At 39.6% G+C, this 121,042-nt stretch overlaps 2 protein-coding genes across 3 annotated transcripts; one reads left to right on the top strand and one right to left on the bottom strand.

Annotated features, from left to right (window-relative positions):
• Positions 1–8,396: 8,396 nt before the first annotated feature.
• Positions 8,397–34,367, top strand: NANS (N-acetylneuraminate synthase). Of its 2 annotated transcripts, none has more exons than XM_072596706.1 (6): positions 8,397–10,386; positions 11,626–11,841; positions 24,257–24,356; positions 25,402–25,556; positions 28,702–28,968; positions 33,798–34,367. In XM_072596706.1, the coding sequence occupies exons 1-6, from the start codon at positions 10,255–10,257 to the stop codon at positions 33,996–33,998; spliced, it is 1,071 nt and encodes a 356-aa protein (XP_072452807.1). In that variant the 5' UTR covers positions 8,397–10,254; the 3' UTR covers positions 33,999–34,367. The 2 variants fall into 2 exon arrangements, with proteins under 2 accessions (XP_072452807.1, XP_072452808.1); XM_072596707.1 differs by lacking the exon at positions 8,397–10,386 and adding an exon at positions 10,519–10,838.
• Positions 34,368–51,425: 17,058 nt separating this feature from the next.
• On the bottom strand, positions 51,426–117,675 carry LOC140532122 (band 4.1-like protein 4B; the record flags this gene model as incomplete). Its single annotated transcript, XM_072650663.1, has 10 exons — positions 51,426–52,870; positions 58,920–59,062; positions 62,594–62,662; positions 74,672–74,749; positions 75,609–75,756; positions 79,390–79,500; positions 88,751–88,818; positions 100,327–100,452; positions 111,840–111,958; positions 117,417–117,675. Coding segments are annotated over 10 exons (1,191 nt in total), but the record flags the coding sequence as incomplete, so codon positions are not given.
• Between the last annotated feature and the right edge of the window lie 3,367 nt (positions 117,676–121,042).

Below are 121,042 nucleotides of genomic sequence, written 5' to 3'. Positions count from 1 at the left end.
TTGTGACAGGGCAAGTCATTTAACCCGTTTCCTCAACTGTAAAATGGAGATGATGATAGTACCTATCTCAGTTTTATTTTGAGAATCAAATGAGATAATACTTGAGTTTTTTTAGGTATTATCACTTGGCACATAATAGGCTTTATATAAATGCCTCATTCCTTCTTCCCCTGTGATTAATGGAAGCACTTAATGGGGAGAAGTATATTAGTATCTCTTCCTCCAGGACTCTCAATGGGCTTTGTCAGCACAGAAGTTCTTGCCTTCCCAGTGTTCAGAATTCCCTCTCCACTTTCTAGAAAGGTAGGAAAACAGTCAAGACAGAAGAAACAAAGATGGCTCCGTAGGCCAACTCAACCACAACATCAAACACAGTCATGCAGTCCAACTGATACCTGAGCAGGGAAGCAGTCCATAACATCACCTTTGATCAATGCTAAGCTGCCTTATGCTTGTGGACCTCCAGGGAAACCTGCCCATGCTAGCCAGTTCCATTTGGGAGCAGCTCTTATTGTTAGGAAGTGTTTTTTTCCTTATTTAGAGCCTAAACCTAACTGCAACTTTTAGGTCTTCCCCTCTGGGCCAACCATAGCAAATTCTTTGAATTCCCCCAAGTTGAATTCTCCCAAGTCTTCAAGCTAAAAATCCCTGTTTCTTTCAGCTGGTCATCTTTATAGATGGCATGTACCTAAGTCCCCTAGCCATCCTTTCCAAGGTCTTGAACTCTCAGTGTCCCTGTGTTGTCAATGACCCCAAACTGTTGATAACCAGAGGTGAACATAGTACTCTCTAATCCACGGGCGTCTACCTTAACTAGAAATGGACCCCTATAGTAGCACATTGACTCAGAAAGTCACAAATTAACATTATCTGTGTTGCATCTTTATTTTGTTAAGCATTCCCCAATATACTTTAACCTGGTTTGGGCCCACAGCAAGCATGTTTGACACCGCTAATGTAGATGTAGTCAGACCAAGATAGAGTACAGTGGAACTATGATGTCACTTGCCATATTCCAGAAACAACTTTCTGGCTGTGATGTCCCTCTGCTGACTTAGCTCCCAGATCTTCTTCATAGGAATGGCTGTCTGGCCCCAGGTCCCTCCTGGCATTCTTGTGCAATTCTTTAAACCCAAACACAGGATTTCATTTATCCCCATTAAATTTCTTCCCACTAGCCTAGTCCGCTCGTTCTAACCTCTTGAGATCTGCCTAGAAATGACAAAAGAAGCAATCAACAGTGAGTACAATCAGGAGAATAATCTGTACGTCATCCAATATGTTAATTATCCCTCTCCCCCCATAATTTTGTGTTCTCTGTAAATTTGATAAATGTGCGATTTATGCCTTAAAGTCACTGACAAAAATGGGGGCAATTCAACCCAACAGCCTCTCATTTAGTGCCCAATAAATGACTAGCACCTATGCTAGATGCTAAGGGTGCAAAGAAAAAAAATGATAGTCTTTGTCTTCAAAGGAGCTTTCCTTCTGCGGGGTGGATATAACATAGCTAGTGGTAAATACAAAGTATTTGAGGAGAGAGAGAACCTTCACAAATTGGGAAGAATCCAAGAAGGCTTCTGGGAGCAAAGGTTTTGAAGTATGAATAGTATTAAAGCAAGCAGAGATCTGGGAGAGAACACAGCAGACATCGGGAAAAACCTAAACAAATATATGGATCTGGAAAGGCCCAAGATGCCTCTGGAGAACATTGAGTAGTCCGCTTTGACAAGAGCATAGGGTATGTTAAGGGAAATAATGTTAGTTATATTTGGTAGGTTAGAGTCAGGGTAGACTAAGCCTTGATTTGACAGACTAAGGAGTTTGGACTTTATTTGTTAGGCACAGGGAATTCTTAAATGAGTCTTAAAAAGTGGAGTGGCATTAGGGAGATTATTCTTAGAGCAGTGTGTCTGATGGATTAGGGAAGAGAGAGACAGGAGGCTGGAAGACAGGTTAAGAGGGTGCTGTAGCTTACTTACCACATGCACTAAGTCCTGGGAACACCGAGGGAAAAGTCAGTGTCCTCAGGGAGCTTATATTTTACTGGGTAGATACAATATGTACGTAGTAAAAATAATTTCATGAGAAAGTAACTATTAACTGGGTGGGTAAGGTGGGCAGGAGGGGATCAGGAAAGGTCTTATGTAAGACACAATATCTGAGCTATGCTTTAAGGAAAAGTAGGGACACAATGGGGCAGCTAGGTGGTGCCATCGTGCACAGAGCCCTGGGCCTTGAGTCAGGAAGACTCATCTTCCCGAGTTCAAAATGGCCTCAGACACTTAGCTCTCTGACCCTGGGCAAGTCCTTTAAACCTGTTTGCCTCAGGTTTCTCATTTGTAAAATGAGCTAGAGAAGGAAATGGAAAACCAATCTAGCACATCTGCCAAGAAAGCCCCAAATGAGGTCACAGAGAATTAGACAAAACTGAAAAATTACTGAGAAACTATGGGCCCCACGAGACAAAAATAAGAAGCCAAGTGCATTCCAGATATGGTGGTCCACCAGGTTTCAATAAATCAGAATTGCACCAATATCTCAGATATCTTAGAACCAGGAGGAAAAAAAAGGAATCTGCTGGTCATCCCCTGAAAGAAAAACACCCTAAATTATCCCAGGAATGTCATAGTCAAATCCAGAACTTGCATGTTAAAGAAAAAAAAATAGCATCCAGAAAGAAGCAATTCAAGAAACAAGGAAGCAGTTAGGATCACACAAGAGCTACTCTAAATGAAAGGAAATCTTTGAGTGTGTCATAACCAATAATAGCTTACCCTGCAAAACTAGATTTAATGCTGCAAGGGGAGAAATGGATTTTTAATGAAATGGAAGGCTTTCAAAATTTCTATTAAAATAAACTAGAGTTGAGTGGAGGCTTGCAATCAAAACAAAAATGTCCAGAGAAACCCAAAAAAGGTAAACTGATTTGGGCAATTGGAAAGAATTGTATACTGATGTAATATTAATATTATAATAGGGGTGAGGGTGGAAGAAACAAGCATCTCTTTGGAACCTTATTTCCTTAATTTAAGAGAATGAGAAAATGAGAAAAACAAGTCCTGGGGATTGGTTTTGCTCTAAGGGCTTAAAGGAAGAAGAGGAGTATAAAAGTAATTATTTAGTGTGGAACTTGCTGTTTCTCGTAATTGGGGTACATAAGATGCGTATACAGAACTAGAAGGGAAGGAGCAGGAGGAGGAGTCATCAAATGAACCTCATTCTTATTTGAAATAGGCAAAGGAGAACTGAACACACACACACACACACACACACACACACACACCAATTAGTTAACAGGGATATATGTGTGTGTTCGTCCTTCGTTGCTGAAGAAGACCACACCATCAGAGAAATGATGACATGACTTGCACTTGACTTTGTTTTGAGTGAGGGAGGGCTGTGCAGGTCATCAGCCTCACTTCTCCTCCAGAGTCATCTGAATCCAGTGACCAGATATTCATTAGGATGACTGGAGATGACCCAGGATGAGGCAGTTGGGGTTAAGTGACACGCCCAAGGTCACGCAGCTAGTGCGTGTCAAGTGTCTGAGGTGAGATTTGAACTCAGGTCCTCCTGACTCCTGCACTGGTGCTTTATCCACTACGTCACCTAGCTACCCCTAACAGAGATATATAAGCATAGTTTGACAGCAGTGTTAGTAATATCGATGCCAAAAAAAAAAAAGATCATTGTAACATTATTTTTTCAAAATGTACAGAAGAGAACGTTCGATGTTAAACGGACAGAAGGAAGTTCAAAAGAATAGACAAGCAGGACAATTTCTGAAAGGGAAGTGGTTAAGGAGGATAATTACAAGGAGAGAATGATTACAAGTAAAACAAACATCCTAATCATGAAGAAGGAATTAGGAAGTGTGAGGTGGAAATGGAGAAAAGCAAGAAATTAGAATCTAAGGGGATACCTTGGATTGCCTCTTAGACAGCTGGAGAATGATTGGACATTCATTGCATAGGAATGCAACAAAGTATTATTTTACTGTAAGAAATATAAAAGAGATGGGGCAGCTAGGAGGTGAAGTAAATAGAGCACCTGCCCTGTAGTCAAGAGTTCAAATCTGGCCTGAGACACTTGACACACTTACTAGCTGCGTGACCTTGAGCAAGTCACTTAACTCCAATTGCCTTGCCTTCCCCCCCTCCAAAAAATATATATAAAAGAGATGACTTCAGAGAATCCTGGGCAGTATGAACTGATGCAGAATGGAACGAGCAAAACAAAGAGAACAATGTTTACAAGAACAGCAACATTAATAATAAAAAAACAACTTCAAAAGCCTTAAGAATTCTGATCAGTATCACAGCCATATATCTCAAGAAAGCTACAATGAAGCATTTTACCCACATCCCGATACAGAGGGAATAGACCCAAGGTTCAGGAATATATTTTTGGCCACAACCACTAGATGGATCTATTTTGCTTGGTTTTGCTTATTTGATACAAAGGCTTTTTTCCCCTTTCTTTCTTACTGTCCATTTTTAATTGGGGAGAGAGAGAGAGATAAATAAGTAATGTCGGTGCCAAAAGTAACCCATTGGTGTAACATTTTTTTTTTTTAACAGAAGAGAATGGAATAAAAGTCCAGAAGAAGCAGGAAATATGTGAAAATAATGTGTCCATTGCCACGTGGGGAACCTGCCACCTTGAGGTCATATGTGGCTTTCTAAGTTCTCAAGGGTGACTGTTTGACTGAATCCAAACTTCACAGAATCTCCTTTTGTTCTATGAAACTTCACAGAATCTCCTTTTGTTCTATGAAGTTTGGATTCGGTGAAAGGGCCACCCCTGAGGACTTAGAGAGCCACATGTGGCCTTGAGGCCACAGGTTTCCCACACCTGGTGTAAAATTTATTATATGCTTTTTAAAAAAGGAAGCAGTATGAAATAGAAGTTCACAGTTTAATATAGAATTTTTTTTTAGAATTTTGCATGCAGTAATAATATTTTTGGGGTATTTAAATTCATATTTTTTAAAAGCATTTCTTTTTAAAAAGGTAACCACAGTGATTCTGTCCAGCCATGTGAAGAAAAGGGAGAGCATTTCTGAACTCAATTAAAGCCAGGGGTGGTAAAAAACATAGGCTTTGCTAAAAGGGAAGGAAAAGGCTAGAAATTCTACCAGGGCAAGACCTCTTCCTCTGAGTTTTCTCTGGGTGGGGATTCTGGGCCAGGCCTCACAATTCAAGAAGCTGGAACACTCAGGGAGATCTTCCCATCAATAGAAGAAAGAGAACCAAAGAGTGGGGACAGAAACTTAGACAAATAACTAGGAATATGAGAGGCTGAAATTCTAAAAACCCAAAGAAATAATCTCAGTGTAACCCTAGCTCACAAGAAGATAAACCAACAGAGAGGCTCAAAGAGAGAAGGAAGGACGGGTAAAACTTAAAGAGGCCAGAAAAAAATAAAGTATTACATTATGAAGGAAAATAAACCCAAAATCATCAATTAAAAAGAGAATCCTACAAAATCCTCAGATACATAGAACAACAGCAAGAAACTCCAAAACAATTTAAGAAAAGATAATGAGAATGAAATTAGGTTGGAAATCAGAACTCTCAATCAAAATTAAAGATTAATAATGGAGTACAAAACTTAGAAGTCACAATGGCGACTCTCCATAGAAATGGAGTCTCTGAAAGAGAGAATGACAGATTTGAAACACAAAAATGGAAAAGTGGAAGAAAATTTGTCAGCAAAGAAGCAAAAGGCAGTGTTGGAAAAATACATGAATTCTGTACAAGCCAAAGTGACTGACCTTGAAGACAAACATGCAGAGAGAATTTAAGGATAATAAGTATAAAACAACAACATATAATACATCAAAAAACTTGAATGCCAAACTACAGGAAATCATGCAGTGTAACTGCTCAGGACTTTTGAATATAGAAGGTCACCAAACAAAAACCCTCTGCGTTTGTGCTAGAAACATCAAGGCATGTAGTGATTACATTCAGTATATCAATAACAAAAAAATTTTGCAAATAAACGGAAGAAAAATGTTCAACCATAGAGGAATGCTAACTTCTATTATTCAGGATTACTTTGCAGTTTCAAGAAATTGGAGAAAAGAACAAAATAAGACTCCAAAAAGCACAGGAACTTAAGCTGCAACAAAAAAGAAAAATAACATACCCTACACAGATGAATCTAATCATTAATGAAAAAAGTTGGATCTTCAACAAAATAAAGGTATTTGAAGCATCACTGTGCAAAAAAAAAAAAAGACTTTCCTCTATTCCCTGTATATCATTCTGTGCTCTCTATTGCTTTTATCTTAGTCTATTCATTGAGACTCTAACAAATTCCTATTCCCTGCACTCTTCCAATATTTGGAAGGCTTTCAGATGGAAGAAGAATTAGACTTCAGAGACTGAGGGATTTCTGGCAAGGATCTCAATGTGTAAGGGGCCAACTAATCCTTGCTCCCCTGAGAAGCCCTTCTAGAACAACAAAGAAAAGTCCTAGATGAAACAAAAATTCAACAAAACCAAACAGAAACATAAGGAAGCTCCTCTTTCCAGTTCAGGATTTTGCCAAGAGACAAGACCCAAGACCTTTGGACTTCAAGGTTGAAGGACTACACCAGCAAATAGAGCCTGAGGCCAGTACAACATCTCTCCTATGGCTCCACCAAGAGATGGGGCATAACACCAGGGCAACCTCCTGGTTGGGACTGTGACCCTCTCTGACCCTTGACTATGTTACAATTCAAAAGAAAACTTTTACTTTACCCTATAAGGATATAAATATAAAAAGCACATGAATATTAGAAATTGAGGGGCAGCTACGTGGCACAAATCCAGCCACAAACACTTACTAGCTAGGTGACCTTGGGCAAGTCACTTAACTCTGTTTGCCTCAGTTTCCTCATGTGTAAAATGAGCTGGAGAAGAAAGTGGCAAACCACTCTAGTATCTTTGCCAAGAAAACTCCAAATGGGCTCACAAAGAATCAGACACAACTCAATCAAATCCATCCTCAGATAACTGTCACCTCCTAGTGTTCTCAACTGGGTATCATCTTTAGGTTAATTATGCAAACTAGCTCATCATTTTGTCCTCCAGATAACGGGTGTCAAAGTAAAGGATGTAACTATGTGCTGAGCCTAAGTTGCTTCAATGACTAATCATTAGGAAAAAACTGATCCTGTGACGCCATCAATTAGAACCCAGAAAGACTGTCTGTGACCTCAGGGACCTGCTACCTGACCCAACAGAAGGGGGTGAGGCTTCACCGGTAAGGAATACTAGCAGGAACAGCTTTTTTACTATTTTAAATAGGAGTAACTCAGGCTCAAATCTCTAGCCAATCTGACTAGACATTCATCCTATGATACTTACATAGATACTAATACAAATATTAATATTTACTTTCTTTTTTCTTTCTCTTTTTTTTTTTTTGGTTGAGCAATTGAAATTAAGTGACTTGTCCAGGGTCACACAGCTAATAAATGCCAAGTGTCCGAGGCCAGATTTCCATTCAGGTGCTCCCAACTCCAGGGCAGGTACTCTATCTGCTGCACCACCTAGCTGCTCCTACAAATATTAACATTGAGAAAGCCAATGCTAAAGAAGTGTGCTCTTCATCTCAAAGTACCCAAGGGGTGTTTGGGCAGCTTTCATACTTCCAGCACTGCCTTAGATCTGGCCCAAGATCCAGGTGATGATCATTCATTTCTACAGTAACTTGTGCCCTTCCATAAAATATCACCGAAATACAGAAGAGCTATGCATGGTTTTGTTCTCATCTTTTAGTGGTTCAAGGTAATGTTTAGCACATGAATATTCATCTAAGGAACTTTGTTGTGTTTGATCATGTCCGACTCTTTATTGTGACCCTGTTTGGGATTTTCTTGGCAAAGATACTAGAGTGGTTTGCCATTTCCCTCTCTAACTGAGGCAAGCAGGGTTAAGTGTCTGAGGCCAGATCTGAACTCAGGTCTTCCTAACTACAGATGCAGCAGTCTACCCTCTTCACCATGTAGCTGCCTTTCATTTAGAGAGCATTAATTGCTTAAATCTCAGGGGATAGGTGTAAGACCCTGATCATCTCATGGAACTGTAAAATTAGTCCCATGAACACAGAATACCAACTCTAAGTGGTAAATAGATAGAGCATTGGGCCTGGAGTCACAAAAGACCTGAGTTGAAATCTGGTCTAAGACACTAGTTGTGTGACCCTGGGCAAGTCACTTAATCTCTCTTTGCCTAATTTTCCATATCTGTAAAATGGGAATAATAAGAAAATCAAATAACTAGAATCAAATGAGACATTTGCAAAGTACTTTGTAAACCTTAAAGCATAGCACAGATGTTAGCTATTAGTATGTTCATCTTTAAAAAAACCAAAACACAACAAACTCTGGTCTAGGAAGAATGGAAGAAGGTTCTATTTAAAACCATTATCCTCTTCTCTAAAAAAGACAACCAGCAAGCTCTGCTTAGGCTATCACTATCTTGGCAATGGTCACCACTTCTGGCCTGGGTTCATTGAGAATGAACATTTGCCTTTTTCCTTTTCTCCGGCCCTTCTTCCTTTGGCAGTTATAGATTACATAGGAAAGTCTTCAGGATTTCTCTTCTGCACCTAGCTGGCCCTGAACAAGTTCATCTGTTCTCTCTGGGCCTCAGTTTTCTCATTTGTAAAATGAAGGCGTTGAATTGGATGATTTTTAAGGTGTCGAATTTTCTAAAGGATTAGATCCTCAGGTAGTCGCTAACAGTTTTCTTTTCCTCAAACATGTTTTTATTTTTTTTTCCTGCTCAACTCTGTCCCACCCTGGAGGACTTTCCACCAAGTTCCACTGAAGCACAGCTCATTTGTAGGGTTGACATAACAGACTTGCCAGGGGACCAACGAACAAATGACCTTTCCTTGGCTTAGTTCAACCCAATTCTGGTACATGACTCAAATCTCCTCTCTCTGTTAAAATTCAGTTTTATTTTAGTTTTAAATCCAAATTCTCTCCGATAGACATCCCCCAGTTTCCGCTTCTTTGCCACCGAGCACTCATCTGTTCATGGACCAAGAAGGAAAATGACCACCGTGGAAAGCTGGGTGCACTAAGGCCCCGCTGGGGTGCTGTGACCCGGTCCAACCGTTCTGGAGCCGTGTGGAGCCGTGCCCAAAGGGCCATAAAGGTGTGCACACCCTTGGACCCAGCAGTACTGCTGCTAGGCCTGTACCCAAAGAGGTCCACAAGGACTGGCGCACAAAGTGTTAGCCCCCTCTGATTCTTCACTGCCCTGTTCGGCGGTCTGCCATCTCCTCCTCCAGCTCCCTGCACAGGAGGGGAAGCGGAGGCAGAGGGAGGTGACTTGCCCAGGGTCTCGCAGCTCGCTGCCTGCAGGCCTGGCACGAGCCGCCCCGTCAGCTCTTGTTTGGGGGGATATTACACCAAAGTCCGAACTCCAGCCAAGGGCCTCGTGCGCCTCTCCTGGAGGAAGGCAAACATACGGGTGATGCCTTCGAAACTGTCACCTGTCTGCCGTCACACTGCGTGCAGGGAGAGGATCGGGGGTCCGGTGGGCAGCGCTGCCGGCCTTCGAGTCTGACCCAAGAAGGAGACAGAATGAAGGTGTGTCTGCGTAGCGTGAAGTGTCTGCGCGCGGGAGCCGGCGTGGGGCCGGGCGCACAGTTCCTCCCAACAGGGGCTAACGTCACCCCATCACATTTCACCCCTCCGACACTCTGCACCAGGCCCCTCCCAGCCTTCCACTGCCTAATACAAGATAAATGAAGAGCGGATCCCAACGTAGGACTCCCTACTTCCCTCCGGTGGCCCAGCAGCTCGCAGAAACCATCCTGGAAGGGGCGGGGCTTACAGGATGTTTTGGGTGTGGAGAGCGCATCCTACCATCTGGTTAACTTCCGGTCACAGGCGCTCCCCTGGGTCGGGGGCTCAGAGCCCAATACAGCGCTCCGCCCCTCCCGGAAGGGGCGGGGCTGGACACGGAACCTCCGGGAGCGCACGGAAAAGCGCCAGCTCGGCGCCACTTCCGGCTAGCTCGGCCCCCCCCACCCCACCCCCTGTCTCTCACTGATTGGCTCCAGGGCGTCAGGTGCGTGGCCTGCTGGAAGGGGATTGGCCGAAAGAGGTGGGAGGCTCCAGAATGGACGTGGCCTGCGCTTACGGCGCAGATCCGGGCTGTTGTGCCGGAGCTCAGTGGCTCTGGCAACGGAGCCCCGGAAACAGCGGCTGCGCCGGGCTGCACCGCGGAGGACGCCGCGATGCCGCTGGAGCTGGAGCTGTGCCCCGGCCGCTGGGTCGGAGGGAACCACCCCTGCTTCATCATCGCCGAGATCGGGCAGAACCACCAGGGCGACCTGGACGTGGCCAAGCGCATGATCCGGATGGCCAAGGTGGCGGACCGGTACCGGGGGGAGGGAGCGCGGGCGGGGCCGGATGTACACTTATACATAGATGTACACACGTAAATACACACGTACATACCGAGCAGATAAGTAAAAGGTAGCCGGGCACTGGGGGGGGTCAGGACAGGCTTACGGACACGACGTCGTTTATACACCTTTGGTTACAAGTGAAGTTTAAGCTGAAGGACTTATAATCACCCAGATACCGTAAGAGCTCACCTCGCTCCCTCGGAGTCCTGGCTGTGACAAACTGCTTCGTGGTGTAAAGGCTTCGGTGACGCCTGTCTGCCTCAGTTTCCCACTCTGTTAAAGTAGAAGATGAAAGAATGAAGAAAGCTTTTCATAAGCGTTTACAGGTTTTAGAATGTGAACATTTGGAACAAAGGTATCAAGGCTGACTGTCGGAATAATGTGTTTAAATGATTGGAGGACAGTTAGAGGTTAGCAGATGTAACTCTTTTCACCCCTAAACTTATAGATCCTTTTTCCCCTCTGAAATCTATCCATGAACTCCTTCGGAATTCTGTGGAGCCCAAGTTAAGAGCCCCTGTTCTGAAGGCCAGGCCCACGAACCCTTACGGTGCATTGGTGGGTTACTATGGCAGGACCCAGAGGCCTGGCAGAGAGTGAAGCCTGGGAGCCTGCCCTTTATGATGGGTGCCACCCAATTCATTCAGGCAGTATGAGCGGCCCTGATGCCTTAGCGGGGTCTGGGACAGGTAGGGAGAGGGCGAGTGAAGGAAGCAAAGAAAGAGGAAGGGGAGACTTTACTCTTTCCTTATTGAGCCCAACCTTTTGTGATCCCACGGACCGTAGGATGCCCATGAAGCTTTCTTGGCGAAGATACTGAAATGGTTTGCCATTTCATTCTCCGGTGGATTAAAGCGACTTGCCCAGGGTCACACGGCTAGTGAGTGTCTTAGGATAGATTAAACTGAAGTCTTCCTGACTCCAGGCCCAGCACTCTGTCCACCGAACCAGCTAACTGTCTGCTGTAGGGTTAACTATAAGACCTTTAATTCCTAATGAAATGCCCTCTCTACTACTGCCTCATGCAGGTAGTCCTGACTGTACAGCGTGAATATGTGTCCTCAGACTCTCTATTTTTTCTACCCTAGTTTATGTTTTCAAGTATATTTGTCTTTCTGAAGTTGTGAGCTCCTTGGGGATGCCAGTGAGCAGAGGGAGGGGATCCCTCCTCAACTGCTGTTCTAACGTGTCTTTCAGGAATGCGGGGCTGACTGTGCCAAATTTCAGAAAAGTGAGCTGGAACACAAGTTCAACCGTCGGGCTTTGGAGCGACCCTACGCTTCTAAACACTCCTGGGGGAAGACCTACGGAGAGCACAAGCGCTACCTCGAATTCAGCCACGATCAATACAGGGAGTTACAGAAATATGCCAAGGAAATAGGGATTTTCTTCACTGCCTCTGGAATGGATGAGGTAAGACTCTTCTTTCCTCATTCATCACTTTCATGTGGTAAAGAGAGCGGCAGGAAATCCAGTGTCTTTTCACATGGATCCGGATTCTACATTTCCCCACTTTGACTTTTTTCCCCCATCTTGAGCATACCTTAGTAATTGGTCAAGGAAATATGTGGAGATAGCAGGTGCTGGGGGAGGTGAAGGGTGGGTCAGGGAGCAAATATCTGTTCATTTGCTGTGTAGACACCGGACCAAGTCCAAAATGCTCTCTGCTAACTGAAAGTTGTAGATGGACTGTCTCTATATGCTAGGAGCCAGTAAACCAGACTTCTAAGAATTATGGCACCTCTTATGAAGTGAGAGTGACATTGGTGACATTCAGAAGGGATTGACCTATAAGCCCATTTATATGGATGTTTGTATTCCTGCAATGGAAAGGGTCCTGGGTTACTTCTCATGCCTAGTTTCCTCATCTGTAAAATGAGGATAATGATATCATCTTCCTACTAGGATTATAAGAATCATATGGGATCATATTTGTAAAGCACTTTGAAAACCTTAAAGAGCTATATGAATTCTGGCTATTAATATGTTTATCATATAGATGGGAAGGAAGGATGACATGTTGTTGTTCAATTATGTTAGGCGTGTCTAACGCTTTGTGACCCTGTTTGGGATTTTCTTGGCAAAGATACCAGAGTGGTCTGCCATTTCCTTTTCCAGCTCATTTTACAAATGAGGAAACTGAGGCAAACAGTTAAGTGACTTGCTCAGGGAAACACAGCTTGTAAGGGTCTAAGGCTGGATTTGAACTCAGGTCTATCTTACCTCTAGGCCTGGAGCTCTATCCACTGGGCCACCTAGCCATCTCCTATACCCTACACTCCCATTCAAACATCATTCTCCTTAATTTTGAACATTGTATTCAGTTATAGGCACTACGTTTTAAGGATATTGATAGCTAGAGTGGGTCCACAGGAGGACATCCAGGATGGTGATGAAACATCTTGAGTTTTTTTCATGTGAGGATTATTTGAAGGAACTAGGAAGGGAAGACCCCGGAGCGGGGACCGTGATAACTGTCTTCAGGGCTGTCATATGGTGTATGAATTAGTCTTGTTCACTTTGGCATTAGAGGGCAGAACCAGGGACGATGTGTAGAAGTTGCAAAAGAGGCAGATTTGGACCTAGTGTCAGGAAAAAGGTCCTAATAATTCAGATTGTCCAAGAGTGGCATCAGCTGCCTCAAGAGGTGGTGGGGTCCTTTCTCTCTGGAGGGTTTTAGTTAGAGGTTGGATGACCACTTGCTGGGTACATTATATGTATTGAATTAGATGGAGACTGAGGTCCTTGCCACCTCCAAATTCCCACAAAGCCTTTCTGTTTACAAAGATGAAAAACTGGCTATTTGATTAATAGAAGCAGCTAGGTGGTGCAATGGATAGAGTGCCAGGCCTTGAGTTAGGAAAATATGAGTTCAGATTCAGCCTCAGACACTTCCCTGTTGTGTGACCCTGAGTAAGTCACTTAACCTCTCTGGTTATCTCAATCCGCTAAAGAAAGAAATGGCAAACCATTCCAATACCCTTGCCAAAAAAACCTCATGGGCAATACTGGTATTGTACAGTCCATGGGGTCATGAAGAGTTGGCCACAGCTGAGTGACTGAACAATAACATTTAATTGATAATGATGATGACAGCAACAACATGCATCATAAAGGTTGGCAGAGCACTGTCTTCCAACACCTTTGTTGCTGGGTATATGTATCAGGCTGTTGGACAAGTGAGGACAGTGAGATTCAGAGGAAGTCGCTCACCTCCAGGCCACAGACGCTCTTCAGGCCCTTCCTGTGTACAGAGTGCTTTGACAGGTGCTGGGAGAGATTCAGATTGTAGAAAAGACAGTCCATGCCATCATATAACTTGCAGTCCTACGGAAAAATGAGACCCACATAAGGTAAGTAGAATACGTAATATTACATGAAATATTGTATAATATTTATAATAATTTTACATATTTCCAAACCAGAGTATTCTTGGATAGTGGTGTATGACTCAGTAGGCATGATATTGACTTAGAAAACTGCATATTAACATTATCTATGCTGTATTGTATTTTTATTAATTATGCTTAACATTTCCCAATTATACTTTAATACTGTTGGGGGGCAGGGACCTGGACAACTCTGCTCTAAGAGATAAGAGTAAAGATGCTTACCGATTGGAGACCAAGGAAATTCCCTTACTTGTGATCAGTCTCACAGCCAATAAGTGTAAGAGATTTGACTCAAAATCTTTGTCCTGAGTCACCAGACATGCCCCCTAGCTGGAGTGGCTGTCCTAGGTGGCGCTCCACATACACTGTAAAGGGGTGTACCTGAGCCACGCAGAGGGATATTGGGCATTGACTTTGTTGTCATCATCACTTTACATTCAAAATAGCTGCGGTGTGGTTCAGGGACCCTTGAGGGTGGCAGTATGCTATTAGTGTTTAATAACTGGGTTTCTGGGAGGGAAATGTACTCACAATAAACTTGTTTAATTTAAAATTAATATTTCTTCATCACTGTCTTAAGTCTGGCCAGAAAACAAAATAATACATCAAGCCATCTTTTGTAACATTTGTCAATCTCTGGGATGTAAATACTCACATGGAAAACTTAGCATTCTGTTCTCTGAGGACTCAGGTTAATGCCAGCACACCACCGGCTTCGATTCACTACCTCAGCCTGTTTCTTCTTTTCATTCCGTTTTATTGCTATTCATGTTAGTCAGCACGAAGTTGGAAAAGACATTCACAGGAGTCTTTTATGGAAGAATTAACTCATGTTCAGTGGGTTGGGCACACTTCCATCAGTCCAGGGTGGTTCTGAGTTTATGTCCGCTTGGAGTATTTATCAAGCTTCTACTTCCTCATCAGGCAACAAGCAATTATTTACTGACCTTTCTCCTCCCTGCCCTCAACTGTCATATCCTGTTTCCGGGTTGCTTTTGCCAGTATCTTCCTAAAGCTTAGGGTGCTATATAATTTTGAGTCCAATTGAAAAAAAAAGATATGCTTCACTGGAAATACACAGTTTTTGGGTGAAGTATTTTTGGTTTCTCGATTTACTTGAACCAACAGTTCTCAAATTTTTTGGTCTCAGGGCCCCTTTGATGTCTTAAAATTTATTTAGGATCCCTGTTCCTTCCCCCAACGAGCTTTTGTTTATGTGGATTATATTTATTGATATTTACTATATTAGAAATTTAAATGTCCTGTAACATTATGACAGTATTCTTCCACATCACCAGTATTAGGGGAATGACACGCCAGTGATCTGGAAAATCTGTGTAACATTTTTTGGCCCTGCCTTCCTATCAGAAGAAGACGTCTGATTTTTTTCTTTTTCTTTTATGGGGTGTTTACAGTGCTCTGTTGTAAAATATGGGTTAGGCATTTGGTCATAGACTCTGTGTCATCTTCTGGCCTTTGCATATCGTCTGTGGCTTCCACAAAACTCCCAAAATATTCCTGTTTAATTTCTCATTCTGACCACTGATACGTTGAAACTGAGATGGGGAAAGGAACGCAGCGTGGAAGGGATAAATAGAGTTTTGTAAGAGCGTCTTAGAATCCTCAAGCAGGGTCTGTTGGCCTTGATTTGAGCCATCAGAGCATTTACACCTCAGAAATGGACAAATCAGGGCTTGACTTATTGTGTTGTTGACTCTCTAGAATTAAGAAAGTAATGGAGAAAATGTTAATAATGCAGATTAAACTTAAGTGTATCATATGTACATTTTTGGATACATTTTTCCTCGGGAGTCTCCAAATCACACTTTGAGAACTGCTGACTTTGACTATTTTGAATTAAAGTAATGGTGACAACACTGTCAATCTCCTTTTCCTTCCTCTTTTCTCCCCTCCCATTCCTTCCCCCTCTTCCCCCTGCACTACTAGAACAATATCCTGGTGCCCAGTGAGGCGTGCCAAAATATAAACTTGCAAAAACATCCTTGCCATGACATCAGTAAAAACATCCCTTAAAAGTGTGCTGCTTCCATGATAAAAGATGGTTGGCAAGCTTACTTTGAGTTCAGATAAAGAAATGCTTAAGAAACCCTGTGCCTGCCTTTTCCTCTTTAGTATATAGACCCATCCATCCTTTCCATTTTGTATTTAATTGATAAAAGAAAAAAAAAGAATTGAGATGAGCCTTGGCCTTTGTGTTTGCCCAAGGCTTATGTTCTGTTCTGTAGTGGACCACAGGTACGTGTAGTTCACTACCCCCTTGTAGACACACTTTCTTCCTTGGATTTTCATACTTTTTCCTTCTCCCGGTTCTCATTTCTTCTCCATAGCCCATCCTCTAGATCAGGGCTTCTTAAACTTTTTCCACTCACAGCTCCTTTCCGTGTTTTGGCAGATGTTTCTTGGTGTTGTGTGATGTGCAAAGTGTGCGTGTTGTGTGTTTAGAACCAAGGCAGCAGTGAAGTTATGCTATGCAGCATGGGCAAGAGCTACCAGAGCCACCTCAAATTCGTTACGTTTGATTTTTAATTAATTTTTGGTCATTGCATGTTCAGACACTTTCACTGTTGCCAATTTTTTCCCGACCCCAGATGGGGTCACAACCCGCAGTTTAAGAAGCGCTTGTCTAGATCTCTGCCCTTGCCCTTCTTCTCTATTCTCTCTCCGTCTGTCTGTCTGCTCTGCTCTTTCTCTCTCTCAAATCTCATTGTCTCCCACACCTTCAACCATCACCTCTGTAGAGATGATTCTCAGATCTGTTGAAAACTTCCAGCTGGGTGTCCTGTAGGCATCTCAGACTCAGCAGGTCCCAAACTTGAACTCATTGTCATTTCTTAAAAAACCTTCTCTTCCTTAGAACTTGCCTCTTTCCACAAAAGAGAAAAATAGAAAGTTCAGAAAGAGGCACAAGCAACCAGAATAGCTTTGAACCTAATGTAAATCATACACACATGTATGTATGTTTATATACACACATGCAGATGCACACATATGCATATATACATATGTATATATAATATTTCTTTAAAAAATAAGCTCTATAGAAATTTGTTGTCTCATCTACAATTCTCTTTTTCTGTTCTTTGTATATGGAAATGTTTGCATTTGTTGGAGTTTGTCAAGTTCAGAATGACAAAACTATATAAATAAGTTTAAATAAAGTATCACTATATTTTTCTGCCCTCCCCCCCCCAAAAAAACCTTTCCTCTTTCTGTTGAGAGTACCACCATCTTTGTATTCATCCAAGTTCATAACCTCAGAGCCAACCAAAGCTCTTCCCTCTCCTTCATCCTCCTCATCCAATCAGATGGCACATCTCCTTGATTCTACCTCCAGGGTACATCTTGAATTCTTTCCATTTGCTCAGTTCCCACAAGCTGCCACACTGGTTCAGTCCCTTGTCCCTTCTTGCCTGGACTAAGGCAATATTTTCCTAATTGCTCTGCCCACCTTGAGGCTCTCTCCCCTCTGTAATCTTTCCCATAGCTGGCAGGGAGACATTCCTTGTACGCAGGTGTGACCATATCATTCTGCTTGCTCAGTAAATTCCTGTGGGCCCCCTCTTTTTAACTTATAATAAGATGCAGACTCTTATTCATGACTTATAAAGTACCTACCAGTCTGGTTCCAGCACGTTACCCTCCAAACTGGCCTGCTTGCCATGCGTCAAATACAGCATTCCATTTTCCATTGCCTTCCCCTACAACTCGCAGTGCCTGGAATGCACTTCTTCTCACTCTGTCCTATAGAATCCCTAGTTTTCCCTAGTTTGGGGCAGCTAGGTGGTGCCGTAGATAGAGTGCTTGGCCTGGAGTCAGGAAGACCTGAGTTCAAATTTGACCTTAGACACTTACTAGCTGTGTGACCTTGGGTGAGACACTTAAGCTCTGATTGCCTCAGTTTCTTCATCTGTAAAATGGAGAAAATAATAGCACCAACCTATCAGGGCTGTCATGAGGATTAAATGAGATAATATTCGGAAGGCGTTTAGCGCAGCACAGAGCAAGCACTATGTGAATGTTAGTTATTATTACTATTCATTTCCTTCAAAGCTCGGCCCAAGTGACTTGGTACTTTCAACCTCCAGAATGACTTGGTACTTGGAAACAGCTCAAAGGAAATGCAGGATGCACAGATTTAGCAAATCTACCCCAGGGGTCCACAGACTTTTTGTGCTGACCTGTGGTAGAGAATTCCCAGCTCAAATGGGTCTGATCAGTCACAGTGGGACACACTGAAGCTTGACTCTACGCAGTGATGTCATTTTGATCCTCTTCAGAACCAAGGACAACAACCAACCAGTTTTCTTAGCATGTGATATTTTCCATCTTTGCAGGCAGGAAGCGTTGTGCTTTTTGTCTCTTTCTACACAGTACCTGGCTCGTAATTGGTGTTTAATAAATGCTTGTTGAATTTAAGAGGGAGAAACCCTCTTTTAAAAGCTACATGTGGTAAAAATGGAAAGAAAGATGGGCACTTTAATTCCAAGAGTTGGCAGGAAAAAAAAGAAAGGGGTTGACCCAGAGCTAGCTCAGATGGAAAGTACCCCTACTTTTCCACTAACACGAAATCCCTTCAGTATCTAATCTGCCATTATGCTAGTGCCTTCCCTCTGTTAATCATCTCCATTTCAACCTGTCTTTATCTTAATTGTAGTTATTTGCGTATTATCTCTCCCATTAAAGTGTGGTCTACTTGAGGGCCTTTATGTCCTTGCTTGTTGACTGACCATTCGTGGTCCCCTCAGACCTCTGAAGCCCCTGTTTAGTGCCTTCACTAGGCATCAGTTATTTGTAGAGTCCCAGAATATTCTAGCTGGAAGGGATCTCAGAAATTATCTGTTCCCCAGGGGTTCTTACCCTTTCTTGTATCAGGGACCCCCTTTGGCAATCTGGGAAATCTTGTATATATTTTCTCAAAATAATATTTCTAAGTGCATTAGATAATACATAGGATTGCAAAGGAAGCAAATTATATTGAAATTACAGTTATCAAAATATTTAAAAACAAGTTGATAGACTCCAGGTGAAGAAACTGATGTGGCTCAACCCTCCTATGTAGAAGAAAAAAGTAAAGTCCAGAGACATTTGGATGGTGATCTGCCCAAGGGTACACAGCTATTTAGGAGAAGTCATGCAGCTAATTAGGATCTGCCAGAGGTCATAGCGCTAATTAAGAAAATCCAAGTCATCCGACCCAGGATTGGGCTTCGGGGATCTGGGTTCAGATCTTGGCTGTGCTACTTACTGCCTCGTTTTATGGCTATAGGGAAGACATTTATTTAACTTCTGTGGACCTTTATAAAATGAAGGGATTGCATTAGATGATCTTTGAGGTTCTTTCCAGTTCTGGATCTTTCTGTGACTTTTAGGCTTAGGGATGGGACAGTTTCCCTTTAAAACACTAGGTCATATTGGTCTGCAAGCAGGCCAAGTTCTATCTTTTAACTTATTTTCCCATAAAGACACTGCTATACAGGGAATAAAATAGGGAAGCATTTCTTTATTATTACTATGTGCCTATCATGGTCCTAAGTGTTAAGAATAAAAGTAGAAAATTGAGACAGCCTCCGCTTCTCAAGAAACTCATGTTTTTATTAGTGGAGATGACACAGTTAGGAGTATTCAGCTGTAGGGTAGATGGCCAGGCTTACTGATCCTCCAGGTGAATGACTAGGTGGGTGACAAGGTTAGATTTTTTAAAATTCTGATCCAGGTGTCTCTTCCTCTAACAATGTTAATGTCCAAAAATTAACTCATTCCTCTTCTCCTCTTCACCTTCTCCTTCCCAACTTCTCCGTTTCTGTTGATTGGTACCACCATTCCCCCTCCTCCCTAACTTACCCTCAAAATATCATCTGAATTTTTCCTCTCTCCCTTCTCTTTAATCATTTGCTATGTTCTTTGGATATAACCAGCCCCTCTTCTTCTCCACTCTCATGTTTATACCCTTAGTTCAGACTTTCATCACCTTTCACCTGATGTTGTAACAGCCTTCTAACTCATCACCCTATCTCCAGTCTCTTCCTAGCTGCAGTCCACCTTTCACACAGCTCCCAACACAATTCCCCTAAGATACAGGTCCAGCTGTGTCCCCCTGATGCTATCTCATTGGCTTCTCGTTGGCTTTCTAGTGTCAACTGCAATCTCCTTAGCTTGGCACTGAAGGCCTTCCACTGTCTGCCTCCAACCTTTTTTTTTCTCCCTTAGTCTCCTTTGCCTATTCTACTTTCCAGCCAGACTATTCTTTCTCCCCTGTTACACAATGTCATTCTATACTCTCTTGCCCTGGGGCATTGGCACCAATCAGTTTCTGTACCTGGAATGTGATCCATCCTCCTTTCTCCTTTTTGAAATAACATTCTTCCTTCAGGGCTCAGGTGCCACATCTAACATAAAGCCTTCTTCGAACCTCCCCAGTGAAGAACTGCTTTGAAAGTACCTTTCAGATAAAACATAAACTGTCATTATTGTTTTTGTTTATTATGGGTAGGTCAGCTGTTAAGACTTGTGTTCAAAAATGATTTATTTGTGTTTGTTGTCAAAAGAGGAAATTAAATAGGCTTTACAAATTGAGCAAGTGATTTTTTTAACCAGATATAGTATTTTTTCAACTTTTTTCTTTTTATTCTAAACATAAAATCAATTGAACATTTCCTTATACAAATTATGTATAGCTCGCTTTTTAAAAAAGCATATAATGAATTCAGTGTGTAATTTTTAAAGCTGTCCTGGTCATCTTTGATTCTTTCTATTATCTTTTTTTTGGAGTGAGGAGAATTCCTTTTCTTAAGGCCCCATCTCTCACCTAACTCCCCTTCCTATTAAAAAAAAAAATTCTTGCAATCTCTATGGAAAATCAAAGAAATTCCCCACATTGACCATGTTCAGAAATGTATATCACATTCTGCATAGTATGTCCTTCACCTCTATACCAGGAAGGGGATAGCATGCCTCATGATTCATCCCCTAGGTGTATGGCTGGTCACTGCTTTGATTGGAGTTCTGAGACTTTCAGAGTGTTCACTTTTACAGCGTTTTCCTGGTTCTTTTCCCTCTGCACCCAGTCATACAGTCTTTCCAGGTTTCTCTGAAACTGTTGCTTTCATCAGACTATAGTATTTCAAAGACAGTTTAACATCCATAAAAATATGGCACTGCACAAGTTCCAGAATGATATGAAATACAACCAGTAACTTCAATGGCTTCTTGTTACCTCTAGGGTCAATTATAAACACCCTTGCCTTTAAAATAAGAATGTAAGCATCTTGAGAGCAGGAGTTGTCTCTCTTTTTCATTTCTATCCCCAGCAGCTAATACAGAAGGCTTTGCATTCAGTAGGTGCCTCATAAATGCTTCATTCATTCATTAAAAACTTTTTACACTCTGGCCCTTTCCAGTTGTCAGATTTCCTATATGTATCTTTCTTCCTTTTGTGCTCTCTATGTAGTCTGGCCATACTGGCTAACTTGCCACTCCTTATTCGATCTCCATGACTTTGCATTAGCTGTGCCTCATCCCTGGAATGCCCTTCCACAGAACTATCCCATCACCTCCTGAAATCTGTGGTTTCCTTCAGATCCTAATAAGGACCATCTTCTGCATAAAGCCTTTTCCTGCTCTATCCCTAACTGTATCTTCCCCTTCAAGGTTACTTTATATGTGTAGACACATAGAGGTGCCTACATAGACATATATATGTGTGTGTGTGTGTGTGTGTGTGTGTGTGTGTGTGTGTGTGTATATATACACACACACGTATACATAATACAGATATGTACCTATATATGTACATATATAGCACATATACATATGTATACACATCTGTGTATATGTATACACAGAGGTACTTAGCCCTTTCTGTGTATGTGTATATATGTGTGTATACACACACACACACACATACACGCGTGCGTGCCCCATTTTTTCCCTGCAGGTAAGTAGGTAGGTGAGCAGCAAAGGCTGTACACAGGTGGCACAGTAGAAACATGGCTTGCTTTGGCATCAGAGAACCTGAGAACAAAATCAGTCTGTTACAGCATTATTATTTTTTGTGAGATTGCTATGCATACATATGTATAAGTACATACCTATATATGTACACACGGCACTAGCTTGCGTTAGAATGAGGAAGGCAGTGTGTGTGTACATACCTATAAGTGTCTGTGTTGCCCCACCCCCTGTAGAACATAAGCTCTTTGAGGGCAAGGGCTGTTTTTGACTGTCTTTGCATCCCTAGGGCTTCTTACCGCGCCTGGTGCATGCACAGTGCCCGAGGAATCCATGCTGATTGAATAAATGAGTAAATTGACATTGTGTGGAGGTGGAGATGGTTTTTGCTGTGTGTTCCGAGCAAGAGCTGCCGAGAGAGGCTTCTTGTTGCTCCTCGCATAGCCGTGCTATTGGAGGAAACTGGAGGAACTGGCCATGGACAGCCTGTGTCTGGGGCTCCTGCCTCCCTTGGTCTTGTGGGATGGGCCTGCTGTGACCCCTGATCCCTAACCTTTCTGCCCTCACTCTCACTGCCCTCTACAAGCCCCCAAGGGAGTAAGTCCATGGGTGAGCAGCAAGGCTGCACAGGGGGCCCAGTGGAGATGCAGCTTGATTTGCATATTTGCCATTTTGACTTCAGTCACATGAGGTCTCAGGCAGGCCTCCAGGCCCAGGTTTTCTCTTCTGTAAAAATGAGGGTTTGGCTCAGGTGACCTCCGAGGTCCCTTTGAGCCCTCAGTCTGTTTTACTTCTAGGGTGCTTTGTCTTTATTTCTCTTTGCTCTTACTGGGTTTCCCTTTTTATCCTAGATACCAGTGTTTTTATTGTGGCCTGTATTGTGAACTCTGAACCATAGGGAACTGCATTTTTTTTTTTTTCCATTTTTGCATTCTCAGTGCCCTGCACATACTTCAAGGATTTCTGATTTCATCAGTGTGGACAGTCCTCTCCTCTGAAGCATATCGCATTACCAGTACAACAGACAGGGCACCAGCTGTGCAGCCATGGGTCTTGAGTTCAAATGCTGCCTCTGGCATTTGTCACCATTGTGACCTTGGGCAAGTCCATCTTCCTCTTTGGTGAAGGGAGGTGGTTGGGCAACCAAGGGTAGGGAACCTGTGGCCTCGAATGCAGCTCTTGGCACAGAACAAATCCCCTTAATAAAAGGATTTGTTCTCTGAAGTTTGGATTCAGTCAAAGTGCTGCACTTGAGGACCTAGGGGGCCGTGTGTGGCCTGGAGGCTGCAAGTTCCCCACCCCCTAACAGTTCCCAAGGGCCCTTCTAGCTTTCTCCAGACTTAGCTGTCAGTCATTCAAACACTGATTAAGCACCCACTGTGTGCCAAGGGCTTTGTATTCTTTGGAAATAAAAAGAAAGACTACAGCCAAGACAAAAAAGCTGGTCTCTGCCCTCAGGGTGCTCACAGCCTGATCCAGACCCTGCCATTAATTAGGCTTGCTTTGGAAAGCTTCTCCAACTTGGTGGGCTTTCCAGGGCATCTTATCTAACAGCAGTGTTTTTCTTTTTTTTTTTTAATTCTAAGAAGCATTTTATATTTTCTTTTTTTACATTCTTTTAAAATACTTTTGAATTTGCCATTCAGCTATATACTCCTGTTTATACTCCCTATTTCCGCACCTGCTGTTTAAATTTTCCCATCTCCTTATGCCTTAACTTTGGGGTGACATAGTCATGCACATAAGCTTTAAACAGCAAGGATTGTTCAAGGCCTAGGGGTTTCTAGTTAATTCTGGTTACAGAAGCTGTCTTTGGTGTCAGTCTTCTAACAGCCCACAAGATGGGGATGTTTCTCCATTAGAACTACAAATAATGTGCCTATAAATTAGATTTCTTTCAAAAGAAGGAATTGGGGCTTTTCTTCAGCTAAAAATAAGTTTGGTGAGTGTGTGTGTGTGTGTGTGTGTGTGTATTCTTGCCTTGGTTCCATACGTATACAGTTTAAATTTCATGAAAATTTATTAAACACCCATTATTTTCTGCTTAAAAGGCATTTTCCCCCAGCATCTTCTGTATGTGTAAGGACTACTCATGGGGAGGGGGTGTGCAAATTACTTAAGAGGAAGGATTACTAAAGAAAAATATTTTCTAAAAGAGAGCGGCAGAGACCTAGGAAGCGTTTCACAGCAGATCAGTGAAATCCAGCCAACCCACAGTTGTATTCACTTTCTGATCTGGGAGGGTGTCTGTTGTACTCTGTAAGTAAGATAACACTGGATTACAAGTGAAACAAAAGAAAACATTTTTTAGAAGTCCAAGTTAATGGCTCTCAGGTTAAGAAGGCCTGATTTAGAGAAGGTTCTTGTTTTAACAGATGGCCCAGTTCTCATCAGGGTCAAGGCTCCATGCAGACCAAAGCTTCTCCTGTGGGGAGAAGCCCCCAACAATTCCTTGTTCTGTTTTGTAGATGGCAGTCGAGTTTCTGGATGAATTGAACGTTCCATTTTTCAAAGTTGGATCTGGAGATACTAACAATTTTCCCTATCTGGAAAAGACAGCCAAGAAAGGTGAGTGTTTCCACTTAACTTGCTCTCCAGGAATTCTGATTTCCTCTCAGGGACTTAGCCTTTTTGTAGTGGCAAACATGAAGGCTCACTATAGAGACCTCATCTTAGTCATTGACGTGTGGTAGAGGCAGCTGGGAATAGTTGGGGGGAAGGTGCTGGATTAGAGAAACCTGCTCTAGAATCATGCTTTGGCTGCTTACTAGATGCTTGGCCCTGGGCAGATCACTTCACTTCTCTGTTTCCTAATCTGGGCAATGAGAATGATGGAGACAACCTGGAACAGCAAGTAGCAAAAAGCATTGTGTGATTCTGGGCTTTAAGAAGACTTGGATTCAAATCTCCTCTCTGTCATGAACTAGGTATGCAACTTTGGGGAAGTCCTATAGCTCCCCAGAGCCTCAGTTTCCTTATCTGCCAAATGAGGATTTGAATTGTCAGTGGTTTCTAAGGTCCCGTGTCCCTCCAGATTGAGGATCAATTGAGATAATATGCCCAACACAAAAATGTAAATTGTTATTGTTTGTTCATTTAGAAGAAGGAAATGGGTAAGGTATATTTTTTTCTTTAAAAAACAAACAACAACTAAAAAAACCCCACTACTGAAAGCCATTTCATTTAGAGATAATTTTCAGATTTTAAATGAGGGATAATGTCAGGTAGTACACAGAGAGCCAGCCTAGGAGTCAGGAAGACCTGGGGTTAAGTACCAATTCTTGACACACATATCAACTTTGAGACCATGGAGAAGTCTTGTGCTTTAGGCAACACTAACACTGTAAGCTATGGAATAGTGCAAGGGAGTTTCCACGCAAGAAGTTTCTCATATCAGTAATTTCAAAGATCTGTCATTTATGCAACTCTTCCACTCCTGCCACCATGAGGGAAAGGTGCTGACCATTCTGTTCTACTATGTCTACAAAGTTTAATCACCTTTGATTTTTAAAAATGTCCAGAAAAATCTGTGTTCCCACTGACAAAATGGGATTGGTTGACACGAGTAATGAAACTGGAGAAGAGTCACCATATTAGTAATTCTGTTGATCAGGTCGTCCGATGGTTATTTCCAGTGGTATGCAGTCCATGGACACGATGAGACAGGTCTACAATATTGTAAAACCTATAAACCCAAACTTCTGCATTCTGCAGTGCACCAGTGCCTACCCATTGTTCCCTGAAGATGTCAATCTCCGTGTAATTACGGTGAGTAGTTGATCCAAGTTATCCTATCATATCCACTCTGGTAAGCATAGGATTTTGTATACATACAGTGCTAATTCTCTCTTTGTATGTAATGAGGTGTTAAACCTTCTAAGGTTTCCCAACAAGTTTACTTCTTCAGAATAGATGTAACAATGCATTCCTGTAAAGGTAAATTTGAAATTTAATTTTAGTATTTGCTATTGATTTCCATGATCAGATATTACCATTAATCATTGCTGTGGTTTATAATATTTTATGTCATATTGAAGATAAATCATAGTTTAGAAGGGTTTATTCCATTTTTATTTATCAGGTACATCTCTAAGGTTCATTTTCCCCCAGTTATTAAAGTTGCTGGAGTATTGTATACTGATAACTGAGATCTTGAGACAAGTAGAATAATTTAATTTGATAATTTTAGGACATTATCTTAAACTAGGGAAAGTTTCTCTCTTTTTTCAGTTTTATTAATCTTGCCTTCATTTCCAAATAGATCTCTTCCTGTTCCTCTTCAGATGCTTCTCTGAATTCACATTCATTGTTAGTTATGGTACAATGATAAATCCATAACATCCATGTGCCATGATTCGCCTATCCATTCTTTAGGTGATGGGGATCTACTTTGTTTCCAGTTCTTTGCTACTACCAAAAATGCTACTATGGATATTTTGGTATTTATAAGGTCTTGCTCTTTCTCTGACGTCCTGGTGTACATGCCTATCAGTGAAATCTCTAGGTCAAAAAGTACGGACATTATAGGCACTGGAAAACTTTCCTTTAAAAAAGTCATTATTTCTAAAGAAAGACCATTGGCTGTTAAGATAAGGATTCCTGACAGGCTAGTTGAGTATAGATTTCACTATGGCTGAGTAAGGTTGCCAGCCTCCCCTCCCCTTCGCAGCCTCCCCCTTTGACCTTAGGGCAGAAATGTTTGGAGGAACAGAAACTGCTTTGCGGGTATCCAAAATAAAGCCTTTCACTACCTGTGGCCCCACAGGTTGGTTGCAGGCGACAAGGCCCATAGTTCCAGGGCATTTCAGATTTCTAGAGGAATGGAGTGTGGCTCAAGATTGCTGGCATGGCCAAAAGCAGTAGAGCTTGAAATACGGGTATCTGCACTTCAACTCACTCCTAGCACTTCCCTCTTCAAAACCTCCTCTCATCTCTCTCTTCCTTGTCCTTCCCATTGTTCAGGATCCCATCTCTATAACTGCTGCCATAGGCCCCCCCTTACATTTCATCCTAGAGTATGATCACTGGAAAGATTATAGAATTTGGAGTCAGACTCCAAGTCCACTTGCCACTTACTACCTCCATGACCTTGGGCCGATCATCCAACTTCTCTAAGCCTTAGTTTCCTCAGAATGAGGGATCTGATCATAGATTCCCAGTTTTCTTCCGGTTCTAAATCAGACCAGTGTCCCTTCTCCTACTTTCTCTAGTAGTAACAGGACTTGGAGGTTTATGAAGATTCATTTCTTATCTTCATGGAGATGTTTTTAGTGTAAAAGGGTGATAAAGGAGAGTGCTTCCATTCTGAAAGAGCAATAGGTGGAGTTACAGCAACAAAGGATAGTAGTTCAGAGGAGGCAGCTGTGATGAAATAAAGAATGCTAGCCTTTGTGGCAGAAGTGCCGGGTTCATGGCCCAGCTGTGTGACCTTCAATCCCCAACAGGTAAGTCATCAACTCTGTGAATAAAAAGTTTTCAAAAAAAGAATTGTACACTTTGAACAACCACATTAAGATGCTTTCTGAATCACTAATCATATGATAAATGCAAACTACTTAAAGGTATCACTTTAGGCCTTGCACGTTGGCAGATAGCAAAAGAAGGGAGTAGTCTGAGTTGGGGAGGGGGAGGCCTATGGAAAAAAAGTACAAAAGTCACAAGAAGCAACTCTCCATACTCACTGACTAAACAACTCCATTATTGGCATTATTCCCCAAGGATGTCAAAGACAGCAATAAAAGTCCCATTTATAAAGATATTCTTAGCAGAACTCTTAGTGGAAGCATAGAACTGGAAACAAAGTGGGTACTTGTGCATTTTTAAAAACTGTATGTGAATGTAACAGAATATTATTATGTAGTAAGAAATGCTGAAATATGAGGAATTCAGGCAAACATGGGATAATTTGTTTGAAATGCGGGAGCAGACTTGGCCATGACAAGTATACAATGATGACAGCAGACGAAAGCAATAAAAAGTTGGGCAAACAGACAATAAAATACACGTGCCTCCTCATGACCGAGAGGTGGGATAATGCTGTCAGGGGGACAAGGTGAGAGGCACAAGGAGGACATTAAATACATTGTCAGATGCAGTCACTGGATCTGATGTGTCTGTTTAGTTGTTTTGCTTTGTCACAGGGAAAGTTTCAAACAGGAAGGGAAAAGGGTTGAAATTATTGAAGAAAAGACAAAAGTCATCAACTAAAGATTTTGTTCTAAAAGTTTTTAGACTAAATTATGAAGGGTCTTGATTGCCAAAGTAATTCTTATAAAGATAATAGATATAGATAGATATAAAGAGATGCAGATATATCAATAAATTGATATAGATAGCTATAATATATTAATAATAGATTGATGTAGCTATAGATTTAACTGTATCGATAGATTGATATAAATAGATAGATGGATATAGGTAGATTGATACAGCTATATTGATAGATTAATAGATTGTTATTTAGAAAGATAAATTGATAGACATAGATTGATAAATATATAAATAACCAGGGATGTGCTGATAAATATTTAACAACTGACTCTCCAAGAAAGAAGAAAACATACATGTCTTACTAACTTTAATCTGCATTAACATTCTCTCCACCACTTTAGGTCTAAATATTACATAAAACAATAAATTCAGCCCCAATTTCTGTAGTGTCAGTTTCTGAAGGATTAAGTGCTCACTCTGAAATTTTAGTAATTGGCTTTGGGGAGCTGGCTCTAGCACACCCTTTCACATAACACTTTCAAGTACAAGTTAAAGTTGGTTAAACGTAGCCTTTTAAGAATGATTTTATTCTTTATTAGTTCTGATGTTAATCATGATGGTCTAGATATCAGAAGCATTCTTACAATGCATTTCTCTCCAACATCTCCTCTCTGCCTCTCCCATTTTTTTCTTTGTGTTAAAGGAATATCAGAAAGCATTCCCTGACATCCCCATAGGATATTCTGGGCATGAAACAGGTATTATGGTTTCAGTGGCTGCAGTTGCTCTGGGGGCTAAGGTACTCGAACGTCACGTGACTCTGGATAAAACTTGGAAAGGGAGTGACCATCAGGCATCTCTGGAGCCAAATGAATTAGCAGAGTTGGTGAAAGCAGTCCGCCTTGTAGAAAAAGCCTTGGGATCACCAGTTAAACAGCTTTTGCCATGTGAGGTAGCCTGCAATGAGAAGGTGAGTTTTGTATTATTTTACTGTGTTTAAGCTATGTCATCCAAAATTGCTTATTCTGTAATTAGAGACAGATGAAGAAACAGAATAACTTGAAGGAACATAGTATAGGAGTAAAGAATTGTATTTGGAGACAAGAGAAAGGGCTCCTGCTAATAAAATCATCTGATGTTAACTCCTTCTGGTAGGATCTGGAGTAGAAAACTTCCAAGGTTCTTTACTACTCTTAAGAATAATCTTTCTTTAAATCATGAACACAATTTAGAAAGGTGGAATATATACAAATTTTAATAAGATCTCAGTATCTAGGCTGAATGGTATGAGAACCAGGATTGATAATGGAGCAAATAGTTAACAGTTGTGAGTAAATTGTCTTTTGGCCTCCCTGCTTCCCAAGTCCCCTTCCTCTTTTAATCCTTGCTCTTACTATTCTGGGGACCTCCCTTTGTATTGGGACTATAAATGGCACCTTATCCTCTCTGTATCTCTTACAAGGTGTGTGTGTGTGTGTGTGTGTGTGTGTGTGTGTGTGTGTGTGTGTGTGTGTGTGTGTGTGTGTGTGTGTGTGTGTGTGTGTGTGTGTGTGTGTGTATTTTAACAACTAAAGAGGTGGCAGAGTGAAGATGGTGTAGTACTAGTAGAAAGAAATGCAGCCTTGCTACCAAACCATCTCCACGAAGACCTAGAAAATGTACCAGACAGAGTCCTAGTCAGGAAATCCAAGAAAGCCACAGGTGTTATTCTAGTCTGGGTCAGCTTAAGGAGACAGACAGGTCTATAAACAACTGGGGACAGGATCTGACCAGGGGAACACTATGTGTGGCACATTCTAGTACATAGGAACTAAAAATGGAGACTGGGCACCCTGGCGGTATACCACTACATAGTTCCAGGATAGACTTGAGGGGGAAAAGGGTAGACCAGCAATTCAGTTGCTCTGACCTTATAGAGACTCCAAATGGGATAATAGTGGCTAACTAAGTGCAGCAGCAGTGTATTGAAACTCCCAGTCTGGGACAAGTCAACATGCTCAGACCTGAGTCAGGAACTCACAGAACTTAGACCAGGAGGGCAGTAAGCAGACTTCTCCCCTACTCATATTACTCTGGAAGCACTGAAATCTTGTATCATCCCCTGTTCCCCATCCTGAGCTGTGAAAGCCTCACGGGGATGCAAGAAGATGGAAACTTAGGCTAGCCTGATTGTACAGAGCCTACCCCTAACAAAGTCTACAGTCAAGAAGCAGGCTAGAAGTATGAGCAAACAAAAAGAATGCCATTGTAAAGAGCTATTAAAGGGACAGGAAAGCTCAGGACCCAGGCCCAGAGAAAGAGAATGATTTCAAAACATTATGGGCAGTGCCTCGAAGAACAATATAGCTTAGGAACAGATTCAACAAGAATTCCCATGAGAGTTAAAGGAAGAGTTTTGTGGGTTTTTTTAAAACTTAAAAATGAATTTAAAAACTAATGAGAGCTAGTGGTATAGCACTTTATCCAAGAAGATAACTCCTTGAAAATTAGAATTGACTGAATAGAAGCTGATGATTCCATGAAGCATCAAGAAATGTTAAAAAGAAAGTTAAAAGACTGAAAAAAATAGAAGAAAATAATACATATCCCATAGCAAACCAGCTCCACTAGAACATGGTTCAGGGATAAGTAATTTATGAATCAACTGGACTACCTAAAAGCTAAGAGAAAAGAGAGAGAACTTAGATATTTTTAAAGAAATTACACTGCCCAGATTTCTTAGAACTGGAAGGAAAAGTAGAAATTGAAAGAATCCACCAGTCACCTGCAGAAAGAAACCTCCAAATAAAAATGCCCAGAAGTATTATAGCCCAAATCCAGAACTCCTGTGCAAATACTGTAAGCAACCAGAAAGAAGGATTGCAGTACCGAGGAGCTATAGTCAGGACCACAGAAGATTTAGCAGCCATTGCTTGAAAAGAGTAGAGAACTTGGGATATGATTTTCCGCAAGGTCTAAACTTGCAATCAAGAATAACTTAGAAAATAATCCTTCCAGAGCAAAAATGGATCTTCAGTGAAATAGAGGATTTCCAGTTATTCCTAATAAAAGACCAGAATGAGTAGAAAATTTGACATATAAACACAGGAATTAAGAGAGGCATAATAAGATACTAAACCAGGTTAAACTATTTATGTTCTTATATAGGGGAAATGACGCATATGTTCTCTCAGAGTGCTATAGTCATCGGGGTTCATAGAAAGCCTGAAAATGATTGTAATGTTTTAAGGATCTTAAAAGAAGAATGAAAACGGAAGGGAAGAGGAAGGAAAAGTTATCTCACTTGAAGTTCACAAGTAGAAGGGAGTGGATAACACTTAAACCAGCCCTCTCTGAACTTTTCCTACGGAAGAATTAATACTTACAGAATAAAATAACAAGCTGGAACAGAATCTGTTGTTTCTGCTGAAGTTTAAAAAAAGGGTAGAAAACATAATCTCAGACAAAACAAAGGCAAAAATAGACTTAATTAAAAGAGATAAACAGGAAAACTCCTTTTTGCTGATATGAGCTGCAGTGACTGAATATAAATATTAAACATACACCAAATGGCATAGCCTCTAAATTCTTGAATGAAAAGTTAAATGAGTTACAGGGAGAAATAGTAAAATTATAATAATGGGGAACCTCAGTTTATCACCTAAAAAAGAAATTAAGGAAGTAAGTATAATTTTAGAAAAGTTAGATATGATAGACCTCTAGAAAATACTGAATAGAATTGGAAGGTGTATACCTATTTCTCATCTGTGATGGAGCCTTCACAAAAATTAACCATGTATTAGGACATAAAAATCTCAAAACAAATGCAAAGAAGCAGAAATATCTTTTTCTTGACCACTTTGAAACAAAGATTAAAAATTAATCATATGCCAAATAACATAATTCTAAAGAATATTTGCTTCAAAGGATAAATCATAGAAACGATCAATTTCATTAAAGACAATGACAACAATGAGACAACATACCTAAATTTTTAGGATTCAGGCAAAGTGCTACTTAGGTGAAATTTAACTCTAAATGCTTATTGATAAAAGAGACAGAGAACAGATGAATAAATTTTGACATGCAACTAAAAAAAACTAAAAAGCCAACAAATCAAAAACTTCTAAACACCAAAATAGAAATCATGAAAATTAGAAATTAAAAAAACCCAGTAAAATAGATAAGCCATCAGTTAGCATGATTTTAAAAATCAAATCAAATTACTGTTGTCAAAAATGAATACACCATTGAAGAATAAATTATTAGGAACTATTTCATCTAATTATCTTAGAAAAAGAAAATGAACAATCTGTAAATCAACTCCAAGAGGAAAAAAAGAACCAGATGGATTTATGAGCAAAGTCTACCAAACATTTAAATAACAGTTAATTCTAATGCCATGTTAACTGTTTAAAAAAATAAGAAAAGACCTACCATACTCCTTCTGTGACACAATATAATCTTAATACCTTAAGCGAGGGAGAGTCAAAACAGAAAAAAAGAACTATAGATGCCTATGCCTAATGATAACTATCGGTACCATATGCCTAATGAATATTAATGCAGAAATTTTAAATAAAATATTAGCAAGGAGATGACAGCTTTGTATCAAAAAAAATAATACACTGTCACCAAGCCAAATTTATACGAGAAATTCAAGCCTGATTTCAACATTAGGAAAACTATAAATATAGTTACAACCATATCAATAACAAAACAACAAAAACCTTATGGTTATAGCAACAGATTCAGAAAAAGCTTTTAACAAGATACACCAATTCCTGTTAAAAAACACATGAAGGCAAAGGAGTAAATGGAGCTTTCCCTAAAATGATAAGTAATATCTATCTAAAGCCAGTAGTAATCAGCATTTTCTGTGCTGGAGATAATTTGGAGGCTTTCTCTGTAACATCAAATATAAAGCAAAGATGTCCGTCACCATCATACTATTTAATATGATGCTAGTTGTAGCAATAAGACAAAATAAAGAAATTGAAAGACCAAGCATAGGCAAAGAGGGAACAAAATAATTACTTTTTGCATATGCTAGTTTACTTGGAAAACACCAAAGAGTCAACTAAAACATTAATTTAAGCAACTAGCAACTTTAGTAAAGTTGCAGGATGTAAAATAAACCCACACAACTCATCAATACTTTTATATTTTATAAATAGAATCTAGCAGGAAAGATAACTAAAGATAATATAAAATACTTGGGAGTTTATCTGCCAAGATACTTATATGTATCTTGGAACACAATTCCAAAACGCTCTTTACCCAAATAAAATCATATTGAAATAATTGGAGACATAGTAGTTTTTCATGAGTAAGTGAAGCCAATTTAATAAAAGTCATGATGCTACCTAAATTGATTTGTTTATTTAATACCAAATCAAACTCCCAAAGAATTACTTTATAGAACTAGAAAAAAATAACAAAATTTATCTGGAGAAACAAAAGGTCAAGAATATCGTAGGAATCAGTGAAAAAAAATACAAAGGAAGATGACCTAACAGTACCAGATCTTAAACTATATACAGAGCTGGTGGACTCAATACATATCAAGGCATAATTCTTTTAGGACATTGATAATAGGGAGAATTTGTTTTGCTTGACTATCCGTGTTTGTAATGGGTTTTGATTTTCTTGTTTTCTCAATGGGTAGAATGGAAGATTAGGAGAGAATTTGGAGCTTAAAATAAAACTGAACTTTAAAAAAGACAGTCAAGAAAACCACAGTATATGTCCTTTTGAAAGGTCATCACTTCCAAGCGTATGTGTATGTCAAGATACTCACGTGTTTTGTTTTGTTTGCAGCTGGGCAAATCAGTGGTGGCCAAAGTGAGGATTCCTGAAGGTACCATATTGACAATGGATATGCTCACCGTGAAGGTGGGTGAACCCAAAGGATATCCTCCTGAGGGCATTGCCAGTCTCATTGGCAAGAAGGCCAAAATGAACATTGAAGAGGATGATACCATCACAGAAGAATCAATAGAAAATTTGTCCAAAAAATAAAATCTTAAAGAAAAGTGGCATTTATTGAACTCCTACCTCCCCTGTCTGAGTTTTGGGTGACAGATTAATCAGTACACGGAGAATGAGTAAATGATTGGGAAAAGTGGACTACGTAAGCTCTCACCAAGTAATTGTCACATGAATGAAAGATTGGCGTTCACAAACTACTCTCCGATGGCTCCACTTACCATTTCTATAACTTTCTAAATCAAAAAGGCCCCTCTGTGGCCACTCCTCCTCTATGATGTTGTATTGCCTGTTAGAATGTCAACTCCTTGAGGAAAGGGATTCTGTTCTGTTCTAGTATATCCAGAGCTTATCACAGCTCACACGTGTTCAGATTTAATAAATTATTTTTCATTCATTTGAGTTCTCTGGCATCACATGACATTGTTCTTTGTCTCCCACAAAATTCATTTCCTTTTATATGGCCAGCTCTGTATTCCTCACTTCTTCTGTTCCAGTTAGAGCCCCATGGTTCTTTTATCTATCATGCATGTCAGATCCAAATTATACCTGAGCTGGAATTCCCTCTACTGTATTCTCAACAAATTGTCATACGTCCACCCCCAGTGAGAGAGAACTCAATCTTCTCTTAATTGTTTTGTCTGTTAAGTTTTTTTATTTTATTTTATTTATTTTCAGGTGTTCCACAATCACTACCATATAATCTAGATTTGTTTTCCCTCCCTCCCCCTCCTCCTCCCCTATCTCCCTGCTCCCTCCCCAAGATGGCATACAATTTTACATGGGTTCTACACATACATTCCTATTAAATACATTTTCACCATAGTTGTGTTGCATAGAAGAATTAAAATTAATGGGAGAAACCATATAACAAACCAAAACATAATACAAAAGAAAATGATCTGCTACATTCTGTGACTGAATTCCATAGTTCTTTCTCTGGATGTGTAAGGCATTTTGCCTTAAAAGACCATTGTGAATTTTTTAAGTCCTTGCATTGCAGTGAAGTTTTAAGTCTACCAGAAAAAATCCTTGCACACTGTGGTTGTTACTGTGTACAAAGTTCTCCTGGTTCTGCTCCTTTCACTCAGCATCAGTGCATATAAGTCTTTCCAGGCCTCTCTGAAGTCTTCCTGTTCACCATTTTTTATAGCACAATGGTATTCCATTACATTCATATACCATAATTTATTCAGCCATTCCTCAGTTGGTGGGCATCCCCTTGATTTCCAGTTTTTGGCCACCACAAAGAGTGCTGCTATAAATATTGTTGTATATGTGGGACCCTTTCCCATTTTTATGATCTCCTGGGGATACAGTCCTAGAAGTGGCATTGCTGGATCAAAGGGTATGCACATTTTTGTAGCCCTTTGGGCATAGTTCCAAATTGCTCTCCAGAATGACTGGATCAGCTCACAGCTCCATTAACAATGGATTAGGGTTCCAACTTTCCAACTTTCCCATAACTTCTCCAACTTTTGTCATCATCCTGTTCTGTCATGTTAGCCAATCTGATGGGTGTGATGCGGTATCTCAGAGTTGTTTTGATTTGCATCTCTCTAATCAATAGTGATTTTCAATATTTTTTCATATGACTAGAATATCTTTAATTGTTTCCTCTGAAAACTGCCTGTTCATATCCTTTGATCATTTATCAATTGGGGATCTTCTCTTAATTGCTGAGGAAATTTTTCCATAAATTGAGTTGAACAATGAAACATGCAGTATCATCAACATTGTAACATGGCAACCAGAAAGACTTCATTAATCACAGCATAATGTATTGAGAATTAGGGCCAGATGAACCTTCCCCCTTCTAATACTGAATGTACAGTTTGTTGTAGAAATACGACTCAAACAGCAGGAAAGAGGCTGAGTTGCTCCATGGTAGTCAGTCATATACCAGAAGCCTGTAGCTATTATGGGGGGGGGAGGACTTTGAGGAAGTCTGATGCCAGCACAATATCTTGTGAATGAAGCCTGAAGTCAAAGGACGTTCACGTCCCAGCCTGTTGGAGCTATAGAAGACGATAAAACCAATGCCTAATAAGTGACTGCAAAAGAAAATGGAGATAAAACCTAGACACATGGCAGGATCCTCCAGAAGTCTACAAATGAGCATGATCTCCAATTTCCTGTTAGGGAAGACAAAACGAGCTTAAGTAGGTGACTACATAAAAAGACAGATGGACCAATGCACTCAACTTGCCTCAGGACCCCCAGGAGTCCTGAAGGCACTCTCCAGTGTCCTTTTAGAGCTATCAACCAACCAACCAATGTGAAGGGATAAAGTGGAGTGTGCAAGATGACAGGGTACAAGCACCAATATGTCCGAGCCTTCCAATTAATCAACACTTATTAAACACAACTATATACCAGACATCGAGCCAAAGAGTTAGAAAATACAAAGAAAAAGCAAAAATAACAAATCTCAAGGGGATTAGTTTCCAGTAGGAAGATAGCAGAGAGAACAAGAGAGTACAGAATAGATGGAAGGTAGGCTCAAAGGGAAAGCTGGAGAATCTGAGGCCACCTGAGGTCTGACATCTGGTTGGGACTTGTTAGGACCATGCCAGGGACAAAGCCAACTGCCTGCAGGTGAATGGGCAAGGAGAAGAAGACAGATGGAATTCAGGTCAGTGAGCATAGGGCCACCAAGGGGTGAAGGCAGAAGGCAGGGACTGAAGCTATATTAACACATGGCTATATTAATAGATGCAAGAGAAAAAATACCTTTTGACAATATGTAATTTACATGTTATAAAACACTAAAAATCATAGGAACAAAAGAACTTTTCTTTAATATAATAACAGTAACTTTCCAATATCAAGAACAAGCTTGTCCAGTACTAGAGTTGCTAGAGAATTCTCCAGTGAGACCAGGGTTTAAGCGAGAAGGTTCATTATTACAACCTACTATTATTTTTAGGACACGACCACCTTTCCAATCACCCAAGTTCCAGCCTCGAAGTTATCCTTCACTACTCATCCTCCTTCACCCCATGTAGTCAAATCAGTTGCCAATCTACAAATGCTAGTATTGTAATAAAACAAAGTAAACAAATTGATGGAATAAACATAAGAAGAAATCAAAGTATTGCTAGTTACTCTTTCATTTGGTGACCTCACCAGCTCTCTTGGATTCAATGATCATTCTCAGACTTATACATCTAGCCCATAGGTTCCCAAAGAGGGTGATACTTGCCCCTGTGGGGGCACTGGAAAAATCCAGGGAAGGCAGTAGTACTTTTAGGTGCAACTGAGGGGCATTGAATAAAATAAGGGGGCATGGGGGTGGAGAAGCTTAAGAAAAGAAGAGGAGAATAAAAGAAAATTTTGAAAAATCATTTGTACATGTTTCATCTTTTGTGTAACAGAGTTAAAGTCATACTGATTATATTATTTTCCAAATAAACACACCAAATTCATGTTATAGCTGATCAGTAGTCAAGTCTACCGACAGGTCTTAACAAACAAATATTGGTCAGAATGCTGCACGTTGTCAGGATGCATCAGTAGGAATATGTGAGTGTAATGACTTGTTTACAGTATGATACTATGCACTTTGAATGATGCAGTACTGCATGATCAAAATTTCAATGCAGGAAAACCCACAAATTTACAATAAATTTTTAAATTTAAGATGTCATTTTAAAAAATTTATATTTTTTTGAAATGATGCAAATTTAAAAATAAAAACATTAAAGGGCTAAATAAAGTAGATTTCCAAGGGGGTACTGAGTAATTTTTTTAAAGGGGGAAGTAGGCCTAATAAGTTTGGGAACCTCTGATCTAACGCACGTGCGCGCGCGCGCGCGCGTGTGCGTGTGCGTGTGCGTGTGTGTGTGTGTGTCTTTCTCCTAAGCTCCAATCCTAGATCGTAAAAGATTTTACATTTTATAAACTCAGCTCTCATGACCTACACCTGAAACAATACACTAGACAGAGGAATGGTCAAACCTTTGCCCTCGCCATTACCCACAAGTGTTCCACTTCCATGAAGGGTATAATTCTGAAATGACTTTTTCTGACCTCATCTTCTTATCCCATCCTTCCCTGTGCTTCGCTCCTAAACCTCTTTCTTTATTTCTCACTATGACCATTAACCTCTCCACCCCTCAATATTCTCACAAGCCTTTGTTTGGTCTTCATTTACCCCCTTCCCAATTTTGACTTTATAATTAAACAGTTTAACATTATATTATTCTTTACTCAAGATCCCAGACCCCCTTTTCCTATTGCCAAACCCCAATCCTAGATTGCTCCCAATATCAACTTGTTTTGCTACTACACTCACAAGCTGATGAATGGGGCCGAATGAAGTTACAGCATGATGATGATGACTGGGTCCACTTCAGATTTACAAATTGATGGTATCTAATATCAATTATCCAATCTAAATCATTATTAATCTATATCTAATATGTCATCTGTATCTCTATATATCAATCTCTAATCATATCATTAAAGTCTAATAACTCTTCCTGCTGCAAGGCAATCCTTCTATTCTCTCCTAGTTGAATCTCTACCGTATTCAGCACAGAGACTATTCTAAACCTTTTTCCTTTCTCAATCTTTCCATACCACCACCTCCCGCCAGCCTTTAGTAGAGGATGTGGCTTGGTATTTTCCTTAGAAAATAATGACCAATTATTGTGAGGTCTCTTTTTTTCTCCTCTTTCCTTTGTCTCAAAACTCTTGACATAATCCCTATTCTCTTGTCCCTTACTTAGTCTGGTCTCTGAAGTGTCCCTTTCCTTTACCACGGACATCCCTTCTACTTGTGCTGTTGACCATCCTATATTTTCTCCTCTGTCAGATTGCCCCTTCAGTCATACTTTCTATCTCCAGTCTTCAATCTCTCCCTCTTTACTGGCTCCTACCTTCCTTATTCGTTTTCAATCTGGCTTCTGACCTCATTCCTCAGCTGAAATTGTTCTCTCCAAAATTACTAACAAACTCTCAATTGCTAATTCTGGTAGCTTTTTCTTAATCCTCATACTTTTTTTCCCCTTGACTTCTACAGCATCTGTTACTGTTGATCACCTTCGCCTAGATAGTCCCTCATCTTTGGATTTTTTTATAATACTGTTCTCACTAGGTCAGGGGTGAGCAACTTCCAGCCTTGAAGCTATACATGGCCTTCACGGTCCTCAGGTGCAGCCTTTTGACTGAGTCCAAGTTTTGCAGAACAAATCCTTTTATTGAGGGGATTTGTTCTGTGAAGTTTGGATTCAGTCAAAAGGCCGCACTTGAGGACTGAGAGGGTCACATGTGGCCTTGAGGCTTCAGGTTCCCTACCCATACTCCAGGTTCTGAACACTCCTTTTCAGTCTTTGGTTGGATAAACTTCTATATGCACCCTCAGGCTCTCTGTGATGATGACCTGCAGATCTAAATATGTAGGCCTAGTCTCTCTTCTGAGTCCCAGTCCCACATCAAAACCATTTTGAACTGGAAGTTCCCTAGGCATCTTATGCTCACTTTGTCCAAAAACATAACTCAAATCTCTTTTCTTCTAAACCCATCCCTCTTCAGAACTTTCATGTTTCTAGGACATGACCACCTTTCCAATCATCCAAGTGTATAACCTCCAAGTCATCCTTCACATCTCATTCTCCTTTCACTTCATGTGAAATCATTCAGAATCCTTTAGAATTAGTTACCGAGTCTTGTTGATTCTGCCTGCACGACATCTCTCACATCCATCCCCTTCTGTTTAGTCACATAGTCACTGCCCTCATTCTGACCCTCCACATCTCTCACCTGGACTATTGGGATAGCCTCCTAGTTGGTCCCTCTCTCCTTCAAGTCTTCTCTCTTTCTTCTTTCACACAGCTGCCAATGGTATTCCAAAAGCACAAATCTGACTACATTACTCTTCTGCTCCCTATTATCTCTTCTATTTGACCTTCACAATTTGATTTCAATATACCCTTACAATCTTATCAGGCATTACTCCCCATCATACACTTTAGTGTGCTGCCACTTGTCATTTTAGTGTTCCTCACAAATAACATCACATCCCTTGTATCCTTTTTCTCAGGCTGTGCACTTTGTTTCTAATATATTTCCTACTCACTTCCCCCTCTTAGAATCCCTAGATCCCTTCAAAGATCAGCTTCAGGGCTACCTCCTTCATAAAGCCTTTCTGGATCTACAAAGTTATTTTATCTCCCCTGCAAATACCTCATATTTTATCTTATTTATTTTATAGCTATTAATGGTCCAAAGCTTATGAAGATGTCCCAGAGGGGTAACAGGATTGTATGGGTCACTTACCTTATTTGTTGCTCATCTCTCAGCTTGCTACTTGACTTGGTCTCATGCATGCTATCATGCGGTGTTGTGGGGTAATCTAGAGGTATGTTTGGAAATTTTCTCATTAGGGATAGCGACAGGAACTGGACCTGTGATTTCACTGGTATAGGGAGTTCCCAGGTAAGAAATCCATCAGCAAATGCCCTGCGAATCAGTCTTAGAGAACTGACTGGGCCAAAGAGATCATAAAAATGAGAAAGGTCCCACGTGTACAAGAATGTTTATAGCAGCTCTTTGTGGTGTCCAAGAACTGGAAATCAAGGGGATGCCCATCAGTTGGGGAGTGGCTGAACAAGTTGTGGTATATGAATGCAATGGAATACTATTGTGCTATAAGGAATGATGAACAGGAAGACTTCAGAGAGGTCTGGAAGGACTTAACGTGAACTGATGCTGAGTGAAATGAGTAGAACAACCACAGTGTGTGAGGAATTTTTCTGGTAGACCTAGCCCTTCACAGCAATGCAAGGACCTAAAACATTTCCAATGGGCTCTAGAGGCAAAATGTCATCCACATACAGAGGAAAAACTATGGAGTTGGATCATAGAATGAAGCAGAATATTTTCTCTTCTGTTATGTTTTCTTTTGTTTTGGTTTTCCTCATGGTTTCTCCCATTCATTTTAATTTTTCTATGCAACATGACTAATGTGAAAATGTGTTTAATAAGAATGTACGTGTAGAGCCTATATAAGATTGCATGCTGTCTTGGGGAGGGAAGGGAGCAAATCTAAGACTCATGGAAGTGATTGCAGAAAACTGAAAACAAATAAATAAATAATTTTAAAAAATTTTTTTAAAAAGAGAATTAACTGGGCCATTGAGAGATTAAATGAATTCCCCAGCGTCACATAGCCAGTGTGTTAGAGGCAGGATTTCAACCCAGGTCTTCCTCATTCATTATTCAACATCTCTATCAATCAGCTAAACTCAGAGCCCCTACCAGTTCATGAATTTTTTTTAATAAACTGGAGAAACTTTTTCCTGATAGTAATTAAACCTTTCCTCTCTTAGGATAAAAGAAATATTAAAGTGGCTGAATGTACAATGTATTAACAATGAAATCAATAAGACACAGATAATTATCTACAATATTTTAGCTGTGAGAATAACTGCCCAAGTGATCTCAAACCTCCAATAATAGCAGATGACTTCACTTCTGAGAATAGAGTTTTACACAATTTAGTTAAAGTACAAAACAAAATCTCCTCTCAAAAATTCTCTTCATATTCTTCGCAAGATAAAAGTTAAAACATTTTCATTAAGAAAAAAGGTGCCTCTCCTTTTTCTTTATCTTCACCAGTTTCTTTCCAGTTATAACTCAAAACTGAGGGTTAAAACCGACATTTTCACAACATCCCATTTGGCTCTTAAAGCTACATTACTGATAACTGTAATTAACAATAGGTTATATTTATGCATGCATATGTTATTTTCCTCAATGGAATGTAAGCTCCTTTAGGATAGGAACTTTTTAATTTTATCTTCGTTTCCCCAATGTCTAGCATAGTGCCCAGCATAATAGGCACTTCACTGAACGCTTTTGGATTGATTGATATAAGAAAAAAACCTTACAATTAGAGCTTTCCAGAAATGAAATAGTCTGTTTCTGGGGGTAGTAAGTTTCCCATCACAGAACTTCTTCAAGTGGAGATTAGATGTTGTAGAGAGTACTTGTATGTACATATGAATTGGACTAGATGATTTCTGAGATCCCTTGATATCCTGAGTTTACATGATTTTGTACCTTACATTTTACTATTTGCAGAGGCATCATCATTGATAATACGCCACAAACTACCTACATGTACTATCTATCTGTTTATCATTCTTTTAATTACTTGTAATTTTAATTCTTCTGAAAGCATTGTACCATGATTCCCAGCTAAAAAATAACCTGGAGAAAATTGGTGATTTCACTCAGATGACTCTTTGCATCTGATTACAGTTTAGAATAACTAGAAAAATCACATGGTTTCCTAACTGCAATTTAGTCTGATCCAGGCCTATCAGTCATGTCTGGCTCTTCGTGACACCATTTGGGGTTTTATTGGCAAAGGTACTGGAATGATTTGCCATTTTCTTCTCCAGCTCATTTTACAGATGAGGAAACCAAGGCAAACAGCATTGAGTGACTTGCCCAGGGTCACACAGACGATAAGTGTTGAGGCCAGACTTAAACTCTGCAAGATGAGCCTGCCAGACTGCAGACCCAGTGCTCTATCCATTGCACCACCTGGCTGCCTTATCTCGGCCTAGCTAGCTTATTATCCATTTCCAGTATTTTTCCAAAGCACAAAGGGTGATAAACCAATGTGTTTAAACTATATGTTTAAACTAATGTGATAAACTATAAGTGTAGTTTAGGAAATATGAGTTTTTCATACCCTTTATTTGTGAGTTGGGGCTATCTATGATTCATTGTTGTCCCCACAGTCATCTAAGTGTCCAGCCTTTTGGTCATGAACTCATTACATCAGGTTTGACTGGTACTCAGTCTAGAGATGTTGTCGGTCCCCAGGACCACACTTGAAGCCTTTCTGAAGCCCCAGTAAAGTCTGGCTTTGATGCTTTATCATGGTGTCGAGTACCGGACTCTGGCTTCCTAGAATATGTCTCTGGATCCTGCTTTGGCACGTTGGGTCTAGACAGAAAGGCTTCAGTTATGGGCCCGACAATAGGCTATATGTTGTCTGAAGTTGTCAGATGATGAATTTTCTTGATTGTAAAAACTAACAAAGTGTTAGTGGGACCAAAGATTTAGTGCTAGAGGGATCTTAACGATAGATGATTTATCTAATCCAGGGGTCAGCAAACTATAACCAGCCAGGGACCACATCTGTTCTGCCCTTTGTTTTTGTGCTAAGAATGATGTTTATATTTTAAAGTTTTATTGTATTTTAAAATGGATAAGCTCTTCTTAGCTCTCAGGTTCTTGCATGCAAAAAAAGGCTAGTGAGCCCTTGAAACCTGAACCCAATTTATTTTTATTGAGGAGGAAAACAAGGCTCAGGGATGTTGTGACTGTACCAACATCACACAAGTAGTAAATAGCAGAATTAGCACTGGAACTAGATTCTCTGCCTCCAAATCCAGCACTAAACCAATTTCAGCCAATGTAAATGGGTACAGGTGGCACAATGGATAGAATACGGGGCCTGGAGTCAGGAGGATGCATCTTTCTGAATCCAAATCTGACCTCAGACACTAGCTGTGTGACCCTGGGCAAGTCATTTTAACACTCTTTGCCTCAGTTTCCTCATCTGTAAAATGGGCTGGAGAAGAAAATGGCAAACCACTCCAGTACCTTTGCCAAGAAAATCCCAAATGGGATCACAAAGAGTTGAACTTGACTGAACAAATGAAGGAGAAAATGAATGTCATGAGTACTTAATTCCCAAGAGAGGTAACTATGGAAAACATGCTGATGACTGATCCCACTCTACATGCCTTTTTCCTGTCGGTTTAAAGGTATAACCTGAAAGGAGACAAAGAGAACTAGCTCATAACATTTAGGGAGTGTTACGTTATTGTTGGCATCATCCTCATCATTTCATCATTGTCGTTATCCAGCATTAGAAGAAGAAAAAGAAAGGCCCAGACTATGGTTAATTCATTGTTTGATTGTGGACTTTGTGAGTTCAGGTCCTTCCTTCCTTATGTCCATTTGTTTGGTTCCCTGCTTTTTGGTTACTGCTAGTGGTATTTCTACTAAAAAGGTGGGCAGAAGAAATGAAAGGAGATGAAATTGAAGCCAGACAATTTCCCTCCTGGTCCAACAGCTCTGACAAACAAATGGTTCAGTGGGGAAGGAGGTTGAAACCATGGACTAAGATGAGGTTTGGGGTTCATCCGCCCATAGTCTCACTCCTTCCCACAAGCAGAAGCATTGACTGAGAAGTTGGAAACAGAAGAAATATTAATATTGAAAGACTAGTCTTCAAAATTCTTTGAAATTTATCTTCTCTGTGATAGTTAGAACTGGTGGCCATTTCTGAAACAAAAAGCGGCATAGATTGCCAAGGAAGTTACCCAGATTCCCAGATTCACCTCCATCTTCTCTTCCTCTTGTGTAAGTAAGACAGCTTGCCGCTGCTGTCTGTCCTTTATTCTTGAAGAGGACTGTGCCATCAACCAGGTGACGCCATGACAGGCAAGCGAATTGGATTTAAGTGAGGCAAGGCTGTGCAAAGTCACCAGCCTCACTTTCTCCTCCAGAACCATCTGGGCCCAGTGGTGAGATACAGATCAGGACAACTAGAGATGGCCCTGGATGCCGTAGGAGACCTTGGCCTTTTTAAGCTGAGGTCTTTAATAGGTCTCAGTTTGACTGAAGCAATGCCCAATGAGTGATTAAGGCCAGGTAAGAAACGAGGCAGAAAATGGCCACTTTTATATAGTCAAAAAAAGTTAATCTGGGAGGGGAAGACCCTTAGGGTTTCTGGCCAAAACAGAAATAGTTTTAAGTAGAAGATGGAGGAAAACAGGCTAGAGGACGTGAGAGGAGCCTTCACAAAGACCAGACAAGTGTGGGGGGCCATGGAGTATATACAGTGGAGGTCCAGCCACCATAGTAAGGACAGATCATATGAAGCTGGTACTTCTGATCCTACAGCTGAGACAGAGATACACTCTGCCTAACCCCCTTTTCCCAAATATGGCTTATCGATTCACTTGAGAATTCCTTGCATTTCTTTGGGCTTGGGCAGTGTTAGACTTTGTTCTAAACACATACTTTTGTTCTTAAGTTTTTAATATGTGACTAAAAATATTGGCCCACATAAACCAGAGCTGTTTTATTTTACTTACTTATTACTTAGATCTAGAGATAAGATAGGGAGGGGCAATTTCCAAAGAGACTGTTTGTTCACGTTGGAGTTGGACAGGTGTTTAGACAATTAGGGAACTGTAAGAAGGCTGGTATTAAACCAAGGTAACCCTAGTAAAATCTATGTCTCTAAAAGCCATAGAAATGAACAGGCTTGGAGGGGACAGCCATTTTATCACCGGGATTAGAAAGAAAGCCATGGCCAGGCGTGTGCTGAAACCAGCTCTCACAGGTTTGCAAGAGCTGATTGTTAAATTCTCCACATGAGCATTTACATCTTAAAAATCAGCAATTATTACAAATTAGGGCTTGAATTATCAGTTGTCTAGATTTAAGAAAGTGTTAGTAATGCATATTAAACTTAAAACTGTGTGCGCATACACCTTTTTCCCCCTTGAATGGGCAGGTTGTTAGACATTTCGCAGCATACCCCTGTATTACTGCTTCATAATCATTGCATGAGCTCATCAGAAATACAGTACAGGAATAAAGTCATCACCAATAACTGAGGCTTTAAGGTTTGCAAAGTGTTTTAGGGGAGTCTCACAACACCCCCAAGCATTCCTCTGGGAAGGAAGGGAGGTGGACTTGGCTGGGAACCTCTGCTCATGGACAGGTTCCCTGAGCAGGCGCAGACAAATCCTCTGGTTCAGGGGTTGGTGACTGACCAGCGCCACCAGATGGCTATATGCATAAACAACCTAGCATGACTGAATCAGTTTTTACTGGATATCAGGTCAATCAGATGTGGTAAGTTTTCCAGGCCCTTTTTGAGTTCTCTCTTGTATTCTCCCCTGAATTTACTGCCTCATTAAAGCATTTAGAAACCTCTGTTTTCTCCATGCCTTCCTCATATTAATTAGCTTGGAAATGACCAGCTGCCTATTCCTTGAAGGGTTTTCCCCCACCATTGGCAGCACATTGGCCGAATGAAAGCAAGCTGACATTCAGAAGCAGGAGTGTTAGTGACTCATATTTTTAATCTTCCAGTTTCTGAAAATACAGTTTCTTTTTTTCCTCTTCAAAGTGGGTTCTTTTTTAATTAAAAATTTAATAACCATTAACAAAAACAAATAATCAAACAAACATACAAGTAAGAAGTAAAACCTTACATAAAACCCTTAGCATTTTAACGACAGAGATACAAAGAAATCAACAAATGAGAAGCAAACAAAAATACTTGTGCTCTGTGTCCCTTTTCAAGTTCATTGTGGTCTTTCTTTTTCATTATGTTTTCCATGGGCCTCTAGTCTGGCTCTGTTGAGCACCCCCACTATTTGATATTTTTCCATATGTCTCATATTGAGTTTTTAATGGCACTATACTATTCCTTTATCTCAGTGCCCCATGATGAATTCAAGCATTTCCCAATCACTACACATATATTATTTCTAATTCACTGTCATTACCAATGGGGCAGCTAGGAATATTTTTATATCAATATTTGGTCATTTTTTCCCCTTTTACGATACTTTTAGGACAAAATACTAGAAACATAATAGGTTGAAAAAATTTGTGATTCATTGTATATTTCCATATTGCAATTCCAAAATGTGTATAGGCCTGTCCACAATGCATTAAAATATTCTAATGGGAGGTGCATTAAAAATTTCCCACCATTATTGATACATTTCATTCTTCTTGCAAGACTGTAAAATTTTCGTTTACCAATTTTACTGCAGAATGATTAGGTGCACACACATGTAAAATGTAAATACTCTAAAAATAAACCTTTTAGCATAACACAATGTCCTTGTTTCCTTCTTTAATGCTTTCTGTTTCAGATTCAACCCCATCTCCCTCCAGCTTTTCATGATGTTAGTAAATGGTAAATTTGGGACCATATTTTTTTTTTCATTTGGAATCACCTAAATATTTTGGATAAAATGTGTTTTCAGATAGATTTTAAAAAAAAAACCCTTCAGGGACTTCCTCTTTTCTTATTAAAGGATTTTATCCATTTACATTGTTACAGAATAATTGTCAGATATTCTCTTTTTCAGTAATTCCATTGGAAGAATTTCTTATTTATATTTTATCTATTAGCTCAAAATTTAACAACTCTTCTCAGAATGAAAGTTCTTGCCTTATCTTAATATTGCAAATTTCTTTAACTTGGACTTCTATTTTATCAGTGATAGCTTGCTTCTTCCTTGTTCCCCCCAGGTTACTCCCTTTTTTTTTTTCAGTTTTCCTGAATCAGTCAACATTTTGGAATTTAGCCAATGTGATGCTTTGAGGATTCTTGCATTTGATTAGCAACTGGTTGATTTTGATTTGAGAATTATGACTTCTTTTAAGTCCTCACTGTTTCAATGTCTAGGCATATTTATTCTTTGAAGACTTCCTTATTCTGTAAACTTTTGAAAGTATCTTTTTTTCAGATACTCATCTCTGGCTTTCACAGAGCATTTTGAATTTTACTGGGGATATAATTCTTGGTTCATAACCCATCTTCCTTATTTTTGTTAGGTGTCATAATCAGATTTTCTAATCATTTCATATCAACCTTGAAAATTCTGCTCTGATCTTGGTTATTGTTCTAAGCTTGGAATTTCCTTTTCTCTCTTCCCTCCTTTATAACTGTACTATTGGAGTTTAACTATGATGTGTCTAGGTAAGTTAAATATTGAGTTCTTCCAAGTTGGGGTTCTGTGAATTCTTGCAATTTGTATTCTGCCATTTGCTTGACAATTATGGGAAATTTTCTTTGATCAGTCAGTACAGAAAGATTTTAATGTCTGAGAACTTATGTTTCGAAACTTACTCTGCTAATTACTACCTGTATGGCCTTGGACAAGCAATTTAGCCTCAAGCTCTGCGCCTCAATTCTCTTACTTATAAAGTGGGGAGATTCAACTACATAATATTTAAGGTTCGTGCCAGCTACAAATCTATGAATTCTATGATTTGCTAGAATATGGTATTCCGATTAAAAAAAATTATTGGATGTCAATGACCCCAAGATTGCTGTGTTGTGATATGTCTTCCAGATCTACCATCTAAATTTGTCTATTATTTTCCCAGTAATTTGGATAATTCAATTCTTTTTTAATATATATTCCCAATTGCTCTTTATTGCATAAAATTTCATTTTCCATTGTAGTAAAGTCTTTTCTTGATTGTTTTCTATGAATTTCTTGACATCCTCTATTGTATTCAGCACAATATCATCCACAAATAGTACCACCTAAAGGACCTTTCCAACCATAAGAATTCCTTTTCCATTTAGACTATGCTCAGGGTGTCTGCCATTATCATGGTGAACACCTTCTGTATACTTTTTCCTGTTTTATGCCTCAATTCATATTAATAAGCAAAAAGTCATAGAAGAGAATTATCTTTGTGGTTTCATCAATCCCAAGAACATTAACAGTATCTTCTTGATTAGATCATCAATCACTCAAAATAAAGAAGCATAAAAACCCATAAAGACTAAGTGGATGAAAAATGACTAAATGTGACATGCAGTTAGATGGCCAGTTCATTGAACTAGTCCATTAGTACATATATCTGAAGTAGGCACTACGGATAGACAATGAGCTGGGCTTAGACAGTTGGGAAAAGCGAGTGGGTTGGATTGAACTTGGGAAGTTTTGTAATATTTGTCATGATCCCAAGTTGCTTCCAAATACAAAACCCCATCTTCCTAACACAATTATTCCCCCACTGATGACATGCTATTGTGACTCTTGGAACACTACATGTAACCCAAAAGACAATGGAGGGATGAATGGTGGGTACAGTAGGTTGCATCATATGTCCACTGATCTAGCATGTAGCATAGGCACGTGGCAAGTAGCAGAGATGGATAAATGGATAGACTTGATATTGCACTGATATCTATGCAAGATAATAAGTCCTATAGGTCTTTAGCATATTGGATGGATTCTCTGTGGAGGGTTTATGGGAGAACATGGATCAGAAGTGCACAGAAAAAGAAGGCATGAGTTTCTTATTTTCTGTACCATTGGGAGCAAATTGATAAAATCACAAATCTCCACATTGGTCACTTTTTTCATTATTCCCTAACTTTTTTTTTTTTTAGCATGTTTTAATTCTAACTTGAGTTGGCAATTCTACTTTCTATAATCTTTGATTTAGCCTTGTGGCATTCTTACCAGTGTTCATTCTTCCTTAATTTCTTTGAATATGTGATTTCTCCATCTGAGACCTACCTCTCGCTATCATGTCTTTTTTCCATTTGCATTGTTTCTTCAGAAAATTAATTTTTATTATTTTGGCAATTACTTTGTTCATTTTAGGTTTTGGTTGATTTTTATTTTCTTATGTTATTTTAAACTCATTTTTTTCTTTCAGATTTTTTTTGGTGGGGGAGGGAGAGGGTATCTGAGGAAACTTTCAGTTTACAATCTTGACCAGAAATCCAAAGCTGGTTCTTAAAAATAACTTTGTACCATAGATTCTTAAATATTAAATCAATGTCGCCACTTTGATGATGACTATTTTCATCAAGTGTGATCACACCTTGTTTGATAATATTGTTGAGAACAGTTTTGAACTGGCAGTGTTCATTTGTTTAGATTTCTTAAGAAAAAATGTAATTTTTTAAAAAGTCTCAGTGATGAAGTAAGGTAGATACCAAAATGACATATAAGGCATGCTATGTCATTTGGGAAAAGGAAATATGGGGTCTATCCTCATCAAGCAGTGGTGGTCATTGAATGTTTTAGAACAAGTTGACCAGAAAACCAGCCAGGATTCTTTTGACATAAAGTTTATGTTGTGCAACTTTTTATTCAATAAAACAAGCATTTCTTCTTTGCAATGGTGCCTAGTTTCAGTGGGTTTTTTTCAGTGCTTTGTTTTCCACTGTGTTGATGGTAAGTGGACTGGAAACCATGCTATATGAAAATCAGTTGAAGGAACAGAGTATAATTAAGCTGGAGAAGAGAAGACTTCTGGAGAGTCAGGATATCTGTCATTAAAGTATCTGAAGAACCGACGTATCAGATGGAAGAAGGATTAAACTGGTTCAGTTTGATATAAAGAACAGTTCCCTAACCAGAGTTGTCCAAAAGTGGAATGGGCTATTTTGTGAGCAGTGAATTCCTCATTATTGGAATTCTTCAAGCAGAGTCTAGATGACCACTTGTCAATGAGGTTGTAGAGGAAATTCCTGTTCAGTTATAGGTTGGTACAAGATGATCTCTGAGTTCTCTTCCAACTCTGAGATCCTGTGATTCCATGAAATTAAGAAGTTACTAGATTAAACAACAATAACCAAAAAATCCCCAACAATGTTCAGTCATTTAGTACTTGCTACTAAATACTGTAGACACAAATAATCTTGTTTCTTCAATTGCAATGGGAAAAATACAAAAATGTGCTAAAAATCTGTTATATTTACACAACCAGAGCTAACCTCTGTGGTAGATTAGATGTAACCCAAAACTTTCACTGTCTATTTGCAATCTCCTAGACTGGTTGATATACAGCAGCACCCCACTTATCTGGTGATCACTCTTCCAGCAAACACACTTTTCTGGAACAGCTTTTAACCCAGAAATAAGTGGGAAATAGATGAAAAAAAAGAAACCTCAGAGTGCAATATTTTTAAAGCCCATGCACTTTGCTCTACTCACTCCCTTCTTGGGAACAGAGCATATTTGTCTGCAATTCTTGCAAATTTACATGCAATACTCGTTAATCCGTTTTCCCCTGGCAGACTTCAGTTCTACTTTGAAAATTTTAATTACAGAGCCTGGTGGTGAGCAACAGAAACTCTGGACAGCTGATTAGAAGTGGGGAATGGTATAGGAGAAGCAAACCTATTCACAGTGGAAATAATTGAGAATGGCAAACTGAGGCAGCCCTGAGGGAGAAGTTATACTTACAGCTAGTCCCCAACAGAGACACATCTCCCCACATTATAAAAGAGCACATTTTGTATATCATATACTATATAGCACCTAGAGCTGTCTGCAGCAGCATAACATCGTATTCCTGTTCAGGTATAGGCAGAAAAAAAAACTTCTCAACATCTCAACGTTACTTAATGACATTAATGAGTCAAGAGACAGCTGAACAATCCATTAGAAGAGTATAGAAGTCTTTGGGAATTCAGGGAAAGGCAAAACTAAGCTTTGCGCACATCAGAAAGTCCCTGAGGACATCACTTTAGTACATCACAGTACAATAACTGATGTTTTTAATGGTGACCTGGAGTCATTAAGTCACTAAAAAGACTAAATTATGTTCAGTTTTCTCTGTTTCCTAAGGCAGAGAAAAGTTTAATACATTTTAGAAAGAATTCTATAAAAAAGTATTAAAATTTGAACATTTCCTCACTTCAAGGGTTCAGCTTCGTTTATCTGGAATAGTCACTAACGCAATACTGATTCATTTCCCATAGCTTCCTGATATGTGACGTGTGACCTCATATGTCTCATTAGTATCAAATTGGCACCATTATCTTTAAGAATTGGAAAAAAGAGAGAGAGCCTACAGTACCTAAAATTAAGGGGCAGTGCAGCTTAGTGGAAAGATTTAGAGTCAGAGGACAGGAGTTCAAATCCCAGCTATGCTGGTGATTAGCTATGTGACCTCACAAGACATTGTCATTTAACTTTTTTGGGTCTCAGTTACTTAATCTAAAAACTAAGGGTAGGTGGACCAGATAATCTCTAAGTCCTATAATAGTTCTTAAGAGAAAGTTGCATTGGTCCAAGATTCTGCCACAACACAAAGTGTTTTATAAATAATTTTCTTTTATAGAAAATCTAAGCAGTCCTTTCTAATAATGCATTATCTTCAAATTATAGGGTCTTTTTAAATGTGACTCTACATTTGTAGGTGCAATGATTAAATTTTTATCCATGCCAAACAATTTATTCTTCTCAGCTTATTTCCCTCTAACGCTATAAGATAAATTGTCAAAATGAAGTATTTTCAGGCATGCTATGCACACATAACTTCTTTTCTATTTCATGTACATGTGTCTAGATAATGATAGAGGTGAAGAACTTTACAAGATCCATTTATTTTGTGTGTGTGTATGAATGAAAAATCAGGGCTAATGATGTAGGAACAGTGTTCTCATTAAAAATGATTTTTTAAAAAAATTTTGTAACCTCTTTCTCTTGTTTGGCTAAGGATCCTCCTCAGTTATAGCTGTGAAAGATACCTCATCTGGATCTTATCTAATTTTTTATAGTGCAACCTTTATTAATAGTCAAGGTGCATATCCATAAAAATGATTCTTTAACAAACAGCAGTAGCTCTGGGCAAATTTTCAGTTATACAAAATCAGATTTTTCTCTGTCAATATCAAAGGATTCTGCACAACATTAATTTTGGCAGCTATTAACATATGTACAGAAGAATTTCTGAAAAGAAATCAGTGTTTTTTTCCCTGTTTTTCAATTTCCTTTCCCTAGACTTACCAAATCTATTCTCAGTTGTATTTTGCAGTAGAAAAATCCAAATTCTCAGAAGAAGAAAAAAAAAAGAATGTAATATGTATTCCTCAGCAACACAGGAGTAAAGAGATTCTTTCAAAGTCAAGCCAAACCCAAGCTTAATTTCAGCCAATGGTGGAGAATTCAGCAGAGTTCAACGTACAACACTGTCATGAGGCGTTATGCTGGATGCACACAGAAGCTGAAGAATGTAGATTGACACAAGGCACCACTCCATTCTCCACTGGACCAAGGGTGAATGAATCTCATAGTTCAGTCATCAACAGTCTTTTCATCATTTTTTCTCTCTCTAGTTCCTGCCGTAGCGTCTCAGCACTATGTAAGAGTGAATGATATAATTGATACCAGGATTAACATAATGCAAGATTATACAGAGATAGCAGCAATTTATACACTTAAGGGCATAGACTTATTTTAAAAAACACTTCTAGGGCGTAAATACTAACAGAATAGCATACAGTATCAGAAGATCTAAAGCAGGAAGGAAACCTGGAGATTATTTTTATCCAACTCCCCTATTTTATGAATGAAGAAACTAAGGAAGGCTGGCCCACAGGGCAAAGTAATTTATATAAGGCTCTTGTAAATGAGAGAGTAAATGACAGAGCTGGTATTGGAACTCAGGATGTCTGAATCCAAATCCAGGTCCGAATCCTACTTGGAAAAACAACTGGCGTTACAAAAGAATTAATCTTTGAAAGTCTCAGAAACATTCATAAGAATTCAAGGCGCGATGGAAAGAGAGTTGAATTTGAAATGAGGACAGAGGGTTCAAATTTCTACTCTTGTACTATGTGAGACCTTGGACAAATCACTTTACATCTTGGGACCTCAGTTTTCTCATCTGTAAGTAGTGGGGGTTGCGCTGGATTACCTCTTAGGTTCCTTCCAACTCTAATTTTAAAATCTTGTGATCTACAAACAAGCAGAGAGCCAATAGATAATGGAGTCAAAACAGTTATGAGAGAGTAACATTCTAAATGGTATTCTACCATCACATTCCTTTCTTTCTTTCTTGTTTTTTCTTATTAAAGGGCTCTCTTTCTTTCCAAACTGAGGTATACCTGAAATATTCTTGCGAGAACTTTAAGAATTCATCATAAAGTGTTTCCCTCCCCAAATCTAGGGGAGAAAAAGCAAATAAATAAGTGTCATCTTCCTTATGCAGATTAAATGCCTGTTCTTCATGTCCTGAGCCCAATAATCACCAAGGTAGATTTATCTTCATCAACGTTCCAGGTCAGAAAGAAAAGGTGGGCAAGGACGGGAAAGAGGAAAGTTTAGAAATATGAGCAATTGTGGATGACTAAGGAACTCACTTTGCAAAGCTCTCACTCACTGCCGACAATTAAAGGATCTTAGAATGCCATCATGGGGAAGGATCTGAGGGATGATCTTGTTCAATTCCTTTATTGTATTTAGAAAGAATTTTGTTGTGCATTTTAAAGAAAAAACTAATTGAGCAGATAGATATGTAAACTTTAACACTAATATTTATATGCCATATACCTATAAAACTTTGGTAGTTCCTCTTTCTATCCTCTTTTCTCTCTTAATTCACTTTTATATTTGTATATATATTTTTCTTTTTATGTAGTTGTGAGGAAATTATTTTCCTAGTTCTGTTTTCTTATCTTTGTATTGCTTCATAGAAATCTTTCCAAATTTCTTTATATTCCTCATATTTATTTTTATGAAATTATAACATTCTATTACATTGATATATCTTAATTCATATATTGATATAAGTTTTCACCTATTGTTAGATTTTTTAATTCTTTGTAATTGTGAATAATAGCTATATTTTAATAGTTTTTTACCCTTTTTGATGACATATTTAGTGAACATTTCCAAGAATGGGATTATTGCATCAAAGAGTATGATTATTTTGGGAACTGTTAATGTCTTGCCAGATCACTTTCCAATTTGGAATTCCACCAACAATGTGAATGTTTCTCCGCCACTCATTAAAATTGAGTTATATTACTTTTAGGTTTTGTGGGGGTTTTTTGGTTGTTTGTTTGTTTGTTCTTTTTTTTTTTTTTTTGTCAATTTGATGACGAGGAAGTAGTACCTCAGAGTATATAGTATATATGGTCATAGATTTAGAGGCAGGAGATACCTTAGAAGTCATTGAATCCAACTCCCTCGTTTTGCAAATGAGGAAGTCCAAAGATATTTAAGGGATTTGCCCAGGGTCAAACATCTCATAAGTGTTTGAGGTTGGACATTTACTAATTTGCATTTTTTTTAAGATTACTCACAAAGTAGAATAGATTAAAAAATTATTTCCATCAATATGTATATTATCCGTTATAAATTGTCTTTTTAGTCCCTTGATGAGTTATTCAATGGGAGTGGGATATTACTTTTGAAAATTTCTTCCTAAACATTTTCATATACTTAATTTCTATTGCTTATATTTGCTGCATTTCCCCCACTGTATTATTTTTTTAATGTTAATTATATTGGTTAGTGTTGTATGTCTTTTTTTAAAAAAAAATTTCATGGAATCAAATTTGTCTACCTTGACCTAACAGTTTATTGACTGCAATATTCCAATGACCCTGTGAGCTCATCAATATAGTTACTCTTCCAGTGATGCAAAGTATACAGCCCGTCCATGCCTGCCTGTCCAGTGCACTTCACCTGTGTTCTCCCATAAATCTATTATATGAGTTTTACTCAGTGAACTGAGGCTTTCCTGGTATCCTCTTGACATTAAATTAATATATAGCTCATGAACTGTCCAGTTGTTTATCCAATTGCCTCTCTTGCTATGTGAATGGTCCATCTTTTTTCTGGTCCTATCTTTCTCAAATGTTATCATTTATACAAGTTCACGTAATTTCAGTGTGTTTCATACTTCTCATGCCCATAATGGACCCCTCCATTGCCCTTTGGGTGACTCTCATTTTCAACTCTTTGGTGACTATAACAGTTACCAAATAGTGAGTATAATCCTCAGAGGTGTACATTAAAGGAAGAGAACACACGTTTATTAAGCAACTACTATGAACCAGGCACTGTGCCAAACCTCACAACCGCATCCCTGGAAGATGAGAAAGATGGAACTTTGTTTCAGAAAACCTCTTGGGGGTCCCTGAAGATGGGAAATTTCCCAAAGGTGATCTATCCAGCTCTCTTCTTCCTTTTCATTGTCCATTGGCCATTTCTCTCCAAGGTACATGTCCTCAGAGGGCTCACGTTTAAATGTTTAGAACAGTTCAGACTTTATCCACTTGTTTTCTTCCTCTGTAGACAGTAAGTCAAACTCTTTTGAGTGATTATGAATCTCATGTAGAAGATTCTATTGCTGCTCAGAATAATCTGCTATCCTGTTAAGAAACATTTTATAAATATGTTTACATTCTATACTGGTTTTTCCTCTTGGTAAGGAGATCATGTATACGCTGGCTGAGAGGGTTTCTAGGTTTGTTTGGTTTCCTCTTTATGGCAATTGACATAAGTTATACTTCTTCAGGAAATGGTTATAATTGTTGTTATTGTTCATTCCTTCTACCATTTCCCAGTTTTGGGTATTAATTATTTGTTAACAGGAAAGATTGGGGCTTTTTAATTGTATACTGAATATTTTTATTATTTCCTTTAGTTAGGGTTTAGCTTTGAGTGAATTTGGAAGTGACTCCCACTTCCATAATGAGTTATTTTCAGTCTGGAAGAAGAGAATCAATTTCTTCTGATTTTTTTAATGTTAAGTGATATTTGCCACATCCAACCCTTATTCTTTTCCAGAAGGAAGTGTATATGTGTGACATATACATTTGTGAGAGGTTTCTAGGTAGTCTATAAACCTTTGACTCCTTTCATTTCTAATTCTTGAACCACAGTTTCCAAAATATTGGTTACCATTCTCCAACACACAACCTTTGCATTAAGTATATATTGCAAAGTATATGTTGATTTAATTTGGAAGATTTCATCAATTTCTTCCTACAATTTTTCTACCTCCTCATCTTCTACAAATTATGTTAGCACATGAGCTTCAATTATTTTCAGAGTGGTCCTTTTTTGCAAATACTGAAATAAATATGAGATAAATGAATAGCTTATGATAAGATGGTCCTTGTTGCCATGGGATACACAATAAAACCAAATCCATTAACTCTTTTATGTGCCTCTCTAAGGAGAAACAACGAGCCATCCTTCCATTTAATGTCAGCTTTTTTTTTTTGTTTTCTGATTTCATTAGTAGTGAAAACATCAAGATGGGCATAATTTAATTCATCTATTCTACTATATATTGTAAAACAATATCAAGTTTAACAAACCAATAGCTAAGTTAATGTCTATGAAAACTGATCCTTGGGGTCCTCTGTTCCCTTTTCCAATCACTCTGCAGAAAAAGAAAGGAGAGGGCACTGAGGGCCATTTTGTTTTTGTTTCTTTGTCTCAGGGGTTGCTATGGCTAAAGAATGCATCCCTACGTGGCCCGGCTGCTATGGATGATCCTTTCCTGCACTCAGCTAGGCTGATCCTCAGAAAGCAGACACAGCTGGGACCCTACCCCAAGCCTCTCCAGCAGGTTAAAACCTGTCAGACCTTGCATTCTGCTGACCTAACCTTTGAGAACCCAGCATCCCTTCCATGCCATGAGCAGACATTGATTTATTTAAAACTTGAACATTTTCCTGCCCTCCACAGTTGAGAAAATGATATTACCTTTCTTTATTATAGCTTTATAATACCGGCTTTCTTATTTTTAACTCTTTGGTACACCTGTAATTTAATTTATCATATGGGATGAGAACCTAAATTTATTTGTGTTTCTAACTAGTTAATAATTAAGGAATCCTCTCCCCAGTTGTCTCTGTCTGTTGGTTTATCAAATACTAATTTTTTGTACGCGTTTGCTCTAACTTCGGGGCTTTTATTCCGTTCCACTGGCAGGGTGGTAGGAGGCCAGGGTAGAGTATTAAAGCTGGAATTGAAGCACTTCATGTGTGTTATTTCATTGGATCCTGACAACAACTCTGTGAGGTCGATGTTATTATCATGCCCATTTTAAAGATGAGGAATCTAAAGCCCAGACATGCTAAGTAACTTCTCAGGGTCACTTCACTAGTAGATGCCTGAGGGAGGATTTTAACTCAGATTTTCTTGACTTCAAGTCTATTGCTGTATCAACTCTACCACCTAGCTGCCTACTGGCTATATGACCCAGGGCAAATCACTTAGCCCCTCTGCATTACTCTTTCCTCATCTGAAAAATTACCTCTAAGATCAATTCCAGACCTATGGTCTGTTTGAATGTCTTTGTGTGTGTGTGTGTGTGTGTGTGTGTGTGTGTGTGTGTGTGTGTGTGTGTGTGTGTGTGTGAAGTACCAGATATTTTGGTGACAATTATTACTATAAGATATGTTAAAGTCTGGAAGGGGAAACACACCTGCATTCACTTGTTTCCCCCTCTAATTACCTTTTGATATTCTTGCCTATTTTTCTATACAAACTTCATGAATATTTTGTCTAGTTCTATAAGAAAACCCACTGGCATTTTTATTGGCATTGTATTAAAATAGCCATTTTTATTATATTGATTTGACCCAACAATAAATAGTAAATTTCTCTCCAGTTAAGTCGTTATTTCTTTCAGTGTGATTTTATGTCTAAGTTAATTCCCAAGTGTTTAAAATTGTTGGGTATTTTTTGGATCATTTGTTAGAATGATACAGCAATCCTACTCCAGTGCTCACTGTGATGTGGAGGTGATTCAAAAATCTTAAAGATTATGTCAGTGGAACCAAAGCTCTGGTATGGTCAACCAAGGCCTCTGTTATCTAAGGAACAGGCTAGCTAAGTAAAGAGTGGCTTGTCACCCGCCTGGTGAGGAATTCCAGAGTTACATGAGACTTCGGCAATTTGACAATTGAAAAAACATAAAACAAAACAATTTGGACCTGGGAATTATATTTTTTAATTCTTGTTCCGTTATCTTTTTTTCCTTTTTTAGGGAACCTAGTTTGACTTAGATACCATGGCTTTTAAAACATATACCTGTGTGTATGTTACACACATACACGCACACACAATTTTGTTTTTAAAAAGTCAGATTGGCTGCATTGAGCAATCTCTGGTTTCTCAGCTACAACAGAAGAGAGAGAAAGCTTAACTTTTCTGCTAGCAGTGAATCAAGCTGCATGTACAAACCCTTAAAAATAATCTAATTAGACTTTAGTCATTAAAATTTCAGAAATCTGGTTTTCTTATAATGTACATATCTATCTTGATTAACTCCAGTGCTATCAACGTTTTGCACTATACATAGCCATGCATATCCAGCACTTAGCATGGTCCCTGGTATACAGCAGGTGCTTCATAAATGTTTGTTGATTGATTGAAATACCTGTCTGGCAGAGAAATAGGTTTTCGTGCAAATATCGTTTGCACTGTTGCGACTGTTTCTGTCAAAGGCCTCATGGTGGCTTTTGGAGTCAGTGGGGATGACTGCCCAGCATTACACTGCAATTTGCCTTCTCCAAAGTCTGCCTAAGAATAAAAGAAAAAAGAGGAAATTTATCTTTTGTCTACCATTTTCACCTTGTGAACTTCTCCATAAGAACTTAGAATAACAGATTTTTTGATCATTTGTCTATCAGAAAATTTTGCTTCTATAAACTTGAATCAGATCCTTACATATACTGGAGATGAGAAACTTGGTTGCAAAGATTTTCCCCCAGTTACCTGTTTATCTTTTCCTTTGAACTGGGTTTTGTTTCTATAAAACTGTTTAAATTTTGTAATGATTCAAATCATCTATTTGATCTTCTGTAATCCTCTCCATCCCTTGTTTGGTCATGAACCACTCTCTGACTTCACCTGTCACCTATCTAGCTTTCTAATGTATTTATCTGGCCACAGCCTTTCTCCTGAGATCTAGACCTCCACTCTTAACTGCCCATAGGTGTAACTGTTACCTGGTACTTTTTCCTCATTTACTCCCTCTGTTGGTGGATTAAAGTAGGGTTTCCCATCTCAACACATTAGTCTCCAGCTTTTCACCTCAATCTTCTGGTTGACTCTACTAACAGGTTCAGACTCTTGTTCTCTCTGACCCAAAAAAGTACAAGCAGACTCATAGTTTAAATAGGTCACCTCCTTCCTGAGACTTTCCCTGACACCCCAGCCAGAAGTAATCCTCCCATCTTCTGAACTCCTATGTAATTTCATTTATATGTCTATTAATGCACTTACTGTACCTCTCCCATTCTTCCTTTTATTATCATTACAATTCTTTCTCCTAGTGGATTGTAAATTCTGTGAGAGCAGAGAACATGCTGTACATGTTTCACCTCTGTATCCCCATAATCTCTAGCACAAGACTTTGCACAAGACTTAAATGCATTCTCAACATAGGATGGCCTACATTCTACATTCATGGAGGGAAGTATAAATTGAGGTAGGTGTCATTATTATGTCCATTTTACAGATAAGATACAATATTTAGCAGACTAATTAAGGTATTACCCAGAAACTTCTCGGTAGTCAAGTCCTTGGGCCTTGGCTCTATTTAGAAAGAAGCCTGAGCTTTGGAGCAGAGTACAACAATGATTTCAAGAAGGTTGACTAAGTACTTCCTTCATGAAAACAGGATGAGAAACCCCTGAGATGGTTTGCAGCGAAATCCTACAGACAATGTTATCCTCCATAGTTTGTGGGAATTGAACCTGGAGGGGGTAAGTGGCCACATCAATTCATAATCTAAAGCATAATTATCGGTTGGCAGCAAGGGGGCACAGTGCATGGAGTGCTGGGCCTGGAATCAGGAAAATCTGAGTTCAAAATCAGCCTCAGACACTTAGGAACTGTGTCACCCTGGGCCAGTCACTTAACCCTGTTCGCCTCAGTTTCCTCATCTGTAAAATGAGCTGGAGAAGGAAAAGGCAAACCACTCCAGTATCTTTGCCAAAAAATTTCCAAGTGAGGTCACAAAGAGTCCAGTATTACTGAAATGACCAAATAACAAAGATTTTAGAACCAAAAGAGCCAAGTCAATGGCTAGTTAACTGTTGGGGTGTAAGCTCAGTTCTCACGTGAACGGTTTCGGGGAGGTAAAAATGAGGGCTTCTTGACTGCGAGCTCTCATGAGGCCCCCCAGGGAACAGCTGGGAATTGAGCTGTGAGACTCGAGCTTTCTTGTTTCTCCAACTCTTCTCAGTGGAAACTTGCTGGGGAGAGCATCCCACCCTTGAGATTGGTCCATGGTCTGAGCACACCTGTTGTTAATTAGCTAAGGGGCTGAGAGCATGCACGGTATCCACATGCAAACTATGCGGCTGGGAAAGTTTAAGTGGGGACAGGAAAGCCTAAGGAGGGTCCCTCCTGGGGGTCCCTCCCCTCTTCTGCCCCTGTCCTCTCAGTGTGTGATCCTTGCTCCTTGAGGAGGAGGGGGGTCCTTTCTCCTGGGGAAGAACTCATCCTGCATATGGACATGTAACTAAGATCCTGAATAAAGCCTACCACTTGTTTGACTCTGGAGAGTCTCTTCTCTGGATACGGTTATCCAGCTGGCCACCAAAGACCTGGGAAAGGTAAGATGACTCGGGCAGCCCACGGCAATTAGGCCAGGACAGTTAACAATATGTAGGAGGAAGTCAAAGGAACCATCTGACCCATACTGGATAAATTCAGAGGATCATAGATTTTAAACCTTAGACCTTAGAAATAGAACTCCTTCATTTTACAGAGGAGGAAAGTGAAACCTAGCTTTAAATTATCTAACAGTTAAGTGACTTGCCCAAGTTCATACAGCCCAAGTTCAGACAGGGCTTAGATTTGAAACCAGGTCCTATGATGCTTTTGTGGCTTATTGACTATTGGGGCAAGCAGGGTTAAATGACCAGGGTCACATACCTAGTAAATGTCTGAGGGATTTGAACTCAAGAAGATCCTGACTCCAAGCCCAGCACTCTATCCACTGCCCCATCTAGAAGTAACAATGATGCCTAATGTTCATGTGGTACATTCAGTTTTGCTAAGTGCTTCACATGTGAGCTAATCTGATTGTCACAGGAACTGCTGTGGACAACTATGCTTTAGATTATAAATGGATGTGGCCACTTAAGGTGAACTACTCCCTCTCGATCTAACTCCCACAAATTATGGAGGATAACATGGTCTTGAATGCATGACTTCCCTGCATACCATCTTAAGCATTTCCCATCCTACATTCATGGAGGGAAGTATAAATTGAGATAGGTGTAATTATTATGCCCATTTTACAGATGAGGAAACTGTGATCTCTAGGCAAATAGAGGGTAACCAATTTGCCAGGGTCACATAGCTAGTAAGTATCTGAAGTAGAATTTGAACTCATGTCTTCTTGACTCCCAGACAGTAGGCTAACTCCAGCAACACCTCACTGCATTAGTGCAGCTCACTACACCTGGCAGGCAAATTATGTTTGTTGTGTATGTCATATAGGGAATTTTTGTTCAGCTACAGCAGGCAAGACTCCTTCGACTCCTGAGATGCTCTGGTTCTGTGAAATCACATACTCTAGAGGAATGCTGTTAAAGTGAGAACAGTGGTTTGGCCCAAAGGAATATGATGAGATCAATCAATCATTAACATTTGGTTTTTGCTTGAAGAACTCTAATGAGGAGTAACCCACTACCTCCCAAATTCCATCTTGGCTAGTGTTCAAACTCTCCCTAAATTTGCCTGCTTGCCCTTCTCCCACGAATGCAGGATGGGAAACCCCTGGATCTGAATCCAGGCTATGCTACCTACAATTACCTGGGTGCCCTTGAGCAAGTGAGTTAAGCTCTCTGAATCTCTGTTTCCTCATCTGTAAGATAAGAGGGTTGGTTCAAATGACGCACCCAGGCATTAACTGGTGGAGCCTTAAACTTAAGTGCAAGTTTTCTGACAAGTCAATTGCTCTTTCCACACTTGGCTTGTGTTTTATAGAGACATTTGACATCATTTTCTGATATTCTGTTTTTGGAGTAGAAAGGAAGCATTTTGATTTGGGAATGATGTTTTGAAAACACATTTTCTGTTCCAGTTTCTACTTACAATTAGCTGTGGTGCTGCTGTGAAAGGATCCAAAAATGGGTTCGATGTGTCAGCAGGGAATGTCTTAATCTTTAAAATAAGAGAGAGATGAAGAGAAGGATGTTATTTTCATAGCCCAAAACTAAAGGTGAAATCAAGCATTTCAATCTTTAGTACCACGTTTTAGAATGTAAAACTGAATCAGTTCACGATAGTGGGAAAATATAAAAGTAAAACCACAAAACATAGTTAGATACTCAGAGAACAAAAGTGAAGAGCTAACTAGGTGGCTTCATCCATGCAATTAGACTATTGAGTGATCATGATAACCACACCTTGATTTTATTTGTGCTTACCTGATGGAGAGCTGATGGCCGGCCTCATCACAGAGAATACCCCTCATCAGGGTTTTCTGCATTGTCACAGGGATTACCAAGCATGCTGGGTCCCAGTGGCAAGACAGGGCTCTCTACACAAGAGGGTCACGTTTGTTGTTGAAAAGGCTTACTCAAGAGTTGGGGTAGGTAATGAGGACAAAGCTACTACTTGGATTTTGCTCACTACTGAATGCAGTGAGTTAGTTCAGGGGCCTGGTGGCTCCAGGGACATCCCTGAGGAGGACACTGAAGTTCCCTCTATGCCCTCGAACGCACTTCCTGTAGATAAACTATGGACAATGGAGGTGACCGGGTTGGAGGCAGAATCTGTGTTCAAACTGTGATTGCTTGATATATGCTAATTCACACTCAAGAACTTTAGAGTGGTTATGGTAGCCTTATACCATTCTGAGGGGTGAGTCAGGATTGGGGTAGGCCAGTCCTAAAAATCATGAGATCCCTAAGGGGGGTGGACTATTTCTGGCACTAACCCAGGGATTATAATCTCTTTTGAAAGAGTCCCAAGATAGTCTCGATAGGGGCTCCCTGGTTATCCCCTCCTTCCCAATCCTCTGCACCAAAAAGTTCACCTTCACCTCCCTTTTGTACTTTCCTAGCTAAACTCACATCAATCAGAGCATCCCTGCAACAGACTTGGTGCAGATAGAAGGGGAAGGGCTTCTAAAATTTACTGATGCCAACTTGTGACAAGTGTCTAATGGTCCAACAGGTTTCACTAAGGCCAATATTTCTGTGAAAAACAAGGCATTATTGTGATCCTTCACCCACCATCATACTTTGCTATACCGACAGCATGAGATAAGATAGATTTATATATATATGAAATATAAGGAAGGGCTTATAAAGCAGGGAGGAACATTCTCCTCCACCTGGTGAGAACTTTGTCGGGGAAGGGGTTCTCTCTTGGAAACACACTTAATTATTTCCCTTGATGGTTGATAACTTAAAAAGAAACTGTCCTTACATTTTTGAAGTGAATACAAGCTGTGGTACCTAAGGTATGGTTTATGTTTACAGAACCATGAATATTATGATCCTTCCAGTGGCCACCTGTGCAGGACACTCTCAAGGCTGATGGGCTTCTACACAGCTATACCTACCAGCCTTGTTTTGATTGGAGGGCCCATGCATGCTTCATTTTTCTCTTCTTTCATTTGAATAGAAATTTGAGGATAGCAACGAGAGTGTGCAGGATTTATGGCACTGGAGGACTCTACCTGCTCATAAGGAGAGGAGAGAAGAGGAGGAGGAAGAAATGAGAGGAGAGGAAAGAAGGGGAAAGTGGAAAAGGGAGAGAGGGAAGAAAGAAAGGAAGAAAGGATGGAAGGAAAGAAGGGGAGGAAGGAAGTAAAGCGCAAGAAGCATCCATCAACTTTACACCACTTGTGTGTTGGACACTCTGGGGCTCCCCCCATCCCTCTCCTCTCCCAACGTGTTCCTTGCCCCTCCAATTGACTTCTCGTCCCTCCCTCCCACTTGTTTTTCTCCTTCCTCATTTCTTTTAGTCTCTTCTCCTCTCCAAAACACAATTTCTTCCTCTCTATTAACAAGATAAGATGACAAACCAATGACCCTAGCTCCTTCCCACACCCAAACTTGGATGTATTTTGGAGGTAGGTGTGTGTGCGTGTGTGTGTGTAGGGTTTGTGTTCAAAGAATGTGGCTTGGTTCTGTATTGTCACTTTTGCTTGTTTTCTGCATTTAGGTCTTTTGAATCTCCTTGAAAGAAAAATCTGTGCGTTTGCATTTTTTGTTCTCCATCCAGAAGCTATAATCTGGTGGAGAGAAGGGCCGTCCATGGCTTTTCTGATCCCTATATTTCTTGTCCCAGGGCCCAGGACGGTGCCATGCACATAGGAAAAGCCAAGGAATATTTGATGGGTAGAATGAACAGATAATAAGTGTTCTGATGCTATGACAGTAACTCAAATTCCAATACTACTTTTTGTTTTAAATTTGAGTCACTGATTCTAGAAAAAGTATTCAATTCAATTCAGACATTTAGCAGGCACTGACTATGTGTAAGGCACTGTGTTAAGGATTGGGGGTTACAAAGATAAAAGCCCCCAGGCCCTGCCCTCTGTATACTGTCTACTGGGAGAGGGGTATTTGGGTGGGATATGACACACGTACAGATACATGATATAAAGCAGAATGGAAGAGGGCCAAAGGAGAGGGATAGACAAAGTGCTCCAGAAAATTCGAGGAGGGAGAAAACACCCTCACTGGGGGCAACGAGGGAAGGTTTCATGGAGGAAGTGGTGCCTGAGGTGGGCCTGGAAGAAAGAGGATTCCAGAAGGCAGAGATGAGGCACAAGTGCATTCCAAGCATGGAGAATGGCCTACATGAGAGCAGAGAAGCGGGAGAACAGCTAGCAGCCCCATCTATCTGGAATGCATTGTGTGTGGAAAACAAAACAAACTGTGATTCGAAAGGCAGGTCGGAATCATTGTGTAAGACTTTAAGTGTCTGGCAAGAGAGACTGAATCTTCTCCTGTGAGTAATAGGGAGCCATGCGGTAATGTCGTACTACATGTACTGTGTACTGCAAAGGTCACTTTTGTAGTTAAGGACGTTTCGTTGTATTGGTCTTCTATAGAGAATAAAAAGAGGCCTCCTGTCAGAATTCACATTCATCACTATCCAAAGAAATTTTAAGATATTTTTCTTTTTCCATATAGAACGTTCATTGTTCCTTTAGATCAAGGGTTCTTAACCTATGGTCCACAGACCCCCCAAGGAATCCATGGATAGATTTCAGAGCAGGTGTAAACTTGGATGGGGAAAATATTACATTTTTATTTCAATAGAATTGATTTCCTTTGTAATCTTCTACATATTTTATATATTTAATAAAAACATTATTCTGAGAAGCTTCCCTTGACCAGGCTGCCAAGAGGGTCCATGACACCGACAACACTAAGAACCCCTGCTTTGGATTGTAGGCCCTGGTTTTTCAAAGTTTTATTGCCGTTGTTCAATTGTTTTAGTTGTGTCTGACTCTTCAGGCCCCATTTGGGGTTTTCTAGGCAAAGACTCCAGTGGCCATTTCCTTCTCCAGTTCATTTTCCTGATGAGGAAACTGAGTCAAGCAGGGTTAAGTGACTTGCTCAGGGTCATACAGCTAGGAAGTGTCTGAAACCAGCTCTGAACTCAGGGACATGAGTTCTAATGAAGTAATTTAATTTAATTTTAATGAACTAGTTTTTATGAACTAATTTAATTTAATTCATATTTTTTTTTGTTTTAATTTGGAAACAGATGAATCTCTAACATATGTCTTCGAGTGTGCTGGCTATCTGTTGTTCCATGGTTTTTCCATGTTCTAAGCTGAGTTACTTTGTACAGATACACAATAATGGGACCCTTACCCTGGGCAGCAGAGAGAACCTGAATGAAGATGGAATCTCTCTCAAGGAGGAAAGACAGGAGGTAAGATGGGGTGAAGGAGGGGAGTTTGCATGGTACTATGGTACTACCCCTCCAACCTTTGCTTCCAAAGGGGCCATAGCAGCCTCTTCTGTGATATACCAGGGAGTGCACTAATTCCCCTCTGCCTCAAGGAAAAGGAGACAGTATTAGGACCCTCCAGGTAGCATTCAGGAGAGCCTCACTGAAGAAGAACTTCCTGGGAGGTGGAAAAATATAGTTAGTGGCTGACTCCATGCTGTGGTTTCTCATTTCATTGTTTGGCCTTGGGGGCATATATATAACAAGTTATAAGAACTTACAATATATTTGCTAGTGAGTCCATTAAGATAATGCGATGAGGCCTGATTGCATTCCAGCCAGGAAGAATACCCTTTAGACACATCAGCCAGGCCTGTTTCCAACTGACTCTACCTGACTGTTTGACCAGAAAAACAGCACAACTCATCTTGCCCTCAAAATTTAGCCCTCCTCCTGACTTTGGTATTTCTGTTAATTCCACCATCGCCTACCTCCCAGGTTCAGAATGTCAATGTCTTGTTGGCTTTCTTCTCTCTCTTATTCTCAGTCTGTAAAATCCTGTGGATTCAGTTTTAACAATCTCTCTCACATCCGCTCCCATGGCAAAGCTCTTGGTTCAGGTCCTTGCCTGGCTTATTTTAATAGCCTCTTAACTGGCTTTCCAGCCTTTCATCTCTCTGACCCACTATTCACGTGGCTGCCTCAGTAATTAGATCATGCCAGCTTTCTCACTCAAAAAGCTTTAGTGCTTCCTTATTGCCCAATGAATAAAGTAGAACCAGACTGGGTTTTTTTTTTTTTAAACAATAGCTTATGGTATTGCTTATATCACAAATTGAAATAATTTTCCAGGGTTTCGTTTTCCTAGAATCACAGTATAAGAGGATCTCAGAGTTGGAAAGGACCTCATTGATCCCTACCCAATATCCAGTCCAATCTATCCCCCAAAGAATCCCCACCATAACATACCCAATAGACTAGTTACACAGCATGTTCTGAAAGGTCTCCCCAGAAGAAGGACCCACTGCACCCCAAGGCAGCCCATTCTTATTTGATAACACTCTAATTGTTGAGAAGATTTTTTTTCTCTGACAACAAGTCTAAATCATCTCTTTTCAACTTCTTTCCCCATAATAGCCCTTCAAATACGTGAAGGTTGAATCTTGGAGTTCAAAAGAATGGTGGAGATTATCTAATGCAACCTCCCACCCAATGGAGGTGGCTCTTCAACAACATCCCAGGAACTATCTGTCCTTTCTTCGAACATGTACTTTGAAAGAAAAATCATTAGCCAGTGAGACATTATGTCTGATTGTTGAACAACTCTAATTGTTAGTTCTTCTTTGAACCCCTCTCTGCCTCAGCGTGATTTCCACCCTACTGGGCCTCATTCTACTCTCTGGAACTCTAAATGATCAATCAAATCCTTCATCCCTATGGCTATTTCTCCCCTATCTCTCAAACACTACCGCAAAAAGATTTTGTTAAAAATTATTGATTATTCATTCCTTTAGGAATTTGGTCAGACAAGATACCATCAATGCTCACACAATGGACCAGATTATCCAAAGGTTAGCTTCAGAGTAAACTTTTCAGGGCAATCACATACTTTAAAATAGCTTGTAAAGCCCAGACCTCTTAATGTCAAACATTTTTTGGAGGATTTTCACATGATCTTAATGCTTTAAGCTACCTGTATCCCTCAGGTTGTATTTGTTCTGTTTTCTTTTTCTTTTTCCCTCAGAGGAAATGGAGAACTCCACTCATTATGTAGAACCTTTCAGAATTGCTTTTAAGTTTTCTCTTTTCTAGCCTAAAAACCCTGAATCTTTTAACATTTTCTCCTACATCTGCAATGATATTCTCTTCCCACTGAAGATGTGTTTGATGTGGTTTTTGGTTTTATCTTGAGGCCATTCTAGGGTGAAGTCACAGAGTCTTAAAGCTGAAAGGGACCTCGTAGGCCATTTACAATACATCCAACAAGTCAGTGACTGTTCAGCTTTAGCTGGAAGACTTCCGACGAGCAGGAACCAGCTACCCCCTGAAGTTGCCCGTACCACTTCTAGATGGTTTTATGGGAAGTTTTGTCTCATATCAAACCTAAATTTACCCTTTTTCCATTCCCCCCCCCCCATTTCTAGTTTTGCCCTCTGGTCACCAACAGAACAAATCTGATCCCTCTTCCATGCAACAATCCTTCAAATATTTGAAGACGGTTATCATGCCCCCTTCTCTCTCCCCCACTCCCAGCCTTCTCTTCTCCAGGCTAAATATCCCCAGTTCCTTCAATGGAATTGCATAGGAACTGAAGCCCTTGCCAAAGTAATCTTTCCTTATCAGCAGATCTAACCATGTGACTATCCTACTCAGCCAACTCCAATGGCTTCCTACAGCCTCTAGAAGAAAATATACATTCCTTTTAAAGTTCTATGTGACCTGGCCCCATAACACCTTTCCAGCGTCCCTGGATATGATTCCCCTTCTGTGATCCAATATTCTGTTCTCTCGCGACGCTCCATCTCTAACCATCTTTGCACTAGCCCTCCTCCTGCCTGGGATGTACTCTTTCTTATCTCCCCCATCATCTTCTGCAACACTTGTCTCCTTCCCAAATTGCTGTTCAGTAATTTTTCAATAGTGTCTGACCTTTGTGACCCTGCTTAGGTCCCATTATTATCCCCATTTTACAGTCCCATTTTTAACTCAAAACTTCCTGACTCTAGGCTCAGTGCTTTACCTAATGTACCACCTCGCCTGCCTTGATTATCCTTAAAGTTTTTGAGTAGTGGCAGTGAAAGTTAAGAGAATCTTTGTTTTTGTTCTGTTTGGTGTTTTGCTCAAAAGTTCTAGTTTCTCAACACTTTAGGCCCTTGAACTGATCTGTCATTGCATCAGGCATCCCAAGGGGTTGTCTGGGTCCCCTTGTACTCAACCTAGTTTGGCCATGGAAGAAGTCCCTAAATCCTAAGCCTAGAGAAAACATTTTTGTGCTGGGATAGGCTAGAGAGAAGCAGAGATTCAGAGCTGACCAGAACCTTAGACGTCACTTGGTCCAATCCCCTCATCTAAAGATGAAGAAACCTGAGGCCTAGAGAGGTTCAGGGATTTACCCAAGGTTACCTAGGTAGGAAATGGCAGAGCTGGGATTTGAACCAAGGTCTTTTGAGTCAAACTCTCTTTTCCCTGTGCCATGCTGATAAAAGAGCTGCAGTAGCCTGGGCAGGAAATCAAAGAAAGAGCTCTCTCCCAGCTGGTAGATGGGTTTTTGGAAATTCCTAGAAGGAATGTCAGGAAATATAACACCTTCTTCAGCAAAAACCTGGACAAGGGTATTTGTTAAAACACAACACATTCATTATCCTAACTTTTAACAGCTGTTGCTGATGATTGTGTGTGTGTGTGTGTGTGTGTGTGTGTGTGTGTGTGCGTGTGTGTGTAAGAGACAGAGAGAGAGAGAAAGAGAAACAGAGAGACAGACAGAGAGACAGAAAGAGAGATTTTATTTTTGGTTGAGATCTGCATTTTTCTCTTGTTATAAAGATAATATATAAAAGCATATCATAAAATATAAAAGTAATAATAGCTAACATGTATATGTCACCTGAAGATTTGCAAAGCACTTTGCAAATATTATCTCATTTTATCCTCATAGCAACTCTGAAAAGTAGTCAGTAGTTACCTTCATTTTACAGATGAGGAAACTGAGACATACAGTGGTTCAAGGGCTTGTCCAGAGTCACAGAGCTAATAATTATCTGAGATCAGAGATGGAGTGCTGGGGCTAGAGTTTGGAAGATTCATCTTCCTGAGTTCAAATCCAGCCTCAGACACCTCCTAGCTGATGTCCCTGGAAAAGTCACTTAATCCTGTTTCCCTCAGTTTCCTCCTCTGTAAAATGAGCTGGAGAAGGAAATGGCAAACCAAGCCAGTCTGTTTGCCAAGAAAGCCCCAACTGGAGTTATGAAGAGTCAAACATGACTGAAATGACTCAACAGCTTCTTTGTTCCAGGCCCAGCACTCTATCTATAACTGCCACCAAGATGCCTCACAGGCCATGCCCTTTACTTTTCCTACCCCCAGCAAAAACAAAACAAAGACCCAAACCCTAAAAGTCCGTGTGCTTCCTAGTTTATTAAAGAGATACTTCTTTGTTTTCTGTTAAAACAGACAAATCTAAAATACAAGAGAATGAAAAGAATGACTTTTCTTAGAGACCTGCTTAATTAAAAATGATTAAAAACAGATAATTCTCTGCTAAGTATTGTACCAATGGATTCCCTATTCACATATACACCTAATTATCTGTATGATTTTAGTAAGAAGAACCTTGTACAGCAGTGGCCTAAGGGAAGTTTATTTGTCTGTTTTTCTATATTTCTTTATATTTTTGTTTTTATTTAAAAAAACAGTACCAATGCCCTTGGGGCTCCTTGTACGTTACTGACCCTGATTCCTAAGAATGACCCAGTGTTTATTTGTTTCCATTGTTTTATGAAAGCTCTGAGCTCATGGATAAACTGCTCTTTTTAAAACTCTACTCTCCCATCCATACCTAGATTTTTGGACCTTTGACCCCAAGAGGCCCATACACTACAGATACTGAAAGGAGGGGGAAGGATAATCCAGTGGATTTCTAAAGATTACATGAGTCACCACATCCTGCCATGCTGACCAGACAAGTTTCCATATGAACACTAGAGGAGCTGGAGGAACTCAGTGCCACTGTATTCTTGTTGTACATCCTTGTTGTATTAGGACAAAGTAAAGCTCCCTTTTGGGATAGTTAGGTGGTGTGGTAGATAGAATGCTGGACCTGGAGTCAAAGAGACCTAAGTTCAAATCTGACCTCAGACATTTACTAGTTGTGTGACCCTGGGCAAGTCACTTAACCCTGTTTACCTCGGTATCCTCATCTGTAAAATGAATTGGGAAAGGAAACGGCACACCATGCTAGCATCTTTGCCAAGAAAACCCCAAATGGGGTCACAAACACAACTGAACAAAACAATTCCAATTCAAACCTCCTTTTAGTAACTGTTCTGTGCCTTGGGAGTACCTCACTTTATCCCAACACGGACCCTGAACAGATTGTCAGTATTAAGCCCACTAGTAACAAAAATCTTCAAGGGTTTCATTTTGCTTATGAAGTAAAATGCAATCTCAAATGCAATCTCCTTGTCTGGCATTCAGAATTTTCCATGATGTGGTGCCAACCTCCTTTTCGCAACCTTACTTCATATCATTCCTCTCCCTCTACTTTTCACTCCAGGCAAATTGCAGTATTCCCTGACTCCTGAACACTATACTTCCATCTGTGCGTTTCTCAAACTTTTCTTCTCTTATTGGCTTTACTTGTTAAATGCCTACCCACACTTAAAAACCTTTGTCAAATGCCATCCTCTCATCTAGCACTCCCTGATCCTCCAGTAATAATAATAATAAGTGATGATGACGATGATGATAGCTAACATTTCAATAGCAGCTACCACGTGCCAGGCCCTGGGCTAAGCACTTTGGAAAATTACCTCATTTGGTCATCCCAATAACCCTGGGAGGTAGATTATCCCCATTTTACAGATGAAGAAACTGAAGCAAACAGTGCTTAAGTGACTTGTGAAGGGTCACACAGTTAGGAAGTATCCAAGATCAAACTGAACTCAAGTCTTCCTAACTCCAGGCCTAGAGCTCTGCTCACTGCACCACCTTCCCCCCGTTATACTTCACGTATCACTTTTACAGGCACTTCTTTAATGCATTTACCACGTAAAAATGTATATTATACTTATTTCAGCATGTCACTCCCGTACTCAGTCAACTCCAGTGGCTCCCTGTTCTCTCTAGAAACTCCTTTTTAGTTTTTAATGCCCTTAACAACCTGACCCTCACCTATCTTTCCAACCTCATTAGGCTTTATTCCCCTTCTTGCATTCTGCAAACCAGCAAAACTGGCTTTCTCTTTGTTCCTTACACACAAAACTTCATCTACCACCTCCATGCCTATAACATAGTCCTCACTTCCACCTCAAAGTACCCCTCTTCCTTCAAGATGCAGCTCAAGCACCAACCTGTAACATGAAAAATTTCATTATTCCCTCAAACGCTATTGCCTTCCCTCCCAAATGATTCTGTATGGAACCACTTGGTATTTATTTCTACTTATTTTTCCTCTACCTACATATGCTTTGATCTTTGTTGTTTCCTCATTAGGAAGTAAGCTTCCTGCAAGGAAGAATTATATCCTCCATGTTATTTGCCTCTCTAATGCCTCTTTCAGTGCCTGGTAGGGGCTTAAGAAATCGTTGCTGTTATTTTCTGGGTTCATATTTTATTCCTCTCCTAAACTATAAGATCCAGGAGAACAGTGACAAAAGATGGCCTTCGTCCATCACTTAGCACAGTGCTCTGCATACATCAAGTGCTTAACGAATGTTTTCTGATGACATGCACCATCACATCAGTGCCTCGTGTTCAGTGGACTCACACCTTTGCTGTGTCTTTGATTCATCTCTTGATTTGTACAGGCTTTCCATCTGCATCTCTCTCATCTTACATGACCTCTAAAATTCCTTTCAACTAGATCTCTTACGGCTTTGAGCTTCATTTATAGCATAGCCTCTTAACCTACATCTCTTCCTATAGTCTACCCTCCGTGAGTTCATTTTGCACTGTTGCCAAAATCATCTCCCTTCAGTTCTGAAAGGAATTGTGTTATTCTCATTTTAAAAGAACCATCAAAGTCTTCAGCATACCTTTAAAGAACCAATCCTGCCCCACTGAGTCCTCTATTGTCAAGCTTGATATTTGAGTACTTCAAAAAAGAGCCCCATCCATTTTAGCCCCAGGAATCTGCTGTGCCACACACACAACTTGCCCATTCTTCCCTACATGCCTTAAGTTATGGTCTTATTTTAGGCTCTACCTTATTTAGGTCCCCTTGGATTCCCTTCCTTTCATCCCTGATCTTACTCCAACTTGTACTTTCTTTAACACAACTACAAACTTGTATCTCTACAAAGCTTTTTCTGTCCCATTTTGATTACTGCCTTACTCGGCATCATTTTAGGTATTCCACACACACTGTTATTATTCACACTATTCCACAGAGACATTTCCCTGTCCAACAAAGTTATAAGCTCTTCAGAGTAGGGACCACATGCCCTCCCTTTCTTTTGTATCTCTTGGCACCTAGAAGAAAAGTTTGCATTTGGGAGGGCTTTAACACGTTACCTCATTTTACCTGTAGAGGAAACTAACCCAAGTCTGTGCCAAAATAAATGGCCTATGGTCGATAGTTAACTATGTGATATGGCAATGTGTTAATAAGTGAGTGAACATTTTCTTTGGGTTTTGAGAATTTGTCAAAAAATACTAATTCTAATAAAAGGAAAACCTTATGGTGACTGCTAGGGGAATAGCAATTGCTTTTTTTTACACTTGATTTTGAATCTTTATTAATTTCAGGTCCTGTGTATGAGTAGGAAATAAATTGAGCCCAGGAAGATTGCAGTTATTAATTCAGAATTATGAGACATATCAAGGAATCTTAGTAGAATACAGGATGCCAAGGTCATCTGTGGGCTATATTTATCAAATTGCAAGAACCCCCACCACAAAACTGTATTGGGTAGAGTCAAACTACTTTCCTCCCTTTGATGAATGTGTGCAAAGGGCACAGAGCAGGAAGGTGTGAAGGAAGCAGGACCTGAGTGGGCTGGCTACAAAGCAAGAGAGAATCACTAGATGAGCATTTGAAGCAGGGGAGTAACGAGGTTGACTGCTGGGAAAGTACAGCAGCAGATGGATACCTAGCATGCAGCAGCCAGAGAGAGGGGACTTATACAGAATTAGGTCATCACACAGACACATGAAGCCAAGAAGCTGTAACACAAGCAGGGACGAGACTGACAAAGAATGGCTGAACAAGTGAACCTGCTGTGGAAAATACTGCAGTTGTACTCAAATATGGAAATAAAACGATTCAGAATTGCTTCTTTCAAGGATAAGGGTACAGAAACACTGAAAGTGTCTGTCATATAAACCAAAACCTGAAGGAAAAATGCAGTCCCAGGATTTTATAGGAACAAAGTATTTCAATTCATATCATTAAATATATGTTGAATACAGCATCAAATTAACCTTTCCAAGAGGTATACCATGATTTATGTGTCCCATGGTCTGTAACTATTCTCATTTCTAGAGATTTCTTTAAAAAGAATCTTACTTTAAAAAGCAAACCTGAAAATTTACCATTGGTGTAGCTTCTGTGAAATCCATCAAAAGGTCACCTGGTCCCAAGGTAAACACATCTCTTGTGTCAGAGGTACTCTAAAAAGGCAGAAAATGTTTCCAGGTCAACATTGGCCCAGCATTTAAAAATATAAGATATACTATACTGAATGAGACAACAACAGTTATATTCCATATTTTTTCCCCTTTACAACACTAGTGTTTGGGAATAGGGCTAGCCGATATAGTCTAGACTATTTGTGAAGACCAAAAAATGTGCTCCCATAAAAAAGTTATTGACTCAGACACATACTTGTGTTCTGCTGGTTAAGTTACCTGACCTCTGTCTGCCTCAGTTTCCTTATCTGTAAAATGGAGATCATAATAGGACCTACTTCCCAAAGTTTTTTTTAAGATAAAATGAGATAGTATTTGTAAAACTCTTTGCAAACCTTAAAGCAATCATATTAGTTATTATCCAGAGGGCATAATTTTAAAGAATGCAGGATTGTTGATTTTGGAGACGGGTTCCATTCTCTGTTACAAGCTAGTTTTGTGACCTCAGGGAAGGTAACTTCTCTTGGTCTCCATTTTCTCATCTGTATAATGGAGGTGGGGGATGGTCTAAAGACATTTTAAGATGCTATGATTCTAAGGTTTTACTTTAATTATGTCTGGATAACAAAAAGCCATAGATTATAAAGAAGTAGTTGGGTTATAGAGGCGAGCCAAAGCATGGAAGTGGCTAAAATTCATGGAATAAAAGTGAAAGATTACATGCCAGGTACAGTGCTGCTTTTGTATGAGCTTTAGCTACACTGCTCTCTGCATTGTTTGTGTTGAACTAAAACGCAGTAGAATGACATGTCTGCCACTTCTATCTATATATGCTGTACATTTTACAGCATGGTTCGGCATAGTCGGCTCTTGGTACACCCTTTCCCCTCTCGTACTGCACCTTTACACAGGGAGATGGCTGACTTTGCCCTTCCGACTTCTGAGGTGTGCTGATTTTCTGGGATGCTGGGGATCCTGGTGGTCCTGACGGTGTTGTTGCCATGGCAGCAGCCAGGGCTGGAGGAAGGTCATCTTCATCACTGTGGTTACTGAAAGTACATGAAGCTCTGCTCATTACAACAAAGGGGTTTCCGAAGGAAGGTGATTCAAGAAGGATACGTCTTCATAGGAACTGACCTAGTTATTTTGTTCCCTTAATATTGACCAAGCAGCTTACAATTTTGTTTTCAAATTATTTTTTAAAAAGTTATTTGATGCAAATTATCTCCTAGAGGGAAAAAATGTATTTTTTTTAAATTTTGCATGCTGGCTTAAATTTAGTTTGATATTTTCCACTGCATGTAATTCCCTAATAATTGCTAATTTGTTTTCAGTCACTTGTAGAGCTGCATCTGTGTTCTTTTAAATATGTTTGTCAAAAATGAAGATATATTAGATCCCTTGAAAAAAACTCAAAATTTTTTTAGCTATACACTGATGGTCCTGAGTGTGTGTGTGTGCATGCACATGTATATATTTTGTGTGTGTATGTGTGTGTGTGTATTTCCCCCCAGGATGGCTACAGATTCAGAACAATGAACCTAACACAACTCTGTTGGCAAATGCAACTTGCTGAAATTTGTTGTCATATGTAGTCCAAATCTGGACAGTAAAAAACAATTTGAAACAAAAAATAGTGATTCTTTCATAAGTATAAAGACCTGTTTTGGAAGTCCATCAAGTACTCATGAAGCTTTAAGGTAAAAACAAAAATCCTCCCTCATTTGAGAGAAGAGGCTCTTATTGTCAGGGGGTTTAGAAGATTCTTCCTTGTCTCCATTTTTGTCTTGTGTGGTCATCCTGGCTTTTCAATGCTGATCCTGCTCTGCATGAGCCAGTCGGCTCCCAAAATATTATGGGAATAGGGTGGACTTGGAAGACATTCCTTATGTAAAATTATAGGACTTCTCAACTATGTCGTTTTCCCACAGTCCAATTTCCTTCGATTACCTTGAAAAAAAGAATCACCAACGTGTTGATTCTTGAAGATCCAATTCTTTTTCTTAGGCTCATTTCATCCCTTTGTGTGTCCCTTGTGCACTAACAGTCACTAATTTTCCTCTACTCAGGTACTTAAATAAACATTTTTTTTAAAAAATTAAAGAACAGTTTTCATGTTCTTGATAGAGACAGGTCAATCTCTATCATCAGGGAACCAAATGATTTAATTTTAAACCCTCAGCAGGGTAAACAGAAAGCATCTAACACCATGTGAAATCCCTTTCCCCCATATTCCCTTATCATTTTTACCATAACCAACATGATAGAGACTGTGTGTGTGTGTGTGTGTGTGTGTGTGAGAGAGAGAGAGAGAGAGAGAGAGAGAGAGTATCTGTGTGTGTGTGTGTGTGTGTGTGCGCGCGCGCGCGTTCATGGAAGGGTACAACCAATGACTGGATTGTGATTGGGGGTATGGTGGGGAAAGGGGAGCATTAAGAAGAAATTGTTGTGATTTAAAAATAGAAGGCTACAATAAAACTTAAAAAAAAAAAGAAAAGGAAAAGATACAGTTCATGGAGTTCTTCTGGCCTGTTAAACTCATGACTCTAGTTTCTCCTTTCTCATGCCATGCCAAACCTTCCCTATTTTATTTTATGATCTGCTACCCTTTCCATTTGCTTTCTATTCTATTCAATTTGCCCACTTTTCCTTGGTATTCAGGCATTTACAGATCATTTTGAAAACATGATTTGGTCTAGGTGCTTCCTAGCTACAAATATTCTTCCTACAATCAGACTTTCTGAAGGAGAACTCTAAACCTGATTTCAACAATCTGCCTGAAAATTATAGATCATCTATTCTGAATCACTTCAGGACATCCAATCCTCTCCATTCCTTCTGTTATCAGTTCTTTGAGCCTTGTCTATGCTCTCCTAGCATTTGGAACATAGTCATGCTGACCACCTGATGTACTCTTCCCATTTAAAACTCTTCATTTTTCTTAAACAGGTGGGATTTTATCCAATTACCTGTGATGTGGCTTTCCACCCACCCCAATATAATTTCTGTTCCCACCAGAAAATATTATTAAAGAAAAACAACATTTTTTAACTCTTTTTAATTCTTTTTTTGCATATAAGCTTCAAAAGGTCAGGGTCACTTATTGTGTATGTGTACAAACTTAGCACTCACTAATAATAACAAACTATGTGTAGATAGTCTTTGAAAAACCCATTACCTATCCTGAGGAAAATGGACCCATACCCCAAATACAATTTCCTTTTTGGATATGTGTATTAGAGTCAGGCACAGGATTACAATCTATGAAGACCATTTATTCTTATTTCTGACCTTGTCTATCTGGCTGTGAAGTATCCCTGGAACTGTTGTACTGTTTCTGGGGAAGTTTGGAGAACCTAGCCCTGCGCTCATGGCTCATGATTACCCATCATCCCTTCTAATATACCAGCTCTGACTAGTAAGTGGGCAGCATTAATGGACTGTATGCTATTGATACTGTGAAAGTAAAGGACAAGTGTTAGCTAGCCTGGTCCTAAATGAGTATCCATGGAACACTATAAGAACAGAGCAACTTTTCCAGCATCTTGGAGTTATTCTCTAGTAATTATTATGTTTCTTTCTTGAAGATTAGCCTATAGATGGCTTTAGGAAGTTAATCCAGAAAAAAAAATTACACATAAAAAAGAAGTTATCCCAAACTCTTTATCATCTATTGAGAACTTGTATCAAGATATGAACAAGAATAGCATAGAAAAGATGGAGGAACTGAGGCTTGCAACAATGGAAGGACTACTCTGATACAATCACTAATCTTTTAAAATATCACCTGAAAACATAGCTACTGTGCAAAATATGAAAGTTCCCTCTCCTCATCTTTAGTGAGGGGAAGAGATTTAGTAGGGAAAGATATTACCCCTATAGCACCGTGTGAACTTTTATAGAGACAGGGAGAACAGGAGAAATAAAATGGAAATAGCTATTACATATGCATATTATTCCCTTAATTTCTGTCACTATAATAGAACAATGAGAGACAATGAGGAGTAGTGGGTAGAGATGTGGCGTTTGATCCAGAAGCACTTGGTTTCAAATTCTGCCTCTTATACAAATTGTTATGTGATCCCAGGCAGGTACCTAACCTCTCAATGCTCTCTAGGCAGCTCTCTAAGACAATGGAATCCTGCTTTGCTGACATAAAAATGCCCAGAATGCATAGCATTACGTTTTAGAAGGAGGCTATATATTCTGTATATTTTTTTGTACCTGAAAACCAGGCTAGAACTCTAAATTTCAGATAAAGTGCCAACCTGCATTGGTGAATCAAATTTCCTCACATAGGAGTTCCCCATACCAACAACATCACAGGTTCAGTCCCTATCTCTGATGGACCAACAAAGCTGGCTGGCTTTGAAATCTCTCGGGAACTCTCATGCTATTTCTGAGAATCAGTAGGGCAAAGTGGATAGAGAGATGGCTTTGGAGTCAGGAAGACCTTGGTTCAAATTCTGCCTGGATATATGACCCTGGACAAGTCACTTAATTCCTTAGTGCCTCAGAGGGCCAGGCAACTCTCTAAGACTGTAAATGGTAGAAGAGGAACCAATCAGCATTGCATTGGTAAAAATGGAGTCTGCTCCAAAGGTCTTCTTTCCTTCTTTTCTTCTTCCCTCCCCTTCCCCGTCTTCCACCCCACACACCAAAACTTGCAGGGTAGAACTCACAAACTGTATTGTCTTGTCAATTTTCTCACTCGTGGGGGTTTAATTTCTTGCTTCTCTTGCTTTTCTGTAGCTGGGTCAGTAGCTTCTACTTTTATAGAAGGAACAGGGCTTCTGGAGAGAGAAAAGAAGTACACGGTAAGATTTTTGCTGGAGTGATTGTTTTCTCAGCTAAGCCACCCCTGAAAATCCTCACTTCCTTGGTGAATTAAAAAATCCATTTACTTTGTAGAATGTTAATTCTTTGAGATCAGGAACTTCTGGGTTTTTGTCTTTGTATCTGTCCCCAGTGTCTGACACAGTACCTTAAGCATAGTGTATATTTAATAAATGTTTGATTATCAAATTGAACTTATTTCCCTTTCTTGTTTACTTATTGGATTACATTCATTTGTTTAGAATGTAAAAGTTTGTTTTGACCTGACCAATACCCAAACAACCCTTCTGGGAGATAGCCTATTGTTTTGCTAACAGCAATGAGGGATATGTCCTTAAACATGGATAATGTAGCCTTAACCATGACTTGTATCCATTTCCAGAGTACATCCATCGATTTCTCTGCTGTTATGGTCTTCTTCAAAAACGGACAAACACATATCCAAAAGAAACTAAGTGCACAATTTAAACCCCAAGTGGAGAAGAAAAGACCAGATCAAGGTTCTTCCTAGAAGTTATGTGCCCACTCCACATCCACTCCAAAAGCAAATGATAGTTTGGATATAATCCCATTTCCCCACTAGTACCAAGGGATGTAAGTGCCTGTTATTTTACTGTTGTTAGTTGTTCTTCAGCTGTGTACAACTCTTTGTGACCCCATTTGAAGTTTTCTTGGCAGAGATACAGGAATGATTTGCCATTTCCTTCTCAAGCTCATTTTACAGATGAGAAAACTGAGGCAAACAGGGTTAAGTGACTTGCCCAGGGTCACACAGCTAGCAAGTATCTGAGATCAGATTTGAACTCAGGAAGATGAGTCTTCCTGATTCCAGGTCCAGCACTCTATCCATTGCATCACCTAGTTGCCCTAAGTGCTTATAATAGGTATCCATTGTAGGACAAAATTTCCCTAATTCTGTTAAGGATAGTATGATCTTGACTATCACCCAGTTTAAAAATCTTGAAATTACTTTTTGTCTTTTTCCTCTCCTTCAAACCTGATACAGTTACAAAATCCTGTCAATTCTATCTTCTTAATCTCTCTCCCATTAGTCCCCCTGGCCACACACACACACACACACACACACACACACATGCACACACACACATACACACACCCTACTGTAAAATTCATACCCTTCATTAATTCTCATCTGCTCTATTGCAATCATTTCATAATTGGTCTCTGTCCTTGTAATCTTTTCTCCTCTCTGATCTTTCCTCTTCTGCACAACTGCCAAAATGATATTCCTAAAAACAGATCTGACCACGTTCAACCTGCCCTACCCAAAGATTTGAAAGGTTTCCTCTTGCCTTTAGGACAATCAGACTCACTCTAATTGAGTTCACCAAAATCCATCTATCTTTCTAGTCACTTTATAACAGACCAAGATAGAAGGGACCTTAGAAGTAATTTAGCCCAATTCTCTCCATATTACAGGCAGAAAAATTTAAGCTCAGAGAGTAATTTGCCCAGGGTCACTCTGGAACTCTGCTGAACCCAGATCCTCCAGCACCAGGGCCAGTTCTCTTTCTACTGCATTATGTACGGTTTCTTTCATGTACTGCCTGTTTCAGTTAAACTAGCCTACTATTTGTTCCCTATAAACAACATTTCATTTCCCAACTTAACCTTTACACAGGTAGGTATCTCATCCTCCTTCCTACATGCCTAGCATATACTCCCTCTTCCTCACCTCCCACTCTTAGAATCCCTAGCTTCCTTCACAGTGCCTGGCACATAGCAGGTACTTAATGTTTTTTGATTGCTACCATGGTACTCCATGGGATGGAACATTCAGAGAGATAGGAGGAAAATCAAGGGAGAATAGTATCATGAAAACCCTCAGAGGATAAAGTATCCAGGAGAAGTAGGTGATTAACAGTGTCAAAGGCTATAGAGAGGTAAAAAAGTATGAAGATTGAGAAAAGGCTATTAGATTTGGCAATTAGCGAGTCATTGGTAATGCTAGATAGAGCAGTTTCAATTGAATGATGAGGTCAGAAGCCAGACTTCAGTACATTTAGAAGAAAATAAAAGGAGAGGAAGTGATTATAAATGGTTTTCTCAGGAATTTACCCATGAAAGGGAAGAGAGATATAGGAAAATAGCCAGAGATTTAGTTCTTTGAATGAGAGATGAAAGCAGGTGGGATGGTGGAGGGAAACATGGTAACTGGGTAAAAAACAACTATAATGAGTGAAGATGATGACTCATAGTTTCAGGGAATTTGTACTTGGGTATCTTAGCTTCTCCTAGGTTCATTTTGGAGAGTGGAGAAACCACAGTGGCGGGGGAATGATAGCTAGGGTGAAGATGAAGGTGCATGTCCTTGGGAATCCACACCTTAGTAGATTAGCTCCCGCCAGGCATGGGATCCAACTTACCTTTTCTCTGAATCCTGAGAAATTTGCTTTCCAAAATCTTTTTTCAAATTCTGTCCAGCTTTTCCTTCCTTCTAAGATGGTGTGATCACTTTCCTCCAAGGTTGCCCTTGTTTTTAATTAAGTAGCCAATTCATTCTTACTGTTCAGAACCAGGTCCAGAATAGAGGCTAGCTTTGTTACTTCCTCCACCTTCAGAAGAATTTGCTTATCTTCAAATTTAGCCAATAATGTATGACTTGCTTTGCCAGTGACAGTTTCATTAACTTTCTGGGTAACTGAAGTCCCCTTTAAGCAACATATCATGCTTCTACTCCGGGCTTTTGTTTCCCAGACTCCTTATCAATTTCCTCATTCTATAAATGTAGTCATAGCATAATACCAGGCCAAGGGAAGTTTTTTCCCCTACTGATATTTACTTCAACATTTAGCCTTGGATACTTATCCCAATTTGGTCCCAGAGGTTCCATCCCCTCAACCTGCCTTTATTGCTTGACCAATTAAAAAAAAGTATTCCAGCAATTCCTGGAGGGAATGAAATAATAAAATTATTCATCCAGTCCTCTACTCTCCACCTCACCCCCACCTTGTAAACAGAGAACTAAAATTCTGCTCTAACTAGCAGACCTTCAATACCATTGCAAGATAGGACTGACACACTCTGTCCCTTATCTCCAACTTGCTGGACCATTTACAAACCACTTATTTACATAAAGATTTCCTAGTTACTAAAGAAAATCTTCAGGGAGCCAACAACTGTATCAGATTTGAACAGAAGATGGCTTTTCAGAGAGTAGACTAAAACATAATTGTATACCTTGATGAGATTTTGATCTAATCCTAGGACCCCAACCAACATATCCCATTGATCAAATCAAACCAAACCAACAAACTCTGCTCCAGCATCTGGATATAGTACAGATCCCAGAAACTATCAGAAGAATGTATGGGCCATAGGGAGAAGAGAAGGCATGTAACAATTGGTGATTCCTTGCTCAGAGGCACAAAGGCAGCCATTTTTCTACCTGGTAACAAGAGTTTTGCTGTCTTCCTAGGGTTGGCATCCAAGGTTTAACAGAGAAGGTCTCAGGCACATTAAAATGGATAATAACTACTAGCTTGTGGGAACTCATGTAGGCACAATTGATAGTGCTAGGAATGAGCCTGCAAAGCACTGTCAACAATTCCAGTGTCATGGGTAAGAAACTAATGACCATAGAGAGACAGCCTGTATTTTCCTCATTATTGTCCATTGAAGAAGGGATGCAAAAGAGAAAAATTTGAGAGGTGAACTGTTGTTTGAGAAAGTAATATGAGAATGGAATTTTCACTTTAGAATGCTGGCTTAAAATACAGGGTTTTCCAAAAGTCTCAGGGGCAATATTGTACTTTAACAGCTAGGACATTAGGGATTCCTTGCATAGGGATGTCAGACTCTTGGCTAGAGATATAGCTAACAAATACTGGTAAAACTGTATTTTCTAGGTGTCTTATGCATTTAAGGAAATGAAGTTTTAAACCAAAAATGATGGGTGAAGAAAGAGACTGTATATGAATATCCCCTTAGTTTGGACACTAGAGAGAATAGCTACAAAGAAGGAAAACTAGCAGCTGAAATACCCAGAAATTCTATTGCTGCTGTTGCTAAACCATTTGCAGTCATATCCAACCCTTCGTGACCCCATTCAAGATTTTCTTGACAAAGACGCTAGAGTTATTTGCCATTTCCTTCCCCAGCTCATTTTAGAGATGAGGAAATTGTGGCAAACAGGGCTAAATGCTTTGGTCAGGGTCATACAGCTAGTGTCTGAACATAGTTTTGAAGTTAGGGAGATGAGTCTTCCTGACTCCAGGTCTGGCTCTCTATCTGCCATGCCACCTAGACGCCCTACCCAGAAGTTCACAAGAGGCAAAATCCAAGAAAGGAAATTGTAGTAAAACCCATGGCCTCAAGCTTCTGTATATAAATGCTCAGTGTTCAGGCTCAATGATTTCTCACCAAGCTGGGCTCCTCTGAACTTTTCCATCATGGCCCAGAAAACTGTTCATTCTAGAAGAGCACTTCAGCCCCAGAATTCATCTCTCAGGAGTACCCTTTCCCTATAGTCCTTCCCTTTATTTGGATGGCTCCTCCCAGAACCTTCACTTAAGGAAAGTGTCCAGGATGGTCATCTCTGAATTTCTCACAAGGCTGCAGTCCAGACTTTTCCATCATGCCCAGAGCTAGTTCCCTTCTCTTCCTGCCCCTTCCCCCCTTTAGGTTCCCTTTACAGTTAGCCCTTCCACATTATGGGGTTAAGGGTGTGGTGCCCCTGCAATCTGGAAAATCTGTATAAAATTTTCTGGCATTCCCTAACACCAGAGAAGAAGTCTGAATTTTTTCTTTTTTCTTTTATGGAATGTTTACAGTTCCTTATTGTAAAATTTGGGCTAAGTATTTGGTCATAGGTTCTGTATCATCTGCTGTGTCTTTGCATGTCAGCTATGACTTCCTTGAAACTCCCAAAAAATTTCATTTAATTTCTTATGCCCAATATTGAAACTGTGATGGGGAAAGTCCCAATGTGGAAGGGATAACTGCATAGATTGTCTTCCCCAATTAGAAGCTCCTTGAGGTCAGGAACTATCTCTTTTTGCTCATGTTTGTATTCCTAGCATTTAGCACAGTGCCCGGTACACAGTAACTGCTTAATAAATGCTTGATGAGTGACTGATGAGTCAACCAACAATAGCAAGTAGAAGATCTAATGAAAAGAGGCAAATGTGATTTCATAGAGACTGGGTAGGATAAAATCTATGATTGTACCAAGGCTACACCTCCTGAGAAATGCCAGGCTGAATGAATCAGAAGCTGGAATTAAGGTTGCCTGGGGAAATATGTACAGTTTCTGCTATGTAGATGATAATGCTCTGATGGTAGAAAGTGAAGAGGAATTAAGAAGCTCTTGATGAGGGTGAAAATGAGAGTGGAAAAGCTGTCTTGAAGCTTGGTCTTAAAACAACTAAGACCTTGGCAACTTCCTGGCCAATAGAGGGAGAAGAAATGGAAGCAGTGTCAGATATTACATTCTTGGTTTCAAAGATCACTGCAGACAGAGACTGCAGCCATGAAATTAAGACACTTGCTCCTTGGAAGGAAAACTATGGCAAATCTAGACAGCATACTAAAAAGCAGACATCACCTTGACAACAAAGTCCCTTCTAGTCAAAGCTATGGCTTTTCCGGTAGCAATGACTGACTATGAGAGTTGGAGTATAAGGAAAGCTGAGCAGTGCAGGATAAATACTTTTGAATTGTGGTGCTAGGGAAGACTTTTGAGAGTCCCCTGGACAGTGAGGAGATAGAATGAAATTAATTAAATCTATTCACTGGAAGGTCAAATGCAGAAGCTGAAGCATAAATACTTTGGCCACAAAATGAGAAGATGAGTCTCCTTGGAAAAGATTCTGATATTGGGGAAGATTGAAGGCAAAAGGGAAAGGAATGGCAGAGGATGAGATGGATGAATAATGTCATGGAAACAATGAACACAAACTTGAATAGACTTTGAGACATAATGGAGGATAGAAGGGTCCATGGGATCACAAAAAGTCAGACACAACCGAACAACTAAACAACAACCATGGCTCTATTGTTCAAAAGAAACAGCACAAAGACAATTCTGAAGGATTTATTGTGATGGAAAATGTCATCTCCAGAGAAAGAACTAGTGGACTATGAATGAAGATTGAAACATACCTTTTTAACTTTATTTTTCTTGTTTTTTTTCAGTCTGTTTTCTTCTATAACGTGACTAACACGGAAATATGTTTTACATGTATAGCATATTAAATTGTTTGCTTTCTCAAAGGGGAAGGGAGGAAGAGATGGAGAGATTCTGGCACTTAAAAACTTTAAAAACAAAGGCTAAAAATTTTTATGTGTAATTTGGGAAAAATAAATTATTAAATTTTAAAAAAGAAACAGGATAGGTAAAAGGGGAGGTAGGATAGCTACTGTTAATTAAGAAGGTATACTCAAGTGAGGAAATCCAGGAAAGAGATGGGGAAGCATGACAGAGAGTATCTGAGTAAAGGTCAAGTGGCCAAAGAAACAACAGTAATTTTGTCCCTGGAACATATATTATAGATCACTTGATCATAAAGAAGAAATAGATAGTTTGAGAAATAGATCCAGGTTTGGCCTAGAGGCATGATATAATAATGATTAGGTTAGAGGGACTTAATGATACATAAATATGTTAGGTCAATAGCTCTCTGTCTCTGTCTCTCTCTCATAATAACTTCTTGAAATACCTTTGTAATTTCATTCTTCAAAAGGTAGAGGAAGCAATAAGGGGAGATTCTATTCTAGATCTAATTTTCACTGACAGGGAGGTCTTGGTTGTTGAAGTAGAAATGATGAGAGAGCTGGGGGTGGGGGGTTAGGTAGAATAAACCTTCTCTTCAATAGTTTATGATGGAGAAGGAAAGGAAATCCAGGTTTATTTCAGCATATACCACCAACTTTGAGAAAGTATATTTCAAATGGAAAAAGATAGGTAAATTCTCGAATGTAAACAGGAAAGTCAGCCCCAGGAGGGATGGGAGATGCTCAGAAATGAAATTCTGAAGACACAAAGGGAAACAATTTCAATCTGTAAGGAAAAAAAGATCTCTGAAGAGGCCACTGTGAATATACAGGGAACTCACCAAACAATTTAGATTTACAAAAGAAATTCAAAGAAGATATAAAGCAGAGAATAAAAATAAGAGTGTGGTGTGATTTTGTAAAATGAGTGTTAGAAGGTTCAGGAGGGAAGCTAAGATCAACAAAAAAGATTTTTTAAAGTTATATTGGGAAAAGAGAGGGGCTCAAAGTAGGGACAGATCTTTGCATGATTTGAATGGAAGGAACTATAATAACTGACAACATAAAGAAGGGATTGCTTCACAGCTCTTATTTTGTGTCTCTTTTCTCTCCCAAAAATGACCTTTGTACCGACAAGAATCTTGGTCAATCAAGAGAAGCATGGGGCACCTGGAATTAGGGTTGGAAAGCTCCATCCAAAAGGGACAAGGAATAGAGGGATGCTGAAGGCAGACTCCTCTTACTTTATGAGTTTGCCAAGGTTGACCCTGCCAGGAAATTAAGAACAAAGAAACCAGTTCAAGATGGAGAAGAAACAGCTATGAATAAAAAGGGATCTCAGAATCAGATGGATAATATGCCGATTATAAATTTGGAATGACTGGTTGTTTGGGCAAAGAAAATGAGATGGGTGATTCTAACGGCCACCCCCCATGCCTGGAATGCTCTCGCTCCTCATCTTCACCCCATGGTTTTCCTGGCTTCCTTCAAGTCCCAGCTAAAATCCAACCTTCTACAGGGAGCATTTCTTGGTCCTGCTTAATTCTAGTGCCTTTCCTCTGTTGACAATAAAATAATTTTTCTTGTATATATTTTGTTCATATGTAATTGTGCGCGTATTGTCTCTCTCATTAGATTGCAAACTCCTGAGAGCAAGGGACTGTTTTTTGCCTTTCTTTGTATCCCCAGTGCTTAACTGCTTGGCACGCAGTAGGCACTAACAAATGTTTATTTACTGACTGATTGACTGACTAATAGTCGGTGGAAATGCACTTGCATCATGACAAAGGACAATCTATTTCCATATGAACTGATCCGTAATATGACACTGTCATTTTCAGAGTAAATGTTTACTGAAGTCCTCAGATCTTCCCTTTAGTCAAGCATCAATGACTAGAAGTCAGTTGACTGTATTTCAAGGTTTTGTCTGAGGCAAGGAAATTGAAGTATCTGAAGATCCCTAAATCTGAAGTTTCCCTGCAAATTTTCCTCTTCCCGGCCATTGGCTGATGCCAATCAGAGAACCTGATTCGCTTCTTCAAGTCCACTGGAATTGCCAGCTTCCTTTCTATCATAGAATTCTAAGGCTAGAAGGCTTCACTATGGCTGTATTTCAACCTCTGTGACTTTGGGGGTTAAATTCCTCTAGAAGACAATTAGGATATAGGTAAGTTTAATCTGCAAAAGGGAGAAGAATGGGGAAAGAGAGAATTAGTGAACAACTCTGAGCAAAGGCCAAGCACTAAGGAATTTTTTTGATCTATGTCATCCTGGCTAATCCCACCTACCAGGCCATATTAGCATCTTCAGCTTCCTGAAGGCTAATTGCTAAAAGAGTATTCCTTATGGTAGAATAAACCATGACTTCCACTGCTGATACTAATGATCAACAGTATATTTTAAAATCACTGACCTAGAGTTTTTTCCTATAGTCCTTGAACTCAAATTATTATAATTTTATTTCCTACCACACTGATTTTTAAAATTTTTTATTTATTTTAATTTATGGAATAAAGCAAGCATTTCCAGAACCTAGTATAACAAAAAAGATGATTGTGCATGAAACTGCAAATATATTATGCACAACTTGCTATTCTTTTAAAATATATAATAGTGTTATCATGTAAATTTTTTCCCTCTCCCTTCCTGCACTACAGATGGCTACCATGAGACACAAATATCCATGCAAAACAGTTCTATACATACTTGTTCTATATATCAATTCATTCTCTGAATGTAAATAACATCTTCATTATGTCCTTTGTAGTTAATTTGGGTATTGATAATAGTCAAAATGACTTATTTGTTCAAAATTGTTCTTCAAACAATATTATTCTTAGTGGATAGCCACTGATTTTTGAAAAGAAATGTGATCAGGAATTTTGTTTAGAGAAGAGTGCTGAGGCTACACGTAGACTAATTGGTTCATTTAATAGGTTTACCCCCTTCCCCTTCAACTAAGAAGCAACAGACCTTACATTAGGGTCCTGAAGAGCAGATTTCTTATTGACATTGGCAAAATCTGGCTCCTCTTTCACAACCTGTTAAAAGAAAGAGACAGTTTAGTGACATGAATATCTTTGCATTCAAGAATATTGTAATGGTCACGATGGTTGATATAAATGTTTCATAAATGTCAAGGCAATGTATAAAGCATCAGTTAAAAGAGTAAGCATTTAGCAATTCTCAAGCACCTATTATGTGCCAGGCATCGTACTGGGTATGTACAAGGCATGGAGACAGCCTGCAAAGGCACAGAGATATGAGTGGAACTGAATGTCTGGAAAACACTAAGAAGGCTAGTTTGGCTGGAATATATATGAAAGAGAATACCACGTGATTAAGCTGAAAAGGTCGTTGATGCTTTTCTATGAATGGCTTTAAATGCTAAATTGAAGAGTCTGTGTTTGACCCTGGAGCTGATAGGGAGCCAATGGAGTTTACTGAGTAGGGGAGCAACATGGTCAGCCCCGCATTTAGTAAAATTGCTTTGGCAATTGCATAGAGTAAGTGTTGGAGAAAGGGAGAAACCAGTACTAGCTAGTCCAGGCAAGAGGGGTATGGGCCTGAATTAGGGTGGTGGAAATGTGAGTAGAGAGCAGGGGACAGATCTGGCAGATGTAGAGATAGAAATGATGGGATTTTGCAATTGATTGGATATGTGGAATGAAAGAGAGTGAAGATTCTGGCTCTTATAGGTATAGAATTAATATTGTGAAGGAGGATTTTTCTTGACATCTATCTGTGAGCCCTGAAAGAGTAAAAGGCTAGAATCTAATAAATGTTCAATTATTTATGCCAGTATAAGATAATCAAAGAAATACCCTATGGAAATCAGTGAGTTGAACCTGTTCATTTGATCAGTGAAAATATTGAGGAACGGACAGGGGAAGGGATTTGTCTATACTCACACAGCCACCACATGCCAGATCCTGCAATCAAACCCAGGTCTTGCTATTATATTATATTAGCCTATTTCACACTATCCCTCCTAGCACAGAAAATCAAATCCAAAGGGCAGACTAGGAAAGTTCACTTGGATCATTAGTTTCTTCCTCCTCTCAACATTGTAGAGGTCTGTCAAAAAGCAGCAAGATTAATCATCTGAATTGTATCTCCTTTTCTGCGCAGCACTTCCATTGGTGTTGGTGCTAACCAGCACTCACAGAACCACAGAATCCCAAGAGTTAGGAAGGTACGTCAGAGTTCTTCTAGTTCAACCTGAACAGAAATCCTCTCTGTAATATCCCTCTGATCTAGTCATTCACCCTCCGCTTGAAGCTTCTGGTCATGGAGATCCCACTGTCTCCCAAGGCCATCCATTCTAAAAAGCTTACAGGGGCTCATTTGCTTTGGTTATTGAAATGCATTTCCAAGAAAACATTTTTTTTTGAAAAAGCACTTACTAGATGAATGGTGCCTAGTGACCTCTTTATGTTTTAGTTACTTTGGCTTAGAACTTGAAAGGACTTTAGAGATCATCTCCAGGGATTCTTAACCCAGGGTCCATGAACTTGTTTTTAAAAATATTTTGATAACTGCATTTCAATTATTCAATATTAATCAATTTCCTTTGTAATCCTATGTCTTTTTTGCATTGAAATTGTTATTTTGAAAAGGGTTCCCTAGGTTTTATCAGATTGCTGCTGAAGAGGTCCATGATGTACACAAAATGTTTGAGGACCTCCTAGATCATCAGTCTTGTCTCTCATTTTACAGATGAGGAAACTACCCCAGAGAGGTCAGGTTGGCTGAGGTCAAGCGGATAGAAAGAAGCTGAACCAGTGTTTGAACACAGGTCCTCTGATTCCAAATCCAGTGCTTTCTTATGGGGATGACAATACCTTTCCCTCTTTTATGGGATTGCTATTTGCAAGGAAAGTGCTTTTTAAACTTTAAAATGACATAGATACATGAATTTTTGTTATTTTGAGAAAGAAAGCAACAACAACAAAAGGGGTCATTTAACTTTTTTCAATGAACAAAAATCTTTTTTTCTTTCCCTCTCACTTCCCTCCCTGCCATTGAAAAGATAAAGAAAAATCCCTGTACCAACTCTTCATAGTCAAGCAAAGCAAATGGGGTAATTGAAAGTTCATGTCTTTCCCTTTGATGTTACACTAGGCCTTGTACCAGCCTAGCCTAGAGTACAACGCACAGTAGGTACTTAATATATTTGTGGATGAGAGCAGTCCTTAGCCTTAAGGTAAGAAAGTAATAATGCTTAAACTATCTGGAGTAAAATTCAGGTTTATTATACCAAGATAATAAGGGTCTGATGCTAGAATCCATTTAAAAATTAATAATCTTTAATAACTCCTCAAGGTTATGTTCTTTATTACATGACCTCCCCAGACTGTTCATTTTAGCACTGCTCAGAGTCCTCCCCTTCCCAAGTTACCTGCAATCTTCAACCTCCATCTGTCCTTAAAGCAAGATAAGAAGGTAAGCAAAGAACGCAAGCAATGCTGTGTTTTGGGATTCTTATAATCTTGTGCAAAAGTGATTTTTTGGGGGGAGGGCTGTGGGAAGAGATAAAGCAGAGTTTCTTAAGCCTGAAAAAGTCATAGGATCATAGCTTTAGACTTGGAAGACTTGGATATTGAGCCCAACTCCCTCCTTTTACATATGAGGAAACAGAGGCACAGAGAAGTTAAATGACTTGCCTAGGGTCACACAGCTAGTAAGTATCTGAAGTGGGATTTAAATCTACTTCTTTCCGGTGCTAAGCCCAGTGCCCTATATACTATATCATGTTGCCTCCAAGAGGGCAGGGATGGTGTAAGAGTTATTTCTCATGTAGATGAAAAAATCTCCTAAAGAACTGAAAATTAATGTTGCAATAAATTGGCTTGCCTCAAAGAAGGGATATGAGATGATTTCTCCCCACACTCAAAAGAAGGTTGATTGAGAATGAGGCAGGGATTTCTACTGTTGAGGAATAGGGTCTGTTAAGAGATGGAATGGAAATTGTAGAAAGATATAAGGTCATAAATTCTGAACTGAAAGGAACCTCACCAGGACATTAAATCCAACGTCCTCTTTGCCCTCATCTTACGAATAAGGAAGTAGAGGCCCAGAGATTTTGCATGACCTGTCTGCGATCACACCCCTAATAGGTGTCTGAGGCAAGATTCAAACCCCTTGATGACCTTTGGAAATGAAATGTCTTGGGTTCCCTACACAATATAAACAGGAAAGGCCCAAATGTTTTTTGATCAATTCAGATATTTCAGGGTACTCTTATCTCCTGGAGCTGGTAAGAAAATAAGCATGCCTCTTGGATATAAAGACCATGTCTGAAAGGATGTGTCCAACGGAAAAAGCCTAGTAAAAGAAGGACTGGTATGAGACTATGCTCCTAAAATGGCAGGCAGAGAGTTAAAGGGGAAAGGTTCTCTGGGAGAAGTAGACATGACTGTAACTGAAATGGTATTGAGGCTTCCAAGGCTCACACAACTGCAATTCTGAATATAGATCACACTAGCTTCCCCAAACAAGAACTCCTTGGACAGAAGCATAAGGCACTGATGCTTCTACCTGACCTCTCATCATCTCTTTGAAGAAGACTGAAGAGATCTAGAGTATTGAGACCTTCTAGAACTCTTTAACCAGGAGCAGGCAGACTGAAAATTGGACAGCTCCCCTGACTTCCGATTTATTCTTCTGCAAAATGAGGGGGTTTGAGATAGATTTCTAAGATTCTCTTCAGTTCTAGTATTCTATGATTCCCTATTACATCTCAATGCTTCTGAACCTATATGCACTACAGTAGGTGTGCAGTCCTATAAGGAAGAGGAATAAATGACCCGGCCTTTGAAAAACTTTGAACATGGCAGGGCTGTCAAAACCTGTAGGAATGGAATTGTTTAAAATATTTACAGAAGAGATTCCTGCTCCAGTAGGGGCTGGACTATATTCCTGGGTGATCTTGGGCAAGTCACAACATTTATGGGCCTTAGTTCATAGGTTCATAGATTTTTTAGAGGTGGAAGAACTTTCCAGACCATTGAATCTGATTTTACAGATGCGATGTACTGAGACTCACATAGATATTAAATATCTAAGACAAGATGTGAACGCATGACTTCCTGGCTGCAAGCCTGAGTTAAAAGATGAGGAATGGATTAGGCGACCTATAGTCTCTTCTAGTTCTAAATCTGGGACCCTTTGCTTTCTTGGATCCCTTCCAACTTGAGTTCCACATGGAGTTTTTCCTCCAGTGCACAGGAAAAAAAACCCAACTTTTTATTTCAAGTTTCAAAGCTTGTGATTTGTTTTGCATCTCCCACCAAGTTCCACCTTCTACCTTGGACACATTTCTGGTTCAGGAAAGCTACAGGGACCAACATTTCATAGTTTTCTGACCTTGGTCCTGACTCTATCCATTTCTCTGTGCTGATGAGTTGATAGGTTGGTGAGTCATTTCCTTTCCCCACTCTCAAATAGCAATCCAAAGCTCTGCTTCAAAGCATTTTATTTTTAGACTGGACCTATGATTTCATTAGTAGGGGGAATTGCTAGTGAAGAAACTCCTACCAGTGTAGATCAGAATCTGCTTGGCAACTTATACTCTTAGGGAACTGCCTAGGGCAGAGATGGCAAACATGGTGAAGAGGCTGCATCTGGCCCACAAAATCCCCAAGTTTAGAGGAAGAGAAAAGAGGCCTCTAGGCTTTTCATTCACTTCAGTCTCATCAGTTTCATCAGTCTCTTAGATTCTTCAGGGCTCTGCTATCTCAAGAGAAATGGTGAATGATGCCAATCTCATTTCAGGCTGCTGAAGAGAGAACATGACTGGGAATAAATTGGCATGAGAGGAGCTAGCAGTGTCCATCATATCCCTGTCCCCAGCTATTGAGTGTCTGTGGATCTCATTACAGACCTTCCATAGTGTTTAATGGAATCAGCTCAATGTTACTCACACAAAAGAACATTTGGAGGACCTCACCATCAATAGGGAATCCCTCTTTCATTTAGATTCTCTTCAGGGCACCCTACATGATAATGGTGAACAACTTCAAAAAATCTGTGCCTCTCTTTTTCATGAAAATATACTCAATACTGATAATTAAAAATAAATGAAAAAGTTTTCTCTATAGGTGCTTCCCTAGAAGGGGATTTGGGTATATTTCCTTCTTTTGCTTCCACTGATGGGCATGTAAGATGGTGGTAAGCTTACCAGATAAACACAGGATATAGAAGTGTTTGCATGTGGGGGAGGTCTGAGCGTGAAGGAGAAAAAAATGGCACCCTGTTTGCAGGAAATGTTCTGCCCCTGACCATCCTGGCAGGACTGAGGTGGCCAGACAGTCTGTATCTATGGGGAAACTACCCTGTCCTGGTCAGTACTATACAGACAGAGAGAAAAACTGAATGGGTATTACTAAGGAGGAACAGAATTTCCTGGTTTTTGTCTTTCTTACCTAGATTTATAAGATGAATGATACCACAAAGGGATAGAGCTAAAGGGAAAGAGGTGACCAGCTTTTTCAGAATCAGAGACTTTGGCAGTTACCCCAGAACATCCTCTGGTGTTAGGAGATGTGCATGGCTGGTCAGATGAACATCTGGTTGATGGTACTTTATTGTTAATGCTGACTACACTCAGGCATGGCTCACATCACCCACTGGGGATTGCATGGCCATCAAGTCATCTTGTATTTTTTTAATGAATACAGGAAAAACATACTGTTGGAATACAACCTTTAAGACTGTGTATTGTTCTCTCAAAAAAAATTAAGGGTTTTTGTAATCAACAAACAATAAACATGTTTTTGTATTCTCTGTACTTCTTAGTCAATTGTATAACTGAAAACATGGTTTATTGTAGAAAGACATCTTCAAAAATTTGCCTATTGCCTTCCAGGTGTCATTTATAGTGAGAACTGCCAATATGGAGAAAGTTCCATTCTTCTAGTATCGGGAAGGCAAAAATATTTCTAGAAAATGAGTTGCAATGACAGGAGGTAACTGTCTTGTTTTAGAGAAAAGTGCTTAACGACAACAATAATGACATTTATATAACACTTACTCTGTGCCAGGAACAGACTCAGAAAGCATCTGATTGTATGGAGGACCATGGAATACCAGGGGACTACTTGTATCTTTTAGTTTTCAATTGAATTCAACTCAGTTCAATTCAACAAACACATTTATTGACAACAGATTATGTGGGAAGTGCCCCAAGTTCTTGAGAATGTATTAGACGTGGTTAATTTTTGTTTGTTTTCTAATTTTTAAAATTCTAGCCATCAACAAAAGCAATTTGAAGAAATACAATAAAAGTATTGCATCTGCATAAATTGTGAATTATTTTGTTGTTGTTAAGTTGTTTCAGTAGCGTCAGACTCTTTGTGATTCCATGTTGGGGGGTGTTCTTGGCAGAGATGCTAGTGTGGTTCGCCATTTCCTTTTCTAGCTCATTTTACAGATGAGCAAACTGAGGCAAACAGAATTAAGTGATTTGCCTGGGGTCACACAGCTAGTAAGTATCTGCGGTTGAATTTGAACTTGTGAAGATGAATCTTCCCAGTTTCAAGTCCAGTGCTCTATCCACTATGCCACCTAGCTGCCCACTGAACTATTCGCAATTTGTTTACATTATATATATGTGTGTGTACATTAATTTTAACAAAGTAACTAAAGTACCGTGTTTATTTCTATGTATCTTTATGATCTCTTTTTCATCCACGTATTGTGAAAGCCAAGTACAGAGGGCTCTCAAATTTTATGGATAGTTTAAATTAAATATGGCAGAAGGCTGAGCTGAAATGTGGTACTCCTGTGCATTTAAAAAAAGCTATCAGTTTTTGGCCAAGACAAAAAAGACTTCGTGCAAACGTTAGCATGTACGATATTGGAAGATACCAACTTTATTAATTTTTATAGGACTACATAAAACTAAGGCTGTTTTAATAAAACTACTATTATTTGAATCTTTCTGATTTGCTGTACTATATCTCATACTGAAAGTCCTTGAAGTTATATATTAGCTATTACACTCTAGCATCATAAAAAGTATTTTTGATTTGTTTTCCCTTTCTGTTTTACAACCATTTCATTATTGATTTATGTCTTTAATGAATACCCTGAAGGAGGAGGTCATTTCTCGGCTTTAGAGGAAGTATCTTCAGGAGATTACACAAGCTCTGGACTTCTATCAACTCAGCTGATAAAGGGGAATCTTTATTGGGTAACCATTTGAGATACTGACATTGTTTCTAATAGATATGATCACCATATGCAAGTCTAAGTGATTTAGTTTGTTTGCTGTGACAATATATAACATACGTATATTAATTTGAAAAAATAAGGTAATCTGTTTCTTTACGATCTTTTTTCTTCTATGTGTTTTGTTATTATTATTTTACATAGTTGTCATTGTATATACTTCTGATTGTGCTTTCTTCATTAACCATTTCTTTTATTTTTTTAGTCCAAACTTATGATTTAATCAGTATAGAGAATGTCCAGTGACAAAACTCAATTTCCCAAAGCAGACCTTTGTAAGAAATGACAAGCAGGCTGATTTCAGAAAAAAACAAACCATGAAAGACAAGAATGAATGCCAAGTGAAGTGAGCAGAACTAGGAGGACATCCTATAATAGTCATAGTGATATGGTACAGTGGTCAACTGTGAAAGACTTAGCTGTGCTCAGCCATACAATGATGTAATTCAAAGCCTGAGGCCCACAGTAGTTAAGGATTCAGCCAGGCTCATTTGACCAATGTATATGTCAGGAGCAGGACCTGAGTCCAGGTCCTCCTAGCTCCAAAACATCTATCTTCTATGCCATGCTGTCTCTCATGCCATGTCTCCTTAAACAATAACCTTCCTTTGTTCAGCCTTTCCTACGACCACTGGGCACAAGTTGCTTCTACTTTTTGCTATTATAAATAAAATGTCTATGAATATATTGGGACAGAAGGATCATTTTTTTGCTTTTAATACATTTGAGGATCTGGTCTTAGAAGGGGTTATGATTTGTTTCGTAACTCTTGGTTTTCAGGAAAGGGTGGATGACCAACCACTTGTTGATTATGTTACAGAGATTATTCTTGCTCTATTATGGGATGGATGAGATGTACTCAGGGGTCTTTTGCAAGGAATCTGATTACATATTGGCATATTGTTTTCCAAAAAGATTGCACCAATTCATGGCTCCAGAAGCAGTATAATAGTGTGCCTATTTCTCCACAGGCAAGACAAAATTGAATTTTATCCTTTTTCAATTATCTTTGCCAACTTAATGAGTTCCTCAAAGGTATTTTAATTTGTGTTGCTTCAAATATTATGAAATCTAAACAATTTTCAGGAGATTGTTGACAATTTGTGTTCCTCCTTTTGAGCACAAAATTCTATATACAAATCCTTTTATGATTCATCTTTCGGGAAATGGACTTTACTCATCGTAGATTTTAGAGTCTAGATTTTTATCAAATACTTTTATCACAAAGTTTTTCCTCATCTGCTCCTTGACTTTTTATTTTGCATGGATGAACTGCTTTTTATTGTGAAAAAATCATTTATATACATTTAAATTAATTTATTTTGCTTCCTATGTTTTTCCCTTCTTTTAAATAGATAAAATTATATGCTTCCCAACTTTGATAATTATTCCCCTTTCTACTAATTTTTAAATGTTTAAAAATATTTAGATCATGTGTGCCTAAAGTAAATTGTATTGTACATTATGGTGTGAGATTTGGTTCTAATAAATTTTTGGCCACATTGCTACTCTTTTCCCCCCAATAATTTTATTTAATTCCCTTGTCATTATTTTGTAATTTTAGTTTAAGGTTAGGGATCTACTAAGTCAATCACCCTTTCACCCCACTCTACTGAAAATAACTCACATCCTGATTGGTTGGTTGTTGTTCTTCATTCTCGAAGAGGACCAAAATGGCATCACTATGCTAGAGTCAAGTTTTCTGACTATGGCTGATTAGACCAATACAAACTTGGAATGCTCTACCACAGGTCATGTATAAATAGTCTGTGTGAACATTTGGGGTGGAAACTCCAAATTTGCACATCTTGTATTTGAGTTGTTTCAATTCTACTTTGCTCATAGAGCACAGCACCTTCTCTGATGTGGGTACACCATGCTGAGAGTTCCTTTGCCAGCATCTCCTATATTACACAATGAACTCCAAAGTTCTTAAAAGAGCCCGTGAGAATGTCCTTGTATCACTTCTTCTAACCACCATGTGAATGCTTGCCCTGGGTGAATTCTCCATAAAATAGTCTTTTTGGCAAGCATACATTTTGCATTCAAACAACATGGCCAGCCCATTGGAGTTGCACTCTCTGAAATAGAGTTTGAATGCTTGGCAGCTTAGTTTGAGAAAGGATCTCAGTATCTGGTATCTTATCCTGCCAGGTGATCTTCAGAATCTTCTTAACCTGAGATGACACTTCTATTGAATCAATTAAGTAGTCAAAAGGTATGACAGGTTATTTTGTATGAAAGTTAGTGAGAAAAGTCCTTGATTAATAGAGAAATACTTGAGAGACTTTGAATGAGAAAGAGACTGGCACAGGAAGTATCTTCATCTTGGTTAAGGAGATTTGGTCATGCTTTGTGGGGCATGCATAAAACCAGCATGTTAGCTGATCATTGCCAACTTATAGCAGTACCAGCTAAGCCCCTGAGAAGGCGCTTGTAGGGTTGGAGGGGAGAGTATACTCCTCCCCTCCCACAAACTCTTCGGTCAGAGAAGAATCCTGGAAGCTTTGAAATGTCTTGGAGATTCTGAATTTCCCATTCGTACTGTAGCAGCATATCAGAACAGGTGACAGTAACTTTCTTGCATTGTTAAAAGAAGAAAAGTCATATCAAAGAACATCACATTGCAGTCAAGAACTACAAAGGAAGATGGGCAGAGGAAAACGCAGCATTCTACTAATCACCTGGTAAGTACTTATAGGGTGTCTAATATGTGCCAGCATGCAAAAAGTGTTACAAAGTATATCATTCAGGAAAAGTATGATCAGAAAGGGGACAGAAAAGTGGCACAATGGATACAGTGCTGGGCTTGGAACCAAGAAGACTCATGTTCATGGGTTCAAGTCTAACCTCAGACTCTTATTAGCTGTGTGACCCTGGGCAAGTCACCAAACAATGCTTGCCTCAGTTCCTCATCTGTAAAATGAGCTGGAGGAGGAAACAGTAAACCACTCCTGTGTCTTTGCCAAAAAAACCCCAAAATAGCATCATGGAAAGTTAAAGTAAATGAACAAAAAAATGATAAGAATAGAACGAAGTACAGTCAGGAAAATAAAGGATGAGTAGCTCTGGTGCATTTCTTGAAGAGATTCTTCATTTAGAGACAGCATTGTCCCCACCTTACTTACATCCTAATAACACTGCCCCGAGAAGAGGAAACTCCCCAAGAAGGAAAAAATAACAGCAAAAAACCAAAACGATCACATTATTATCATCAGCTGTCGATGTTTGTGTTCCTTTGCAGTTGAAAAGGCTGGATCCCAATGAACACAGCAAAAGATCTCCCTATAGTGTTTCAAACCAATTACTTTTAGAATGCATCTCTCCCGCTCTTTAAAGCCCATATCAGCCTTGGAGAAATAAAACACATTTAAGCTCTGTCTATGCTGCATGAGGTAAAAGTTCAGTACTTTCTCAATTCATTTTAACACATGGAAATACTATCCTTCAAACTTTCAAGAAATATTAAGACTAAAGGATATCTAAGAATTCAGAATAATGGTCTTACCATTTTCTTTTATTGCATATTCCTGAAGGGAATTTATTTTATTAGGCTGGTCTGAATTTTCTGACTTCTATTTAAAGATGATTAATTAAGTTACATTACTAAATGGCTCAATGCTGAATCTCCACTGCACTCTGGGTCATTTAGATATAGCCTCAAGGTACAGCAGGAAAATACGATCATTAAATGTTTTCCCCATTGCCCACTAAATACAATTCCAACTACTTAGTGTGCTATCCTAGGCCCTACACAATTTGCCTCTTAACCTATTTTGTTAGCCTTATCTCTTTCACCTGCTATGAGCTGCCACCAAACTGGATTATTGACCTCAGAGGCTTCCCATGTTTTCTCATACCAGTGCCCATGTTCTAACTGTACTGCATGCCTGGAATTTTTTATCTTTGTTCCTTCCCATTTTAAAAAATCCTTCCCATCCTGTAAACCCTTCAAGACTCCTGTATGCCCATGAAGTCTTTTGGGATCCCTATAGCCAGAGGGGATTTTGATCTCCGATCTCATAGCATTTCTTCTCATATGCATGTGTAATATTCTAATTTGTTATATCTATCTTCATATGTATCCAGCCTTGTTAAGGAGAGGGGCACATAATATGTATCTCTATGTCTGCCCCATTATTTAGCATAGTGTGTTTATTTTCAGGTCTTAAGTGTTTCACAAATATTTGTCAAATGAATGATTTTCTGAGTGAAATTCTAGAGAAATTACAGTTTTTTTTTAAATGAGTTCCTAGACAATCCATATTTCCCAATGCACATAAGGGAATATAAATTACTTCACAGCAGTCACAGACCTGGGCACTTGCTTTGGAAGCCGTTTCTATCTGAGCTTTCAGAATGTTGCATTTTAGTTGATCAGGAACAGGCAAAGGCAGAAGTGGGAACTGCAGACTTTTTTCAGGAACTTTCTTTTCTTCTACCTGTGAGGACCAAAAATTCAGAAAAGATTATGAAGGGAGGAGAAAAAGAAGGAAAATATACAGAATGACTTGTAATGGTTTAGAAATTGGCAATTATAATGTTAAATTGTAAAATACAAGAAACCTAACACAAACAAAGATTGAATTTATACAATAAAAAAATTGTATGTAGTAATGATGATAAATTATGATGGTGATAATAACCCATAGCTATGCAGCATGTGTTTTGTTGTTCCAGCCTTAGGATTTCAGGAGACTATGGACACTCCCTTCCCTAATACAGATTGGTCATAAATCTGCCATTTTTTCTTAGAGTTGCCTTGGGCACTAAGAGATTAAGGAGTATTCCCAGGGGTCAGAGGAGAGATCCAGGGCACAGTAGTGATCTGGAAGCGGAAGGAGGGAGTATCCAGGAAGCCAGGTGGTAAATGCTGTCAAAAACTGCAGAGAGATTAAATAGAATGCAGGCCAAGAAAAAGTCTTTGGTCTTAGCAGTTATGAGATCATTAGTAATATTAGAGAAAGTTCTTTTAGCAGAGCAGGAGGATTGGAAGACAGACTGGGAGGGACCATGGGATCATAGATTTAGGGCTGGAAGGGACCTCAGAGGCCATCAATGCAAACCTCCTTGTTTTTCCAAATAAGGATGAGGCTAGAGATGTTGAGTGACTTGTCTAGGGTTACATAGCTAGTATCTGGAGTGGGATTTGAATCTAGACCTTGGTTAAGAAATTAATGGGAGGCAACCCTTTCTAAGTAGGAGTTTGGCTGTGGAATTAAGGAAAGACATAGGATAATAGCTCTCTGAGATGACAGGGTCAGGTGAAGGTTCTTTTTTTCAAAGGATAGGGGTTACAGGTGTGTGAGATGGCAAGACCCCTACTCAAATTGACTACTCAGAGGCATCTGAAAGTATAAACACAAAGTCCTTTATTCGGTTCTTACAAGGATGGGACTTCGCCCTCCTCCAAGCAGATTGGAGAAGGGAAAGCATTTTACAAAAGCAGATGCAAGGTTATATAGAAGAAAACCACAAAATCCCCCCTTACCCTTTTGGTCAAGAGTCTGAACAAACAGTCCTATTTTCAGAAATAAGGAAATGGGAATCAGCGAAACTGGGGACAGGGGCGACAAACGGTTTCACAACTTCAAGTTTCCCCATATCATATGATTTTTGATAAATTGAAATTCAAGCATTATGTCTGCTTTACTTTAGACTTAGGTGCCTGAGAAGTCTTCACTGACTTATCACATTCACAGACAATAGGAAGGAGTCCATAGATAGGGAAAAACTGAGGTAGGGAGGAAGAGAAGGAGAGAGAGACAGAGAGATAAACAGAGACTGAGAAGGAATCACAGGTTGTTTGAACTGAAAGAGACAGGAGGGGATAGGACTGAGGGAGCGGGTAGAGGGATTGGAAAAGAGAATATAAAAAAGTAAAAACAGGAAGGATAGGTAAAGATGTAGAAGGATTTTGAAACATGGACTAGGGGTCATAGATCCTCATAATTGACCTTGATTTTCTCAGCAAAGCAGGAATCATGGCCATCTGCTCAGAGAGGTTTGATTCTGAACTTACTCTACATTGTCAACTCTTCCTTAACATGTGGGGCCCAGCACAGAACACAGGGCTCTTGATGTGGTCAGGCTAATCAGCTCCCTTATTCTGAAGATGTTGATGCTTCAGTCAATGGGCTGCAGGGTTCTATGGAGCAAGTCCAGTCACGTCACTCCCCAAATATTCCCTGCAGTCATCCTCTAGAAATGCCCAAAATTGGCTCCAGCATTCTTTCTCTTTTGGCTGGAGCGGTGCCATTGTGTTTATCAGCATTCAGCTATACCATTCAGACTGCAGAGAGGGGTTGGGGCTGGAATGTGCTCCCTTTTCACCTCTGCCTCTTAGCATTCCTAGCGTCTCTCAAAGGTCAGCTCCAATACCTTCTCCCACCTCCTCCAGGAGATGACACAATTGGAAGAAAAGAATGACTGCCCTTTTCCTTGACCTAGCTGACCACTCTCCATCAAGGAATCGGGGTGGAAAGAAGCCCCAGGGAAGCAGGGGTCCTCCCCTGATATGTCACCCATTGAGTGTTCTTATCCTCCAGACTTCAAGCCAGTTCCCCCTTCCCTTTCCTGAGCAATCACTGATTCCTTCCCCCATGCCCACTTGTGTGAAAGGAAAGCCAGTTCCTGCTTCTCAGTTTGTAGGCTAGGTTCCTCTAGTTGCCTTGCTTTCCCCACCTGCAGAATAGATATGATTCCCAATTATTACTGGAATGAGCTGAGAGTCATCAATTACAATCATTCCACTAAGATGGAGGACCACCAGGTGTTATCATCTGAGTGCCTCTGTGTCCTAAAATCCTTCAGGCCTCATCATTGGTCCTGCTGCCACATCCTACAGATCCTGACCTTCCAAAGTACCCTAAGGTCTCTTGTGTCTTGCTCTCTGCCCCCACCACTGAATTCAGGGCCTTCTAGTGATCTTCCAGACTGCTAGCCCCTTCTATCTGTGTCATCTCCCCCAGTGGGACCTTCCCAGAGACTCTCACTTAGTACAGCGTTTGGCATATACCAAGTGCTTACTAGGCAGCTCATGGATACAGTACCAGGTTTGGAATGAGGAAGACCTGACTTTGAACCTGACTTCAGACATTTACGCTGGTAGCTGTGTGACCCTGGGCAAGTCACTTAACCTCTGATTGCCTTAGTGTTCTTATTTGTAAAACGGGGATAATAATATCACACACCCCTCAAGGCTGCTGTAAAGATCAAAGGAGAGGATATCTGTAAATCACTCAGCACAGTACCTGGCATACAGTAAATGCTATGTATTATCGATTATTATTATTAAATAAATGATCTTTCTATATTAAATTGCTTACCTTCTCAAGGAGGGGGATAGAGGAGGGAGGGACAGAATTTGGAACTCAAAAGTGGCAAAAGATGAATGTTAAAAAATTGTTTTTACATGTAATTGGAAAAAATAAAATATAAAAATTTAAATAACAAATTTTTTTTATCCATTCATTCTACAAGAAGCCTTTCCTGATGTCCAGAGAAACTTAGTGCCTCCTCATTCATTCTGCCAAAATACTTTGTTTTATTTTGTATTTACTTACAAGTGTAAATGTCTCCTTCATAGAATGTGTATCCTTTGAGGGCAAGAACGATTTAATTTTCTCTTTGTGTTCATGGTACCTAGCACCGGCTCTTATATTCTTGGGTTGTCACCTGGCACAAATCCAATGGTTAAGTGACTTGCCCAGGATCGGGACAGGTGTCAGAGGTAGGGTTGGAACTTAGATCTTCCTAGTTTCAAGGTTTCTGTCTGCTATGATGGGCTGCCTCTCACCAGAAAGCTGTAGAGAAAGAAAATCTTTCCCATGAAATGTTTTAAACAGTAAAGGTTGTCTCATTTCAGGTAGGACTGATATACAGTTGATGTTCAATCATTTTGTGACGCCATTTTGAGTTTTCTCAGCAAAGACACTGCAGTGGTTTTCTATCTCCTTCTCTAGCTCATTTTACAGAGGAGGAAACTGAGGCAAATAGGGTTAAGTGACTTGCCCAGGGTCACACAACTAGTAAGAGTCTGAGGTCAGATTTGAACTCACAAAGATGAGCCTTTCCTATTTCAATCCTGGCCAGAATAGGCTTGAGTAAAACTACCATTTATCATTCTCATACGTTCATTTCCAGAGTTAAGAAGTCTACAATCAACTGCAGAAGCTGGTTCTTGTGTTCTATGGGTAGACAGAACCTCCCTGAGGCAAGCTGCACTTGAGTCAGGAGGTTTCCTTGCAATATCCTGCTCCCCCTCATAGAGGAAAGAAAAACAATCCAGTTCTGAAATAGGACGTTTTCTTCTTTCCATTCTTCAGGCAGAGGCAAAATGAAAGAAGGCCAGCAATAGCCTAGGAGGGATTAATGAGGGATAGTCTGACCAAAGCAGAGATCATTGATTGTCCTCTCAAGCCAAGCTTTGCTCTACAAAGTAATTATTAACTGCAAGAGTCACTTAGGCAACTATTAACATGTAAACCTGTTTCACCCAACCAGAAAGGTTGGTAATTAGAACAAAGTAAGGGAGTGAACAGGTAGCAGAGAATGTGAACGCATAACTGAACTAGGAGGTGAATGTTTGAGGTGCTGCCTAAAGAACGACTGGATCAAATGTTTTAAACACGAGAGAGAGAGACACAGAGCCAGAGAACAGAGAGAGGTCATGAGATTTGGAGTAGGAAGAGACTGTAGAGGTCATCTGGCTCAACTTTCTCATTTTAGAGATGAGGAGTCAGGAAGACCTGAGTTGAAATTTGGCCTCAGATACTTATTGGCTGTGTGGCCCTGGGTGGCACTTAACCTCTGCTTGCCTCAGTTTTGTCAGCTCTAATATGGGGATTAATGGCAGCACCTACATCTTTGGGTGGTGAGGACTGAATGAAATAATATTTTTAAAGTGCTTAGCATACCATCCGGTACACAGTAGATGCTTAATAAATACTTTTCCCTTCCCTCTTTTGGTCACAGAGGAAGCAGCATAGTTGGGAATAGAATTCAGCTTTCTGTGTTTCTATGAGGAGGCTGGCCATTTCAGAAGTAGAAGATCATTCATGCAGCAAGCACTCAGGACTAATAACAACACAGGGTTGATCTATGAACTAAGCGACTTTCCCCCTGTGGTTGGTAGTAGATATTACCATTCCAGTTTTGCAATGAGAAAACTGAGTTTCAGATAAATTAAGCAATCTGCTAAACTGTTGTGAAACTAGGGCTTGCTATCATAGACACCTGCCAGCCAGGGCACTCCCATAGCAGTAGATGGGATCTAGCCTTACTGGTGATAATCTCTACATTTTTCAGGTACCTCAATGTGCTGTGCCTTACTGTTCTCCCCCAACTGCACCCCCACTCTAGCATAGCAATGCTGCAACTGAACTGGATAGAACATTGGGCTGAATTGAATCATTTGAAATTAAATAGGGGTAGATATAAGTTCTACATGAAGACATTCCCCAGTGGAATGGTCACATGAGAATGATTTGTTCTTGGCCATGGAGGCGACATGGAAGTGAGTGCCGTGTGGGACTTAGAGTTTGGTCAGACATAGAAGATGCCAAGATCATCCATGGCATCCCTGGCCATCACCAGTCATCTCGACTTTTGTCTTGTCCCTGGAGTATGATGATTCAGGAAGAGGGAGGGAGGTTGAGGACTCTGCCCAGCTCCACCTCCCTTAAATCCAATTCACGTGCAAGTCCAGATATCACCCTCACGATGTCACTGAAAGCGAAGGATGACCAACAGCCATAACACCAGCTTCATAAGTGCAAGATGGGGAAGCATGGCTAGACAACAGTTTATCTCCAAAAGAGCTGGGGTTTTTCATGGGCTACAAGCATATCATTAGTATGATACGAAAGTCAGAAAAACTAATATGACTTTTTACTATATCTCTCATATGATATTATATTGTCCAAGATGAGGGAGAGGACAGTCCAAGTGTCTTCTGCCTTGAGTTGACCCCATTGGGATTACTGTGTTCAGTTCAAAGTGCCACATTTTAAGAGACTTTCTGATAAGCTGGAGAGTAGGGCAAAGAGGTTTGAGTACATATCTTAAGAGGACTGGTTGAAAGGATTAGGAACATTTAGCATGGAAAAGACAAGGTAGACGTGATAAACATCTTTAAATAACTGAAGGTCTGTCATGTAGAAGAAGGATTAAACTTGGCCCCTGATGTCAGAAATAAGAACAAAGTGTAGATACTGCTGAAATAAAAAATAAGGCTTGATGTTAGGAAAAAATTGCCTAATGATTGTATCAAAGTGGGATGAATTGTTTCAAGAGGCAGTGGTTCCTCTCACTAGGAAAGGCTGGATCACCATTGGTTAGGTATGTGGTAAAGGAAATTCACATTTAGTTATAAGCTGGACAAGATGGCCTCTGTGGTCCCTTTCTGAAAATCTGTGATTCTGTAAGAGAAGCCACGGGCTTTACCATCTACCTAACCAATGGTTATCCAGCCTTGTCTGGAAGATGATGAACAGTGGGGCTATAAGCTTCAACATATTATCAATGAACAATGTAAAGAATATAATATAATGTGTATTACATTTTATTTTGTTATATTATCATTAATTATTTATTTATTATATTTATTTTTTATATTATCATTAATTGTTCTTGTATTATTTTATGGTGTAGAGCTATAGATAAATAAAGGGTCTCATAAAAGAGGTTTCCAATTGTAAAAGGAAGTAGACCAAACACATATCAAAATCAAAGGATCACTGTTGGGTTGCTTCTATCTTTGACTGCTCTCACATAAAGTTAAAAGAGACTTTGATGAAGGCCCTCAGCATATTGTGTGGAACCCCTGTGGATGATTTAATAGCGGCATGGAAAAGTGTCACACAGGTTGCATAGGTGTGGATGAGTCGTGACCAGTACCTTTGAATGGAGTATACACATAGATGAGATAAAAATGCAGTGACAGCAGTATCTTGAATACCATGCTCATCAGTGTTAACAACTTGCATATCAACTATTACACATATTTTGTTACATCAAAATGTATATTTTATTAATAAGTAATTAGTTCAGTATCTTATTTTAATTCATATTAATATGCATGTTAATATGTATACTTATTAACTCTCTTCTGAAAGAACACCTTTGTGACCAATGACATTCAACCTCCGGTGTTTGGAATGTTTTTCCTCCTCACCTTCCGACTTCTTTAAGACTCATTTCTAATTCTACAGTTATCCATTCCACATCATCACAGTTTCGAGATATCACAGGTTGGCATAAGAAATTAAATGGGAATTTTGGGGGAGTTTGATGGAAGCTGCAGACAAGATGTAAAGGACAGCAGATGACAGCTTTTGATCAAATATTTAACCCAAATTTTATAGTAAAGTACTGTAAATACCCCAGAAAAGAAAAAGAAAAAAATTTAGACTTCTTCTCTGGTACAAGGGAAGGTTAAAAACTTTTACTCAGATTTTCCACATCGCAGGGGTGCTGCATCTCTAACTCCCCCAATGTGGGAGGGATAACTGTACTTTCTGAAAAGAGGCATTTTCTGGTTCCACTCCACTCCACCTACAAGTGCCTTCTCTGTGAGATTACCCCCCATTCGTATGGTATTGTTTTATGCATACATAGCTGTTTTCCTCTCCCACTAGAATGGGAGCTCCCTGCAGGCAGGCATCATGTTTCTTACTTTCTCAGTATCCTCAGAACCTAGCACAGAACCTGGCATATAAAGCAAGTACTTAATAAATGCATGTTGACTGACTGAAGAATTAAGTTTTTGCAAGGCACCATGTTAAGTACTTTGTGCCCTTTCTCAGGCCAATCATAGTGAATTTGCATAACCTTGGAGAGCTCACTGATGAAGCACTGCCCAAAGGGGACAGATCTGAGGAGCAGCAGCAGGTAACTGATAAGTTACTGACACAGACATTTGTAAATTACTCAGGTAAATGAAATCCAATAGGAACTTAATAGTTCCCAGGTCAAAGTATGGTTCAAGACCAATGGTTGACAGAGCTGTTACAAGAAACCATGTATGGACAAACAGACACACACACACACACACACGCTAGGATGCTCAGATTGTGTGGTGATGAAAGTTAAAATGTCACTCAAACAAAGGACCACAAAATGGTTAAGGAAGTCTAGGACCAAACTGTTGCCAAATTTCTATCCTACCATAGAGATGTTACACAGTCAGGAGGCCATTTTTAGATTTTCAAAATTACCTTTTGGAATCAGGTGTAGGATAGAGTTTCCCATTTATATCCTGACCTGGTTAACTACCCATTAACCCCTCGTTAACCTGGGGTCTATGAAGTTGCTTTTTAAAAGAATCTGATAAACTGTATTTCAAAATAATTCGTTTCCTTTGAAATCTGGTGTATCTTATTTTATGCATTTATAAGCAAGCTCCTGAGAAAGGCTCTATAGGCTTCATTAGATTGCCAAAGGAGCCTATGTTCCACACAAAGGTTAAGAACTCTTTCTTTAAAGAGTGAATCCTTTGGCAAGCATTTCCAGAGCTCTACAATGAAAGCTAGAGGTGGTTAAGGGTGTGGTAATTACTTGAAGCACAAAACTTCATTGTTTATGAGTAAAATTGAGGGACAAATGCAGCCCCATTTCAGTTTTTTACCAAGACGTGCTCATGACTGAGGAATCAACCTATATGACATAGCCGGGGTAGTTGAAGTGATGGTAGGGTATCTCAATCTCCTTTATCTCAAAAACATTTTTGAGTTCTCTAGCCTCTGAGAGCAATTGAATTTGTGCTTTAGGGTTTTCCTGGGTGAAAGCTATTTCCCTCTGAGTGAGTAGCCAGTCTGGATATATGTCTCCAGATGACATTCCCAGGTTTAAGGGAGAGATAAGGCCTTGGAAAGTAGAGTAAATCCAAATGGACTATGAGAACGGTGGGGTTGATGCCAGAGGAACCAGGGGACCCTGAGGAATATGTGGAATTATGGGGCCTCCAAGACATTCACTTAGATGGATTTCCTCTTCCCAGGTATGACTATCATGAGAGGTCTTAATTGATCAGGTAAATCTCAATGGCCCTGGCTCAATTCATAGCAGAAGCCCTAAAGTCAGCCATGACTTGGATAAACCTTCTTCCTTGCAGATTGGGAGATGAAAGCAGGTGCAGAAGTTAGTGTTTGGACAGAGTAACTCTGACTGGCTCCTCTCTCACCAAAATCAAGTGGGGTGAAGAATTTCTCCTTGGGTCTGGAAGCTATGGAAGGACAAGAGACAACTTCACATAGTGACTTAGCTATTCATTTCCTTTGGACATGCTTGGTAAAGGCCCAGTTATGGCACATGAATGTAACAGAATGTGATTATATTTCAAGAAATGACAAAGGAATGGTTTCAGAGAAACCTAGGAAGTTTTGTATGAACTAATGCAGAGTAGAGCGAGCAGAACCGGAACAATTTATATGGTAACAATAATACTGTAAAGACAAACCACTTTGAAAAAATTTTAAATTCTGATTCATGCAATGATTAACTATGGTCTAAAGGACTGATCCGATGAAACATACAACCAACCTCCCCCTAGAGAGAGGATGGACTCAAGATGCAGAATGAGACAGACATTGTTTGACATGCCCAGTGCAGGAATTTGTTTAGCTTGACAATCCACATTTTTGCAAGAGTTTCTTTTTTCTTTTGAAATGAAGAGGGAGTTGGAAAGAAAGTGAATGCTCATTAACTGAACAAAGTAAATTTAAAAAAATTTTCAAGGCCAAGCCTAGCTACTGGCAAGCCAGAACCGTGAGGCCAGCAGGAAGCTCTGTGCAGCCTAGCTCATATTTGATGTCTAAATTTAAGCCTGATTGAAAATTGTAGTGCCTGGCATCTCCCTCTTTGTGGTGGGCAGGTGGGTGATTGCAGGTACAGAATGTTGAGAGGTAAGATAATTGAGTCAGTTGGCTTTACTTATATCTTTTTTAAAAATGTGTCCCAAGGGATCACCCATTTTGGAGTGAGAGGAGGGTAGCTAGTATATCCAGAAATGACTGTGAGGTAAAACATAACAGACAGGAGACCTGGAAGGACTCAGGTAGAACAGGGAAGCCATGAACATATCCTGGACTGAGTCCAAATCTGGAACTTTCTCCAGTCTCCTATGCCTGAATACTGCCATTGAAGGATGATAGGGTGATGATCAGGTAGAGATTAGCTGATTGATAGTACCAATCCAGCAAGTATGGTTTTATGGTTGGGAGGGAGGCATCAATGAGATTAGGGCAGCCAGGTGGCTCAGTGGATAGAGTGTTGGACCTGGAGTCAGGAATGCTTGTGTTCCTGAGTTCAAATCTGTCCTCAGACGCTTACTAGCTGTGTCAACCTGGACAAGTCACTTAACCCTGTTTGCCTCAGTTTCCTCATATGTAAAATGAGCTGGAGAAGGTAATGGCAAATCACTCCAAAATCTTCACCAAGAAAACCCCAAATGAGTTCACCAAGTAATGGATATGACTGAAACAATTCAACAAAAGCAAAATCAGTGAGCTTAAGGAAATTCAGCAGGTGAGATCTTGCAAGTCTGGTAACAAAGAGGGTTCAGAAAAGGAGCAACCACAGTTCCTTCCTGAACTGGAAGCTTTATGAGAGCAGGGACAGTATCTTATCTCAACTTTGTATTTACCTTAGCACCTATTGCAGCCCTCTTGCCCTGCCCCCCCCACAGTAGGCATTTAAATGTTTGTTGATGGTGGAGTGAACTTAACTAAACAAGCTAGGGGCAGCATGAGGGAATCAAAATTACACTGGAGAAAACAAGCTGACTAACTCAATAAATTCATCCAAGAATCACAGATTGAACACATACTACTGTGCTAGGCACTCTGGGGAAGACAAAGGTGAACAAGATGCATTTTACGCTCTCTTGAAAGTCTCTTGGTTTAGTAATCAATCACTGGGCAGCCATCTTGGCTACAATACAGTGACCAAAAGAAGTGTCCAAGTGTCCAGGATTGTTTGTTGTTTTTTTAGAGACTTTTTTTTTAGGTTTTGCTTTTTGGTTTTGTTTTTATCTTTTGGTTAATCCAATTTTATTTAGAATATTATATACTGGCAACTTCAATGAAACTTTTTATATACTCTTTGGAGCACTGTTAGAGTCTGCACACAGGACCATGAAAATAGAAGAGTAAGCGTAATTTCCACTTTTTCCTCTAGTTTCATTCTGCTCCTCATCTGTTAACACTTTAGAAATTCACAGAATGCCTACAGAGAACTAATTCTTGGTAAGCATCAGTACACATCTAAGTTTTTTTTTTTTAATCTACAAGTCTCTGTGTGGAATGCATAGAAAAGAAATAATTGATATGAAAATTTTTTACATGATTGCACATGTATAAATTATATTGAATCCCTTATCATCTCAGGGAGGAAGGAATAGAATTTGGAACTCAAAACTTTCTTAAAAAGTTGAAAAATTCTTTTAATATGTAATTGGGGGAAAATATTAAAAAATAAAACAGCTACAGGCATTGTAACAAAAGAAGAAAATAATTAGTTGAAGTTCCAACAAGTAAATAATCCCCATTTGGATAATGTTGTCTTCCTTCACAACAACTCATTAGATAGGCACTATGTTTTAATACCAGTATCTTACGAAGGTTCAGAAAAGAGTTATCCACTAGAGAGCTAGGACTCCAACTCAGGTCTCCCAACTCTAAGGACAATGAGCACGGTCCACAGCCCTCCATCCCTCTGACTGGGAAGGAATAGTTTCTATTAGAAGTTTAGAACAACAACCAAGTGTCCTCCAGCCAAGAAAAGTAAATGATAAGGTTTGCTTGGCTAAATGAAGCTTTGCTCACTGTACCTTGTTTATGTTGATGTGGAGAGCAGACCATGGGGAAGCCACTTTCGAGGTTTCCATTTCCATCTTCTTCAGGTGGGCAGCAGCTTCATTGTAAAGAATGGGAGGTCCTGGGCTCAGCTCTAAAGAGAAAAAAACATTCATAGAATAGAGGGATTTGAATATACGCATAGATGAGAGGAAAATGCAGTGACAGCAGTATCTTGAATACCATGCTCACCAGTGTTAACAGTGTTAACAACTTGCAAAGAAAAATTAGGTTTTTTAACTAATTTAACTAGTTAATGAATTTAACTCATTAAACTGAATCATTAGGACAAGCTTAGTAAACCATTTGCTGTTCAGTTGTTTTGCTCATGTCCAATTCTTCATAATCCCATTTGCAATTTTCTTCTCCAGCTCATTTTACAGAGGAGGAAACTGAGGCAAACATTGTAAAGTGACTTGACCACAGTCTGAAGCCAAATTTAACTCAGGTCTTCCTGATTCCAGACCTGGCATTCTTTCCACTGCACTACCTAAATCATATGGGTCAATTCCCTTAAAGGTAGCCATGAATAAAGGGCATGATGCCACTCAGCAGTCCTCCTTCTGAAATGACTTTGTACTTATTTACATCTATCTTGCATTTATGTCACTGTACATTTTGTTTACTCCCAAAAAAAGGTAAATTTATTGAGAGCAGGGACTATTTCTTTTTTGTCTTTTTTATTACCCATCCCTGACTCATAGTGGGTACATAATAAATGTATGTTGAATGAATAAAGAAAGGGAGAAAGGAAACAAGCATTTATTATATTCCTACTATTTGCTATTCTATGTCTACTATGTACTAACTACTTCTAAAAATATGATTTCATATGATCTTCACAACAGCTCTGGGAAGCAGGTGCTACTGTGACCCCCATTTTACAATTGAGGAAACAGAGGTGAATAAACACCGAGTGACTTGCTTATGGCCATACACGTAGGAAACGCCCAAAGTTGGATTGTTCTATATAATTTGCCACCAAACTGCTTCTATGAAAAAATGTGTAAATGAATCACACTAATAACTGCTCAGCCTTGCCATCTTAGGTAACCAGGCTCATTTTATTATTGACCCAAGGAAAGCATAACTGGGAAGATAAATATGAAGACTTAAAGTCATACAAGTTCCAAAATCAAATATGGACTTTGTTATGTTAACACGATTACTTATGTTTATTCAAGAGTAACTGGAGCCCTCAGTTGGTTCTTTTTCTAGCTTTTTCAGCTGCACACTCAATTCATTGATTCGAGCCCTCAAAGAACAGAGAAACAGGGTAAATTCAGAGTATCCCCAATTTCCCGCATATGATCCATTGATATATTTTTGTTATCAGTCGTGAGATACTCACTGACAAAGTCCTTGCTAACATCTAAGGGTGTAGCCTGGCTACAGATTGCCCCTATCCCACAATTACATCTCTTGATGAACTCCAAGGGGATATCAGGGCTAACTTATTGAACCAGAACAGGCTATCCTGGAGCTTAAGAGCAGCGGTGAGATGATTCTTGTAAACCTTAGGAATTCCAGAATGAACTAGATCTCATAATTCCCAAAAGTGAATAAAAATCTTGAATAGATCCCAAGTCTCTTGATAGAGGAAATGGAGAAGCATAATGAGAAAGTAAATAAAAACACAAGACTGAAATTCGCTTTGCCAGTGGGTGGGTAGGGTAGTACAGTGGGTAAAGTGCTAGCCTCGGGAGTCAGAAAGATCTGAGTTCAAATCCAGCAGCAGACCCTTACTATTTGTGTGGCCCCGGGGAAATCACTTAACCCTGTTTGCCTCAGTTTCATCATCTGTAAAATGGGGATAATAATAACACTGCCTATGTTACAAGGCTGTTGTGAGGATCAAATAAGATATTTGTAATGCACTTTGCAAATCTGAAAGCATTGTATAAATATTAGTTATTAATATTTCAGAATCATAGACTTTTTAAGCAGGAAAAAAACATTAGGAGCCATTTCATCCAATTCTCTTGTTTTAGAGATAAAGGTATGGAAGCTCTACTTAGTCAAAGATTCGATTTAGCCAAAGAGCCCTACTCCCACCCAGCTAGTCAGCTGTAGAATCAGAACTGGACCCCAGGTCTCTTCACTCCTAGCCCAGGACATCCCTTCCAGGAGTTAGCAAAATTGCCAAGCAAAAGAAAGGGCAAATATTCAGTGTAAACAGATGCAGGAAAAAGGGTCGATAGTATGAAAACACACAATACGCTTAGTCCATAATAATCAATTTTGAGGGCTTCTTTAATTTCATGAAAAGTCATTCATTTAAAAGTGACAAAAAAAACTCCAATTAATCAGTTAATTCCCAATTGCCTGAGGGGGGGACTTTTTTTTCAGACTTCATTCGTAAGTTTTGCTTTCAAGTATTTGGTGAAATCTTTCCCCATTCTATCTAATCAACTTCTCCTGCTTTGCTTCCATCCCATGGAGTCAATGGAATGGAGAGCCTTAAAGTTGAGCATTGTAAAAATATCTGCTCAAGCCAGAGAGACAGTACGTTGGCTGGTAGAAAGTGGGGGGGGGGGGGGGGGGGGAGGAAATGTTCTCTTTAGGCACAGGTGATGCATTCATCACCAGCATGGAGTGGGGAGCAGGGAAGCTGAACAGGATTGGAAGATGGAGAAAGCTCAATAACTTCCCAACTTTGGAGTCAAGTATTAATAGTGTAGCTTCATGACTTTGTTTGAAATTAATTCCCCAAACATGGCATTCATTTGTATTCAAGAGTAAGTTACTTATTTTTATATAACACTTTAAGGTTTAAAAGGGCCAGCTAGATGGTAAAGTGGATAGAGTGCTAGGCCTGGAGTCAGGAGGACATGAGTTCAAATCTGACCTCAGACACCCTGGCCAAGTCACAGTTTGCCTCAATTTCCCTCTCTGTAAAGTGAGCTGGAGAAGGAAATGGTAAACCACCCAAGTGTCCTTGCCGAGAAAACCCCAAATGGGGTCATGAAGAATCCGACAAAAAGGTTTAAAAAGCACCTTACATAGTTTATCTCACTTGATTCTCACAACTACTCAATGAAATAATTGCTATTATTATCCCTGTTTAACAGATAAGGAAACTGAAAGTAAGAAAGATTAAGTGATTTCCCTGGGGATCGCACAGCGAGTAAAATGCCTGAGGTTGGATTCAACTCCTGTCTTCCTGGAATCTCTTTCAACACTATCTGCTGCTTCCAGAGCAAGTATAGAGAATTCTTAAGTTAGATGGAAAGGGTAGTTTGATGGAGCAGTGAATAGAGTGCTAGACCTGGAATCAGGAAGACCTGAATTCAAATGTGGACTCAGACACTTACTAGCTGTGTCACCCTGGGCAAGTCACTTAACTCTGTCTCAGTGTCCTCCTCTGTAAAATGAGCTGGAGAAGGAAATGGCAAATCATTCCAGTATCTTTGCCATGAAAACCCCAAATGGGGTCACCAAGAGTCAGATACAACTGAAATAACTCAACAACAATGAAGTTAAATAGAGAGGACTTGGGGATTGTTCTCTCTGTTAATGTGGATGATAGAGAGTTGCACTGATTATGCTAGAGGCAGGGAGAGAACCCATTTCTCTGTCAGTGAGTGTGTGTGTGTGTGTGTGTGTGTGTGTGTGTGTGTGTGAGCGTGTCCTGATTTTGTAGAAAATTCCTTGTGTGAAAATGACTTCCACTAACGCAAATCAGCAATGTGCTAACAGGAGTCACAGAAATTATCGGAGGAAGTTGGTGGTGTAGTGTATAGAATACTGGGCTTGTAATCAGGAAAACCTGAGTTCAAATCCAGCCTCTGACATTTAAAGGACTCTAGACAAGTCATTTAACCTTTCTGTGCCTCAGTTTCCTCTACTGTAAAATGAAGATAATATCACCTACCTTACAGAGTTCTTGTGAAGATCAAATGAGATAAAATTCATAAAAACACTTTGCACATATAGTAGACATATAGTAGATGCTATCTAAATGCTTCTTTCCTTCCTTTCCATTATATAATCTTAAAGATTGTCCTGGAAATGAGAGATTAAGTGACTTGTATATGGTTGTATAGCTAGTGTTTTTCAGAGGTAGGATCTGAACCCAGGTTATCTCATCTTGTTCTTTATCCCCTGGACCACACTGACTCTGTAATATAATCTCCATTCTTAATAACAAGGCTAAAATAAGTGAGCCTATGGCCGAGGAACACTCTTCTAGAACCTGGCTGCCATGCTTAATACAATGACCCACACAGAAATTTGTCTATTTCATCAGCTCATTGTTAGAAACACTGCTGTGAGAATGTGGTATGAAAGTTGGCGGTACTTAGTACCCAAGACAGACTTCCCTAAGAGGATCCTATGAGTTCTGTACACTGTAGCCATTTATGAGCCCAACAATGGCACATTGTGTCCCAGTGGGTCAAGAAATACAAGGCGCAGCAAAGAAATGAGAACATGTTCTTCTGTAACCTGAGGAACATGGAATCTCCATCCCACTCCAAATACTATTTCATTGTTGGGTCTGCAGCACAAGAAGGAGCTCCTGATAGTCTAAGAGAGTTTTATGCTTAGATTTCAAAACCCTCACCATTCTTCTATAATGAAGGACCCACTGTCATTCAATAAAACAATTAAATCTAACCATTAACAGTCACAAGAATGCTGGATTTGGCAGCAGAGGATCTATGTTTGAATCATAACAGCTACTTGCTACTGTATGACCTTGCCTCAAGTCTCTCCCCAGTCCGGTCCATTCTTCATTCAGCCACCAAAGTGATTTTCCTAAAACACATGTCTGATTTTCCACCTTCCCCCACCCTCACTCCCTAACTCAATATACTCCAGTGGCTTCCTATTGCCTCCAGGATCAAAGACAAAATGCAGTTTGGCATCCAAAGCTCTTCATCACCTAGCCACCTCCTACTTTTCTGATCTTCTGTAAGTAAGGTGTACTCTACTTCCCAATTTGTCCTCTTTGATCCAGTGATACTGGCCTCCTGACTGTTCCACAAACAACACCCTCCTTTTCTTGGCTTTGGGCATTTTCTCTGGCTGTTGCCCATGTGTGGAATACTCATTTTAATCTACTGGCTTACCTGGCTTCTTTCAAGTGCCAACTAAAATCTCATCCTCAACCTCTCCCAATCTCTCTTAATTCTAATGCCTTCTCTCTCTTAATTATTTCCTATTTTACCTAGATATAGCTTATTTATACATATTTTTCCTCCCCCATGAGATTGTAAGCTCCTTGAGGACAGGGACTGTCTTTTGCCTCTTTCTGTATCCCCAGGACTTAAGCACAGTGCCGGGCACAGGGCAGGTGCTTCATAAATGTTTCTCCACTATTGATCAAGTTACATGTCTTCAGACTTCAGTTTCCTTGAGTGTAAAATGAGGAAGTTGAACTACATGACCTTTAAGATCCTTTTCATTTCTATCTCTATGACTATAAATCCTTAGAGACTAGATCATCACAGATGATGTCCTCTGCACTTGAGGCAGGAGTGGAAAGTACCACACACAGAACTCCAGTCATAAAGGAGAGGGAATCAGATGGTCAGATCTAATGAACTTACTGCTAGGGGTTGGGATTCCAGAAGACTTCTCTTTGCTTTCAAGAGGAACTGGTATTCCATAATTGGAGTGGTGTTGGTGCTGGTGCTGGTGCTGGTGTTGGTGCTGGTGCTGGTGCTGGTGCTGATGGTGGTGATGATGGTGATGCCTTCCTGGAGCTTTAGTGGTAAATGGGGCTCCCCCATTTTCTTCAATGTTGAATAGCAGCAGATTAGAATTGTTGAGCACTGGTGAAGGCAAAGGATAACTATAGGAAATAAAAAAAAGTTAGAACTTAGACAAACAAAACCCCTCAGCATTCTGGACATTGCTTTCTCCCCAACTGAGTAACCACTTTTTCTCATTCTCCAAGCAGAGAGAGGCTATAGGAAAGAAGCATTTATTTTTTAGAATAATGTATCATTCTTCAAGTTGTGATACTAGTTCCCGATCATTCGGAGTATGAAGATCCATATATATGTGCTATATATGTATATAAAAACATGTATAGTTGTGTATGTATATATATATATATATATATACACATTCATTTTCATAATTTTATATATGGTTATTCATATTATATATATAAGCATTCATATATCCCTACATGATAGTAGTTGTAGCCATTGATAAAGGAAACATGTAATAACAAAAGGCTACCATAAATTCAATAATGCTTTGAAATGAATTAATATTTTATTAATCACAAAAGTGAGAAGGCATGGGATATAGTGTACAGAGAGTCAGCTTGGTGTCAGAAGACCTGTGTTCAATTTCAAACTTTGACATGTACTGGCGAGGTGACCCTTGGTACTTTAACCTCTCAGCTCCCCAGGCAACTCTCTAAACCAGAGGTGGCAAACACAGCACTCCCAAGGACAGACAGAAACAGAGCAAAATGTAATTGGGATATATTTAGCCAAATCAATAAAATTACAAAAAAACGTAGATAATGTTCATATATGGTTTCTAAGTTGATATACATCAACAGGGATCCATACGTACAGTTGAGTGTTTCCTACCCCCATTTCTATTCGAGTTTGATATCACTGCTCTGCATCAACAAAATCACAGTACTGGTGTTGTCGTTCAGTCGTTCAGTCATGTCTGATTCCTTGTGGCCTCCATCTGAGGTTTTCCCTGCAAAGATACTGAAGTGGTTTGCCATTTCCTTCGGAAGCTCATGTATAGATGAGGAAACTGAGGCAAACAAGGTGAAGTGACTTGCCCAGGGTCACACAGCTAGTAAGTATCTGAGGACAGATTTGAACTCAAAAACATGAGCATTTCTGACTCCAGATCCGGCATTCTATCCATTGCCCCAACTAGCTGCCCTATTTTGTTTAAATTAAATAAAAATCATGAGGTAGCATGGTCTATGGAAAGAAAGCCAGACTCAGAGAAAGGAAACACCTGGCTGTGAGTTCAGCTTCTGACAAGCCACACGACTCTGAGTCAGGAATTTAATAATAATGGCTAGCACTTATATTTATATTTTAATGTTAATTTAATTTATTTATTAGTATTTCATGTTTCAAGGTTTGCAAAGCACTTTACGAATATTATTGTATTCTCACAACAATCTTGGGAAATAGGTACTATTATGACCCCCATTTTACAGATAAGGAAACTGAGGTAAACAGAAATGAGTTGCCAAGGCCTAGATTTGAACTGGATTTGAACTCAGGTCTTCCTGATGTCAGGCCTAGTGCTCTCATGGCACCAGGAAACTCCTTAAGACTATATAAGTTGCAAAACAGTCATTAATTTTGATCTACATTTTCTTTTACAACATGACTGATATGGAAATGTGTTCTGCATGATTACACATATATAACCTATACCAAACTGCTTGCTTCCTCAATGACAAGGGGAGGGAGGGACAGAGAGAATTCGGAATTCAATGTTTAACATGAACGTTGAAATTTTTTTACATGTAATTGGGGGAAAATAAAATATCAAATTAAAAGGATTCCTTCCAGCTCCCTCCTCCCTCCCGGTTAATAGAGATCTACATTGATAGAGGAAGCTTCTTCACCAAGTAGTTTCCCTACAGGGATTAAATCATAGGTTTCGACAGAAACAAAGAAAAAGAAAGGAAGAAACAAAGAGATAATGTTTAGTGCACAAATGGATTCTGAGAACCTTTGTTTATGGATGTACCCTGGGCCCAATGCTCTACGCCAAGAGGCAAATAAACTACTTAATAAAAAGAGTCAGTCAATAGGCATTTATTAAGCGCCCACTATGGAGCAGCTAGGTGGAGCAGAGTGCTGGGCCTGGGGTCAGAAAGATTTGAATTCAAATCCAGCCTCAGACACTTAATAGTTGTACGACTCTGGGCAAGTCACTTCACCCTATTTGCCTCAGTTTCCTCATCTGTAAACGAGCTGGAGAAGGAAACAGCAAATCATTTCAGTATCTGTGCCAGAAACCCCCAGTGGCGTCACAGAGAGTCAGACATGACTGAAAGGACTGAACAACAACTAACACCTACTATGCTCCAGTCACTGTGCTCTAAGCACTGGGGACACAGAGAAAGGTAAAAGACAGTCCCTGCTCTCGAGCAGGAGACTAGGAGTCAGAAAACATGAGTTCTAGTTCTTCTTTGCCCATTGTATGACAGAAGTCCTTCCCTCCCAGAGTCAAAGTTACCTTTTCCATCAGCCCTTGGTCTAAGGTTCTTCTCTGTTCCAATAGTTTATACCTTCGTATTACAAAGAGAGAAAGAACGACCTGAGGACCCTTTGCCTAGCTTCTCTCAAAAGCAATTCCCCGTTTGGAGCCAGTATATGTGGATGTTTTTGTATCCATGTGTATATGATTACAGTGAAGAATGCAGCTGTGTTTCTAGATGAAACAGTTCATTCTTGTAAAACTAATCCCTAAGCAATGAGTTTGAGATTACTCTGAGTGGAGATCGTAATCAAATATTTGCTTCCTACAGGGCAGGATGGAACCATAACTAAGAATCTATTCACCTGGGACAAAAACAGTTAGGTTCCCTGGGGTGGGGTGGGGGTGTGGCAACATGCCGATATCTCAACTCTGAGTTCTCCCAGGAGAGGGGGTGGCCTGATCCTAGACTCACTGTAATGGAAGGAGTTGGGGGACCCTGGATGTGATTAGACCCTAAGCCAAAGTGGTCTCTGCCCAAAGAGAAAGGGGAGCCCTCCTACAGAACTCCCTGGTTCTTTTCTCTTCCCCAATCTGTCACTATTCTGTTGATTGCCTAAATATCATAGAAAACTGAAAGAGACTCCCCTAAGGTCATCTAGTGAGACTGACTAAAGTGAAATGACTTTTCCATGGTCACATGCATAGTGAAGATCAGGGTCAGGATTCTAACCCAGGACCTTTGACTCCAGAGTCAGTGGTCTTTCTATTTCTTCCATGTTGGAACATGGGATAGTGCTCCTTTTGCCCCATGCTTATTATGATTCCAGCACAAGATATTCTTCTATAAATTAGCACATGGTTGTAGTATAGATGCAAACTTCAGTAGACCATATGTGCTATCACTCTAGGGACAGCATTTCTTTCTATTTACCTCAGGCTAGTTTTTGGTTTGTTCCCCAAGACTCAAGCTTAACCATTCTTTCATTGGTTCACTGTATTCCTCTTGGTATAAATTGTGGGGGGCAGA

This window comes from Notamacropus eugenii, chromosome 3 (genome assembly GCF_028372415.1).
Source record: "Notamacropus eugenii isolate mMacEug1 chromosome 3, mMacEug1.pri_v2, whole genome shotgun sequence".
Classification (NCBI taxonomy): Eukaryota; Metazoa; Chordata; class Mammalia; order Diprotodontia; family Macropodidae; genus Notamacropus; species Notamacropus eugenii.
Note: the sequence above shows the minus strand (reverse complement) of the source record. Positions and strands in the feature narration are given on the sequence as shown.

Bases quoted from the DNA above. Each gene is read 5' to 3' on its own strand.
- NANS (XM_072596706.1), top strand. From the start codon at position 10,255: ATGCCGCTGGAGCTGGAGCTGTGCCCCGGCCGCTGGGTCGGAGGGAAC. The intron at 25,557-28,701 runs GTGAGTAGTTGA...TTTGTGTTAAAG, and splicing joins TCAATCTCCGTGTAATTACG to GAATATCAGAAAGCATTCCC. The intron at 28,969-33,797 runs GTGAGTTTTGTA...TTTTGTTTGCAG, and splicing joins AGGTAGCCTGCAATGAGAAG to CTGGGCAAATCAGTGGTGGC.